The 144179-nt window shown below is 39.0% G+C and overlaps 1 protein-coding gene and 1 pseudogene across 1 annotated transcript; one reads left to right on the top strand and one right to left on the bottom strand.

Annotated features, from left to right (window-relative positions):
* Positions 1 to 101292: 101292 nt before the first annotated feature.
* Positions 101293 to 122693, bottom strand: LOC113740920 (protein RETICULATA-RELATED 3, chloroplastic-like; annotated as a pseudogene).
* A 1335-nt stretch (positions 122694 to 124028) lies between these two features.
* LOC113742618 (UDP-arabinopyranose mutase 3) lies at positions 124029 to 126788 on the top strand. The gene is made up of 4 exons (XM_027270496.2): positions 124029 to 124492; positions 125567 to 125817; positions 125908 to 126076; positions 126217 to 126788. Exons 1-4 carry the CDS (start codon positions 124175 to 124177, stop codon positions 126553 to 126555), a joined length of 1077 nt encoding a protein of 358 aa, XP_027126297.2. The 5' UTR covers positions 124029 to 124174; the 3' UTR covers positions 126556 to 126788.
* The last annotated feature ends 17391 nt before the right edge of the window (positions 126789 to 144179 follow it).

Raw genomic sequence — 144179 nt, 5'->3', positions numbered from 1 at the left:
CATCAAGGTGGGCCGGCCCATGCCTTCTACGAACAACGAATCCAACTAAATTGAAAACAATGACTAAGGCCCTACTCGGCCGCTTCGTAAGGAGGCCCACTGGGGTCTTCTTGGGCTTGGACCAAAGTGTAAGTTGCTTGATTGACCCTCTCCAAGCCTTCAATATCTCTATAGGCTCCATGTTGATCGTGGACAGCTCGAACAAGGGCTTGGAGTGATTCCTTGAAGAGCTTGGCCCGTGCACGTGTGACTGGGCCAAATGGAACTTGGACTGGGCCCTGGCCCTGGTTCTCATCAGTCCCCTCCTCTTGAGAAGGATTTGCCCTCAAATCTGGATCCTCCTCGCCAAGAAACGGGCTCAAGTCCGCGACATTGAAGGTCGCGCTAACATTGTACTCCTCAGGTAGCTCCAATTTGTATGCGTTGTCATTAACCCGTTGGAGTACACGAAAAGGTCCATCCCCTCTGGGGGATAATTTGCTTTGTCGCTGCTTGGGGAACCTCTCTTTGCGTAAGTGTAACCAAACCCAATCACCAGGCTCAAAAATCATTTTGCGGCGGTGCTTGTTAGCCTGCTGGGTGTATTGCTGAGTACGCCTTTCAATGTTTGCTCGAGCGGCTTCATGTAACCTGCGTACAAAATCGGCCTTCTTTTTCCCATCTAAGCTTGTGTGCTCAGAGGAAGGTAAGGGTACTAAATCAAGAGGGGTCAGCGGGTTAAAGCCATAAACAATCTCAAAAGGTGAGTAGTGTGTAGCACTGTGAACAACTCGATTGTAGGCGAATTCAACATGAGGCAAACACTCTTCCCAAGTCTTAAGATTCTTTTTAATCAATGCCCGAAGTAGTGTGCCGAGTGTGCGATTGACAACTTCAGTTTGTCCATCGCTTTGTGGATGACTGGTGGTGGAGAATAGTAACCGAGTGCCAAGTTTAGACCACAGAGTCTTCCAAAAGTAACTTAGGAATTTCACATCCCTATCACTAACAATGGTCCTAGGCATACCATGCAGACGGACAATTTCCTTGAAGAATAGAGTAGCAATATGAGATGCATCATCAGTTTTGTGACAGGGGATAAAATGAGCCATCTTAGAAAACCTATCAACCACCACAAATATAGAATCATTACCCCTTGGTGATCGAGGCAAACCTAGTACGAAGTCCATAGACAAGTCAACCCAGGGATGGTGAGGGATAGGTAACGGGGTATATAAGCCATGTGGGTTTGTCTTGGACTTAGCTTTGTGACAAGTAGCACACCTACCAACCATGCGTTCAACATCCCTACGCATATGGGGCCAGTAAAAGTGCTCTTGTAACATAGCCAGAGTCTTGGCAATGCCAAAGTGGCCCATGAGACCACCACTATGTGCCTCGCGAATCAAAAGATCACGAATGGAAGAGTTAGGCACACATAGTTTATCTACATGGAATAGGAATCCATCATGCAAAAAGTACTTTCCCTGTGGATTCTTAACACACACAGCATAGATAGCACCAAAGTCATGATCATTGGTGTAGAGGTCTTTCACCATTTCGAACCCAAGTAACTTGGCATCAAGACAGACAAGTAAGGAGTGTCTACGTGACAAAGCATCAGCGACCACATTCGTCTTGCCAGTCTTGTACTTAATCACATAGGAGAAGGTGTCAATGAAGCTTACCCATTTGGCATGGCGCTTGCTTAGCTTGGGTTGGCCTTTGAGGTACTTCAATGACTCGTGATCAGTGTGGATCACGAACTCCCGAGGCCGAAGGTAGTGTTGCCAGGTCTCCAAGGCCCTCACTAAGGCGTACAACTCCTTGTCGTACGTGGGGTAGTTCAGTGCAGCTCCTCCCAATTTCTCGCTAAAGAAGGCACACGGCCTCTTGTCTTGCATGAGGACTGCTCCAATACCTACACCAGAAGCATCACAGTCAATTTCAAACGTCTTATTAAAGTTTGGTAATGCTAACACAGGTGCATGTGTGAGTGTGTCCTTAAGGGCGAGAAACGCTTGTTCTTGTGATTCCCCCCAATGGAACTTGTCATCCTTCTTTGTCACGGCGGTCAATGGGGCGGCAATAGTGCTAAAGTTTTTAACAAATCGCCGATAAAAACCCGCCAGTCCAAGAAAGCTGCGCACGTCAGGAACGGATGTGGGAGTTGGCCATTGTTCGATGGCCTCAATCTTGGATTTGTCTACCTTGATGCCCTGCGAACTTACCACATAGCCTAAAAACACAAGCTCGTTAGTAAAAAAGGTGCACTTCTTGAGGTTAGCGTATAGACGCGCCTGTCGAAGTGTCTCAAGAACTAATCGTACATGCTCCAAGTGCTCATGCTCACTACGACTATAGATCAGGATGTCATCAAAGTAAACAATGACAAATTTACCAATAAAGTGTCTCAACACATGGTTCATGAGTCGCATGAAGGTGCTAGGGGCATTTGTCAAGCCAAAAGGCATGACCAACCACTCATAGAGACCATGCTTGGTTTTGAAGGCTGTCTTCCACTCATCGCCTTCCTTCATCCTAATTTGATGATAACCACTCCGCAAGTCAATTTTGGTGAAAATAATAGCTCCATCGAGCTCATCAAGCATATCATCAAGTCTGGGAATGGGATGACGATATTTGACAGTGATAGCGTTCACAGCCCGACAGTCAGTGCACATGCGCCAAGTACCGTCCTTCTTGGGAACAAGTATCACAGGTACCGCGCAAGGGCTTAGACTTTCCTTAACCCAACCCTTACCTAAGAGGCCATCAACTTGCCTTTGAAGCTCCTTGGTCTCCTCAGGGCCCATGCGGTAAGCAGGTTTGTTGGGCAATGGTGCTCCAGGGATGAGGTCGATTTGGTGTTCAATTCCCCAAATGGGTGGTAAACCGTCAGGGACCTCGTCAGGAAAAACATCTTCAAATTCCTGCAAAAGAGCAACTATGCTCGAGGGCAAAGCCTTGTCGAGCTCAGCAACATCTAAGAGCACATGCTTGCAAATCATGAGAAGTATAGGCTGATTAGAGTGCACCACTTTTCGAACATCTTTAGCCTTAATAATCATGTTGTGCGTGGGCGGAGCGGCCGGTGTTTTGTCGCGTATGCCCCTAGGTGTGCTCCCTTGACCCTTGGTTGGTGGCTCAGTCGTAGACGTGGAGCTGTCTACAGGGTCGACCGCCTTGAGTTTCCTCTTTTGACGGTCTTGTTCACACTCCCTTTGCAAAAGTAGTTGGTCCTCATAAACTTGTGCAGGTGTGAGAGGTGTAAGGACCTTACGTTTGCCATCATGCAAAAGTGTGTACTTATTTGCTCTTCCATCGAATGTGACGTGTTTGTCGAATTGCCAGGGCCTTCCCAAAATGATATGGGTAGCATGCATTGGCACCACGTCGCACACGATTTCATCAGTGTAAGTACCAATGGAAAAGGGAATGCGTGCTTGCTTGAAGACTCGTACTTCACCATCCTCACTTAGCCATTGGAGGCGGTAAGGGTGTGGATGCCGGGTAGTGGTGAGTCCTAGACTTTCAACCATGAGCAAGCTGGCCACGTTCGTGCAACTCCCACCGTCGACGATGAGACTACACACTTTGTCGCCTACCTTACAGCGGGTGTAGAATAGGTTTTCGCGTTGTAGCTGCTCGTCCTCTTTGACGCGGGCGGTTAACACTCGTCATGCTACCAAGCAACCTACTTCGCCACGTGTAGGCGAGCATGCCTCCCCAGCTGGCTCTACTTCTAGGCAGTCGTCTTCGACCAGTTCGGGCATGTCCTCACATTCGTCATCATCCGACACGATTTCGCCAGTGTGAGTGATCAGCATTACCCGTTGGTTTGGACATTGAGATTGAATATGCCCAAACCCTTGGCACTTAAAACACTTGATGTCCCTACTCCTAGCTTTAGGAGTCTCTTGCGGCGCCTTTGAGGTAGACCTGGACACATCAGAAACCTTGTTAGGTGTAGAATAGGCATTACGGGTAGAAGCATTACCTTGGAAGCGGTTAGAATAGGTTGGTGTTGTCGCATTTCCAACTTCGTGGGTCACTCTTCGTGGTTGGTTGCCTTTCCACGAGGTGGTGGTAGGAGATTGGAAAGTACGGGCTCCCCGTCTTAATTTCTTCCCCCGTTCGGCCTTAATGGCGAGTTCTAGAAGGTCGTGCATGTCCAAATAATGTTGAAGCTCCAAGGCATCCTGAAGGTCAGGATTGAGACCCCTAAGAAACCTAGCCATTGTGGCTTCGTTGTCTTCTTGAATGTTGGCCCTCATCATGGCCATCTCGATTTCCTTGTGGTAATCCTCCACACTCATGTTGCCTTGCGTGAGTGTTTGAAGCTTAGAGTGGAGATCACGATTGTAGTAGCTAGGAACAAATCGCTTGCGCATTAGTGCCTTGAGTTCTCGCCAAGTCCGGACACGTGGTTCTCCCATCCTCCTCCTCGTGGTCCTCACTTGGTCCCACCAGACTAGTGCGTAGTCGGTGAACTCGACGGTGGCAACCTTCACTTTTTGCTCCTCGCTATAGTCATAGCAGTCGAAGACCATCTCGATACGGCCTTCCCACTCCAAGTAAGCCTCAGGGTCACTTTTGCCCTTGAATGCGGGAACTTGAATTTTAAGCCCCTTGATTTCGTTTTTGGGCATGTCCCTTGTAGGCCTCTCGGGTCGTTCCTCATCCTCACTAGCGGAGTAGTCTTCGCCATTTGTTTCTTTGGTGCCATGGTTACTCCGGTTATGGGACCTAGAACGAGAGTCTCGCGTAAGGCTCCTAGACAACTCCTGAAAACGAGTGTGTAACGTCTCCATTTGTTGCTCACTGATTCGTTTGAGCTCATGCCTCATGGCGGTGAACAATAGAGAGTAGTCTTTTGATGGTGGTTGTTGATCTTGCTCCATGTCTCTTTTGTGCCCCTGCAAAGGTTAGTAACAAGCAAGAAAGTGCAAATATAATCCTCACTTCACTCCCTGAGTGTATCTCTCGCGCTCGTGTATAGTGCTCAAGTCACTCTATAAAACTTACCAAGTACCTTACCTGTTGGTTCAGGTAGTTGAGTAATGTTGCTCGAGTCCAATAATTGTCTCCAACTTTTCCCACAAGAGTAAACAAGAGTGAAGGATGCAAGTGGATGATATTTTGGTGAAGGAAAGGACGGTTTTGGAAGGCTTAAAGGTGGTGGACAGATTTGGAAATATTGCCAAGAAAGGAAACTCTAAGAATTCCTAAGATGTAGGAGTGGTTTCCTAAAAAGGATGATAAAATATAGGAGGATATCCTAAAATGGAGGAGAAAGTGTAGGAAGGTGTCCAAGTGTTATCCAAGTGTGGTACTTAGTCTCCTAAACTAAGTTAGAAAACAAGTTAGAGTTGGTAATCCCCTTGAAGTCCTTCTTTAAGCAACTTCTAATCCCCCCCCCAAACAGATTCGGTTCCCTCTCTCTCCTTTTACCGCAATTTTCCAGAAATCTTCCCTTTATTCCCTTCCCAAAGTCGGCTAAAAGAACCCTTATAACCCCCCCCTTGAGCAGCCGCACACTTTGCTCACAACACCAACCAGATTTGGAACTCTGAAATTTCCAGATTTCCTCCTCTTTGAAGGCCTTCCCAAAGTCGGTTATACTCCCTATAAGACTCCCTCTTCACAGCCGCAATTTACCCAAACAATTCGGCTCTCCCTCTACTCCAAGAACAAGAAGTTCGGCCCTCTCTCCTTCAAGGCAGATTCGGTTCTTGTGACTCCAGAAATTAACTCTTGTGATTCCAGAAATTCGGCTCTAATGGACTCCCAAGGGCATGCGAGTGATGCTACTCAAGAATCTCCCAAGAAATTCACCCCTCAACCAAGAAAGCCACGTATGGATGCAAGGGCTTACAAGAAACTCTTTGTGCGAAGGGAAGTGCAAGTGTTTAAAGTTCAAGATAATCAAGAACCTCAAACAAAGGTTGCTCAAGTGATCAAGGCTCAAGATAACCAAGAATTTCAAGAAGAGGTTGGCCAAAACTTTTGAATTCCTTTTCTTTTCTTGATGTAATTTTCTGGTTGGCCAAAAACTTTTGAATTCTTTTCTTTTCTTGATGTAATTTTCTGGTTTGAAACAAGAAATAACAAGACAGATTTGACAATAAAGAGTTACGGCTTCCTTCTTGGTTTCTTGTTGGCCGAATGTTCTTCTTGTTTCCCTCTTGCCTTTTGCGTTTCTGTTTTTTTTTTTTTTTTTTTTAACTTAACAACTGCAACTAAACCTGGACGGAAGAAAGGTTCACAAACCAGATTTCTGGGCAGCTCTACGTACTACAACTAATCAGCCAAAAACTCCAAGATTTCCCAAGAACTCCCAAGAACTTCAAGATTTAATTCCAAGAACTCAAGAAACCCTAGATGGTTGTAGTTTCCTTCAAGATTCTCAACTCCAACAAGTTTTAACCCCAAATCAGTTTAGACAAGATAAGTAAACAACTTGAATAAGCTACTAAGATTTGGACAGATTTGGCCACAAGGCAAAGCCCTAGCCGCAACTTGCTTCTTCTTTTTTTTTTTTTTTTGCAGATTCGGCAAGGCTAATTGCTGGGCAGAATGGATGTCACTAGAGTATGAAATCTGGGCAGATTGGGACTATCGACAATAACACACAACTGTCCAGAAATTGACGCGACAAACAACGAGAACTAGCGGACAGAATTTTTTTTCTCTTTGACAAGCGATGCAAACAGATTTTGTTTGTTTTGTTTTTTTTGTTTTTTTTTTTGACTAACAAAGCAGCAACGGACAGACTTGAAGACACAAACGGACGGACTCAATTAATAAAAGCAATGACCAGAATTTCTAGACATCAAACGAAAGGAAACGGCACAACAAAATACCAAAGCTAGCGAACAGAATTTTTTTTTTTTTTTTAACAAGGCAGCGGAATTAATGAAAACTAAGACACAACTACGGATATAACGGAAGATACCTCCACCAAAGCTCTGATACCAACTGATACGCTCCTCGATCCACGGTCAAGACACGTAGCACGTTTGCCCAAGGATCTAGCGGGGATGTCCTACGCTTGGTGTGCGGAACCTCTAACCAAACGGACAACACGATTTGATTTGAAGGTGGTAGACGACACTCCGATGAAGGTGAATACTCCAGGGGAATAGGTCGGATGAACAATCAAGGACAGGACGCGAGATTGCTCAATAACCCTTGCCAAGCAAGTTAAAAGGCTCGAATTCTCTTTGAAAGAAAACGAATGCACTAAGAATTTTATTCATCAAAAACTAAGTTTTAACCTTACAAGACTAGCCTATTTATAGGCTTAATGAAATAACAAAACCCTAAAGAAACCTAAAGGGGAGGTCGGCTACCTTGTCATCAAGGTGGGCCGGCCCATGCCTTCTACGAACAACGAATCCAACTAAATTGAAAACAATGACTAAGGCCCTACTCGGCCGCTTCGTAAGGAGGCCCACTGGGGTCTTCTTGGGCTTGGACCAAAGTGTAAGTTGCTTGATTGACCCTCTCCAAGCCTTCAATATCTCTATAGGCTCCATGTTGATCGTGGACAGCTCGAACAAGGGCTTGGAGTGATTCCTTGAAGAGCTTGGCCCGTGCACGTGTGACTGGGCCAAATGGAACTTGGACTGGGCCCTGGCCCTGGTTCTCATCACTATGTTCTCCAATTCGAGCTAACCGGTGTACTAGTGAGTCGAGTGGCATCCCTCCTCTTGAGGCGACGCTCCACTTTGGAAGCTTTGTCCACCATGTCCGTGATTTCCACGTAGTGATGCAACTCCACTACCTCTGCAATCTTGGGTCTCAACCCAGTTAAGAACCTAGCCATTGTCGCTTCCCGGTCCTCCACTACATCGGCACGTAGCATGGCTATTTCCATCTCCTTGAAATAGTCATCTACACTTCGAGACCCTTGACTCAAGTTTTGTAGTTTTTGATAAAGGTCTCGGTGATAGTGACTTGGAATGAACCGTTTCCTCATCAACCTGCGAAGTTCATGCCATGTGGTCACAGGTAGTTCTCCACATCTCCTTCGGCTAAGTCGCACTTGATCCGACCAAATAATGGCGTAATCCGTGAACTCGAGAGTTTACCTTTTGGTCCTCCCTATAGTCTTGACATTCGAAGATCATCTCGATGCGTTTCTCCCACTCCAAGTAGGCATCCGGATCGGATTTCCCTTGGAATGAGGGGATTTTGATTTTGATCTCTTTGAGTGCATCATCGTTCCTTCTTTGGTCTTGGTGAGCATATCTAGGCCGTCGGTCTTTCTCATCTCCGCCATGCATAGGACCGGATTCATCCCTATTGCTTCCTCCATGAACCGAGTTACTTCGTTGTTGATGGTTCTCAAGTTGGTCTATTCACTCATGTAGGGATTCAAGGGACATGTCCATCCTCCATTGGAACTCACTCATCAAGGCCTCCATGTTAAGTTTATTGTCAAAAGGGTGAGAATCCATGCTAAGGTAAACCTGTAAAAAGAGTTAGCAAAGACACAAGGGTATATTGCCTTTCACGCTCCCTTACGTGTTTACACTCAACTCTCTTGTGTCACTCAAAATTACTCACTCTAATGATCTCACAAATAACCCTTATTGGCCTTTGTTTGCCACTCTTGAAAAAATCAGAAAATTTCCTCCAAGGAGCTCCAATGTCGACGTTCAACCACGTATCAAACAATGAATGAAGCAAGGGGTCAAACTGGAACAAACTCAGGTATATGACACAATTAAGATGCTGTTTAATGACTCAAATAATGTAGGAAAGCAATCCTAAGATGATCGATACTAGACGCGACTCACAACTCAAAGCTGAAATTTGGAATCCTAGAAAGACTCCAACCCGAAAACTGGAATTTTGAGCTGCTGTTTTTCCCGAGTTCTGGTCAGTATTTTGGAGGGAAAAAGGTGCTTTTGTGGTGTTCAAATAATGCCAGAATCAGCCCTCAAATTTCAGCCAATTCGGTTTGCAACAACTAGTCCAACCAATTTAGGAAACTCAAGAATCCAAGGGTGATTTGGATAAGGTCTTTGTAGCGGTTTAGGAAACTGGTTTGGGGTGTTTTTGGGGCTATCCAGGTCATTTGAGGTTGTTGGAATTCAGTCGAGAATAGGAAGCTCAAGATATTGAAGCCAATTAAGATTTGGAAGCCAACCAAGAATTGGAAACTCAAACCAATCAAGATTTGGAAATCTGATTTCCCTTGAGCCGAATGTCTCTCGTTCCTCTTTTTTTTTGTTTCGTTTCTTTTCTTCTTTTTTTGTCTTTTGTTCAAGATTTCGGCTCTTCAAGGATCACAATTTCAGATTATACGACAAGATCAAGAAGCGGATGCAAGGTTATTCAAACTTTCAAGAAACCCTAGTTCTTGATTTTATGGTTTCAAGAACTTTCAAGTCAAGTCTTGCAGGTCCAAGAACTTCAAGAATCTTGTTCAAGAACTCAAGAACTTTCTCAAATTATATTATGGTATCCAAGGTTTACAAGAACAACAACCAAAACTCATGAAATAGGTAAAACAGAATTTCAGCAATACTCAAAACGAAATTCCAGCATCTTGACGTGAGAACAAAATAAGGTGCGTGACTTTTTTTTGTTTTTTTTTTACTCTAATGATTCAAACACAACACCAACAAACTCATGGATGAAACTTGGGCAGAAACAACACACGAAAATACTGGAATAATTCTGGAAAATTGCGGACAGCACACTAACATGAAGCGAACGATTCGGACTTCACAAGAAACCCTTCCCACGATTTGACACAAAACCCTAATGACCTAGCAACAAAATTGATGGATAAAAACTGGCTCAAAACAACAAAAACAAGGGATGTAATGTGATACCTCTAACTAGCTCTGATTACCAACTGATACGAACATCGCCAACTTGTGACGAAACCCGCAAGAGACAGGCGCACAGGATCTAGAGGGACGGAGCACGTTTGGAGTTGATGAAATCTTTACCCGTTAATCACGTGGCTAACGAACCTTGGTATAGTGTAGAAGACGCCACAATCTAGTGTGATTCTAGATTGATAAGTCACCTTGAAGATCCTAGGGAATTATTCTAAGAACTTCAGGAAAAGCTCACAAGAAGCCAATGAGAGAACTCTCAATTTTGTATTAAACCAAATCTGAAAAAAAATAATACAAGCAATAGTCCTATATATAATACTACTACTAGATGCTCGAAAATCCAAAAGGGACTTAGGGCTCCAAGGAAGGTCCGTGGCCCTTGCTAAGTTCGGCCAAAGGTAGTGGGCCTCCAAAGGGCCTCCTACTCGGTCCTATGCTCAACATGAGCTTTATTGATCTAGGCCATAACTACTAATGCAATACTTAAACTTTAAATAACTATATGATTAACCATGATACTCCAGAAAGGGCTGTGGCCTTCAAACAAGGTCCTCTTCATCGAGCAAGGCCTCTACCAAGGTGATTTGTCTTTCATTCTCACTTGCAAGGCCTTCTATGGGCCGAGGCCTCCCAACTTGGGCTTGGGCAGCTTGTACTAGAAGTTGGAGTGCTTCCTTCATTTTCTTGACGCGTGCTCGAGTGACAGGGCCGAGGGAAACCTTCACTTGTTCTACTTGTATGGTCTACTCGATGTTCTCCTTCGCATCATTCCCCTCCTCTTGAAAAGGATTTGCCCTCAAATCTGATTCATCTTCTGCGAGAAAGGGACTAAAGTCAGTGACATTAAATGTGGCACTTATAGCTCCATACTCACCTGGGAGGTCCAACTTGTAAGCATTGTTGTTCACACGCTCAAGAACTTGGAAGGAACCGTCGCCTCAGGGGAGTAGCTTGCTTTGTCGTTGAACTGGAAACCTCTCTTTGCGAAGGTGCAACCAATCAAAGATCATTTGACGCCTTCCTTTGTTTGCCTGCTTCGCATATTGACTCGTGCGTTGCTCAATGTTGAGTCACACTTTCTCATGTAGTGCCTTCACAAAATCTGCCTTTTTCTTTTCATCCAGATTGACACACTCAGACAACGGCAAATGTGACAAATCCAAAGAAGTTAACGGGTTAAAACCATATACAACTTCAAAAGGTGAGAAACGTGTAGCACTATGCACAGTTCGGTTATAGGCAAACTCAACATGAGGAAGACATTCCTCCTAAGACTTAATGTTCTTTTTAATGATGGCACGCAACAATGTAGATAAAGTGCGATTAACAACTTCTGTTTGGCTATCCGTTTGTGGGTGACTTGAAGTCGAGAATAACAGTTTAGTACCTAATTTCCCCCACAATGTCTTCCAGAAATAGCTAAGAAATTTAACATCCCTGTCAGAAACAATAGTTCTAGGCATGCCATGTAACCTAACTATCCCACGAAAGAACAAATCAGCAATGTAAGAAGCATCATCCGTTTTGTGACAAGCAATGAAATGAGCCATTTTAGGAAATCTGTCAACTACCACAAATATGCTATCATGTCCTTTCCTAGACCTAGGCAACCCAAGTACAAAATTCATAGAAATATCGATCCAAGGTGTAGTAGGCACAGGTAAAGGGGTATACAAACCGAATGGTTGAGTCTTAGACTTAGCTTTGTGGCACACAATGCATCGACCAACCACACGTTCCACATCTCTTCTCATCTTTGGCCAATAGAAGTGTTCCTGCAAAACAACCAAAGTCTTTGCAGCACCAAAGTGTCCCATTAGACTACCTGAATGTGCTTCATGGACTAACAATAGACTGAGGGATGCATAGTTTTTCAACTCGAAACAAATAACCATCATGCATAAAAAAGTGATCCAACCTAGATTGTAAGCATTGTGCATAGCATTCACTAAAATCTGGATCTTTTGCATATAACTCCTTGATGGTTTCAAAACCAAGTAGCTTAGTGTTGAGTAAGGTAAGTAAAGAGTACCTGCATGACAAGGCATCAGCTACTACATTGATTTTACCTGTCTTATACTTGATCATGTATGGGAAAGTCTCAACAAAAGCAATCCATCGGCATGCCTTTTGTTCAGCTTTTGTTGTGACTTCAAGTGTTTGAGTGACTCGTGATCAGTATGAATGACGAACTCCCTTGCTCTCAAATAACGTTGCCATGTTTCGAGAGCCCTAATGAGGGAGTATAGCTCCTTATCGTAGGTGGAGTAGTTCAAGGCTGCCCCACTCAGTTTCTCGCTAAAGTAGGCCTACCCTCTTGCATTAACACAGCTCCAATGCCAACACCTGAAGTATCACATTCGATTTCAAACATCTTGTCAAAACTAGGCAAAGAAAGTACAGGTGTGTGCGTGAGTTTGTGTCTAAGTAATTGAAATGCCTTATCTTGGTCAGCTCCCCAATGAAAGGCGACATTCTTCTTGATTACGGCAGTCAACGGAGCGGCAATGGTGCTGAAATCTCGCACAAACCTGCTGTAAAAACTAGCTAATCCATGGAAGCTCCTTACTTCGCTCACAGTCTTTGGTGTCGGCCATTCTTGGATCGCTTTCACCTTCCTTTTATCTACCTGTATTCCCTATGCACTAATAACATATCCTTGAAAGACCAACTGATTAGTGCAAAAAGAACACTTTTTCAAGTTAGCATACAAACTTGCTTGGCATAAGGCATTTAAAATAACACGTAAATGATCTATGTGTTCATCAAGATTTCGACTAGAGACTAAGATATCATCAAAATAGACTACCACAAATTTATCAAGAAAAGGGCGTAGAATATGATTCATTAACCTCATGAATGTATTAGGGGCGTTAGATAAACCAAAGGGCATGACTAGCCATTTATACAACCCATAAGTAGTCTTAAAAGCCGTTTTCCATTCGTCCCCGTCCTTCATTCGGCTTTGGTGATACCCACTTTTAAAATCAATTTTCATGAAAATTACAGCCCCATTTAGTTCATCTAGCATGTCATCTAACCTAGGTATAGGATGACGATACTTTACCGTTATCGAATTGATGGCTCTGCAATCCACACATGCGTGAGCTTCCATCCTTCTTTGGCGCCAAGATGATGAGGACGGCACAGGGACTTAGGCTTTCATGCACCCAACCTTTCTTAAGCAGTTCGTCCACTTGCCTTTGTAGTTCCTTGGTTTCCTCGGGACTCATGCGATAGGGGGCTTTATTGGGCAATGGTGAGCCCAGAATGAGGTTTATTTGGTGCTCAATGCCACGGATGGGAGGTAGTCCATCCGGGATCTCCTCAGGAAACATATCCTCAAATTCCTGCAACAATGAGATAACACGGGGTATCATGAAAATATACAGTGGTTAAATTTATATGGTAGTTATGATGGTAGTTATATGGTAGAAGCAAGCATAACTTCTTTACATACTATCATAAGCAAGTGTTGGTAAGAAAGTAAAGCTTTCTTTACATCCCTGGCTTTTGCGAGCATGCTTTGCTTCCTCTCAGTTCTCTTCTCAAGGGCCGAATCATTTAAGGCCAGTTTTCCCTCACTCTTCTCGGCTCCTTTCAATTTCCTTTGCTCCTCGTGTTCTTGTTGCAACCGGACTTGGTCCTCGTGCACTTGTTTAGGAGTGAGAGGCACAAGTGTGACTTTCCTGTTGTCGTGCATAAAGGTGTACTTATTGGTGAAACCATCGTGGCTAGTTCTTTCATCATATTGCCATGGTCTCCCCAATAGCACATGAGTAGCTTGCATTGGCACGACATCATAGAGGACTTTATCCTCGTATCGACCAATGCGGAATAGGATCTCGACTTGCTTTGTGACTCGCACATCTCCACTGTCGTTCAACTATTGGAGCCTATATGGATGTGGATGCTTGATTGTAGGAAGCGAGGCCTTCTCCACTAGTGTCATACTTGCCACGTTTGTACAACTCCTGGGATCAATTATAAGACTACACACCTTGCCTTTTATGTGACAACGTGTGTAGAAGATGTTTTCCCTTTGTTGGCCATTTTCTTCCTTTACTTGAGCAGTTAGCACCTTTTGAACCACTAAGTCGAGTTGTTCATTCATTGGTATTTCCTCACTAGAATCGGCATCCTTCTCTTCCAACGATGGTACTCCTTTATAGCTGTCTTCTTCATCCGTCACTACTTCTCCATTTTCAAGTAAGAGCATGGTTCGTCGATTTGGACACTGAGATGCGTTGTGACCAAACAAGGTCCTCTTCATCGAGCAAGGCCTCTACCAAGGTGATTTGTCTTTCATCCTCACTTGCAAGGCTTTCTATGGACTGAGGCCTCCCAACTTGGGCTTGGGCAGCTTGTACTAGAAGTTGGAGTGCTTCCTTCATTTTCTTGGCACGTGCTCGAGTGACAGGGCCAAGGGGAACCTTCACTTGTTCTACTTGTATGGTCTGCTCGATGCTCTCCTTCGCATCAAGCCAACTCCATTCAGGATGAAGGGAAAACCACTTCAAAATTGGCCAATGAACTCCCTAGAGCAAGCAGCCGAGACACCAAATATTGGAGGTGTCAAGGGCTTGGCCACATTGCTAGCCAATGCCCAAACCTAGGAATAATGATCGTGCTTCCAAGCGGGGAAGTAGTATCCGAGGATGAGGAGTACAAAGACTTGCCACCTTTGGTTGAGGAAGAGGAAACCGAAGCGGTTGTGTAGCAACCATTGGAGGAGTCAGTTGGATTAGGGCTAGTTCCAAGGTGCGCACTAGCAACTCATGTCAAAGAAGAACAGATCCAAAGGAAAAATATCTTTTACACCCGATGCCTCGTAAATGGCAGAATGTGTTGCTTGGTGATAGATCCCGGTAGCTGCACCAACGTTGCTAGTTCATTAATGATCGAAGCATTGGGATTGCCAACTCGTGAGCACCTCAAGCCATATCGTCTACAGTGGTTGAATAATTGTGGAGACATACAAGTGTCTCAACAGGTACTAGTTTCTTTTAAAATTGGTGCTTATGAGGATGAAGTACTTTGTGATGTAGTACCTATGCAGGCTAGTCATATTTTACTTGGTAGACCATGGCAATTTGATAGGAGTACTAGTCATGATAGTCATACCAACATGTACACTTTCTTTAATAAAGGAAGGAAAATTACGTTTGCACCCACTTGCACCGGTTACGCCTAAGCAAGTGTATGAGGATCAAGTGAAAATTCAGCGAGAATTTGAGAAAGTTGATGAGCAAAAAAGAATTGAGAAACATGAGAGAAAAGAGAGGAAAAGATCCGTACAAAATGAGAGGGAAAAGGTAACTAATGGGACGGATCATGAGATAAAAAAGAGGGAAAAGTGTTGTTGATTGCAAAATCCAAAGATGTGAGGAGAGGCTTCCTTGGAGGTATAAATTTACTCCTGTTTTACAGCAAAGAAGCTTCGGCTTAAGTCCCTGTGTTGTTCCAGTCATTCTTGTGCCAAAGAAGGACGGGTCTTGGAGGATATGCACTGATTGCAGAGCCATAAATACCATAATGGTAAAGTATCGCCATCCCTTTCCTTGACTTGACGACATGTTAGATGAATTACATGGGGTGGTTATATTTACAAAAATTGACCTAAAATCTAGATATCATCAAATTAGGATCAAGGAAAGGGACGAGTGGAAAACTGCGTTTAAAACTAATTACGAGTTATATGAGTGGTTAGTCATGCCTTTTGGTCTTATTAATGCATCAAGTACCTTTATGCGATTAATGAATCATGTCTTGCGTGAGTACTTAGGCAAGTTCGTAGTAGTGTACTTTGATGACATTCTCATTTATAGAAAAAATCTAGATGAACACTTGCAGTATGTTAAGCTAGTATTGGAGGTACTTCGGAAGGAACTTCTTTATGCTAACCTAAAGAAGTGTACCTTTTGCACTGACCAACTAGCATTTCTAAGCTTTGTTGTGAGTTCACAGGGTATCAAGGTGGATGAAAGTAAAATTAAAGTCATCCAAGAATGGCCAGGACCAACCACCATTGGGGAAATAAGAAACTTTCACGGCCTTGCAAGCTTCTATCGATGGTTTGTACATGATTTTAGCTCCATAGCAGCATCTTTGACATCAATCATTAAAAAGGATGTATTGTTCTAATGGGGAGAAGAACAAGAAAAATCCTTTGACTCTCTTAAACATGCACTCACACATGCACCTGTATTGTCTCTCCCTGATTTTTCTAAAACATTTGAAATTGAATGTAGTGCATCAGGAATTGGCATAGGAGCCGTGTTGATCCAAGGAGGACGACCAGTTGCTTATTTCAGTGAGAAGTTGCATGGAGCAATGTTGAATTATAGTACCTATGATAAAGAGGTGTACGCCTTGATTCGAGCACTACAAGTGTGGCAACACTACCTTCGTCTCAAGGAATTTGTCATCCACACCGATCACGAGTCACTGAAGTTTCTCAAGTCTCAAAACAAACTGAGTAAGAGGCATGTGCGGTGGATCTCGTTCATTGAGACTTTCACATATGTTATAAAGTACAAGACCAGTAAGTCCAAAATAGTCGCCGATGCACTATCACGAAGGTGCACCCTTCTTGCTACTCTAATGCTAAATTACTTGGTGATGAGAACATGAAGATCGGGCTCAAGAATCATTGAAGATCTGAACTTGTGTCATGATTATTTCTTGTTATTTATTTAATTAAGTTTTCAGCAATAATTGTTAGTTAATTAGAGTTAGTCTTGAGTTATTTTTGAGTCCTTAATAAGGGGAATAAAGGCTAAGGTCATGTTGACCACTTAGAGGGTCGAGTTCGTATCATCTGGTATCAGAGTTTCGGCTCTTGATTCAGGTTAATATCCTTTTTCTTTTATTATTTTTCTATTTGTTTTTCTACCAAAATCCTAGTCACCTTTTGATTTAAAAGAAAAAAAAAATTTCTTGTTTTCTTAATTTTATCAGTTTTGTCTAACTTACCCCTTGATTGATCGAGGTTGAAATGTTTTGGTGTGATTACGTTCTTGAAAACAGGTTTTTCATGGGTTTAACTCCCATTAAATTTCTTCCAAGTGAAGTCGTAACCTTCTGTCGAGTCGTCAAAAAAAAAGGGACCGTAGCGGTACTGTTCATCATACTGTAGCAGTACTATTCATCCAAAATTTTTTTTTTCTCCCATACCTTGTGTTTGTTTCTTGTTGCTCTTGAGTCTTGTAGTTGGCTAGGTTATTTCTTGAAATTCTTGGATTGCATATATCAAGACATTCTCCGAGTTACTCCTTTGTAAGCAATCACTCGATTTGAGGACAAATCGTCTTTCAAGAGGAGGGGAATGATGAGAACATGAAAATCGGGCTCAAGAATCATTGAAGATCTGAACTTGTGTCATGATTATTTCTTGTTATTTATTTAATTAAGTTTTCAGCAATAATTGTTAGTTAATTAGAGTTAGTCTTGAGTTATTTTTGAGTCCTTAATAAGGGGAATAAAGGCTAAGGTCATGTTGACCATAATTATGCCAATTTCAGTTAGTTAAGTTGCTATTCTAGCTGAATTAGAGTTTTAGGAAAGTAGTTAATTGCTTCCACAAAATCTTGATTGATATCTTGATTGGTTTTCAAATCTTGATTGATGTCTTGATTGATTTCCAAATCTTGGTTCCCAATTTATTTAGGAAGTTGTGTCAAGTTTAGAAGTCAAGTAAAATAGGGAAACTTGTATTGTTTCCAATTTAGATTAGGTTTCAGAGTCTTGTAAGGCTATAAATAGCCAATTTTATGTAACTATTCAGACATATGATATTGAAGATGAATTAATAAAAAGAGAGTTGTCTCCTTTTATGGAGTTCCTTGATGGAACTTGAGTTTCTTCTTGAACTGTATCAAGTATTTAGCTTGGATACTTGTGGTATTCAAGGCAAGATGATCACATCATCTTGTTCTTTCAAGCCAATAGCCAATCCACTAGGTTTCTAGAAACGGGTTCTCTTTAGGTCTAGCAAGGTAGTTATTGTTCCAATAACCAATCCACTAGGTTTCTAGAGACGGGTTCTCTTTAGGTCTAGTAAGGTAGTTATTGTTCCATAACCTGATCAAGATAGATCCTTCCGCTGCCTGATCGATTCGATTTCTTCTCGAGTGGTCCTTAGAGGGTCGAGTTCGTATCATCTGGTATCAGAGTTTCGGCTCTTGATTCAGGTTAATATCCTTTTTCTTTTATTATTTTTCTATTTGTTTTTCTACCAAAATCCTAGTCACCTTTTGATTTAAAAGAAAAAAAAAATTTCTTGTTTTCTTAATTTTATCAGTTTTGTCTAACTTACCCCTTGATTGATCGAGGTTGAAATGTTTTGGTGTGATTACGTTCTTGAAAACAGGTTTTTCATGGGTTTAACTCCCATTAAATTTCTTCCAAGTGAAGTCGTAACCTTCTGTCGAGTCGTCAAAAAAAAAGGGACCGTAGCGGTACTGTTCATCATACTGTAGCAGTACTATTCATCCAAAATTTTTTTTTTCTCCCATACCTTGTGTTTGTTTCTTGTTGCTCTTGAGTCTTGTAGTTGGCTAGGTTATTTCTTGAAATTCTTGGATTGCATATATCAAGACATTCTCCGAGTTACTCCTTTGTAAGCAATCACTCGATTTGAGGACAAATCGTCTTTCAAGAGGAGGGGAATGATGAGAACATGAAAATCGGGCTCAAGAATCATTGAAGATCTGAACTTGTGTCATGATTATTTCTTGTTATTTATTTAATTAAGTTTTCAGCAATAATTGTTAGTTAATTAGAGTTAGTCTTGAGTTATTTTTGAGTCCTTAATAAGGGGAATAAAGGCTAAGGTCATGTTGACCATAATTATGCCAATTTCAGTTAGTTAAGTTGCTATTCTAGCTGAATTAGAGTTTTAGGAAAGTAGTTAATTGCTTCCACAAAATCTTGATTGATATCTTGATTGGTTTTCAAATCTTGATTGATGTCTTGATTGATTTCCAAATCTTGGTTCCCAATTTATTTAGGAAGTTGTGTCAAGTTTAGAAGTCAAGTAAAATAGGGAAACTTGTATTGTTTCCAATTTAGATTAGGTTTCAGAGTCTTGTAAGGCTATAAATAGCCAATTTTATGTAACTATTCAGACATATGATATTGAAGATGAATTAATAAAAAGAGAGTTGTCTCCTTTTATGGAGTTCCTTGATGGAACTTGAGTTTCTTCTTGAACTGTATCAAGTATTTAGCTTGGATACTTGTGGTATTCAAGGCAAGATGATCACATCATCTTGTTCTTTCAAGCCAATAGCCAATCCACTAGGTTTCTAGAAACGGGTTCTCTTTAGGTCTAGCAAGGTAGTTATTGTTCCAATAACCAATCCACTAGGTTTCTAGAGACGGGTTCTCTTTAGGTCTAGTAAGGTAGTTATTGTTCCATAACCTGATCAAGATAGATCCTTCCGCTGCCTGATCGATTCGATTTCTTCTCGAGTGGTCCTTAGAGGGTCGAGTTCGTATCATCTGGTATCAGAGTTTCGGCTCTTGATTCAGGTTAATATCCTTTTTCTTTTATTATTTTTCTATTTGTTTTTCTACCAAAATCCTAGTCACCTTTTGATTTAAAAGAAAAAAAAAATTTCTTGTTTTCTTAATTTTATCAGTTTTGTCTAACTTACCCCTTGATTGATCGAGGTTGAAATGTTTTGGTGTGATTACGTTCTTGAAAACAGGTTTTTCATGGGTTTAACTCCCATTAAATTTCTTCCAAGTGAAGTCGTAACCTTCTGTCGAGTCGTCAAAAAAAAAGGGACCGTAGCGGTACTGTTCATCATACTGTAGCAGTACTATTCATCCAAAATTTTTTTTTTCTCCCATACCTTGTGTTTGTTTCTTGTTGCTCTTGAGTCTTGTAGTTGGCTAGGTTATTTCTTGAAATTCTTGGATTGCATATATCAAGACATTCTCCGAGTTACTCCTTTGTAAGCAATCACTCGATTTGAGGACAAATCGTCTTTCAAGAGGAGGGGAATGATGAGAACATGAAAATCGGGCTCAAGAATCATTGAAGATCTGAACTTGTGTCATGATTATTTCTTGTTATTTATTTAATTAAGTTTTCAGCAATAATTGTTAGTTAATTAGAGTTAGTCTTGAGTTATTTTTGAGTCCTTAATAAGGGGAATAAAGGCTAAGGTCATGTTGACCATAATTATGCCAATTTCAGTTAGTTAAGTTGCTATTCTAGCTGAATTAGAGTTTTAGGAAAGTAGTTAATTGCTTCCACAAAATCTTGATTGATATCTTGATTGGTTTTCAAATCTTGATTGATGTCTTGATTGATTTCCAAATCTTGGTTCCCAATTTATTTAGGAAGTTGTGTCAAGTTTAGAAGTCAAGTAAAATAGGGAAACTTGTATTGTTTCCAATTTAGATTAGGTTTCAGAGTCTTGTAAGGCTATAAATAGCCAATTTTATGTAACTATTCAGACATATGATATTGAAGATGAATTAATAAAAAGAGAGTTGTCTCCTTTTATGGAGTTCCTTGATGGAACTTGAGTTTCTTCTTGAACTGTATCAAGTATTTAGCTTGGATACTTGTGGTATTCAAGGCAAGATGATCACATCATCTTGTTCTTTCAAGCCAATAGCCAATCCACTAGGTTTCTAGAAACGGGTTCTCTTTAGGTCTAGCAAGGTAGTTATTGTTCCAATAACCAATCCACTAGGTTTCTAGAGACGGGTTCTCTTTAGGTCTAGTAAGGTAGTTATTGTTCCATAACCTGATCAAGATAGATCCTTCCGCTGCCTGATCGATTCGATTTCTTCTCGAGTGGTCCTTAGAGGGTCGAGTTCGTATCATCTGGTATCAGAGTTTCGGCTCTTGATTCAGGTTAATATCCTTTTTCTTTTATTATTTTTCTATTTGTTTTTCTACCAAAATCCTAGTCACCTTTTGATTTAAAAGAAAAAAAAAATTTCTTGTTTTCTTAATTTTATCAGTTTTGTCTAACTTACCCCTTGATTGATCGAGGTTGAAATGTTTTGGTGTGATTACGTTCTTGAAAACAGGTTTTTCATGGGTTTAACTCCCATTAAATTTCTTCCAAGTGAAGTCGTAACCTTCTGTCGAGTCGTCAAAAAAAAAGGGACCGTAGCGGTACTGTTCATCATACTGTAGCAGTACTATTCATCCAAAATTTTTTTTTTCTCCCATACCTTGTGTTTGTTTCTTGTTGCTCTTGAGTCTTGTAGTTGGCTAGGTTATTTCTTGAAATTCTTGGATTGCATATATCAAGACATTCTCCGAGTTACTCCTTTGTAAGCAATCACTCGATTTGAGGACAAATCGTCTTTCAAGAGGAGGGGAATGATGAGAACATGAAAATCGGGCTCAAGAATCATTGAAGATCTGAACTTGTGTCATGATTATTTCTTGTTATTTATTTAATTAAGTTTTCAGCAATAATTGTTAGTTAATTAGAGTTAGTCTTGAGTTATTTTTGAGTCCTTAATAAGGGGAATAAAGGCTAAGGTCATGTTGACCATAATTATGCCAATTTCAGTTAGTTAAGTTGCTATTCTAGCTGAATTAGAGTTTTAGGAAAGTAGTTAATTGCTTCCACAAAATCTTGATTGATATCTTGATTGGTTTTCAAATCTTGATTGATGTCTTGATTGATTTCCAAATCTTGGTTCCCAATTTATTTAGGAAGTTGTGTCAAGTTTAGAAGTCAAGTAAAATAGGGAAACTTGTATTGTTTCCAATTTAGATTAGGTTTCAGAGTCTTGTAAGGCTATAAATAGCCAATTTTATGTAACTATTCAGACATATGATATTGAAGATGAATTAATAAAAAGAGAGTTGTCTCCTTTTATGGAGTTCCTTGATGGAACTTGAGTTTCTTCTTGAACTGTATCAAGTATTTAGCTTGGATACTTGTGGTATTCAAGGCAAGATGATCACATCATCTTGTTCTTTCAAGCCAATAGCCAATCCACTAGGTTTCTAGAAACGGGTTCTCTTTAGGTCTAGCAAGGTAGTTATTGTTCCAATAACCAATCCACTAGGTTTCTAGAGACGGGTTCTCTTTAGGTCTAGTAAGGTAGTTATTGTTCCATAACCTGATCAAGATAGATCCTTCCGCTGCCTGATCGATTCGATTTCTTCTCGAGTGGTCCTTAGAGGGTCGAGTTCGTATCATCTGGTATCAGAGTTTCGGCTCTTGATTCAGGTTAATATCCTTTTTCTTTTATTATTTTTCTATTTGTTTTTCTACCAAAATCCTAGTCACCTTTTGATTTAAAAGAAAAAAAAAATTTCTTGTTTTCTTAATTTTATCAGTTTTGTCTAACTTACCCCTTGATTGATCGAGGTTGAAATGTTTTGGTGTGATTACGTTCTTGAAAACAGGTTTTTCATGGGTTTAACTCCCATTAAATTTCTTCCAAGTGAAGTCGTAACCTTCTGTCGAGTCGTCAAAAAAAAAGGGACCGTAGCGGTACTGTTCATCATACTGTAGCAGTACTATTCATCCAAAATTTTTTTTTTCTCCCATACCTTGTGTTTGTTTCTTGTTGCTCTTGAGTCTTGTAGTTGGCTAGGTTATTTCTTGAAATTCTTGGATTGCATATATCAAGACATTCTCCGAGTTACTCCTTTGTAAGCAATCACTCGATTTGAGGACAAATCGTCTTTCAAGAGGAGGGGAATGATGAGAACATGAAAATCGGGCTCAAGAATCATTGAAGATCTGAACTTGTGTCATGATTATTTCTTGTTATTTATTTAATTAAGTTTTCAGCAATAATTGTTAGTTAATTAGAGTTAGTCTTGAGTTATTTTTGAGTCCTTAATAAGGGGAATAAAGGCTAAGGTCATGTTGACCATAATTATGCCAATTTCAGTTAGTTAAGTTGCTATTCTAGCTGAATTAGAGTTTTAGGAAAGTAGTTAATTGCTTCCACAAAATCTTGATTGATATCTTGATTGGTTTTCAAATCTTGATTGATGTCTTGATTGATTTCCAAATCTTGGTTCCCAATTTATTTAGGAAGTTGTGTCAAGTTTAGAAGTCAAGTAAAATAGGGAAACTTGTATTGTTTCCAATTTAGATTAGGTTTCAGAGTCTTGTAAGGCTATAAATAGCCAATTTTATGTAACTATTCAGACATATGATATTGAAGATGAATTAATAAAAAGAGAGTTGTCTCCTTTTATGGAGTTCCTTGATGGAACTTGAGTTTCTTCTTGAACTGTATCAAGTATTTAGCTTGGATACTTGTGGTATTCAAGGCAAGATGATCACATCATCTTGTTCTTTCAAGCCAATAGCCAATCCACTAGGTTTCTAGAAACGGGTTCTCTTTAGGTCTAGCAAGGTAGTTATTGTTCCAATAACCAATCCACTAGGTTTCTAGAGACGGGTTCTCTTTAGGTCTAGTAAGGTAGTTATTGTTCCATAACCTGATCAAGATAGATCCTTCCGCTGCCTGATCGATTCGATTTCTTCTCGAGTGGTCCTTAGAGGGTCGAGTTCGTATCATCTGGTATCAGAGTTTCGGCTCTTGATTCAGGTTAATATCCTTTTTCTTTTATTATTTTTCTATTTGTTTTTCTACCAAAATCCTAGTCACCTTTTGATTTAAAAGAAAAAAAAAATTTCTTGTTTTCTTAATTTTATCAGTTTTGTCTAACTTACCCCTTGATTGATCGAGGTTGAAATGTTTTGGTGTGATTACGTTCTTGAAAACAGGTTTTTCATGGGTTTAACTCCCATTAAATTTCTTCCAAGTGAAGTCGTAACCTTCTGTCGAGTCGTCAAAAAAAAAGGGACCGTAGCGGTACTGTTCATCATACTGTAGCAGTACTATTCATCCAAAATTTTTTTTTTCTCCCATACCTTGTGTTTGTTTCTTGTTGCTCTTGAGTCTTGTAGTTGGCTAGGTTATTTCTTGAAATTCTTGGATTGCATATATCAAGACATTCTCCGAGTTACTCCTTTGTAAGCAATCACTCGATTTGAGGACAAATCGTCTTTCAAGAGGAGGGGAATGATGAGAACATGAAAATCGGGCTCAAGAATCATTGAAGATCTGAACTTGTGTCATGATTATTTCTTGTTATTTATTTAATTAAGTTTTCAGCAATAATTGTTAGTTAATTAGAGTTAGTCTTGAGTTATTTTTGAGTCCTTAATAAGGGGAATAAAGGCTAAGGTCATGTTGACCATAATTATGCCAATTTCAGTTAGTTAAGTTGCTATTCTAGCTGAATTAGAGTTTTAGGAAAGTAGTTAATTGCTTCCACAAAATCTTGATTGATATCTTGATTGGTTTTCAAATCTTGATTGATGTCTTGATTGATTTCCAAATCTTGGTTCCCAATTTATTTAGGAAGTTGTGTCAAGTTTAGAAGTCAAGTAAAATAGGGAAACTTGTATTGTTTCCAATTTAGATTAGGTTTCAGAGTCTTGTAAGGCTATAAATAGCCAATTTTATGTAACTATTCAGACATATGATATTGAAGATGAATTAATAAAAAGAGAGTTGTCTCCTTTTATGGAGTTCCTTGATGGAACTTGAGTTTCTTCTTGAACTGTATCAAGTATTTAGCTTGGATACTTGTGGTATTCAAGGCAAGATGATCACATCATCTTGTTCTTTCAAGCCAATAGCCAATCCACTAGGTTTCTAGAAACGGGTTCTCTTTAGGTCTAGCAAGGTAGTTATTGTTCCAATAACCAATCCACTAGGTTTCTAGAGACGGGTTCTCTTTAGGTCTAGTAAGGTAGTTATTGTTCCATAACCTGATCAAGATAGATCCTTCCGCTGCCTGATCGATTCGATTTCTTCTCGAGTGGTCCTTAGAGGGTCGAGTTCGTATCATCTGGTATCAGAGTTTCGGCTCTTGATTCAGGTTAATATCCTTTTTCTTTTATTATTTTTCTATTTGTTTTTCTACCAAAATCCTAGTCACCTTTTGATTTAAAAGAAAAAAAAAATTTCTTGTTTTCTTAATTTTATCAGTTTTGTCTAACTTACCCCTTGATTGATCGAGGTTGAAATGTTTTGGTGTGATTACGTTCTTGAAAACAGGTTTTTCATGGGTTTAACTCCCATTAAATTTCTTCCAAGTGAAGTCGTAACCTTCTGTCGAGTCGTCAAAAAAAAAGGGACCGTAGCGGTACTGTTCATCATACTGTAGCAGTACTATTCATCCAAAATTTTTTTTTTCTCCCATACCTTGTGTTTGTTTCTTGTTGCTCTTGAGTCTTGTAGTTGGCTAGGTTATTTCTTGAAATTCTTGGATTGCATATATCAAGACATTCTCCGAGTTACTCCTTTGTAAGCAATCACTCGATTTGAGGACAAATCGTCTTTCAAGAGGAGGGGAATGATGAGAACATGAAAATCGGGCTCAAGAATCATTGAAGATCTGAACTTGTGTCATGATTATTTCTTGTTATTTATTTAATTAAGTTTTCAGCAATAATTGTTAGTTAATTAGAGTTAGTCTTGAGTTATTTTTGAGTCCTTAATAAGGGGAATAAAGGCTAAGGTCATGTTGACCATAATTATGCCAATTTCAGTTAGTTAAGTTGCTATTCTAGCTGAATTAGAGTTTTAGGAAAGTAGTTAATTGCTTCCACAAAATCTTGATTGATATCTTGATTGGTTTTCAAATCTTGATTGATGTCTTGATTGATTTCCAAATCTTGGTTCCCAATTTATTTAGGAAGTTGTGTCAAGTTTAGAAGTCAAGTAAAATAGGGAAACTTGTATTGTTTCCAATTTAGATTAGGTTTCAGAGTCTTGTAAGGCTATAAATAGCCAATTTTATGTAACTATTCAGACATATGATATTGAAGATGAATTAATAAAAAGAGAGTTGTCTCCTTTTATGGAGTTCCTTGATGGAACTTGAGTTTCTTCTTGAACTGTATCAAGTATTTAGCTTGGATACTTGTGGTATTCAAGGCAAGATGATCACATCATCTTGTTCTTTCAAGCCAATAGCCAATCCACTAGGTTTCTAGAAACGGGTTCTCTTTAGGTCTAGCAAGGTAGTTATTGTTCCAATAACCAATCCACTAGGTTTCTAGAGACGGGTTCTCTTTAGGTCTAGTAAGGTAGTTATTGTTCCATAACCTGATCAAGATAGATCCTTCCGCTGCCTGATCGATTCGATTTCTTCTCGAGTGGTCCTTAGAGGGTCGAGTTCGTATCATCTGGTATCAGAGTTTCGGCTCTTGATTCAGGTTAATATCCTTTTTCTTTTATTATTTTTCTATTTGTTTTTCTACCAAAATCCTAGTCACCTTTTGATTTAAAAGAAAAAAAAAATTTCTTGTTTTCTTAATTTTATCAGTTTTGTCTAACTTACCCCTTGATTGATCGAGGTTGAAATGTTTTGGTGTGATTACGTTCTTGAAAACAGGTTTTTCATGGGTTTAACTCCCATTAAATTTCTTCCAAGTGAAGTCGTAACCTTCTGTCGAGTCGTCAAAAAAAAAGGGACCGTAGCGGTACTGTTCATCATACTGTAGCAGTACTATTCATCCAAAATTTTTTTTTTCTCCCATACCTTGTGTTTGTTTCTTGTTGCTCTTGAGTCTTGTAGTTGGCTAGGTTATTTCTTGAAATTCTTGGATTGCATATATCAAGACATTCTCCGAGTTACTCCTTTGTAAGCAATCACTCGATTTGAGGACAAATCGTCTTTCAAGAGGAGGGGAATGATGAGAACATGAAAATCGGGCTCAAGAATCATTGAAGATCTGAACTTGTGTCATGATTATTTCTTGTTATTTATTTAATTAAGTTTTCAGCAATAATTGTTAGTTAATTAGAGTTAGTCTTGAGTTATTTTTGAGTCCTTAATAAGGGGAATAAAGGCTAAGGTCATGTTGACCATAATTATGCCAATTTCAGTTAGTTAAGTTGCTATTCTAGCTGAATTAGAGTTTTAGGAAAGTAGTTAATTGCTTCCACAAAATCTTGATTGATATCTTGATTGGTTTTCAAATCTTGATTGATGTCTTGATTGATTTCCAAATCTTGGTTCCCAATTTATTTAGGAAGTTGTGTCAAGTTTAGAAGTCAAGTAAAATAGGGAAACTTGTATTGTTTCCAATTTAGATTAGGTTTCAGAGTCTTGTAAGGCTATAAATAGCCAATTTTATGTAACTATTCAGACATATGATATTGAAGATGAATTAATAAAAAGAGAGTTGTCTCCTTTTATGGAGTTCCTTGATGGAACTTGAGTTTCTTCTTGAACTGTATCAAGTATTTAGCTTGGATACTTGTGGTATTCAAGGCAAGATGATCACATCATCTTGTTCTTTCAAGCCAATAGCCAATCCACTAGGTTTCTAGAAACGGGTTCTCTTTAGGTCTAGCAAGGTAGTTATTGTTCCAATAACCAATCCACTAGGTTTCTAGAGACGGGTTCTCTTTAGGTCTAGTAAGGTAGTTATTGTTCCATAACCTGATCAAGATAGATCCTTCCGCTGCCTGATCGATTCGATTTCTTCTCGAGTGGTCCTTAGAGGGTCGAGTTCGTATCATCTGGTATCAGAGTTTCGGCTCTTGATTCAGGTTAATATCCTTTTTCTTTTATTATTTTTCTATTTGTTTTTCTACCAAAATCCTAGTCACCTTTTGATTTAAAAGAAAAAAAAAATTTCTTGTTTTCTTAATTTTATCAGTTTTGTCTAACTTACCCCTTGATTGATCGAGGTTGAAATGTTTTGGTGTGATTACGTTCTTGAAAACAGGTTTTTCATGGGTTTAACTCCCATTAAATTTCTTCCAAGTGAAGTCGTAACCTTCTGTCGAGTCGTCAAAAAAAAAGGGACCGTAGCGGTACTGTTCATCATACTGTAGCAGTACTATTCATCCAAAATTTTTTTTTTCTCCCATACCTTGTGTTTGTTTCTTGTTGCTCTTGAGTCTTGTAGTTGGCTAGGTTATTTCTTGAAATTCTTGGATTGCATATATCAAGACATTCTCCGAGTTACTCCTTTGTAAGCAATCACTCGATTTGAGGACAAATCGTCTTTCAAGAGGAGGGGAATGATGAGAACATGAAAATCGGGCTCAAGAATCATTGAAGATCTGAACTTGTGTCATGATTATTTCTTGTTATTTATTTAATTAAGTTTTCAGCAATAATTGTTAGTTAATTAGAGTTAGTCTTGAGTTATTTTTGAGTCCTTAATAAGGGGAATAAAGGCTAAGGTCATGTTGACCATAATTATGCCAATTTCAGTTAGTTAAGTTGCTATTCTAGCTGAATTAGAGTTTTAGGAAAGTAGTTAATTGCTTCCACAAAATCTTGATTGATATCTTGATTGGTTTTCAAATCTTGATTGATGTCTTGATTGATTTCCAAATCTTGGTTCCCAATTTATTTAGGAAGTTGTGTCAAGTTTAGAAGTCAAGTAAAATAGGGAAACTTGTATTGTTTCCAATTTAGATTAGGTTTCAGAGTCTTGTAAGGCTATAAATAGCCAATTTTATGTAACTATTCAGACATATGATATTGAAGATGAATTAATAAAAAGAGAGTTGTCTCCTTTTATGGAGTTCCTTGATGGAACTTGAGTTTCTTCTTGAACTGTATCAAGTATTTAGCTTGGATACTTGTGGTATTCAAGGCAAGATGATCACATCATCTTGTTCTTTCAAGCCAATAGCCAATCCACTAGGTTTCTAGAAACGGGTTCTCTTTAGGTCTAGCAAGGTAGTTATTGTTCCAATAACCAATCCACTAGGTTTCTAGAGACGGGTTCTCTTTAGGTCTAGTAAGGTAGTTATTGTTCCATAACCTGATCAAGATAGATCCTTCCGCTGCCTGATCGATTCGATTTCTTCTCGAGTGGTCCTTAGAGGGTCGAGTTCGTATCATCTGGTATCAGAGTTTCGGCTCTTGATTCAGGTTAATATCCTTTTTCTTTTATTATTTTTCTATTTGTTTTTCTACCAAAATCCTAGTCACCTTTTGATTTAAAAGAAAAAAAAAATTTCTTGTTTTCTTAATTTTATCAGTTTTGTCTAACTTACCCCTTGATTGATCGAGGTTGAAATGTTTTGGTGTGATTACGTTCTTGAAAACAGGTTTTTCATGGGTTTAACTCCCATTAAATTTCTTCCAAGTGAAGTCGTAACCTTCTGTCGAGTCGTCAAAAAAAAAGGGACCGTAGCGGTACTGTTCATCATACTGTAGCAGTACTATTCATCCAAAATTTTTTTTTTCTCCCATACCTTGTGTTTGTTTCTTGTTGCTCTTGAGTCTTGTAGTTGGCTAGGTTATTTCTTGAAATTCTTGGATTGCATATATCAAGACATTCTCCGAGTTACTCCTTTGTAAGCAATCACTCGATTTGAGGACAAATCGTCTTTCAAGAGGAGGGGAATGATGAGAACATGAAAATCGGGCTCAAGAATCATTGAAGATCTGAACTTGTGTCATGATTATTTCTTGTTATTTATTTAATTAAGTTTTCAGCAATAATTGTTAGTTAATTAGAGTTAGTCTTGAGTTATTTTTGAGTCCTTAATAAGGGGAATAAAGGCTAAGGTCATGTTGACCATAATTATGCCAATTTCAGTTAGTTAAGTTGCTATTCTAGCTGAATTAGAGTTTTAGGAAAGTAGTTAATTGCTTCCACAAAATCTTGATTGATATCTTGATTGGTTTTCAAATCTTGATTGATGTCTTGATTGATTTCCAAATCTTGGTTCCCAATTTATTTAGGAAGTTGTGTCAAGTTTAGAAGTCAAGTAAAATAGGGAAACTTGTATTGTTTCCAATTTAGATTAGGTTTCAGAGTCTTGTAAGGCTATAAATAGCCAATTTTATGTAACTATTCAGACATATGATATTGAAGATGAATTAATAAAAAGTGAGTTGTCTCCTTTTATGGAGTTCCTTGATGGAACTTGAGTTTCTTCTTGAACTGTATCAAGTATTTAGCTTGGATACTTGTGGTATTCAAGGCAAGATGATCACATCATCTTGTTCTTTCAAGCCAATAGCCAATCCACTAGGTTTCTAGAAACGGGTTCTCTTTAGGTCTAGCAAGGTAGTTATTGTTCCAATAACCAATCCACTAGGTTTCTAGAGACGGGTTCTCTTTAGGTCTAGTAAGGTAGTTATTGTTCCATAACCTGATCAAGATAGATCCTTCCGCTGCCTGATCGATTCGATTTCTTCTCGAGTGGTCCTTAGAGGGTCGAGTTCGTATCATCTGGTATCAGAGTTTCGGCTCTTGATTCAGGTTAATATCCTTTTTCTTTTATTATTTTTCTATTTGTTTTTCTACCAAAATCCTAGTCACCTTTTGATTTAAAAGAAAAAAAAAATTTCTTGTTTTCTTAATTTTATCAGTTTTGTCTAACTTACCCCTTGATTGATCGAGGTTGAAATGTTTTGGTGTGATTACGTTCTTGAAAACAGGTTTTTCATGGGTTTAACTCCCATTAAATTTCTTCCAAGTGAAGTCGTAACCTTCTGTCGAGTCGTCAAAAAAAAAGGGACCGTAGCGGTACTGTTCATCATACTGTAGCAGTACTATTCATCCAAATTTTTTTTTTCTCCCATACCTTGTGTTTGTTTCTTGTTGCTCTTGAGTCTTGTAGTTGGCTAGGTTATTTCTTGAAATTCTTGGATTGCATATATCAAGACATTCTCCGAGTTACTCCTTTGTAAGCAATCACTCGATTTGAGGACAAATCGTCTTTCAAGAGGAGGGGAATGATGAGAACATGAAAATCGGGCTCAAGAATCATTGAAGATCTGAACTTGTGTCATGATTATTTCTTGTTATTTATTTAATTAAGTTTTCAGCAATAATTGTTAGTTAATTAGAGTTAGTCTTGAGTTATTTTTGAGTCCTTAATAAGGGGAATAAAGGCTAAGGTCATGTTGACCATAATTATGCCAATTTCAGTTAGTTAAGTTGCTATTCTAGCTGAATTAGAGTTTTAGGAAAGTAGTTAATTGCTTCCACAAAATCTTGATTGATATCTTGATTGGTTTTCAAATCTTGATTGATGTCTTGATTGATTTCCAAATCTTGGTTCCCAATTTATTTAGGAAGTTGTGTCAAGTTTAGAAGTCAAGTAAAATAGGGAAACTTGTATTGTTTCCAATTTAGATTAGGTTTCAGAGTCTTGTAAGGCTATAAATAGCCAATTTTATGTAACTATTCAGACATATGATATTGAAGATGAATTAATAAAAAGTGAGTTGTCTCCTTTTATGGAGTTCCTTGATGGAACTTGAGTTTCTTCTTGAACTGTATCAAGTATTTAGCTTGGATACTTGTGGTATTCAAGGCAAGATGATCACATCATCTTGTTCTTTCAAGCCAATAGCCAATCCACTAGGTTTCTAGAAACGGGTTCTCTTTAGGTCTAGCAAGGTAGTTATTGTTCCAATAACCAATCCACTAGGTTTCTAGAGACGGGTTCTCTTTAGGTCTAGTAAGGTAGTTATTGTTCCATAACCTGATCAAGATAGATCCTTCCGCTGCCTGATCGATTCGATTTCTTCTCGAGTGGTCCTTAGAGGGTCGAGTTCGTATCATCTGGTATCAGAGTTTCGGCTCTTGATTCAGGTTAATATCCTTTTTCTTTTATTATTTTTCTATTTGTTTTTCTACCAAAATCCTAGTCACCTTTTGATTTAAAAGAAAAAAAAATTTCTTGTTTTCTTAATTTTATCAGTTTTGTCTAACTTACCCCTTGATTGATCGAGGTTGAAATGTTTTGGTGTGATTACGTTCTTGAAAACAGGTTTTTCATGGGTTTAACTCCCATTAAATTTCTTCCAAGTGAAGTCGTAACCTTCTGTCGAGTCGTCAAAAAAAAGGGACCGTAGCGGTACTGTTCATCATACTGTAGCAGTACTATTCATCCAAAATTTTTTTTTCTCCCATACCTTGTGTTTGTTTCTTGTTGCTCTTGAGTCTTGTAGTTGGCTAGGTTATTTCTTGAAATTCTTGGATTGCATATATCAAGACATTCTCCGAGTTACTCCTTTGTAAGCAATCACTCGATTTGAGGACAAATCGTCTTTCAAGAGGAGGGGAATGATGAGAACATGAAAATCGGGCTCAAGAATCATTGAAGATCTGAACTTGTGTCATGATTATTTCTTGTTATTTATTTAATTAAGTTTTCAGCAATAATTGTTAGTTAATTAGAGTTAGTCTTGAGTTATTTTTGAGTCCTTAATAAGGGGAATAAAGGCTAAGGTCATGTTGACCATAATTATGCCAATTTCAGTTAGTTAAGTTGCTATTCTAGCTGAATTAGAGTTTTAGGAAAGTAGTTAATTGCTTCCACAAAATCTTGATTGATATCTTGATTGGTTTTCAAATCTTGATTGATGTCTTGATTGATTTCCAAATCTTGATTCCAAATTTATTTAGGAAGTTGTGTCAAGTTTAGAAGTCAAGTAAAATAGGGAAACTTGTATTGTTTCCAATTTAGATTAGGTTTCAGAGTCTTGTAAGGCTATAAATAGCCAATTTTATGTAACTATTCAGACATATGATATTGAAGATGAATTAATAAAAAGAGAGTTGTCTCCTTTTATGGAGTTCCTTGATGGAACTTGAGTTTCTTCTTGAACTGTATCAAGTATTTAGCTTGGATACTTGTGGTATTCAAGGCAAGATGATCACATCATCTTGTTCTTTCAAGCCAATAGCCAATCCACTAGGTTTCTAGAAACGGGTTCTCTTTAGGTCTAGCAAGGTAGTTATTGTTCCAATAACCAATCCACTAGGTTTCTAGAGACGGGTTCTCTTTAGGTCTAGCAAGGTAGTTATTGTTCCATAACCTGATCAAGAAAGATCCTTCCGCTGCCTGATCGATTCGATTTCTTCTCGAGTGGTCCTTGGAGGGTCGAGTTCTTATCACTTGGTTTTGAGCTTATCAAGAATTTAAATGCTACTGATGATGATTTTAAGTTGGTGTTTGAAGCGTGTAAGCAACCTGGCCAAGAAAATTCTATGTAGCCGATGGGTTCCTTTACTACTTAGATCGGCTTTGCATCCCTAAATGTTCTATTCAACAATTAGTAGTTAAGGAGTCTCATAGTGGAGACCTAATGGGACACTTTGTGGTAACTAAGACTCTTTCGATCTTGCAGGAACACTTATATTGGCCGAACATGAAGAAGGATGTCGAACGAGAAGTTGCTAGGTGCATTCAATGCCATCGTGCCAAATCCAAGGTAAATCCAAATGGTCTCTATATGCCTTTACCTATACCTAGTGAGCCGTGGGTTGATATTTCTATGGATTTTATTCTTGGTTTGCCTAGAACAAAAAAAGGACACGATTCCATCTTTGTCGTGGTAGATAGATTCTCTAAAATAGCACACTTTATTGCTTGTCACAAAACTGATAATGCACCATATATTGTTGATCTATTCTTTAAAGAAGTAATACGTTTGCATGGTATTCCCCGTACTGTTGTCTCTGACCGTGATATTCAATTCTTGAGCTATTTTTAGAAAACACTTTGGTCTAAGTTAGGTACTAAGTTATTGTTTTCAACTACTAGTCACCCTCAAACCGATGGCCAAACCGAGGTGGTTAATAGGACCGTGTCTACCATGTTACGTGCTTTAATTAAACTTAATTTGAGAACTTGGGAAGAATGCTTGTCTCACATTGAATTTGCTTATAACCGTTCTACCGTTCTACCCACTCTACTACTCAATTTTCTCCTTTTGAGGTTGTTTACAGTTTCAACCTGTTAACACCCCTGGATCTTATCCCTCTACCTTTGAGTGAGCATACCAGTCTTAATGGTAAGAAAAAGGCTGAGGTTGTAAGAAATCTTCATGAGAAAGTTCGAATGAATATTGCAAAGCGTACAGAGCAATTCGCCAAGCACGCCAACAAGGGACGTAGGCAAATAACATTCGAATCCGGAGATTGGGTATGGCTGCACATGCGCAAAGAACGCTTCCCTGAGAAAAGGCGAAACAAGTTGATGCCTCGCGGAGATGGACCATTTCAAGTCCTTGCCAAAGTCAATGACAACGCATATCAACTTGATCTTCCAGGTGAGTATGGCATCAACCCTACATTTAACGTTGCTGATTTGCTACCTTTTGATGTAGGTGACGACTTGGATTTGAGGACAAATTCTTCTCACGAGGAGGAGACTGATGAGAGACCACCAAGACTTTAAGTTGCTAATTTAAATGGCTCGAGTGAAGTCTTAAATGCACCAATGATGAACCTTGGACCAATGACTCGAGCAAGGGCAAGGAAGTTACGAGAGTCGCTTCAAACGTTCCTACAAATAGTTCACTCTCACGTAGGACGTATTCAAGAAACTCATCACACGTTGGTGAATCTGATCCAAGCCAATGGGGAGACGACCACGGGTCCATAAGAGCAACTCAGATAGCTTATTGCTTTTACTTGTTTTGGAAGTTAGTTAGGTCTTTCTAAGATGAGTTAGGATTTGGATTTGTGAAGCCTATAAATAAGGCTTGGCCGATGGTCAGTACAACAAGTTCATTATTATTTTCAGCAATAAAGAGCGAGTTCTCTTAGCTTTGAATATCCTTTGAATATCTTATATTGGTTCTAAGTGTTCATCGTGGCTTATCAAGCAAGAATCACACTTGTTTGTGGCACCATTCTACCAAACACCACAGGTTCCTTTAATCACTTCTTGAGGGTTAAGAATTCACTCTTAGTTCTCATCTAAGGGGTTCTAAAGGGGTTTAGGGTTTCACACGTTCAAACCTTGGAGTTGCTTGTCTAGATCCTATTTGTTGGAATACGAGTTTGCCAATCGTAAGAAAGTGGGTCACAGTTCAACTGCCACTAATAGATCAGACGGTATAACCAGCCATGAGATTTATAAATAAAAATGGAATAAATAAAACAAGTAAATGAATATAAATATTAGGCGGCTTAGCCGACCATCCAACAAAATATTATTGAATATATAAGTTTGTAAGAAAACTTACAAAGTTTGATAAGCTTGCTTGATTCTTGATCAAAACTTGCTCCTAAACTTAAGAACCTAGACTAGTTTGTATTCTAGAGAGACGTAGGAGAGAATTCTTTAATTTAGAGAAAGAAGTTGTGTTGAAGAAATGGTGTGTGTTTTAATTGGAATTGAGGGGTATTTATAGCAATTTTTTTGAGTTGTTACAGTGTCCACTACAATAATTTTTACTGTTTGTTGCAGTGTACAGTATCGCTACAATGTGCGCTATAGTGAACAGTGCAATTTTTGCTGCCGTGTTTGCATACTAACTTGTCGAACAGCTACAGTAACTTTCAGTGCTATAGTAATTATTTTTTTGCTGATTTTTCTATTTTTGCTTGTTCCAGATTGAATGTCCTTAGAAGCATCTGTTTGTGTAATTAGCAAATAGTTGCTGATAATTCTTCTAATGCTTCTTTGATCCATTCTTTGTAATGTTGTGCGTTGACTCCTCGTTTCTCAAGTAAATACTTGTTGAGGACCATTTTTTGAATATTTCTTCTTTTCATGAAGCACTGTTCTTTCAAAGTTTTTACAAAGTAGTTTGAATCTCTTACTCCGACATGGTTGTATTGTGTATGTGGTAGATAAGGATTCTTTCACTAGTACTATCAAAGTTTCTGATTCTGGATTCTTTGTGCTAGTTTTCAAGATAGTGATATTCTATCCAGAGGCGCGAGAAGGCATCGTCTCCAAGTTTGACTTGGAAGAATTGAGTAGCAAGGTCTCCAGGAATTAAAAATGGATCTTCTTCATCTTCAGTTGTTTGAATCTAGCTTATTGTTGACTTTTCATCAATTGCTTGAAACTAGTTTGAAATTGCTTCATTAGGTACCCAGTTTGAGGTTGATTCATCAGGAACCCAATCCAATTTGATGTTTGGCCTTCATTAGTGGTTTGATTGTTGTTTATATCTCCAACAAAAGTTTGCACCCAATTAGAGTATCCGTCGAAGAAACAATTGTCTATTTGTGTTTCTGATGAACTTCCTTTTGCTACCATGTCTTTGCAAAACAGAATTAGTTAGTTTGAAAAAGAGTGTAAGAGGGAGTGTTATGCCTTTATCAGTGGTTGGATAAAGAACTAGGATATTTCTAGTAAGTATTTGTTTGAGAAGAGGTGTTCTGAATAGGCAAAAGATATAAGGATGGAATTTTGTGAAGACTAAGTGATACGAACCAAGAGACACCAGTGCGAACTATTCGAGTTCCCCTAGGACCCGTAACTCGAGCACGAGCTAACAAGATGAGGAAGGAACTCCAAGGACTTGTTCATGAGATACAAGGCCAAGAAATTGTCCCCAAGGTCATTGAGGGGCTTGAGCATGAAGGAATGAAAGTCATCCATGTAGTGCACGTCAAAGAGAACCATGTGTGACCATTCTCTAGTCACATTTGCTGTTTTAATTAAGTCATTGTAATAAGGGCTTAATGGTCCATAGTCTTGCTTTAATTACCTAAGCGATGACCTCATAAGGTTATTTACCTAAGCGATGACCTCATAAGGTTGTTTACCTAAGGGATGACCTCATAAGGTTTGGTCAAGCCCACAATTCTTAGTCTTATGGAAATAGTCAAGCCTACAATTGTTAGTCTTAGTCAAGACCACAACTCTAGACTAGTTCCACATTTAGTTGTTCATCTCTATGTAAGGCTATAAATAGCCCACACTTCCAATGGTTTTAGGCATTGAATCAATAAATCAGATTTTGAGAGTTTTCTTGGTTTCTCCAAGGCTTCTTGAATACCTTAGAATTTCTCTAGGTGTTCGTGACTTATCAATCTAGAATCGCACTAGGTTGTGGCGTCTTCTACCATTATACCAAGGTTCGTTAACCACGTGATTAACGGGTTGAGGTCATCCGCTTCAAACTTGGTGTCCTCTTGTCGATCCTGAAGCTAATTTTTTTACGGGTTTCGTCACAAGGTTGGCGACGTTCGTATCAGTTGGTAATCAGAGCTAATTAAGAGGTATCACGTTATATCCTTTTATTTATTTCCTTTTCGAGTCAAGTTGTCAAAAATTCTGTTTTCGTGTTCTAAGTTGCTATCCGCAATTTCCAGTTTTGTTATTTCGTGTTCTTGCGTTATTTTTCCAGATTTGTTACGTCATAAACTTGTGTCTAGTTGTTGTTAATTGCTGTGGTTAGTCTTGTTTGGTCCAGCCTTTTCTTTTGTGTCTTATTCTTGATTCCTTGTTTAAGTCTTGTTTCTATCCTGTTATATCCATTCAATTCCAGTCTTTTGTTCTATTTGATCATTCGAGGTTACTGTTCATCCGAAAAAAATCAGTTTGTAGCAAGGGTTTTAGAGTCCTATCTAGTTATTACCTTGTGTTCTTGTTTACATACAAAAAAAAAAATAGCTGGCTAACCTTACAAAAATTCCTGGAAATCTGTCTTGACCAAAACTTGGGTTTCTTGAAGTTCCTGATTGTTTAAAACCACAATCTTGAAGTTCTTGGAACTTTAGTTGGGATTCTTGAAGCCAACCAAAATCTGTCTTGATCAAATCGTGAAATCTTGGATTGTTTGGGGAGGAAATCATCTTCAATTTTGTGTTTCTTGAATTCTGGGAATTAACATCTTGAATTCTTGAAAGAATCTTGAAGTTTCTGGGTTTTGGGAACCAAATCTTGGTAAACAACAAGGCTGCAAATTTTCAGCTGCCAAAATCCTTGTCTTCACCACAACAATCTTCTTTCTTGACTAAGAACATTTTAGCCACGAAATTTGGCTCTTCTTGGCTGATTAGAAAACAAAAACAAAGGAAGAAGAAGAATATTCAGCCTATTCAAGTCAAATTTCCCAACCTATTCAAGTCAAATTTTCCAACCTGTTCAAGTCAAATTTTCCACCCTTGTTCCCAAAAACAACCAAATCAGTTCCAATCTTGAACTTGACCTTAGAATTTATGGGAACCAGCAAATAGGAAGACTAATCCTTGTTTCCAAAGGATTAAGGAAGAAAAGTCAGCCTTGGGTTTCCAAAACAGTCCTACCACAACACAAATTCATCTTCCATTCGGATTCCATCTTTGCAACCATTGGGGAATTTCTGTCCAATCATTAATTCTGGAAATTTTCGTGCATCATTAGGTTAGTTTTAAGTGTCATTCTGAATCCTCTAAGTGTCCATTTATCTACCAAAACACTGCCCAGAAATGCAGCAACCAGCAGCTCAAAATTCCAGTTTTGGGTAGAGTTTTTGTCTAGGATCCTTAAAATTCAACTTTGAGTCATTCATTGAGTCGTGGTCAGTCCCTTCATCTTTTGTTCTTTTTTCGTTCAAAGTGCTACAATCTTGTGACCCTGGTTGGTAAGTCGATCCACACTAGAAGGAGTTCTAACTTCTTCGAGGAGTTGACCGAGGAGCCTTGAAAATACCTTGGTGAGTTCTTAGAGTGTTCAAACACGAGAGCGAGAGTAAACACGTGAGGAAGTGTGCGAGATAAACTTTGCTTCTTTCCATTATTATTTTTTTTACCCTACCATGGCTAACGAGGGGGGAGCAAGCTCCCAAGCTTTTGATCTTAAACTTTTCACAGAAGCAATCAAAGGCGAATTGGGACGCATGATGGACCAAAAACTTGAACTGATGCACCAACGCATTGACAGCTTAGAGTTGTCTCATGGAAGCTCCAAAGGCAGCCGTGGAAAGGCTTATGCACATGAGTCTAGCGACTCTAACTCAGACAACAACTATGAGCATAAGCAAAGTAGGTCCAAGCGTGATGCTAGGCCTTCAAATGACCACATTCCGGGCATAAAGATGAAAATTCCGCCTTTCCAAGGACGATCAGACCCTGATGCCTACTTAGAGTGGGAGAAGCGGATTGAACTTGTCTTCGATTGCAATACTTACTCGGAGGAGCAAAAGGTCAAGTTGGCCGTGGTCGAATTCACCGACTACGCCGTTGTGTGGTGGGATCAACTCTCCACTAGTCGAAGGAGGAGTCGTGAACCTACCATACAAACTTGGACGGAGCTAAGACGACTAATGAGGAAGCGTTTCGTACCAAGTCACTACTACCGTGACTTGTACCAAAAGCTTCAAACCCTCAACCAAGGAGTACGAAGTGTCGAGGACTATCACAAAGAAATGGAAATACTCATGCTACGGGCAGACATCATGGAGGATCGAGAAGCAACAATGGCACGTTTCTTGAACGGACTAAGGCCCGAAATCGCTGACCAAGTAGAGTTACACCACTATGTGGAACTTGGGGATCTGGTGGAAAAGGCCATCAAGATTGAAAGGAGGATTAAGAGGAGGGGTTTGACTCGGAGTTACTCCAACTTTTCACCCTCTTATCTCCGAACTACCCCACCAAAGAAAGAGGATAAAGGGCCGAGTAATTCCATCCCTTCAAGATCGAGGCCGGATATGACTAAGTGGGAGTCTAAGACAACACCAAAGACTGCCATTGAGTCGAGCATGGGGCGAAATCGAGATACTAGATGCTTCAAATGCCAAGGCCGAGGGCATATTGCTAGCCAATGCCCGAACCAACGCACTATGATCATCTTACCCAATGGTGAGTTTTTCACCGATGATGAGGATGAGAAGGAGGAGTTGCCATCCCTTGAGGAAGAAGAGGAAGAAGAGGAAGCATTACCCGTCGATGAACGAGTTGGACTCGTTGTCAGACGAGCCTTAGCAACCCAAGTGAAAGCTGCCGACCATGCACAAAGGGAGAACATTTTCTACACCCGTTGCTATATCAAAGGCAAGGTATGTAGTTTGATCATAGATGGAGGTAGTTGTGCTAACGTCGCTAGTGCCTTGATGGTGGAGAAACTAGCACTACCCACTCTACGACATCCAACACCTTATCGTTTGCAATGGTTGAATGATAGTGGGGATGTTCGTGTGACCAAGCAAGTCCAAGTACCTTTCCGAATTGGAAAGTATGAGGACGTGGTGTTATGCGACGTGGTCCCTATGCAAGCATGTCACATACTATTGGGGAGACCATGGCAATTCGACAAGGGAGTTACATTCGATGGCATTACCAATAAATACTCCTTCAAGCAAGGCGAGAAGAGGATTGTGCTTGTGCCACTCACTCCTATCCAAGTTCGTGAAGATCAAGAAAGCCTGAACAAGGAGAGCGAGCTTGAGAATGAGAAGAAAAAAATAGAAAAAATCGAGAGCTCAACAGGAAATGATAAGGCCGAGAAAATTGAGAGGAAAAAGACATATAGTGAGCCGGCCAAAATTGAAAAGAGAGAGAAAAGGCAAAGTCTATTGATAAAAGCCAATGTAGTAAGAAAAGCTTTGAGTGTTAATACACCCATCTTTGTACTTTTGTGCAAAGAGGTGTTGGTTGTTACAAGTGATCTTACTAACACTCTACCATCTAGTATTGTCTCTCTTTTGCAGGATTATGAGGATGTCTTTCCCGATGAGATTCCAAATGGACTACCACCAATAAGGGGAATTGAGCATCAAATTGACTTGGTTCCAGGTGCCCCACTTCCTAACAGACCAGCCTACAAAATGGGTCCAGATGAGACAAAGGAGCTCCAACGCCAAATCGAAGAGCTTCTAACAAAGGGATGGGCACGAGAAAGCTTGAGCCCATGTGCGGTTCCCGTCATCTTGGTGCCTAAAAAGGATGGAAGTTGGCGAATGTGCACTGACTGTAGGGCCGTTAATGCAATAACGGTAAAATATCGTCACCCTATTCCTAGACTTGATGATATGTTAGATGAGCTATATGGTGCTGTGATTTTCACTAAAATTGATCTAAAAAGCGGTTATCATCAAATTAGGATGAAAGAGGGGGATGAATGGAAAACGGCCTTTAAAACCAAACATGGCTTGTACGAGTGGTTAGTTATGCCATTTGGACTAACTAATGCACCTAGTACGTTCATGAGGTTGATGAACCACGTACTTCGTCCATTCCTTGGAAAATTTGTAGTTGTATATTTTGACGATATCCTGATTTATAGTAGGAGCTTAGATGAGCATGTTGAACATGTGAAGCTTGTTCTTGATGTACTTCGAAGGGAAAAGCTCTATGCTAACCTTAAGAAGTGCTCCTTTTGTACTGATCAACTTGTCTTCCTAGGCTTTGTTGTGAGTAAACAGGGAATCAAAGTGGACGAGGAGAAGGTTAAAGCAATTCGAGAATGGCCTACTCCAAGCACGGTGGGTGAGGTACGTAGCTTCCATGGTCTTGCTAGTTTTTATAGACGATTTGTTAAAGATTTTAGTACCATTGCTGCACCTCTAACTGCTGTAATTAAGAAAAATGAGCCATTTGTGTGGAGAGATGCTCAAGTACGTGCTTTCCAAATGCTTAAACATCAACTCACACATGCACCACTACTTGCATTACCATGCTCTGACAAGATGTTTGAAATAGAGTGTGATGCATCTGGGGTGGGTATTGGAGCTGTCCTAATGCAAGAGGGCAAACCAATTGCATACTTTAGTGAAAAACTCAATGGGGCAGCTTTGAACTATTCCACTTATGATAAGGAGTTGTACTCCTTAATCCGTGCTTTAGAAACTTGGCAACATTACTTGAGACCAAGGGAATTTGTCATACACACTGACCATGAGTCGCTTAAGCACATTAAGTCACAACACAAGTTGAATAAGCGTCATGTTAGGTGGATTGCATTTATTGAAACCTTCCCTTATGTGATTAAGTACAAAGTGGGGAAAACTAATGTTGTTGCTGATGCATTATCACGTCGGTACTCTTTGCTCACTCAACTTGATGCAAGGTTGTTAGGATTTGAATTAGTCAAAGAGTTATACACCAATGACCCAGATTTCTCAGGTATTTATGACTCTTGTGGTTCAGCAACTCAAGGTAAATTCTACATCCTTGATGGATTTCTTTTCTACCTCAATCGACTATGTATACCTAACTGCTCTATTCGCTCTTTACTTGTTAGGGAAGCACACGGAGGTGGCTTGATGGGACACTTTGGCGTAGCTAAAACCTTAGCTATCCTTCAAGAGCACTTCCATTGGCCAAGGATGAAACGAGATGTGGAGCGAATGGTGGCTAAATGCATTACTTGCCACAAAGCTAAGTCTAAACTTCAACCCTATGGCCTTTATAGTCCTTTACCTGTACCTAAGGAACCTTGGACCGACATTTCCATGGATTTTGTTTTAGGGTTGCCTAGGTCAAAGAGGGGAAATGATAGCATCTTTGTTATTGTTGACAGATTTTCAAAAATGGCACATTTTATACCATGTCACAAAACAGATGATGCATCGCACATTGCTGATTTGTTTTTCAAAGAAATCATTAGATTGCATGGCATGCCTAGGACAATTGTCTCTGATAGGGATGTCAAATTTTTGAGTTACTTTTGGAAAACTTTGTGGGGAAAATTGGGTACCAAATTGCTATTTTCTACTACTAGTCACCCACAAACTGATGGCCAAACTGAGGTTGTCAATCGTACACTATCTACACTCTTGCGTGCCATCATTAGAAAAAACATTAGAACCTGGGAAGAGTGTTTACCCCATGTTGAGTTTGCATACAATCGCACGGTGCATAGTTCTACTCATTTTTCACCATTTGAAATAGTCTATGGTTTTAACCCTTTAACACCACTAGACTTATCACCTTTACCTTCTTCTGAGCACATTAACATGGATGGTGCTAAACGAGCAGATTTTGTCAAGAAATTACACGAGCAGGTACGCCTAAACATTGAGCGAAGGATGGACCAAGTTGCTCAACGGGTTAACAAGGGACGCCAACGCGTTGTGTTTGAACCTGGTGACTGGGTGTGGTTACATCTACGCAAGGAACGGTTCCCAGTCCAAAGGCGCAATAAATTACTTCCCCGAGGAGATGGGCCATTCCAAGTCATCAAGCGCATCAATGACAATGCTTACAAACTGGACCTACCCGGTGAGTACAATGTGAGCGCTACATTCAATGTCTCTGATCTATCTCCTTTTCTTGCAGACGATGAAGCTGATTTGAGGACAAATCCTTTTGAAGAGGAGGGGGATGATACGAACCAAGAGACACCAGTGCGAACTATTCGAGTTCCCCTAGGACCCGTAACTCGAGCACGAGCTAACAAGATGAGGAAGGAACTCCAAGGACTTGTTCATGAGATACAAGGCCAAGAAATTGTCCCCAAGGTCATTGAGGGGCTTGAGCATGAAGGAATGAAAGTCATCCATGTAGTGCACGTCAAAGAGAACCATGTGTGACCATTCTCTAGTCACATTTGCTGTTTTAATTAAGTCATTGTAATAAGGGCTTAATGGTCCATAGTCTTGCTTTAATTACCTAAGCGATGACCTCATAAGGTTATTTACCTAAGCGATGACCTCATAAGGTTGTTTACCTAAGGGATGACCTCATAAGGTTTGGTCAAGCCCACAATTCTTAGTCTTATGGAAATAGTCAAGCCTACAATTGTTAGTCTTAGTCAAGACCACAACTCTAGACTAGTTCCACATTTAGTTGTTCATCTCTATGTAAGGCTATAAATAGCCCACACTTCCAATGGTTTTAGGCATTGAATCAATAAATCAGATTTTGAGAGTTTTCTTGGTTTCTCCAAGGCTTCTTGAATACCTTAGAATTTCTCTAGGTGTTCGTGACTTATCAATCTAGAATCGCACTAGGTTGTGGCGTCTTCTACCATTATACCAAGGTTCGTTAACCACGTGATTAACGGGTTGAGGTCATCCGCTTCAAACTTGGTGTCCTCTTGTCGATCCTGAAGCTAATTTTTTTACGGGTTTCGTCACAAGGTTGGCGACGTTCGTATCACTAAGACTGTTAAATTTTTGTTTGGCTCTGATTGTTCTAATATCCTTTTTGAGGAGAGCAATTCGATTTTGTAGGGTCATTGGTTTGGTAGGAAATTTTTCAAGTATTTTTAAGAGATCATAGGTTTTTGAGAATTCTGGGGTTTTGGATTAAAACTTGGCTTAGGAATTTTGAAGTTGTCGTTTGGAATATTTTCAATAATATTGAAGGGGAGTTTTGATTCTTGACCCTTCTTTTTCATCAACGACGATGATGAGATATTCTCATCTTTTGGTTGTCTGATATAATCTTCTTTTTGTCCAAAACTATTAGTATCTAGCCTAATTAGAAGATTTGATATTTGTGCCTTGGTCTGATCTTGTGACGACCCCACTTTCCCCTAAGGCGAACCAAAGGGTTTAGCGGACCGTCTGCCCAACTCTCGCCAGGACTCGATCGCTCTCATCAAGTGAAATAAGATATAACCTCGAGATTAAGTGACGTGTGCACGGATCTCAGCCCACGCAATGACCCAGTCCGAGTTCCATTGGGCCCAGTCACACGTGCACGGGCCAAGCTTTTCAAAGAATCCCTCCAAACCCTTGTTCGAATTGTCCAAGACCAACATGGAGTCCATAGAGATATTGGAGGCTTGGAAGGAGACAATCAAGTTATCTACACCATGATCCAAGCCCATGAACAGTCAAGTGGGCCTCTAAGCGAGTTGGCCGAATAGGGCCTTAGGCCTTAGTGTTTAATTGAGAGTTAGATTAGTTGTTCTAGTAAGAGCATGGGCCGGCCCATCTTGATCCTAAGATGGCCTAATTTCCCTTCCCTGTTTCCCTTAGGTTTTAGTAGCCAATAGCCTATAAAAAGGCTTGCTTTGCAAGGTTTTGAGATAGACGTTTTATGAATAAAATTTGCTTAGATTTTTTACTTTCTTCCTTGTGAGAATTTCGAGCCTTTACTTGCTCTTGGCAAGGGTGTTGAACAATCTTGCGTCTTGTCCTTGATTGTTCTATCGACCTATCCACTGGAGTATTCACCTTCCATTGGAGTCGTCGTTCTACCGCCTTCTACCAATTCGTGTCGTCCGTGTTGGTTTTAGGACCTGCAATCCAAGCGTTGGACTACCTCGCTAGATCCTTGGGCAAACGTGCTATGTGTCTCGAAACGTGTTGATCGAGGACCGTATCAGTTGGCTTCGGAGCTTTGGTGGAGGTATCTTCCGTTATATCTGTAGTTTTTGTCTTTGCTTTCCTTGTTCCGCTGCCTTGCTTTAAAAAAAATAATAATAACCTGTCTGCCATTTTGTGTTTCGTGTTGCGTCAAAATTCTGGCCATAGATTGTCACCAATCTGCCCGGAACTTGCCTGTGTTGTTGAGTCATTAATTGGTTCCAATCCTGTCCGTGTTTCATCGTTTCTTGAGTCACAATTCTGTCCGTGTTTCATCGTTTGTTGAGTCACGATTCTGTCCGTGTTTTTGGTCGTTTGTTGAGTCGCTAGTTGTTTGCAATCTGCCCGAAATTTCATTGATAATTGTTGTCCGGGGTTGGTCTCCTTGGCGTTAGAAGTCTGGCCGTGCATGTGTTCTTGTCGCATCTTGCGTTGGTAGTAAACTGCCTAGATTTTTCCGTGGCTATTTGCTTTAGTTTTGTCTCATTTGTGGTATGGATTCTGGTTGTGTCTTGGTGTCTTGTGACCGTAGTTTGAGTCCTTTGTTGCCCCAAGTTCTGTCCAAATCGTGTGTCGTTCTAGTGGTGGCGGCTAGGGTTTGAGTCTTGCGCTAGGGTTCTTGTTTCCAATTCTGTCCAAGTTTATTTCGGTTATCCAAGTTGTTTTATTTAATCTTCTTAATCTGGTTTTTGGTAAAAACTTGTTGGGGTTGTGAATCTTGAAGAGAATCTACAAGATTTTAAGGTTCTTGAAGTTCTTGGTTACTACCTTGAAGTTCTTGAAACCTTGAAACGTATCTTGATAGTTCTTGGAGGATTGAAAGAGTGCATTGGGGAGCCGACCAGATTTCTGGAATCTTACTTATTCGGCCAAGCATTTGAGTTGTTCTTTAAGTCAAAAAAAAAGAAAACAGAAACGAAAAGAAAAGAAAGAAGGCCATTCGGGGAGGACAAGAGGCCGAACAAGAAAGAGGAAGAACTCGGTTCTTTTATTGCCAAGACAACCACCATTACATCTTGTTTCTAAATCAAAACAGAAAATTTGAATAAAAAGGAAAGAAACTCAAAAGTTTTGGCCTACCTCTTCTTGCAATTCTTGATCACCTTGTGCCTGATAACTTGAACCACCCTTTGAGGTTCTTGAATTTCTTGACCATCTTGTTTCTTGAAAACTTGAACCCCCCTTCGAATAAACAACTTTCCATACTCTCTTGCAGTAGTGAAGGGCATCCTTGGCCTAGGAGTAAAATTCTTGGGAGAGTCTTGAGCAGCCCGTTTGGGGGAGGCTTGAGTGACATTGCTCACATCCTCTTGAGACGCCATTGTCTTGAACCAAAGGCCGAAACTGATTGTGTGTTGTGCAAGGGAGGAAGAACAGAATTGCTTGCTTCTTGAGAGTAAAAAAAGGGCTGAATTGATTGTGAGGGGGAGTGCGGCTGTGAGAGGGGTTTTTATGAGGGAGTAACCGACCTTGGTAAGGGGATCTTGGAAGGAGAAAAAATCTGAAATTTTTCTGTTGGAAGAGGAAGAAACCAAATCTGATTTAGAGGTCTTCTTGGAGAGGGATTCGGAAGTTTCTAAAGGTTGTGCAAGAAAGGTCTTCTCAAGAGTTTCCAAAACCAACTTGTTTTCCAAATCAATTTAGGAAACTAAGTAAAACACTTGGATAACTCCTTTGTTTCCCACTTGGCTATCCTCCTATATTCTTTCCTACGTTTTAGGAATTCACTCCTGCATTTTAGGAAGCTAGGGTTTGTGAGGACTTGCAAATTCCTTACATATTTCTTGAAAATTTCATTTTATTTCAAAATTACTTGGAAATTATTAAATTATACTATCTTCTACTCAATCACCCTAGAAAAAGTGCCAATGATCATAGGAAATTAGGGTTTTCCGTTCCGATTTCAATTCGAAGTGTAATAGGGTTTTTCGTGTATCCGTAGTGTAATTATCCGGTATGGAGTAAGGATCAAATTTGTTGCTTAAGAGTGACTTTTAGGTGAGAAATAATATGTGATTAGAAGCAATGATAAAAAGGTAGTGAATAGGAAGTAAAAACCCTGGTCAAATTCCCAATTTGGGAATTTGACCAGGTTACACTGGAAATTTGACCAAGTGATCTTCATTAAAGTTGTAGGATTTCGTCTTAGCTTCGAAATGGTATAAGTTTCACACCAATCTGATAAGCGTAGCCTCAGATGTGTTCTTTCCGCAAAAACCCGTCAAATCTGTCTTTTGTAAACTTCATTTCCGCATTTGTTATTAGTTGATTTATGTCCTTGTATTGTCTTGAGCCTATGGAACGGCTATTGAAATGCATTTGTGTTGTGTATAAACTTGGGCTTGAATGAGAAAAATAATGAAGCCATAAATGGCTGGAAAAATAGGTAAATACAAAGGGCGTGCTGCCCAAATTTTCGCTCGAGGGCTAAGTTTCTATTTGAATTTGTATATTTTCGTTTGGCAAATACTATGACCGTTTTACCATTCCGTTTTACCATTCCAAAACATGATACCTCTTCGATTTGAAATGCCAGATGTTTACTTACTCCGTACCCAAAATATAGAGGTATGATTTAGGGTTTTCTCGGCCACAAGTGAACCACGTTTAAGTGAGGTTTTAAGTGTGAACTTAACCTCCTTTTCACATGATTTTATCATGACGTGTAGTCTATACTAGCTGCTTGGGTATGAGGTGATTTTGAACTATCTAAACGATTTCGAAAATAATATTTTTAGCCTATCTCGTTGGAGTCCGAGTTGTCTTTGGTCCAAGTGTTTTCCGCCGGACATTTTATAACCCGCTTGAGTTAGTTTTGTGTTTGGTTTATGAAATCCTAGTTATTTTCGTCCTCCGATCCAAATATCCCCTTTTCACTATAAAGGCGTCTTTATACGTTTTACTTATCAATTGCCAGTTTTTCTTTGATTTCACTTACTTGTTTGTGCTAGATAGACTGTAATATTCTTTCTCATTTACTCTTAGGTTTTCTCGGTGAGTGAGGTAATATCCGGAAGGATATTTGCACGTTGTTTTACGTAAATAGGTGAGTGTTCCTTGTTTGTTATGTTTCTTGATTATATGGCTTGTATATATGACTGATAACATGTTAAACACTTTCAATGATTAGCCAAAACGAGTTTTCTAGGCGAGTGTGTACTTTATCGCACTCAGCCTAAATGATTGTGAAATTTTCAATGATTGAACGATTGAAATGTTACTTGTGCATGAATGTAAGCCTTTTGGCTGAACTGGCCACTGCCCCTTGTTACCGATCGACTCGAGCCAGAAGCGGACTCGGTCGGGCGATATGGTGACCTGGGTGAACGTTTGGTATACTCGAGTATTACCTTGAAGTCTGGTGGAGCCCAGCCAATGTCTGTGAAGGGGGTGAATGAAATGAACGAACGAACGAGGGTTTTACTTACAAAATGTATTTTCAAGTGAATGAATGGAGGAATAAGGGAAATGTCAGGAGAACGAATGAACGAACGAATGAACAAATGGCTCCTTGTGAGCCTGTATCCTTTTAATGTATGTGTTATTATCGCTTTCCATTGTAAATGTTACTTGTGAAATTCTATATTTAATGTTTTGGATGGATTGCTGCTTACGTGTTCGGAATCTCACTGAGCTTTTAGCTCATCCCTTTAGTTTTGTTTTCCTTAACAGGGGAAGGCGAGCAAGGACGAGAGCTCTATATAGACTAGCTTGGTCTAGTTCTTTGGTTTTGCAATGGTTCTCGCCCTAGTGCTTGGCACGGGCTGGTTGTATGGTGAATTGAAAACCTTTGTATATTCGACGGTTGTACTTCCTTCTGAGATAACAATGTATATAATTTTGCTTTAAGTTTTGGATCCTTGTTTTGCTCTTTCTTGTGGATTTATTTTTTATTTGCTTGAGTGAACGACTGAGTCCCGGCGAGAGCTGGGCAGGCGGTCCGCCGAACCCTTTGGTTCGCCTTAGGGGGAGGTGGGGCTGTCACAGGGTTTCTTACTTTTGAGCTCCTATTGGCCCATTCCCATTTAATTACTAATTCTAACCATTGCATATTAGCATAATATTCACTCACAATATTCATACAAGGAAAGAGCTTAAACAGAGAAATTGACAAGAAATGTTACTGTTCCTCCCAAAGGTATGGCTCTGATACCACATACCAGAGTGCCTGCTTAGAAACCATATCAGAGAAATAATTTGCTCTTTGAAGGTATTCCCGAACACAACAGCCTCTCTCCTTCTGGGCTTTCAAAAGTTCAAGGGACTTTTATCACAAGAGCTGATTATAACAAGGCTATGATTATCTAAGCAACACGCAGCTATGAGGATCTCTTGGCCTTCCCTTGGGAGAAAACTAAAGGTTTTAGCCTGTCATATGGATAAGAACACTCTGAATTTTAATTGATAGATTGCACAATACAAATCTCGATGATCCTTTCAACTGATAAGGCTCATCTATTTATAGACTACAATGTGGCTCTTGAAATGTCCGAAGGGACAAATAGCCTTTCTAAACATCAAAGGACATCTTGACTCTTCAAAATTTAAAAAGACAACTCTTTACAAACTTCAAAGGGTAAATAACCCTTGATTATTTGAACAGCTAATTGACTTTTGTAATAGTAACTTGGCCTTTAATAAAGGATAAGAACCATGTCTGGGAAGTGGCAAACACATGGGACCTTGTGGGTCCTTGTGTCTTCAAATTGTCCAGTCTTCATCAGGGGTATCAGAAGGAGTAGAATCTGGATCAGTGATATTCATTTGTTCAATCCAATCTTCATGGCTCCTTTTATTTTTCTTTTTGTTCTCAATGCTTTTCCATTCTGGACGGTATTTGTGGAATGATCTTTGTGTACTGGAAGATCCTAGGTCCTGAGTGAAATTGTCAGGCATCTGGGAATCCTGAAATTTGGATGAATTCATTTTATCAGTCCACTGTCTTTTAGCCTTGCGAATCTGGGTCCAATAAGGATGAGAATTTTGGTAATTCCATGATCCATAAGATCCTGGCCAGATTTCAGGAGGAATGCATCTGTTTTCCTGGAATATATATCTCTGAGCTTCTCCATACTCAACTTCTTGGTCTAAAATAGTATGAAACAATTCCCTATATATAACTGCATTGGATAAGGCTTGGACCTGGTTATTTATGAGATGACAAGGGCGATGAAAATGGAAGAGTAGATGATTTGGATTTGTGGCAAACAGATCTTTCCAATAAGATAAAGGCTTAAACCATTGAAGAAATTGTTTAAGATTTTGAACTAATGGTCTATTGAAAAATGGACTCTGAAATTCCATTAAAATATGATATTGGTGACACAAGCACCAAAAGTACCATAATAATTCTTTTGGAAATTCAGTGGGACTGGTAATAAAGATCTGACAAAAAGGATATTCAAGATTAGTACCAAAGGGACTGAGTATTGATCCACCATATGAACGGAAAAGTTCAAGTTCATAGTGGTTTCTAATTCTTTCAATATTTTTTTTTTCCCATGGGTACGGTATTTCAAAGATGTCTGGTGGATGGTCTTGGACAGGGGTAAACATGATACGTTCCTCGATCAACACGTTTCGAGACACGTAGCACGTTTGCCCAAGGATCTAGCGAGGACGTCCAACGCTTGGAATTGCGGGATCTAGAACCAAACGGACGACACGATTTGATTCAAAACGGTAGACGACACTCCGATGAAGGTGAATACTCCAGGGGAATAGGTCGGTAGAACAATCTAGGACAGGACGCAAGACTGCTCAAAACCCTTGCCAAAGCAAGTAAAGGGGTCGAATCTCTCTCTCAAGAAGAATCGAAAATATGCAAAACTTTATTGATAAAACGTCACCCTAAAACCTTATAAAGCAAGCCTATTTATAGGCTAAAGTGATTGAAACCCTAAAGGGACTAGGAAAGAGAAAAGTCGGCCCATGGTCTTGGGACAAGATGGGCCGGCCCATGCTCTTACTTAAACACTAATCAATTGCTAAATAACTACTAAGGCCTAAGGCCCTATTCGGCCAACTCATTTGGAGGCCCACTTGACTCTTCATGGGCTTGGGTCATGGTGTAGATAACTCGATTAAAATCCTTCAAGCCTTCAATATCTCTATGGACTCCATGTTGGTTTTGGACAATTCGAACAAGGGTTTGGAGGGATTCTTTGAAGAGCTTGGCTCGTGCACGTGTGACTGGGCCCAATGGAACTCGGACTGGGTTATTACTTGGGCTAAGGTCCGTGCACACATCAGTCCCCTCCACTTGAGCAGGATTTGTCCTCAAATCTGGATGGAAATGAATGACACGAACAAGGGTTGGTATCATGGCTCCAGTGGCTCCTCTTGTTCGTATCATTGATTCAAAACGGTAGACGACACTCCGATGAAGGTGAATACTCCAGGGGAATAGGTCGGTAGAACAATCTAGGACAGGACGCAAGACTGCTCAAAACCCTTGCCAAAGCAAGTAAAGGGGTCGAATCTCTCTCTCAAGAAGAATCGAAAATATGCAAAACTTTATTGATAAAACGTCACCCTAAAACCTTATAAAGCAAGCCTATTTATAGGCTAAAGTGATTGAAACCCTAAAGGGACTAGGAAAGAGAAAAGTCGGCCCATGGTCTTGGGACAAGATGGGCCGGCCCATGGTCTTGGGACAAGATGGGCCGGCCCATGCTCTTACTTAAACACTAATCAATTGCTAAATAACTACTAAGGCCTAAGGCCCTATTCGGCCAACTCATTTGGAGGCCCACTTGACTCTTCATGGGCTTGGGTCATGGTGTAGATAACTCGATTAAAATCCTTCAAGCCTTCAATATCTCTATGGACTCCATGTTGGTTTTGGACAATTCGAACAAGGGCTTGGAGGGATTCTTTGAAGAGTTTGGCTCGTGCACGTGTGACTGGGCCCAATGGAACTCGGACTGGGTTATTACTTGGGCTAAGGTCCGTGCACACATCAGTCCCCTCCACTTGAGCAGGATTTGTCCTCAAATCTGGATGGAAATGAATGACACGAACAAGGGTTGGTATCATGGCTCCAGTGGCTCCTCTTGTTCGTATCATTCCCCCCCTCTTGAAAGCAATTTGCCCACAAATTGAAGCACGAATGGTGACAAGACGAGTTACATGCCTTCGACTCAATCTTGTTATGATGGCTACAGATGGCATCCAATGCAAAGCCCATGGGCTAAGTTGGAACATAACCCTTGTCGAACCTTGAATCTCACAAACCATCTTCAATGTATGCTCAACTTGATCGTTTGTGGTCATGAGGTAAGGGTCCTCAAAGTGGTATGAAGTGTATCCCATGAAATCGAACTCCGGCTCGAACACACTTGCAAGGCACCAAGGCGGATTTGGTGATGTTGGAGCTTCATGTGGACTAAGAGCAAGACGAAAATCATAATGGTCATTGAGGTACTTGTTCTTTAAACGAACCCTTGGTACACAACGATCCCCAAAATGTGGAGTGTTCCCTTCAAGACGAGCTCGAATCAACTCCCCTTTGGTGTGGACTGATTTGAGTTGACATTGTTCCATGAATGGATACCAACGGGGTTTAACTCTTGGAGTACCAACTCCATGGAGGCTTGCAACGTCTACAATTGATTTTGGAATGGAACACACCAAGATCAGCTCAACTTGCCTTTGCTTGATCTGTATAAAAGAAGAAACACTAAACAAAGCAAAGGTAAGTTCGTTAAGAAAATAATAGGCCTTCACCGGGTTGCTCAAGATCAGCCCACTTTCTCTCTTTTCTTCCTTTTTACCACCCATCTCATTAGATTTTTTCATTTCTTTTTCTAGTTCAACAGCTGACCCTTTCATCTCATTACTTTCAACTCCCTCGGGTTTTACCTCTACAGGCACAATTCCCTCATCTAGCTTTTTCTCCATTCTATGATACTCAAGCTCACTTTTCATGCATGCTAGATCAATACAAAGCTGGTCATAAGTAAGTGATACAAGTGCCAAACGACGACTATTAAATAAGAAGGAATACTTATTAGTATGTCCGTCATATCTAACTCCTCGCCTAGACATCCATGCTTTGCCCAACAACACATGTGTCACTTGAATTGGGACTACATCACACAACACCTCATCCACATATTTGCCGATTTGAATAGGTACAAGTGTGTACTTAGTAACCCAAACATTACCATGAGTGCTCGTCAACTTGTATGGTTGAAGATGATCAATGGTTGGAAGATTTAATTTCTCAACCATGATAGCACTTGCAAGGTTGACTTCACAACTCCCATCAATGGCCAAGCTACAGATTTTATCTTTGACACCACAACGAGTATAAAACCAACCAAGCAACTGAGATTTGACGATGTCCAATTGCTCATCTACACCACGTAATGCACTTCTTTGACTCCCTTAGGATCAGGAAGCCAATGTGGTGAGCTAACTTTTATGCGTCTTGTACTCGCCATGAATGTATGAGGGAACCTGTAAAAGTTAGTAACAAAACCGAAGATATTGTTTTTCACGCTCCCTTACGTGTTTTCTCTCGACACTCGTGTATCACTCACAATTACTCACTCTAATGGACTTACCAAATACCTTTACCTGTTGGGTTAGGTAGTTGAGAAAGGCCGCTCAAGTCCAATAAATGTCACCAACTTCTTCCTCAAGAGTAATCACGGAGATGTAGGAGAAAGTGTAGGGAAGTGTTCCTAAAAACTAGGAGAAAATATAGGAGAAAATATAGGAGAAAGTGTAGGAGAGTATTCCTAAAATCTAGGAAGAGAATATAGGAGAGTTTCCTAAAGTGGATGAGAGAATATAGGAAAGGTCCTAAAAATGGATGAGAGAATTTTAGGTGAGTTTCCTAAAAATGGATGAGAGAATTTAGGAAAGTTTCCAAAAAATGGATGAGAGAATTTAGGAAAGTTTCATAAAAATAGATGAGAGACTTTAAGAAAGTTTCCAAAAAAAATGGATGAGAGAGTTTAGGAAAGTTTCCTAAAAAATGGATGAGAGGATTTAGGAAAGTTTCCCAAAAAAATGGATGAGAGAGTTTGGGAAAGTTTCCTAAAAAGGTAGGAGAGAGAGTGTCTAAGTGAGTACAAAGAAACCCTAGCCGCAAGTAGAAAACCCTAGCCGCAAGGATAACCCTAGCAAGATAAGGAAACCCTAGCAGCCGTCACGTTATTGTTCTTGCTGCCCAAGCGACAACCAACTAACGAGACAGATTTGGGAGCAACGTTGAAACACCAGCAACCAGAATTTTTGATGCAACAAACGACTCAAACGCAAGAAACAAGTTGTGGACAGAAATTATCAACAAACTAGACACAACACAAAGGAGATAACACACCAACAGATTTTGTGTTCGGATGAACAGTAACGTGAACAGTGACGTTTTTTTTTTTTTTTTTTTTTTGAAACAAGGCAGCGGAAATAAAGAACTCTAAGACAAAACTACGGATATAACGGAAGATACCTCTACCAAAGCTCTGAAGCCAACTGATACGTTCCTCGATCAACACATTTCGAGACACGTAGCACGTTTGCCCAAGGATCTAGCGAGGACGTCCAACGCTTGGAATTGCGGGATCTAGAACCAAACGGACGACACGATTTGATTCAAAACGGTAGACGACACTCCGATGAAGGTGAATACTCCAGGGGAATAGGTCGGTAGAACAATCTAGGACAGGACGCAAGACTGCTCAAAACCCTTGCCAAAGCAAGTAAAGGGGTCGAATCTCTCTCTCAAGAAGAATCGAAAATATGCAAAACTTTATTGATAAAACGTCACCCTAAAACCTTATAAAGCAAGCCTATTTATAGGCTAAAGTGATTGAAACCCTAAAGGGACTAGGAAAGAGAAAAGTCGGCCCATGGTCTTGGGACAAGATGGGCCGGCCCATGCTCTTACTTAAACACTAATCAATTGCTAAATAACTACTAAGGCCTAAGGCCCTATTCGGCCAACTCATTTGGAGGCCCACTTGACTCTTCATGGGCTTGGGTCATGGTGTAGATAACTCGATTAAAATCCTTCAAGCCTTCAATATCTCTATGGACTCCATGTTGGTTTTGGACAATTCGAACAAGGGCTTGGAGGGATTCTTTGAAGAGCTTGGCTCGTGCACGTGTGACTGGGCCCAATGGAACTCGGACTGGGTTATTACTTGGGCTAAGGTCCGTGCACACATCAGTCCCCTCCACTTGAGCAGGATTTGTCCTCAAATCTGGATGGAAATGAATGACACGAACAAGGGTTGGTATCATGGCTCCAGTGGCTCCTCTTGTTCGTATCAAAACATGAAACAAGGTAAGGCCTCTGGGGGTAAGACTTGTTGAGGCAAAGGTTCTTTTCTTGAAAAGAAATCAGCAACAATATTAGTTTTCCCTTTAATGTGCTTAACATCAAAGGAATATTGGGAAAACCATGCTGCCCAACGGAGGAGTTGTGGATGTGGTATGGTCTTTTGTTTGAAATGCAGCATTTTAGGAAATGATCCCATATCCATTTCAACCAAAAATTGTTGAGAAATGAGGAAGAAAGAGAATTTCTTTATTCCATTTCTTACCGCAAGTATTTCTTTGAAAGTGGAATGATAATATTGTTCAGAAGCCTTGAATTTTCCACTAGCAAAACCACAACAATGCCTTTTCCCATTGAGATCTTCTCCAAGTAAAATAGCTCCCTAGTACTTGTCACTGGCAACTGTCTGTAAAATCTTATTTCCTGTGGAGGGATTGAATAGAGTAGGAAGACCCAAGAGGGTTTCCTTCAACATCTGATGTGTGCACGGACCTTAGCCCAAGTAATGACCCAGTCCGAGTTCCATTGGGCCCAGTCACACGTGCACGAGCCAAGCTCTTCAAAGAATCCCTCCAAGCCCTTGTTCGAATTGTCCAAAACCAACATGGAGTCCATAGAGATATTGAAGGCTTGAAGGATTTTAATCGAGTTATCTACACCATGACCCAAGCCCATGAAGAGTCAAGTGGGCCTCCAAATGAGTTGGCCGAAAGGGCCTTAGGCCTTAGTAGTTATTTAGCAATTGATTAGTGTTTAAGTAAGAGCATGGGCCGGCCCATCTTGTCCCAAGACCATGGGCCGACTTTTCCCTTTCCTAGTCCCTTTAGGGTTTCAGTCACTTTAGCCTATAAATAGGCTTGCTTTGTAAGGTTTTAGGGTAGACGTTTTATCAATAAAGTTTTGCATATTTTCGATTCTTCTTGAGAGAGAGATTCGACCCCTTTACTTGCTTTGGCAAGGGTTTTGAGTAGTCTTGCGTCCTGTCCTAGATTGTTCTACCGACCTATTCCCCTGGAGTATTCACCTTCATTGGAGTGTCGTCTACCGTCTTGAATCAAATCGTGTCGTCCGTTTGGTTCTAGATCCCGCAATTCCAAGCGTTGGACATCCTCGCTAGATCCTTGGGCAAACGTGCTACGTGTCTCGAAACGTGTTGATCGAGGAACGTATCAGTTGGTATCAGAGCTTTGTTAGAGGTATCTTTCATTATATCCATATTTTTCGTAGTTGTGTCGTAGAATTATTAGTACTTTCCACTGCCTTGTTCAAAAAAAAAATAAAAAAATCACTGTTCACCGACTGTTCATCGTTACTGTTCACCCGACACTGTTCATCCGAATACAAATCTGTCCAGCCTTGTTGTTTGTGTTATCCAACTTGTTTACTTGGTTTTCAAATCTGGATTTTGGCAAAACTTGTTGGAATTTTGTGAATCTTGAAGAGAACTTACAATAATCTTGAGCTTCTTGAATTCTTGACCACAATCTTGAAATTTCTGAAGTTCCTGACAACTTCCTTGAAAGTTCTTGAAAGATCTTGGAGTTTTTGGTAGTTATTATTTGTGGACTTCCTTGTTTTGTGTCGTGGTTGATAGTTGTAGTCAAGAAAAAAAAAACAGAAAACAAAAACGAAAAGAAAAAGAAAGAAAAGAGGAATCGGTTGGCAAGAAAAAAAAAAGGAAAGGAAAGAAAGTGGCAATCGAATTGTTTTGAATAGGGAACCAAATCTGATTTGTGTAATCTTTCTTGGAGTAGAATTTGGAAGTTACCAAAAGTTGTTTCAAGAAGATTACCAAAGGTTGTTTCAAGAAGGTTACCAAAAGTTGTTTCAAGAAGATTACCAAAAGTTGTTTCAAGAAGGTTACCAAAAGTTGTTCAAGAGGAAAAGGATTTTCAAAGGGTTTCCAAAAACTAACTTGTTTCCAAAATCAATTAGGAAACTAAGTAAAGCACTTGGATAACTCTTTGTACTCACTTGGACACTCTCTCTCCTACCTTTTTAGGAAACTTTCCCAAACTCTCTCATCTATTTTTTTTGGAAACTTTCCTAAGGTCTCTCATCCATTTTTAGGAAACTTTCCTAAATTCTCTCATCCATTTTTTGGAAACTTTCCTAAATTCTCTCATCCATTTTTAGGAAATTTTCCTAAAACTCTCTCATCTATTTTTTGGAAACTTTCCTAAATTCTCTCATCCATTTTTTAGGAAACTCTCCTCAAATTCTCTCATCTATTTTTAGGACCTTTCCTATATTCTCTCATCCACTTTAGGAAACTCTCCTATATTCTCTCATCCACTTTAGGAAAATCTCCTATATTCTCTTCCTAGATTTTAGGAAACTTTCCTACATTTTCTCCTACATTTGCTCCTATATTTTCTCCTAGATTTTAGGAACACTTTCCTACATTTTCTCCTACATTCTTGTGGATACACTTGTGGAAAGGTTGGTTACGGTTGTTGGACTTGAGCAGCATTTCTCAACTACCTAATCCAACAGGTAAAGGTATTTGGTAAGTCCATTAGAATGCTTCGAGAGATACACGAGGGATGAGCACATACACGTGAGCTTGTGTGACGTGAGGAATCTCCTTTTCTTTGCTTACCATTTTGGCAGGTCACGCACTCATGCCTAGAGAAGTTGCGTCTTACCGATACAACCAAGAATTCTTGGAGAATGAGCCTCTCAAGAGGAGGGGTCTCAAGATGCCTACTCACAAGTACTCTAGTTCCATGCAATCCAGTTCACAACATGGGTATCATTCACTCCGGGAGGAGTTGCAACGCCACCGTGCTTTGTGTGTATATGAAAGGTATAAACAAGATTGTGATGAGTATGAGAAGGAGCAAAGAAGTCTGCATAGAGCATCTAAATCGAGGTCAACTTCAAGCAAACGAGGTGCATCTAAGAAGCGTCTTGACAATCAGGACGAGGAGTTTGAGAATTCTCGAATTGAGTCAACGCTTCGTGAATCAAAGGAAAAATTCCGAAGTCGGACTAAAGCATTGATTGATGACATGATGGAAAGACTTAGCCAAGTGCTGGATTCACACTTGGAGCAACTTAACCATGTGCCAACCGGTGGTAATAAAGGAAAAATTCAGTCTAGTCCATCGTTGATTGAAGAGCCACGTACGAATGAGTTGCTGCCGAGCCGTGAACAAGAGCTCCCCAATGAAAAACAAAACTCAAGTGCAATGAAGGATCAATGGTCCGAGAAGAAGGGAGTGGGGATAAGCAAGAACAATTTGGCCTTAGTGAAGAGTCAAGAAAAAGAGTTGACCATGTCTGCAAACATTGAACGTGTGAACACTTTGTTTGCTAACCAGATAACATGTGTTTTGTTTAGTATATCCTCGTTTGTGCAGGTTAAACAAAGTCAAGTAGAGTTGGTCATGGCATGTTCCATCCCGAAGTCACTTGGACACTTTGTGAGTTTCCATGGAGTTTATCTTTTAGGAACTAAATCTCTTTGGTATCAATTCATGGAACAATGTCCAATCAAATCTGTCCGCGCCATTGGAGGATTCATTCGAGCTCATCTCAAAAGGGAAATTCCAGATTCTACTTCTTATTCTTTACCTATGGTTCATTCATCACCTTTGCCTTATTTTGAGCATGTTACTAGCACTAACTCTTGTTGCTCTTACTAGCACTGGACTCTCAAGTTGAATCAATTGGTGGAAGAAATATTGAAGTGTCAAAGGGAGTTCTCACATTTAAATCTTGCTCTAAACCTTCTTACTATTTAGTTAATAATGTTCCCTTATTTCTTTATCCAATTTCTGAATTGTTTCAAGTTGAAGGTTATTTTGTGTTTGTAGGTTGTAAAGCTGGCCAAAATTTCCCAACTATGACTAAAGAGTTGCAACCTGATTTCGTACTTGTTCCAGATGCATATGGCGCGAACGCATGTGATTCGTATGGAGTGCGTCTCACTTCATTACTACCGCTTATGTTGGGTGATGCACACAAGTGTGTCAATCACAATCCGAATGCTACCCCTACCTCCCTGGGTCATATTTATATGGGTGTACAACACGGGTGGTTCAGTGTCCTACCTCCAGCTTGGAAAGTTGAGTTGATTCAGCAATGCCTAGGGTCGAACTGTACCATCTTGCACAACCAGATTCGGGGCTTTTTTAGTCCCAACGAACATCGTTATCAAGTGCACGTGAATGCCCATACTCGAAGACAAATTGGAGAGCTTTGTGTTGCAACCTGGAACGTTCACAAGCCTTACACACGTTCCTTCTTACCTTGGCAAATGTCCTTGTTCGAGAGGCCCTTGAAGCTGACTAAGAGACATGTGCACCGAATTATTTTAATCATAACATATGCAAGTGTTATTCAATCTAAGAGGGCCAATATGTGGAGATTTGAGGTGTCATACTGGCAACTCTTGTTAGTGTCATTCATTTCCATCCAGATTTGAGGACAAATCCTGCTCAAGTGGAGGGGACTGATGTGTGCACGGACCTTAGCCCAAGTAATGACCCAGTCCGAGTTCCATTGGGCCCAGTCACACGTGCACGAGCCAAGCTCTTCAAAGAATCCCTCCAAGCCCTTGTTCGAATTGTCCAAAACCAACATGGAGTCCATAGAGATATTGAAGGCTTGAAGGATTTTAATCGAGTTATCTACACCATGACCCAAGCCCATGAAGAGTCAAGTGGGCCTCCAAATGAGTTGGCCGAAAGGGCCTTAGGCCTTAGTAGTTATTTAGCAATTGATTAGTGTTTAAGTAAGAGCATGGGCCGGCCCATCTTGTCCCAAGACCATGGGCCGACTTTTCCTTTTCCTAGTCCCTTTAGGGTTTCAGTCACTTTAGCCTATAAATAGGCTTGCTTTGTAAGGTTTTAGGGTAGACGTTTTATCAATAAAGTTTTGCATATTTTCGATTCTTCTTGAGAGAGAGATTCGACCCCTTTACTTGCTTTGGCAAGGGTTTTGAGCAGTCTTGCGTCCTGTCCTAGATTGTTCTACCGACCTATTCCCCTGGAGTATTCACCTTCATCGGAGTGTCGTCTACCGTCTTGAATCAAATCGTGTCGTCCGTTTGGTTCTAGATCCCGCAATTCCAAGCGTTGGACATCCTCGCTAGATCCTTGGGCAAACGTGCTACGTGTCTCGAAACGTGTTGATCGAGGAACGTATCAACATCTGGACTGCTTTTGTCTGAGACAATCCCCAAGGAGGAGGATCTTTCTTGAGCATTTTAGTCAGGGGACTAATATGCTATGAAGCTTTGGGAATAAATTCCCTCACATAGTTGACAACACCAAGGAATTGTTGTACCTGTTGTTTTGACAAATTTTCTTTTGGAAAATCTTTAACCGATTGTCCAACATGTTGTTCAGGTGTACAAGTTCCATTTGAAATTTTCATTCCTAAAAATGAAATTTCTTTTGTTGCCAAAATCATTTTCTTTTCAGAAATCATTATACCATATTGCTTCACCAAATCATGAAACTGATTAAGCAATCTGATATGTTCATCCAAAGAATGGCTGAAAAGAAGAATGTCATCTTTGTAGATGAGTGTTGTATGCAAGATAGGCTGGAAAATCTTTATCATGGCCTTTTGAAAAAGTGATGGCGCTGTTTTGAGACCAAAAGGCATCACCTTCCATTGATAATGATGATTTGGAATGCAAAATCCAGTTTTATGCCTATCTTCAGGATAAATTCCCAATTGCCAAAATCCAGATTTCAAACCAAATTTTGAAAACCATTTTGCTTACGCAATCTGAGAGAAAAGTGTAAATCTGTTTGGAATAGGAAATTTATCATCAAGTAGGAAAATGTTAAGGGGTTGATAATTGATTACCAACCTCATTTTTCCACTTACCTGTTCTGATCTCTTATTAACATAAAAAGCTTGACATGCCCACTGAGAATCAGAGACTTCAATCAAACCATATTAAAAGATCTTTTCCAGAATCAAGATTAGCTCCTAAGAATTGAGTAGTGACAACACAATCTGGAAGGATTTTAAGAGTAATGGGATATTTTGTAATGAAATTTGTATAAAAAGATTTCCCATCTGCTCCAGTAAATTCCTTTTCATAGGAGGTCCAAAAATAATCTGGTAAAACATCTTTTTTCATGATAGATAGAGAAGCACCAGTATCGAAGAAAGCAATTAATGGAATAGGCGTACAATAGTGGTTCATAAGAAGATGAACAAGTGCTTGAGGATATATGGGCCTCTTTCCATGTTCCTTCGATTTTGCCATAAGAATTTCTGGCACCTGTAAAGCCAAAAGAGTAGAATCAGTTTGCTCTTCTTGTTCAGAAAATTCAGATTCTAAATCAGAAAATTGTAAATTAAACTCATTCTGAATTTCTGAAATAAGATGTACTCCCTTTTGGTTTTGAGGACAATTTTTTGCAAAATGTCCAGGCTTTCCACAAACAAAACATTTGGTTCCTTTCTTTCCTCTGAACTGTTTAGTTCTTCTCTTAAAAAATCTCCATCTTTTCCTGAAAGGTCTTTTTGAAAATTGTTTGTAGCTTTTGCTGAATGTCTTGAATCTTTTAAACTTTTTTCTTCGCTTAAAAGGTCCACAAGCTTTGCACTTTCCTTTGATAATAAGCTCGGGCTTCTTGCAAGCTTGATCAAGACAAACATCTCCTTCGAGATATTCTCGGATAACCTTTCTGTTGTGACATAAATCATCAAGAGCTAATAAGACTGCCTGTCTCATTTGTCCTGTTGTGAGATTAAGGATAGATCCATATTTATTCTGGATGTATATTCCAGCTTCTTCAGCAAGTGACTTTGGCAGAGAGCTAATAAATGCCTGTTTGAGATTGATATCTGCACCAAGAGTATAAAAAAGTTTAGTCATTCTTTTGAAATGCTTATTTATGTCTTTTCGATCATAAGATAAACACTTCATTTGAAAAAACTCAAATGAGAATGATCAAAAGAGATAGAAGTTCTCCCTTCAATTGTCTTTGCAATCTTTGAGTTTGGATGACTCAAGAGGTTCATTTGTCTGGGTGTGTAGACTTTCATAATCAGTAATCCAACTATTGGGTAATAATTGGACTAGATCTGACTTAGAAATCTGTCTTGGAACATGCGTGCAGGATGTTGAATTCTTCTCATCAACTTGGATAAGAAGAGCATCTTTACTTCCAAGAACTTTAAGATCAAGAGCATGGTTCTGGACTCTATATACCATCTGTAATGGAGAGTTGCTGCAATTGCATCTTGAACTTGGTCTACACCAATAATTTGAACCTGTACTTTGAGAGCATCAAGAAAATGGGGCTCTGCTAAAGACATATTAAAATTAGGGAAAAGGGTGACAAACACAGTTCCAGCATTTAATGTTGTTTCCACAGTTGCAATACAAGCATGCTGATATTGTATAAATCTGGTGTCCAGTAGTGGTACTCGAGCAACTACAGGGAGTCCTTTTCTTCCATGAAATGATAAGGAAAGCCTTATGGCTCCAAAATGTATGTGGGTGTATCCCTGTTGTCTCCACTGCAAAGGGAAATCATCTGGAATGTGTAATGTTATGAATTGTTCCTTTTTTGTAGCAGGGATGGGGTGTTGATCAATCTTGGAGGCCTGAATATATTCCTTCACTCCTTTTGGATGATATTGGATTAAAGATTTTATTACTCGAGAAGGAGAAAAAGATTTCTTGGTAAAGACAGTATAAGGATTAATAAGAGGTAACGAGGTAGGATTAACCACCTCTGGTTCAATAGACACTTCATAGAGATAATCTAATTTACTACTATTAATTTTACTTAATGAAAGTCCACTAGACATAGTTACAGCAGATGAACTGGATGAAGCCATTGATATAATAAGAAATTTGTAAAGCCTTGGTGATGCTGACAAAATGACTTTCTTGACCCGATAAGATTTTGCTGAAAATATAAACATCCTTCATCTGATGTTTATTGGAGATGTCAAAGAAAGCCGAGAAACTAAGAGAAAAGAGTTTTTTTCAAATGAAGTGTTTATCTTATGATCGAAAAGACATAAATAAGCATTTCAAAAGAATGACTAAACTTTTTTATACTCTTGGTGCAGATATCAATCTCAAACAGGCATTTATTAGCTCTCTGCCAAAGTCACTTGCTGAAGGAGCTGGAATATACATCCATAATAAATATGGATCTATTCTTAATCTCACAACAGGACAAATGAGACAGGCAGTCTTATTAGCTCTTGATGATCTATGTCACAACAGAAAGGTTATCCGAGAATATCTCAAAGGAGATGTTTGTCTTGATCAAGCTTGCAAGAAGCCCGAGCTTATTATCAAAGGAAAGTGCAAAGCTTGTGGACCTTTTAAGCGAAGGAAAAAGTTTAAAAGATTCAAGACATTCAGCAAAAGCTACAAACAATTTTCAAAAAGACCTTTCAGGAAAAGATGGAGATTTTTTAAGAGAAGAACTAAACAATTCAGAGGAAAGAAAGGAACCAAATGTTTTGTTTGTGGAAAGCCTGGACATTTTGCAAAAAATTGTCCTCAAAACCAAAAGGAAGTACATCTTATTTCAGAAATTCAGAATGAGTTTAATTTACAATTTTCTGATTTAGAATCTGAATTTTCTGAACAAGAAGAACAAACTGATTCTACTTTTTTGGCTTTACAGGTGCCAGAAATTCTTATGGCAAAATCGAAGGAACATGGAAAGAGGCCCATATATCCTCAAGCACTTGTTCATCTTCTTATGAACCAGTATTGTACGCCTATTCCATTAATTGCTTTCTTCGATACTGGTGCTTCTCTATCTATCATGAAAAAAGATGTTTTACCAGATTACTTTTGGACCTCCTATGAAAAGGAATTTACTGGAGCAGATGGGAAATCTTTTTATACAAATTTCATTACAAAATATCCCATTACTCTTAAAATCCTTCTAGATTGTGTTGTCACTACTCAATTCTTAGGAGCTAATCTTGATTCTGGAAAAGATCTTTTACTTGGCTTTGATGTTTACAGAGAAGACAAATTTTTTATTACAGCCAGAGGGATCAGATCAAAAAAGTTTTTCAAATCTTTCATAGAAATCCCTAATCTTTATTTAATAGAGGATGAAACCTCTACTTCCTTAGAAGAAAGACTCAAGAAATTTCAACAGAAATTTATCAAGGAGTCTTGTGCTTCTAACCATCAGGAGTTTCTACAAAAATGTGATCATCCATTGTGGGAAAATTCTGATTTTTATAGCCATCTTCCCTTCAAAAAGAATGAGGATATAAATCCCACAAAAGCAAGTCATTCTGGAATGAATCCTGAGGATACTAAACTTGCTGACCAGGAATGCCAAGAACTCTTGAGATATGGTTTTATTGAAGTCTCTGATTCTCAGTGGGCATGTCAAGCTTTTTATGTTAATAAGAGATCAGAACAGGTAAGAGGAAAAATGAGGTTGGTAATCAATTATCAACCCCCTTCACATTTTCCTACTTGATGATAAATTTCCTATTCCAAACAGATTTACACTTTTCTCTCAGATTGCGAAAGCAAAATGGTTTTCAAAATTTGATTTGAAATCTGGATTTTGGCAATTGGGAATTTATCCTGAAGATAGGCATAAAACTGGATTTTGCATTCCAAATCATCATTATCAATGGAAGGTGATGCCTTTTGGTCTCAAAACAGCGCCATCACTTTTTCAAAAGGCCATGATAAAGATTTTCCAGCCTATCTTGCATACAGCACTCATCTACATTGATGACATTCTTCTTTTCAGCCATTCTTTGGATGAACATATCAGATTGCTTAATCAGTTTCATGATTTGGTGAAGCAATATGGTATAATGATTTCTGAAAAGAAAATGATTTTGGCAACAAAAGAAATTTCATTTTTAGGAATGAAAATTTCAAATGGAACTTGTACACCTGAACAACATGTTGGACAATCGGTTAAAGATTTTCCAGAAGAAAATTTGTCAAAACAACAGGTACAACAATTCCTTGGTGTTGTCAACTATGTGAGGGAATTTATTCCCAAAGCTTCAAAGCATATTAGTCCCCTGACTAAAATGCTCAAGAAAGATCCTCGTCCTTGGGGATTGTCTCAGACAAAAGCAGTCCAGATGTTGAAGGAAACCCTCTTGGGTCTTCCTACTCTATTCATTCCCTCCACAGGAAAAAAGATTTTACAGACAGATGCCAGTGACAAGTACTGGGGAGCTATTTTACTTGAAGAAGATCTCAATGGGAAAAGGCATTGTTGTGGTTTTGCTAGTGGAAAATTCAAGGCTTCTGAACAACATTATCATTCCACTTTCAAAGAAATACTTGCGGTAAGAAATGGAATAAAGAAATTCTCTTTCTTCCTCATTTCTCAACAATTTTTGGTTGAAATGGATATGGGATCATTTCCTAAAATGCTGCATTTCAAACAAAAGACCATACCACATCCACAACTCCTCCGTTGGGCAGCATGGTTTTCCCAATATTCCTTTGATGTTAAGCACATTAAAGGGAAAACTAATATTGTTGTTGATTTCTTTTCAAGGAAAGAACCTTTGCCTCAATAAGTCTTACCCCCAGAGGCCTTACCTTGTTTCATGTTTACCCTTGTCCAAGACCATCCACCAGACATCTATGAAATACCATACCCATGGGAAAAAGAAAATATTGAAAGAATTAGAAACCACTATGAACTTGAACTTTTCCGTTCATATGGTGGATCAATACTCAGTCTCTTTGGTACTAATCCTAAATATCCTTTTTGTCAGATCTTTATTGCCAGTCCCACTGAATTTCCAAAAGAATTATTATGGTACTTTTGGTGCTTGTGTCACCAATATCATATTTTAATGGAATTTCAGAGTCCATTTTTCAATAGACCATTAGTTCAAAATCTTAAACAATTTCTTCAATGGTTTAAGCCTTTATCTTATTGGAAAGATCTGTTTGCCATAAATCCAAATCATCTACTCTTCCATTTTCATCGCCCTTGTCATCTCATAAATAACCAGGTCCAAACCTTATCCAATGCAGTTATTTATAGGGAATTGTTTCATACTATTTTAGACCAAGAAGTTGAGTATGGAGAAGCTCAGAGATATATATTCCAGGAAAACAGATGCATTCTTCCTGAAATCTGGCCAGGATCTTATGGATCATGGAATTACCAAAATTCTCATCCTTATTGGACCCAGGTTCGCAAGGCTAAAAGACAGTGGACTGATAAAATGAATTCATCCGAATTTCAAGATTCCCAGATGCCTGACAATTTCACTCAGGACCCTGGATCTTCCAGTACATAAAGATCATTCCACAAATACCGTCTAGAATGGAAAAGCATTGAGAACAAAAAGAAAAATAAAAGGAGCCATGAAGATTGGATTGAACAAATGAATATCATTGATCCAGATTCTACTCCTTCTGATACCCCTGATGAAGACTGGACAATTTGAAGACACAAGGACCCACAAGGTCCCATGTGTTTGCCACTTCCCAGACATGGTTCTTATCCTTTATGAAAGGCCAAGTTACTATTACAAAAGTCAATGATCTGTTCAAATAATCAAGGGTTATTTACCTTTTGAAGTTTGTAAAGAGTTGTCTTTTTAAATTTTGAAGAGTCAAGATGTCCTTTGATGTTTAGAAAGGCTATTTGTCCCTTCAGACATTTCAAGAGCCACATTGTAGTCTATAAATAGATGAGCCTTATCAGTTGAAAGGATTATCGAGGTTTGTATTGTGCAATCTATCAATTAAAATTCAGAGTGTTCTTATCCATATGACAGGCTAAAACCTTTAGTTTTCTCCCAAGGGAAGGCCAAGAGATCCTCAGAGCTGCGTGTTGCTTAGATAATCATAGCCTTGTTATAATCAGCTCTTGTGATAAAAGTCCCTTGAACTTTTGAAAGCCCAGAAGGAGAGAGGCTGTTGTGTTCGAGAATACCTTCAAAGAGCAAATTATTTCTCTGATATGGTTTCTAAGCAGGCACTCTGGTAGGAAGAAACATCAACCAACAAGCCTCCTCCAAGACAAGATTTTCCCAAAGCAAAGGGAGTACAATTATTTTCAATTGATGATATTCCTGCGGGAAAATGGGAAGCAAAATTCCAAGAATTTCATGCTTGGATGACTGCTCAAAATCTTCATGAAGAATCTCATTTTGAAATTCTCTCAACCTTTACTGCTCATTTTTCAGGAATTCTCAAAGATTGGTGGACACCCATCCCATTTCGTGTCTTGCTTCTTGATTACTCTTGTGGAAAAAGTTGGTGACAATTACTGGACTTGAGCGGCATTCCTCAACTACCTAAACCAACAGGTAAAGGTATTTGGTAAGTCCATTAAAGTGTTTTATTTGAGTGATACACACGAGAGTGAGTGATACACTAAGGGAGTGAAGTGAGGTTATACTTGCATTGTTTTTGTTACTAACCATTCTGCAGGCATGGAGAAAGAGCAACCACCCACTAACTACTCATTAATGTTCACCGCCATGAAGAACGAGCTCAGGCGAGTTAGCGAACAACAAATGGAAGAATTGCACAATCGTTTTGACGAGCTCTCTAAGAGTCTCACGAGGGGCTCTCGATCCAGGTCTCACAACCGAAGTAACCGTGGACCCAGAGGAGCCAATAGTGAGGATTACTCGGCAAGTGAAGATGACGAAAGAGCCGAAGGGCCCAAAAGGGACACATCTAAGAACGAACCCAAGGGACTTAAAATTCAAGTCCCCGCGTTCAAAGGCAAGAGTGACCCTGAGGCTTACTTGGAATGGGAAGGCTGTATCGAGATGGTCTTCGACTGTTATGACTATAGTGAGGAACAAAAGGTTAAAGTTGCCACCGTTGACTTCACCGACTACGCCCTAGTTTAGTGGGACCAAGTGAGGACCCATAGAAGGAGAATGGGAGAACCACAAGTCCAAACTTGGCGAGAACTCAAGGCATTGATGCGCAAGAGATTTGTTCCAAGCTACTATAACCGCGATCTCCACTCTAAACTTCAGACCCTCACTCAAGGTAACATGAGTGTGGAGAATTACTACAAGGAGATCGAGATGGCCATGATGAGGGCGAACCTTCAAGAAGATAGTGAAGCAACCATGGCTAAATTTCTTAGAGGTCTCAACCCTAACCTTCAAGAAGCCTTGGAACTCTAACACTATTTGGACATGCATGACCTTCTTGAACTCGCTATCAAGGCCGAGAGGGGAAAGAAATTGAGGCGAGGAGCCCGTCCCTTCCAATCTTCCAACTCGACTTCATGGAGGGCCAACCAACCACGGAGGGCGACCCACGAAGCTGGAAATTCGGCCACACCTACTTCTTCCAGCCGAATTCAAGGTAATGTTCCTAACCGAAATTCCTATTCCACCCCTAACAAAGTTGCCGATGCATCCAGGTCCACCTCGAAGGCACCACATGAGATTCCTAAAACTAGGAGTAGGGATATCAAGTGCTTCAAGTGCCAAGGGTTTGGACATATTCAATCCCAATATCCAAACCAACGAGTCATGTTAATCACTCACAACGGTGAAATCGTGTCCGATGACGACGATTGTGAGGAGGTGCCTGAGTTACACATGAATGATTGCCTGGGGGATGACTCGGCTGAGGAAGATTGCTCTCCTACACAAGGCGATGTATGTTGTTTGGTGGCCCGACGAGTGCTAACCGCCCGAGTCAAGGAAGATGAGCAGTTGCAATGAGAGAACTTATTTTACACCCGCTGTAAAATAGGTGAGAAAATGTGTAGTCTCATCATTGATGGGGGAAGCTGCACCAATGTGGCGAGTTTGCTAATGGTTGAGAACTTGGGTCTCCCAACTACTAGACATCCACACCCCTACCGCCTCCAATGGCTAAGTGAGGATGGCGAGGTATGTGTCTTCAAACAGGTACGCGTTCCTTTTTCAATCGGTACTTACATTGATGAAGTAATGTGTGATGTAGTGCCTATGCATGCTACACATGTCATCTTGAGGAGGCCTTGGCAATTCGACAAACACGTCACATTCGATGGAAGGGCAAATAAGTACACACTTTTGCACGATGGCAAACGGAAGGTCCTCACACCACTCACACCTGCACAAGTTTATGAGGACCAATTAAAATTGCAAAGGGAGTGTGACTTAGACAGTCAAAAGCGAAAGCAAAAGACGGCCGACCCTAGCAAAAGCTCCGCTTCTACAAGCGAGCAAATGACCAAGGGTCAAGTGAGCACACCTAGTGTTACGCATGACCATTCACCCATTACACCACCCACTAGGAAGCAAAACATGATCATTAAGGCTAAGGATGTTAGGAAAGTTGTGAATTCTGATCAGCCTGTACTCCTCATGATTTGCAAACATGTGCTTTTTAGATGTTGCTGATCTCGATAAGGCATTGCCTTCGAGTACTAAATCCTTATGCTGTGCCGGTGATACTTGCCCCCAAAAAGGATGTTACTTGGCGCATGTACACTGACTGTAGGGCCGTTAACGCTATTACCGTAAATATCGTCACCCCATTCCTAGATTAGATGATATGCTTGATGAACTCGATGGTGCTATTATATTCACTAAAATTGACCTCAGGAGTGGCTATCATCAAATTAGGATGAAAGAAGGCGATGAATGGAAAACGGCTTTCAAAACCAAACATGGTCTCTATGAATGGCTAGTCATGCCTTTTGGGTTGACTAACGCCCCTAGTATATTCATGCGGTTAATGAACCATGTTTTGAGGCATTTCATTGGAAAATTTGTCATTGTTTACTTTGACGATATTCTAATATATAGTCGCAGTGAACAAGAGCACATGGAGCATGTGAGATTAGTTCTTGAGACACTTCGACAGGCACGTTTATACACTAACCTTAAGAAGTGTACCTTTTGTACTAACGAGCTTGTGTTCTTAGGATATGTAGTGAGCTTACAGGGAATCAAAGTGGACGAGTCCAAGATTGAGGCCATCAAGCAATAGCCAACTCCAACATCCGTCCATGAGGTGCGTAGCTTCCATGGATTGGCAGGCTTCTACCGACGATTTGTCAAAGACTTCATCACCATTGCTGCCCCATTGACTGCCGTGACCAAGAAGAATGACAAATTCTATTAGGGAGAAGCCCAAGATCAAGCATTCCTCACCCTCAAAGACAAACTTACACATGCACCTATTTTGGCATTACCAAATTTTCACAAGACCTTTGAAATTGAATGTGATGCCTCTGGTGTAGGTATTGGCGCTGTTCTCATGCAAGACAAGAGGCCAACCCAAGTTGAGCAAGCGCCATGCCAAATGGGTAAGTTTCATTGACACATTCTCTTATGTCATTAAGTACAAAACTGGCAAAACTAATGTGGTAGCTGATGCTTTGTCACGAAGACATTCCTTGCTTGTTGTGCTTGATGCTAAGTTTTTAGGATTTGAAATGTTTAAGGACCTATATGCACATGACACTGACTTCAGTGATATCTATGCATCTTGTATGAAGAGTCCACATGGCAAGTATTTTTTGCACAATGGGTTTTTGTTTTATGTGGATAAATTGTGTGTCCCTAACTCTTCCATTCGTGATCTTTTGATTAGAGAGGCACACAGTGGTGGTCTCATGGGATACTTTGGCATTGTTAAGACTCTAGCCATGTTACAAGAGCACTTTTACTGGCCGCACATGCGTAGAGATGTTGAACACATGGTTGGTAGATGTGTCACTTGTCATAAGGCAAAGTCTAAAACTAATCCATACGGCCTGTATACCCCATTGCCTACTCCTCACTATCCTTGGGTAGACTTGTCTATGGACTTTGTCTTAGAACTACCTAGGTCACCAAGGGGTAATGATTCCATCTTTGTCGTGGTTGATAGATTCTCTAAGATGGCACATTTTATCCCCTGTCACAAAACTGACGATGCATCTCATATTGCTAATTTGTTCTTCAAAGAAATTGTCCGTCTGCATGGCATGCCTAAGACCATTGTTAGTGATAGAGATGTAAAGTTCTTGAGTTATTTTTGGAAGACTTTGTGGTCTAAACTTGGCACTAGATTGTTATTCTCCACCACCAGTCATCCACAAAGTGATGGACAAACTGAAGTTGTCAATCGCACACTTGGTACTCTACTTCGGGCTTTGATTAAAAAGAATCTTAAATCATGGGAGGAGTGTTTGCCTCATGTTGAATTTGCTTACAATCGAACTGTTCATAGTGCAACACACTACTCACTTTTTGAGATCGTTTATGGTTTTAGCCCCCTGACCCCCTTGGATTTGGTACCCTTACCTTCCTCTGAGCACACAAGCTTAGATGGGAAAAAGAAAGCCAATTTTGTGAGCAGGTTACACGAAGCCGTTAAGGCAAACATTGAGAGGCGTACTCAGCAATACATCCAGCAAGCCAACAAGCACCGTTGTAAGATGATTTTTGAGACTGGAGATTGGGTTTGGCTACACCTAAGGAAAGAGAGATTTCCCAAGCAGTGACAAAACAAGTTATCCCCAAGAGGAGATGGACCCTTTTGAGTACTCCAACGAGTCAATGACAATGCATACGAATTGGAGCTACCTAGGGAATACACTGTTAGCGCGACCTTCAATGTCACAGATTTGAGCCCATTTCTTGACGAGGAGGATCCAGATTTGAGGGAAAATCCTTCTCAAGAGGAGGGGACTGACGTGTGCACGGATCTTAGCCCATGCAATGACCCAGTCACACGTGCACGGGCCAAGCTTTTCAAAGAATCCCTCCAAACCCTTGTTCGAATTGTCCAAGACCAACATGGAGTCCATAGAGATATTGAAGGCTTGGAAGGAGACAATCAAGTTATCTACACCATGATCCAAGCCCATGAAGAGTCAAGTGGGCCTCCAAGCAAGTTGGCTGAATAGGGCCTTAGGCCTTAGTGTTTAATTGAGAGTTAGATTAGTTGTACTAGTAAGAGCATGGGCCGGGCCCATCTTGATCCCAAGATGGCCGAATTCCCCTTCCCTGTTTCCCTTAGGTTTTAGAAGCCAATAGCCTACAAAAAGGCTTGCTTTGTAAGGTTTTGAGATAGACGTTTTATGAATAAAATTTGCTTAGATTTTCGACTTTCTTCCTTGTGAGAATTTCGAGCCTTTACTTGCTCTTGGCAAGGGTGTTGAGCAATCTTGCGTCTTGTCCTTGATTGTTCTACCGACCTATCCACTGGAGTATTCACCTTCCATTGGAGTCGTCGTTCTACTGCCTTCTACCAATTCGTGTCGTCCGTGTTGGTTTTAGGACCTGCAATCCAAGCGTTGGACAATCTCGCTAGATCCTTGGGCAAACGTGTTACGTGTCTCGAAACATGTTGATCGAGGACCATATCATTAAGCGAAAAACAATTCCCAAACTTGAAACATATACTTACATTCATATCCATCTCAAACAGAAATACAATCCCAATTAGAACAAAAGCTTTAAGTTCTTACTACATCCAACCTTATCCAAGCACTAGCGCGAGAACAATAAAAAAAAATAAAATTTCAAAAACTAGACCAAGCTAGTCTGCACAGGACTCACGCCCTCGCTCGCATCCCCTGTAAGGAAAACAATTCTAACGGAATGAGCTAAAAACCCAATGAGGTTCCATACACATAGCCAAATAATTAAACTGTGAGGACTCATATTTTAATTATTGCAAAATATTCTTAAATTGATCAATTAAAAGTATTTTTACATGTGAGTTACTCAAGTTTTCCCAAATTGCATGAATTTCTGGAAAATGAGTCTATACAATTGGTTCTTTAAACAATCATTATTTTAATGACCAAATTTATTCGAGTTGAATTATTTATGGTGATTTTGATTGTTATATAAACTTGAATTATCATATTTTAAAGTTTTAGAGTCGAATAAGTTGAAGTTTCAAAGTTCGAGCGAGAATTCCTTAAGTTCGACCCTTGTGCGCCCGCGTGCCGAAATGGCCCCGACAGGCGCATTAATCTGCTTAATTGGAGATTTAAGAATTTGATATTATACTACTAAGAATGTACTATTAATGCACTAGAGGAATTACCTCGGAGGTCTAGTACACAAAAGTAGCAAACGAGCGCGAAAAGTGGTCGCGCGAAACCCTATTCGGACCTAGCGAGGTTTGACCTTGAAAACTTAGCCTTTAAGCTTCCATTTCTCCCCAAAAACACACTTAAAAAATTCTGAAACAATCTCTCTCATCTTTCTCTCTCTAAATCCGGCCCTCACAAGAAAAAAAATAAAGGAAGAAGAGCTCTCCAATTTTTCTGCTCAAACCTTGCACCTAATCCATCAAAGTTCCTCATCAACTTGTGGGTTTTCATCCTAGCTAAGTGGAGGAGCTGATTTTGTGGCTTTGAGGATGGATTGGGTGGTTGATGGTGGTGAAATTTAGGAAGGAAAATTCTGATTTTGCTAGGTTTCATAGCTCCAAGAGGTAACACACAAAATCCTTGCTTTCTTGGTTCATTTCTAGCTCTGAAGCTTGTAGCTTCCTTATTGTTGTTATTAGTTGAATTTGGTTGGTTGATGTGGGCTTTATGAACTTCCACCATCGTTGTTTGAGGGCTGTTAAGATGTTAATGTGTGTGTGAGTGTGATTTTGATGAGTTATAATGGTAGAAACTAGAAGAGGAAGAGAAAAGAGGGAAACCGAGAGAAAGGAGGACTGCTGACCGAAATTCTTGACCTTGTTACTCTGTTTTTCTGCCCATATTTTTGTGCCTTTTTTTTAGTCCATTTGAGTGCTGATATGTTGAGCTTTAAGCGTACTAAATTTCAGCCAAAAACCCTTTGATTTGGTATACCAAAAATGCACGCAAAGTTTGGTCACAACCCTGGAAAATTTCTGACTTGCTGCCTGACTTCTTGTTTGCTGCTGCCCCATAATTTCGAAAATTTTCTGGTGCTAATTGAGCTTCCAAATTAATGTAGATATGTTTTTCTGTGTGTATTGTGGGTGTCTACTAAAAATCAACCCAAATGGTTGGTTAAATTTTGAGTTACAAGTAAAGAAGCAAACTGGAACAAGCTCCAGAATTTTCTGACCAGCAACATTTGTGTAGCTATAACGTTTTGGTCGTTGATAAAAATCGAGTGCTGCTTGTGGAATTTGAAAGTAGACTCTTATAGCTTTAAAATGGTACCAAGCTCATTTTCTAGTTCATCCCGAGTGATCCGTGGTAAGTCTTGAAAGTTTGCTGATTGACAGCCACTGTTCACCCGAGGACAGTCCAGAAATTGCAACTTGTTGCTGATTTTTGAACCACTTGGGTTTGGATATTGAAAATGATTTCTTCTGTATAAATGTAGCCTTGTCAATCTAGTTTTGAATGCCACCAACCATTCCTGATTTGAGAAAATATAGAGCCAGATATGGCCTTTTTACTGAAGTGTGTCAGAATTGAAATTCTGGAAAACAAAGCTTATCAGTCCTTAAGCTTGTGCGAACTTCAAACTTTTATTTCTTGAGCTAGGAACGTCGGAATTGAGTTCCATTCTTTTTTTTTTTGAAAACTGGAATGGAACGCATATCAAATTTCAAAGGATGGTTTTGATTCTATGATTTTTGACAAAAATCCAAGGTTATTGGAAAAGTGGGGACTGTTTTGCCCTATCTTCTATGAACAGAAATTTCACTTGAAAAATTGACTTGCTTCTGATTGGATAACGGTCTTCTACAAAGTTGTTATGCTTCGCATGAAGTTTCTGACGGTGTAAAATTTTTCATTTTTGGACTTTCTGAACTTCCAGACCGATTTTTCAAAGTTTCACGCGTAAAAGTGAAAATTTCCAATTTGAACCTGCTTGCTCTTTTGAGACTCTTGGGATATTCCAAACTTATTTTTATGGTGAAAACGTGCTCACTTATAATTTGAAACTTTATTTTGAATGTCGGTTTCGATAAACCGAAACACTTGAAAATTTGGCCTTGAACATTTTAACTAGAGAAATCCTTGAGGAATTTCACTAAATTTCCTATTTGAAAGTTAGAACTTTAACTTCCATATTTATTATGGAAAAAGTGATTGTTAGGAAACTTTGACTTCGTAAGTTTAGAAAACATGAATTTTCACTTATATTCTAGCACTTGGGCTTTTATTGAAAATTTTCTAGTACGAACACATTTTTCTCCTTTCTCGATTTCCGTGCCAAATTAAGCATTTTACTCTTCTTTTGAAATTGATAGTCCTTGCCACGATTTAACTCAGAAATGGGACTTTTAAATTCCTTTTGGTTATTATTCCAATGATTAAGTGAAAACTTCCTATTTCGATTTGTTTGAGCTTGAGGCTCTTGAGTGTGTGTATCTAAGAGGTTTTCTTTTATTCGCCTTGATTGAGCATCTAGGTAATTCGTGATTGTGATTAATCTCAGGTGATCCAGAGGATACCAAGAAGCTCTTTTAATTTCCTGCTTTTGCTCTTGCTTTGCTCCGGATTACGGTGAGGGATTCCGACCTGTTTTGCACAAAAAAATTGCTTCTCAAACTTTTATAACCACTGTTTGTATAATTGCATATATATATACGTGATGTGACTTGATAAGTGCTTCTTACATGCCTAAGTGGTCAAACACTTGATGAATCTTGTTCACTTGAATGATAAATACTTATTACTAGGTAAGTGTGTACTTTATCGCACTCGACCTAACTGTTGTTGTATCACTTAACTGTTTGATATTTCATTGTTTATATGTTATTTGCATATGCTGTAGGCCATGTGTACTTTATCACATCGGCTGAACAAGGCCTTTCCCCCCTTCGTTATCACCTATTCGAACCAGAAGCAGACTCGGTCGGATAGGTTGATAACCCTGGGCACTGTATTTTGGTTTACTCGAGTATTACTGCTGGAGGGATAAGGTGATCGCCAGTCAACCGAAGGAGTTACCGATGGGAGTTATAAGGAAGGGAAGTGGACCGAGTACTGTATCCTTTTGTGTTTGCTTTACTATTAATACTGTTATTGCTCTCCTAGTTGACATTTCTCGGGTAAGACTCCTCATGAGCATTAATCTCTGAGACGAAGCAATCCTTGTAATGTTCTTCTAGTTGGACGAGCCACTATTTGTTTGACTAAAATTCATGAAAATATATTTATATGGTCATTCATTCCAAATGAACGTTAGTGATTTTAAATGATTTATGAGTTGTACTCACAGTAAAGTTACCAGCAAAAGTACTACTTCTACATGTGTTTTCAAAGTAGCACTTACGCACTGATTTATAAATACTTGATTTTCCCTTTTGAAACCTCATTGAGCTTTAGCTCACCCCCAAAAACATTTTAGTTCTATGTGTGACAGCCCCACCTCCTCCTAAGGCGAACCAGAGGGTTCGGCGGGCCGCCTGCCCAGCTCTCGCCGGGACTCAGTCGTTCACTACATTCCTCAAACAGATTACAAGATAAAACTCAAATATTACATCAAATTCTCCAATAATTACATGTCAAAAGCAAAGCGGAAACATCATAAATTAGGCTATCCCAGTCCAAATCCAGAAATTCCAAAACCAGATGAAAGATAAGAAACATGGCTAAATTTCATCAGAAGGCCTCAACAGCCAATTCGGAAGCAATTCCAGCCAAAACAACCAATTACAGGCGCAATTCTTACATTCGGGTAAAACCAGAACAGCAATAGTAATTTCGACTTTTCTCACTCTACGCTACTCCGATTGACCTGAAATTTTGTAGTCACCTCTAAAATGTCATTCCCTACAACTTTTGTGTTTTAAGCCAAGGCCAATTCGGCCTCTAACTAGGAGCTAAAAATTCGGGCAGAATGTTCCTTCACAAAACCTAATTTTCTGAAATTTCTTCCAAAACAGAAATTGATTGCAATTGTCCACTTTTTCCACCTTCTAGAATCATTATATACCATTTCCAATCATCATAGATAGCCACACAACCATGTTCATATTAAAACAGAAAAATCCCCAAAAATAATAAAACTTCATCAAGTCAACCACAACTCAAGATATAATCCATCAAACCATCTCTTTGGCCATCACAAGTCACTAATTTAGCATAATCAAGAACAAAGAAAGGATTGCTAGACATGAACCTTGAAATATCAAGAAAGTTGATGGCTTAGTTCTTTGCCTTCTCTAATCACTCCACCACTACCTTCAATCTTCCTAAACAAGTGACTTTTGTGGAGAAATTTGAAAGTTTAACGGTTGATTCACAAGATTAAGCAAGAAATGGAGTTGGAGTTGAAGGCTTTCTTCTTGTATTTTTGCTCCAAGAGGTTCGGCCAAGACAAGCTTAAAATGGAGAGAAATTGGTCAATTTTTGAGGTTTAGTAAAGGTGATGCAAATTAGTCAAAGTCCAACTTTGAATAAGAAGGTGACACATGTCACCTTTTGGTTTAAAACTTATCTTTTTGTCTCTCCAATACAAATATCTTAACACTTTGTAAAATAATATCACTTAATACAAAATTCCAACAAGTTGTCAAAAATATAATGCATTTACCGCACTTGCGGGTCCCACGTTCAAAATACGCTTTTAATTTCTCAAAAACTAACTGATACTAGAAAAATCATCCAAAAACTATATTTACTCATAAAAATTATTTTCCCAATTTCTCACATCAATAAAATATGGAAAAACGTGCAATTAAAAAAAATAAAATCGATTACTTTAAAACAAAATTACAGGCTCTCACACTTATACCTTTCGGGGCGTCACAATCTCCCCTCCTTAAAAGAATGTCGTCCTCGACATTCCCTCTTGTACCAATCAAGTCAAGACATCCCGAAAAAATCACTTAAGCATTCCAAGTAAACACTAAGAGTCAAATCAAACCCACAGCCCGGCATCCTAAACTTCAAGCCTAGGATACACTACAGAGATCTGAAGCCTAAGCTCTGATACCAACTGTGACAGCCCCATCTCCCCCTGAGGCGAACCAGAGGGTTCGGCGGGCCGCCTGCCCAACTCTCGCCGGGACTCAGTCATTCACTACATTCCTCAAACAGATTACAAGTTAAAACTCAAATATTACATCAAATTCTCCAATAATTACATGTCAAAAGCAAAGCGGAAACATCATAAATTAGGCTATCCCAGTCCAAATCCAGAAATTCCAAAACCAGATGAAAGATAAGAAACATGGCTAAATTTCATCAGAAGGCCTCAACAGCCAATTCGGAAGCAATTCCAGCCAAAACAACCAATTACAGGCGCAATTCTTACATTCGGGTAAAACCAGAACAGCAATAGTAATTTCGACTTTTCTCACTCTACGCTACTCCGATTGACCTGAAATTTTGTAGGCACCTCTAAAATGTCATTCCCTACAACTTTCATGTTTTAAGTCAAGGCCAATTCGGCCTATAACTAGGAGCTAAAAATTCGGGCAGAATGTTCCTTCTCAAAACCTAATTTTCTGAAATTACTTCCAAAACAGAAATTGATTGCAATTGTCCACTTTTTCCACCTTCTAAAATCATTATATACCATTTCCAATCATCATAGATAGCCACACAACCATGTTCATATTAAAACAGAAAAATCTCCAAAAATAATAAAACTTCATCAAGTCAACCACAACTCAAGATATAATTCATCAAACCATCTCTTTAGCCATCACAAGTCACTAATTTAGCATAATCAAGAACAAAGAAAGGATTGCTAGACATGAACCTTGAAATATCAAGAAAGTTGATGGCTTAGTTCTTTGCCTTCTCTAATCACTCCACCACTACCTTCAATCTTCCTAAACAAGTGACTTTTGTGGAGAAATTTGAAAGTTTAACGGTTGATTCACAAGATTGAGCAAGAAATGGAGTTGGAGTTGAAGGCTTTCTTCTTGTATTTTTGCTCCAAGAGGTTCGGCCAAGACAAGCTTAAAATGGAGAGAAATTGGTCAATTTTTGAGGTTTAGTAAAGGTGATGCAAATTAGTCAAAGTCCAACTTTGAATAAGAAGGTGACACATGTCACCTTTTGGTTTAAAACTTATCTTTTTGTCTCTCCAATACAAATATCTTAACACTTTGTAAAATAATATCACTTAATACAAAATTCCAACAAGTTGTCAAAAATATAATGCATTTACCGCACTTGCGGGTCCCACGTTCAAAATACGCTTTTAATTTCTCAAAAACTAACCGATACTAGAAAAATCATCCAAAAACTATATTTACTCATAAAAATTATTTTCCCAATTTCTCACATCAATAAAATATGGAAAAACGTGCAATTAAAAAAAATAAAATCGATTACTTTAAAACAAAATTACAGGCTCTCACACTTATACCTTTCGGGGCGTCACAATCTCCCCTCCTTAAAAGAATGTCGTCCTCGACATTCCCTCTTGTACCAATCAAGTCAAGACATCCCGAAAAAATCACTTAAGCATTCCAAGTAAACACTAAGAGTCAAATCAAACCCACAGCCCGGCATCCTAAACTTCAAGCCTAGGATACACTACAGAGATCTGAAGCCTAAGCTCTGATACCAACTGTGACAGCCCCATCTCCCCCTGAGGCGAACCAGAGGGTTCGGCGGGCCGCCTGCCCAACTCTCGCCGGGACTCAGTCATTCACTACATTCCTCAAACAGATTACAAGTTAAAACTCAAATATTACATCAAATTCTCCAATAATTACATGTCAAAAGCAAAGCGGAAACATCATAAATTAGGCTATCCCAGTCCAAATCCAGAAATTCCAAAACCAGATGAAAGATAAGAAACATGGCTAAATTTCATCAGAAGGCCTCAACAGCCAATTCGGAAGCAATTCCAGCCAAAACAACCAATTACAGGCGCAATTCTTACATTCGGGTAAAACCAGAACAGCAATAGTAATTTCGACTTTTCTCACTCTACGCTACTCCGATTGACCTGAAATTTTGTAGGCACCTCTAAAATGTCATTCCCTACAACTTTCATGTTTTAAGTCAAGGCCAATTCGGCCTATAACTAGGAGCTAAAAATTCGGGCAGAATGTTCCTTCTCAAAACCTAATTTTCTGAAATTACTTCCAAAACAGAAATTGATTGCAATTGTCCACTTTTTCCACCTTCTAGAATCATTATATACCATTTCCAATCATCATAGATAGCCACACAACCATGTTCATATTAAAACAGAAAAATCTCCAAAAATAATAAAACTTCATCAAGTCAACCACAACTCAAGATATAATTCATCAAACCATCTCTTTAGCCATCACAAGTCACTAATTTAGCATAATCAAGAACAAAGAAAGGATTGCTAGACATGAACCTTGAAATATCAAGAAAGTTGATGGCTTAGTTCTTTGCCTTCTCTAATCACTCCACCACTACCTTCAATCTTCCTAAACAAGTGACTTTTGTGGAGAAATTTGAAAGTTTAACGGTTGATTCACAAGATTAAGCAAGAAATGGAGTTGGAGTTGAAGGCTTTCTTCTTGTATTTTTGCTCCAAGAGGTTCGGCCAAGACAAGCTTAAAATGGAGAGAAATTGGTCAATTTTTGAGGTTTAGTAAAGGTGATGCAAATTAGTCAAAGTCCAACTTTGAATAAGAAGGTGACACATGTCACCTTTTGGTTTAAAACTTATCTTTTTGTCTCTCCAATACAAATATCTTAACACTTTGTAAAATAATATCACTTAATACAAAATTTCAACAAGTTGTCAAAAATATAATGCATTTACCGCACTTGCGGGTCCCACGTTCAAAATACGCTTTTAATTTCTCAAAAACTAACCGATACTAGAAAAATCATCCAAAAACTATATTTACTCATAAAAATTATTTTCCCAATTTCTCACATCAATAAAATATGGAAAAACGTGCAATTAAAAAAAATAAAATCGAGTACTTTAAAACAAAATTACAGGCTCTCACACTTATACCTTTCGGGGCGTCACAATCTCCCCTCCTTAAAAGAATGTCGTCCTCGACATTCTCTCTTGTACCAATCAAGTCAAGACATCCCGAAAAAATCACTTAAGCATTCCAAGTAAACACTAAGAGTCAAATCAAACCCACAGCCCGGCATCCTAAACTTCAAGCCTAGGATACACTACAGAGATCTGAAGCCTAAGCTCTGATACCAACTGTGACAGCCCCATCTCCCCCTGAGGCGAACCAGAGGGTTCGGCGGGCCGCCTGCCCAACTCTCGCCGGGACTCAGTCGTTCACTACATTCCTCAAACAGATTACAAGATAAAACTCAAATATTACATCAAATTCTCCAATAATTACATGTCAAAAGCAAAGCGGAAACATCATAAATTAGGCTATCCCAGTCCAAATCCAGAAATTCCAAAACCAGATGAAAGATAAGAAACATGGCTAAATTTCATCAGAAGGCCTCAACAGCCAATTCGGAAGCAATTCCAGCCAAAACAACGAATTACAGGCGCAATTCTTACATTCGGGTAAAACCAGAACAGCAATAGTAATTTCGACTTTTCTCACTCTACGCTACTCCGATTGACCTGAAATTTTGTAGGCACCTCTAAAATATCATTCCCTACAACTTTCGTGTTTTAAGCCAAGGCCAATTCGGCCTCTAACTAGGAGCTAAAAATTCGGGCAGAATGTTCCTTCACAAAACCTAATTTTCTGAAATTTCTTCCAAAACAGAAATTGATTGCAATTGTCCACTTTTTCCACCTTCTAGAATCATTATATACCATTTCCAATCATCATAGATAGCCACACAACCATGTTCATATTAAAACAGAAAAATCCCCAAAAATAATAAAACTTCATCAAGTCAACCACAACTCAAGATATAATCCATCAAACCATCTCTTTAGTCATCACAAGTCACTAATTTAGCATAATCAAGAACAAAGAAAGGATTGCTAGACATGAACCTTGAAATATCAAGAAAGTTGATGGCTTAGTTCTTTGCCTTCTCTAATCACTCCACCACTACCTTCAATCTTCCTAAACAAGTGACTTTTGTGGAGGAATTTGAAAGTTTAACGGTTGATTCACAAGATTGAGCAAGAAATGGAGTTGGAGTTGAAGGCTTTCTTCTTGTATTTTTGCTCCAAGAGGTTCGGCCAAGACAAGCTTAAAATGGAGAGAAATTGGTCAATTTTTGAGGTTTAGTAAAGGTGATGCAAATTAGTCAAAGTCCAACTTTGAATAAGAAGGTGACACATGTCACCTTTTGGTTTAAAACTTATCTTTTTGTCTCTCCAATACAAATATCTTAACACTTTGTAAAATAATATCACTTAATACAAAATTCCAACAAGTTGTCAAAAATATAATGCATTTACCGCACTTGCGGGTCCCACGTTCAAAATACGCTTTTAATTTCTCAAAAACTAACCGATACTAGAAAAATCATCCAAAAACTATATTTACTCATAAAAATTATTTTCCCAATTTCTCACATCAATAAAATATGGAAAAACGTGCAATAAAAAAAATAAAATCGAGTACTTTAAAACAAAATTACAGGCTCTCACACTTATACCTTTCGGGGCGTCACACTATGCAGGGCTCGAGAAGGATAGTTACTCAAGCACAAGGATTTGGAGTACCGTGGATTATCCTTTATTTGGGTTGTGATAGATTTTCTTTGTGGAATGTAATGGTTATTTTGAAAGATTTATGAACTTTATGGTATTTTGAAAGATTTGTGAATGTAAATCTCATGATATCTTGGGGATTATACTTTTGTAAGAATGATTTGAATTGCAAACATAAGGATTGTACTTAAGTTATTATTATGAAAATTTAGATGAAGTATTGGACTTGTACTTTGGTATGTTGGACTAGTGGATATAACATACTCCGTTTGAGCTTTTAAGAACCATCGATTATATTCATGCTTGAGTTTTGTAGTGAGTCCCGGCGAGAGCTGGACAGGCGGCCCGCCGAACCCTTTGGTTCGCCTTACGGGGAGGTGAGGCTGTCACAGGTGGTATCAGAGCTTAGGCTCTACATTTTTGTAGTGTATCCTAGGCTTTAAGTATAGGATGCCAGACTGTGGAGTTTGATTGTCTAGTAAGTGGAATGTGATCTTAGTACTTGATGATTGATTGAGTAATATTGAAGTGCTTGTTTTTAAGTGGGTTTGCACACTAGGGTTTCTTATATTATAGGAAACTGAAGAGAATTGTGTGAGATTGATTTGAAAAGTGATAGTTGAGTTTCTTGAACATTGGTACTAGCTGATATTTATATGATCAAATTTGACTGGGTAAATCGTAAGGTTCAAGGTATCCTCTAAGCTTGTAATCTTCGTAAGTATATGTATAAAACTGAATGTGAATCTTGGATCGATTGCTTGAGTGAGACCTCTTGTGAAATTTTCTTTGAGGAATAGTGGGGATTGAGTTGATTTGCATCTGGAGATGGCCAGTCCTAGTACGAATTGACTTGGTTTCCACTTGATGCTTAAGTGAGCTAGTTGTACATATTCTCTGAGTTTGAACATGGGACTTGAGGCTTTAACTAGAAATCTCAAGGTTGGTTATTCTTGGAGATGAATGTACTTTAGTTATTGGCTGGCTTGCTAAAGATTTGTAAACTTTGGATGAATGACCTTTGATTTCAACTTTTATTATGACTTGATTAGCTCTAATTTTGTAATGGCATGCAACTTAATTGAGACTAGTTTAAATTCTATGTTAACTGTGAATGTGTCTGTCAATTGTGAAAATGTTATCTGTGGATATAGTTTTATTGCTCATTTTGAAAATTGTTAAATACACGTGTGCATAGATAATTTTTGGTTTAGTGAGCCATTTACACATACATGTATAGATTAGTTGTGAGAATAGAAGCTAGGAGACGACGACGTGGGCGTCAACCCAGATGACCTCAAAATCAAGGAGGAGATAGAGAATCTACCGCCGACCGAAACGTTGAACCTAGGGTTGGGGTAGAAAACCAAATTGGGTTAGTTTTGACTCGCATGACAGACATACTAGAGCGATTGGTACCCCAACAAGGCCAGGGAATTGGACAACTGAACCAACTTGGAAACCAAGAAATAGGGGAGGATAGGGCTTTAGAGGGATTTCAAAAGTTTTGCCCTCCTAAATTTTCTGGGGGTCCTGACCCCGATATAGTTGAGAATTGGTTGGAGAATATAAGGAATATATTTGATGCACTAGATTATTCCGAGGAGAGAGAAGTAAACTTTGCTGTGTTCCAACTTGAAGGACCGGCTCGAGCATGGTGGAATGTTATAAGAAATAAGTGGGAAAGGGAACAAACTCCGAGAATTTGGATGAATTTTGTCCTAGAATTTAATGAAAAATTCCTTCCACCACTAGTCCAAGAAAAGAGAGAGGATGATTTTATAAAGCTTCGCCAAGGAACTTCAAGTGTGGCGGAATATGAAACTGAGTTTACGAAGTTGTCTAGGTTTGCCCCAGGATTGGTAATTACAGAGCGAAAGAGAATAAGGCGGTTTATTCAGGGACTCAATATAGAAATTCAAGATGGTCTCGCAGCGGCCCAAATCGAAACGTTTAGTGATGTCCTTGAGAAAGCCCAAAGGGTTGAGATTTCAAAAGCCAAATTAAGAGTTTTTCAAGTACGGAAAAGAGATGCACCTAGTAGTAGTCACCCTGAGGCATCTAGAAACACTGTACCACCACCTAAAGTTGGAAAAGGAGCTGGTGGGGTGAGACTACCACTTCCATCTTCTTCTCAGATGCAGCAACTAAAAGGAACTCCGTCACAAGGAACTCAAATAAAAAGGGGTCAATCAAGGGTGACGCCACAGGGAAGTCAAGCCATGAGTTTTCAACCAATCTGTGGATACTGTGGAAAAGGAAACCACACCGAAAATAACTGCTGGGTGAAGGAGCGAAAGTGTTTGCGTTGTGGGAGTGCAGACCATCAGGTTAGCAACTGCCCAAGAAAACAACCACGAGAGAGTAATAATCGACAAGGATATGGAACTACTTCTGAACGAACTACTGAAGGAGGGAACCGACCACAAGTGCCAACTAGAACATATGCCTCTATTGGTCGACAGACTCTGGGGTCGACCGAGGTAGTTTAAGGTATGAATTTCAAGGACGAAATTCTCTTAAGGGGGAGAGGATGTGAGGACTCATATTTTAATTATTGCAAAATATTCTTAAATTGGTCATTTAAAAGTATTTTTGCATGTGAGTTACTCAAGTTTTCCCAAATTGCATGAATTTCTGGAAAATGAGTCTAAACAATTGGTTCTTTAAATAATTATTATTTTAATGACCAAATTTATTCGAGTTGAATTATTTATGGTGATTTTGATTGTTATATATACTTGAATTATCATATTTTAAAGTTTTAGAGTCGAATAAGTTGAAGTTTCAAAGTTCGAGCGAGAATTCCTTAAGTTCGACCCTTGTGCGCCCGCGTGCCGAAATGGCCCCGACAGGCGCATTAATCTGCTTAATTGGAGATTTAAGAATTTGATATTAGACTACTAAGAATGTGAGGACTCGTAAAATTCTTATTTTAAAAAAAACCTATTTTTGGCTCATTTAATTATTTATTTGGATAGTTGCCCCAAATATTATTTTCTATCCTCATTAGATCTAAATACATGGAATTATAGCTTCATTATATTTTTAAAGTGACTTGTTTCAAAAATTAATTTTTGGAAGCTCGTTTAATGAAAATAGTGAAAACGTGTTTGGAAATTTTACCCGATTGAGGGTATTATAAGTTTGGAAAATTGGAGACTTGTATAATGGTCCTAAAATAGGTAATTTTATGTTTAAGTACTCAAGTGATAGTTATTAGTACTATCGTTATAAGAAATTCTTGGAGGTTTCGCTTTATCGCGCTTAATTTGGAGATACATATTTTTACACGTGCGATTTAATTGAGGGACTTTAGACCCTTATTTTGGGATAATTAAGAGTGAATAATATTAATATGAATACAAGTGCATGAGAGGTTTAGTGCACTAGTGAAACAAATGCAAGAGGAATTGAGCACGAAACGCGCGCGTGCGCGCGCGAGAGAGAATTGACTTTTGCACCAATTCTAGCCACACAAATGAAGCTTCCTTAGGAAGCCAAATTTAGACCAAAACACTCTCTCTCCTCCTCACAAAGCAGCCGGCCATCCTTGTACAAAAACAACTCAAGTTCTTCAAAATTTTCCTTCACAAAATCTTCATCCAATTCCTTCCAAATTTCACACACACTTAGCTTAATACTTGGAGATCACATTAAGCTACAAAGAAGAGCTGCAATCCACTGTTTTCTTGGACAAGGAGGGAGCCGAAATTCTGCCTTTGTTCATCACACAAGTAGGTGATGATCCAACCTTCAAATCTTGGTTTATGGAAGTAGAATTTCACGTATAAACTCTTGTATGCATGTGGGTAATCTTGTTTATGGTGGATTTTTGTTGTGTGGGCTCTATGAACTCCCACTTTTGATGGAAGGACTGATTTGATGATTGATGATGAAATTAATGGTGGTTTAGTGCTTAAATTAGTGGATTAATGTTGTATTGTTGGTAGAGAATCAAAAGAGATGCTTGGAGCAAAAGTGACCGTTTTACCCCTGCCTTGTCCGACCACTTTTGTGCAAAATTTTGAGGTTATAATGGCTTTTTTATGTTGCTTATATGTTATATTGGTTGTGTAAAAAGTTTCATTGAAAAATAACTTGATTTGGTCACTCAAATGTTGAAATTTCGAAAGGTTAGAAAACTGGAATTTTGTCCCCGGATTGCGTAGGCAGTCTTCTTGTTTTGGCCATAACTTGTTGCTCCGATGTTGAAATCGAGTGCTGTTTGCAGAATTGGAAACTAGACATTCCCAGCTTTCCGTTGGTATAAAATGCATGTCCTGGTTCCACTTAAGTAAGCCAAACCATTCGTTTGAAATCCACTGTCCTGTTTCGTTGCTTCCTGGAAGGCAGCACGTGAGCTGCAACTTGATGCTCACGAATGAGCTGGTTATGGACAGATTTTGAAAATGGTTTCTTCTGAGAAAGTATAGCATTTTGAGTCTATTTTCTAACACCACCAATCACTCTCAATTCTGAGTTGAATTGAGTGATTTATGATCGAAATTCAAAACTGACATTGTGAACGAAAACAGTGTTTTGGACAGATTTGAAACTAACAATGACTTGGGACTTGTTATCCAAAATTTTGGTGATTAATCACCTAAAAAATGTGTATTGGATACCTCTTAGACATTTTCTATGCACATGGACCGTGCTTGAGGTACTTTGTTGGCCAAACGTTTTGAAAACGGAAAACGGAACATACAAGGCAGATTTGCCTTGAAGTTCTTGGAGTTTTCGTGATTTCGTTAACCAACTTCCCGAATGAATTTTCCTGTGAAATTTGGTAGAAGAATAGCCCTTATATGGTACGATAAACCTACCAAATTTGGTGCCATTTCAAGTTCTTTTTGATGTTCATCCGATGTCCCAAAAACAGTGATTTAAATCTGGAAAATGGTAAACAGGTTCCAAATTTCAGCAACTTTGAGCTACCGTATCTCGGTGCTCAAAACTCCAATTCTTGTTCCGATTGTTTTGTTTTAAACCTTGTTTGTAACTCTAATTGAGTTCCAAATTTCAAAGGCTGGTTCGCAATGGGTGAATTTTGCCGAATTTCCAAAGTTAGCCAAAAACCAACCCCGAAAGCTGTCTTCATGTTCAAAACAGCAACTTTGAGCCAATTTTTGAATACTTTCCGTCTGGAATCATGAAAAACTGTATTCTATGAACTTTTAGTACTTTGGAAGAGGTTTCCAACGGTACTAAGTTTTCCAATTTTCGTCTTGTAAAGCGTGAGATACGATTTTTCTAATGTATCGTATCAAAACTGAAATTTTCCGAATTCCAAGGAAATGGAGTTTTTCAAGTACTCCTTATTCCTGCGATATTACTTGAACGTTTTATACTTGATTTCCAAGATGAAAACTCAATTTCTCTTGTACTTTGAAACCCCACTTGAGAGCCTCCATTTAGGATAATTAAGGCTCGTTTCACGAGACTTTCTAAGATTGTACTATGGTACGATCTTCTTTAATAGTAGGGGTTTGTGAATGATAGTCTATTATTATTTGCTCAGGCGCATACGAGGACCTTCAAGAGGATCCAACAGTGGACGCTTGAACTTCAATTGAATCTACTTGCTCTTGTTACTTGGTGAGTGTCAAGTGTATGGCTACTTGAACTCTATGGCCTTGATTCATGCTTGACTTACCTGATTACATGCTTGGCTTACCTGATTACATGCTTAGCCTACTTGGTTTTGAAAAATGGAGCCAAGTGTGTACTTTATCGCACTCGTTCTCATTTGAAACAAATGACTCATGCTTAACATGGTTTGCCTGGTTTACATGGCCTGAAATACATACTTAAACCTGTCAAATGCTTGAATACATGACATGGTATGCTATGGCTGCATACGTCGTTGGAGTGAATCTCCTCGACACTTACATGATACATGGGGGACGCCCAAACTCATAGGCCGACCTTGGGACTCGAGCCGACATGGGCTTGGTCGGGAACCTTGGTGAGCCATGAGAATTACATGATAAGCTTGATCTATTTGAGAGATCTTGCTTGGCATACTCGTGGAGTATAGCCTTCTAAATGTCGAGCGGGCCCGGAGCGGTATATGGTGGACGGATGAGAAGTAAGTGGTGATCTACGGATTGGAAATATCAATCCGGTTGACGGAGAGTCATCGCGGGGAGATATACGAATGACATCGACAAAACAAGTGGAACTTAACTCCTGAGAGCTACCATATCCTTGAATTGTTTCTGTTTACATTTTGTTGGCATTGTTAATTACTTGCAAGTTATCACTTGAACTATATTACTTGGGCTTGTTACCTGAACTATGTGCCTGCATGTGTGTTCTTGGCCTCACGAGCGTTTTGCTCACCCTGTAGATTTGTTTTCCTTAATAGGACTGGACCGGGAATGAACTTGGAGAAACCCCCCTTTTATATTTTGGCTTAGGGTTTCTAATGTATATTGACTAGACATTTTGGGCTGTTATAGGTATATTTGGAGTATTAATGTAACTTTTGGAAATCCAATGTAAGGATTGGATGGTTATTGTATATTGTTAAGTTTGGAAGCTTTCCGTACTTCCCTACTTTATCTCGTGTTGTTGTATAATTTTGTGTTAAGCTGGAATGAGATCGCTTGAGTCCTGGCGAGAGTTGGGCAGGCGTCCCGCGGATACCCTTTGGTTCACCTTAGGGAGAAGTGGGGGCGTCACAAAGAATGTACTATTAATGCACTAGAGGAATTACCTCGGAGGTCTAGTGCACAAAAGTAGCAAACGAGTGCGAAAAGTGGCCGCGCGAAACCCTATTCGGACCTAGCGAGGTTTGACCTTGAAAACTTAGCCTTTAAGCTTCCTTTTCTCCCCAAAAACACACTTAAAAAATTCTGAAACAATCTCTCTCATCTTTCTCTCTCTAAATTCGGCCCTCACAAGAAAAAAAATAAAGGAAGAGCTCTCCAATTTTTCTGCTCAAACCTTGCACCTAATCCATCAAAGTTCCTCATCAACTTGTGGGTTTTCATCCTGGCTAAGTGGAGGAGCTGATTTTGTGGCTTTGAGGGTGGATTGGGTGGTTGATGGTGGTGAAATTTGGGAAGGAAAATTCTGATTTTGCTAGGTTTCATAGCTTCAAGAGGTAACACACAAAATCCTTGCTTTCTTGGTTCATTTCTAGCTCTGAAGCTTGTAGCTTCCTTATTGTTGTTATTAGTTGAATTTGGTTGGTTGATGTGGGCTTTATGAACTCCCACCATTGTTGTTTGAGGGCTGTTAAGATGTTAATGTGTGTGTGAGTGTGATTTTGATGAGTTATAATGGTAGAAACTAGAAGAGGAAGAGAAAAGAGGGAAACCGAGAGAAGGGAGGACTGTTGACCGAAATTCTTGACCTTGTTACACTTTTTTTCTGTCCATATTTTCGTGCCTTTTTTTTAGTCCATTTGAGTGCTGATATGTTGAGCTTTAAGCGTACAAAATTTCAGCGAAAAACCTTTTGATTTGGTACACCAAAATTGCACGCAAAGTTTGGTCACAACCCTGGAAAATTTCTGACTTGCTGCCCGACTTCTTGTTTGCTGCTGCCCTGTAATTTCAAAAATTTTCTGGTGCTAATTGAGCTTCCAAATTGATGTAGATATGTTGTGCTGTGTGTATTGTGGTTGTCTACCAAAAATCAACCCAAATGGTTGGTTAAATTTTGAGTTACAAGTAAAGAAGCAAACTAGAACAAGCTCCAGAATTTTCTGACCAGCAACATTTGTGTAGCTATAACGTTTTGCTCGTTCATCAAAATCGAGTGCTGCTTGTGGAATTTGAAACTAGACTCTTATAGCTTTAAAATGGTACCAAGCTCATTTTCTAGTTCATCCCGAGTGATCCGTGGTGAGTCTTGAAAGTTTGCTGATTGACAGCCACTGTTCACCCGAGGACAGTCCAGAAATTGCAAATTGTTGCTGATTTTTGAACCACTTGGGTTTGGATATTGAAAACTATTTCTTCTGTATAAATGTAGCCTTGTGAATCTAGTTTTCAATGTCACCAACCATTCCTGATCTGAGTAAATATAGAGCCAGATATGGCCTTTTTACTGAAGTGTGTCAGAATTGAAATTCTGGAAAACAAAGCTCATCAGTCCTTAAGCTTGTGCGAACTTCAAACTTTTATTTCTTGAGTTAGGAACGTCGGAATTGAGTTCCGTTCATTTTTTTTTTTTGAAAACTGGAATGGAATGCATATCAAATTTCAAAGGCTGGTTTTGATTCTATGATTTTTGACAAAAATCCAAGGTTATTGGAAAAGTGGGGACTGTTTTGCCCCATCTTCTATGAACAGAAATTTCACTTGAAAATTTGACTTGCTTCTGATTGGATAACAGTCTTCTACAAAGTTGTTATGCTTCGCATGAAGTTTCCGACGGTGTAAAATTTTCCATTTTTGGACTTTCTGAATTTCCGGACCGATTTTTCAAAGTTTCACGCGTAAAAGTGAAATTTTTCGATTTGAACCTGCTTGCTCTTTTAAGAGCTTAGGTCACTCTTTTGATACTCTTGGGATATTCCAAACTTATTTTTATGGTGAAAATGTGCTCACTTATAATTTGGAACTTTATTTTGAATGTCGGTTTCGATAAACCGAAACACTTGAAAATTTGGCCTTGAGCATTTTAACTAGAGAAATCCTTGAGGAATTTCACTAAATTTCCTATTTGAAAGTTAAAACTTTAACTTCCATATTTATTATGGAAAAAGTGATTGTTAGGAAACTTTGACTTCGTAAGTTTAGAAAACATGATTTTTCACTTATATTCTAGCACTTGGGCTTTTATTGAAAATTTTCTAGTACGAACACATTTTTCTCCTTTCTCGATTTCCGTGCCAAATTAAGCATTTTACTCTTCTTTTGAAATTGATAGTCCTTGCCACGATTTAACTCAGAAATGGGACTTTTAAATTCCTTTTGGTTATTATTCCAATGATTAAGTGAAAACTTCCTATTTCGATTTGTTTGAGCTTGAGGCTCTTGAGTGTGTGTATCTAAGAGGTTTTCTTTTATTCGCCTTGATCGAGCATCTAGGTAATTCGTGATTGTGATTAATCTCAGGTGATCCAGAGGACACCAAGAAGCTCTTTTAATTTCCTACTTTTGCTCTTGCTTTGCTCCGGATTACGGTGAGGGATTCCGAACTGTTTTGCACAAAAAAATTGCTTCTCGAACTTTTATAACCACTGTTTGTATAATTGCATATATATATATATACGTGATGTGACTTGATAAGTGCTTCTTACATGCCTAAGTGGTCAAATACTTGATGAATCTTGTTCACTTGAATGATAAATATTTATTCCTAGGTAAGTGTGTACTTTATCGCACTCGACCTAACTGTTGCTGTATCGGTTAACTGTTCGATATTTCATTGTTTATATGTTATTTGTGTATGCTGTAGGCGATGTGTACTTTATCACATCGGCTGAACAAGGCCTTTCCCCCCTTCGTTATCACCTATTCGAGCCAGAAGTGGACTGTTATTCTTGATTTTGATGATCACAAAAGCACTTTGAAATGTTTATCTAATTCTCTTCAAATATAAGTATTTTGCTTTTTAGAGAATCAGGTACAGAGGTGTCAAGGAAAGAAAATCAACCAAAGGAAGAAGCAAAAACAGGGCACTCATGTCGGACGTCCGAAAGGAAACTGTCGGACGTCCGAAAGGATGAAGAACATCAAGAAAGAAACTCCTTCGGACGCTCGTGAGGAAGCATCGGACGTCCGGGAGGATCGGACGCACTCTTCGGACGCATATCGATCGTGTTGGACGTCCGAAAAATTTCGCAAAGTTTTGATGACTCTCTGGATGACATTCGGACGCAGATGCTTTCGGACGATAAAATCCCATCGGACGTCCGAACGATAACTTGGTGAGTTTCGGACAATGGGATCGGACGATGATTAATCTGTCGGACGTCCGACAGCCCCAACGGCTAGCTGACTCTTCATCTGCCTTCTATCCGTTGGAAGCATTAATGAAGCCCATTTTTGGTCCCCTTCAAATACAAACGATTCTGAACGAGAAAGTAACTTTTGCACACTTTGACTACAAGATCTAAAGAGATATTTTAGCTAGAAAATAGTCTCCCAAGCAAGATTTGTTCTCCTAGTTGTGTGAAGTTCTTGTAAGCTCTTCTCTTGTGTTTGAAATTTTCAATAGTGTAGCTTTGTTGAGGATTATCTGAGTGATAGTAAAACTTCCTAGTTTGACTAAGTGAGGCTTGGGGCAAGGAGGAAGTGATCCCTCCATTGTACATTGAGTTGATTATTGTTCATCAAAGAGAAGGTGCTCATCTTTGTGATTGGTCTTCAAGTTTGAGAAAAGCTTGGTAGACAATCGGTTTGATACTCTATCTTATTCTTTTTTGTTTAATAAAATTCTCATTGCTTATATATATTCTTATTTCTGATCAACATTGTTCTCTTCTTTAAATTTACTTGATTGATCTCTACTAGAAAAGAAGGTAAATTTTTTATTAAGTAAAAAGTGCCTAAACTCAATTAAGTTTTAATCAACCTAATTCACCCCCCTCTTAGGTTGTCTTTGGGCCTTACAATTGGTATCAGAGCTTGGTCTCCTAGAGATTAAGCTCAAGCGGCTTGAAGTAAAGATGACAACTAATCATGCCATGTTTGTTGAGGGGCAATCTGTCACTAGGCTTCCCATGTTTAATGGTTCTAATTATGTTAGTTGGAAAGAAAGAATGATTATCTTTTTGCAATCCATTGATATTGAGTTATGGTTTATTGTGAATGAAGGACCGCATGATGCTAACATTCTTGATGCAGATACAGGTTTGTTTCGGCCTAAAACAAGAGCTGAGTTGAATGCTCAAGATAGAACCAATCTCACTTTGAATGTCAAAACCATGAATGTTCTTTATAGTGCCTTAGACTCAAATGAATCGATTAGAGTAAAAGGATGTAAATCTGCTAAAGAAATGTGGGATAAGCTAAGAGAAATTCATGAGGGTAGTGACAACGTGAGAGAACAGAAAAAGTCTATTTGGTCACAAAGTATGAATCATTTAAAATGGAACCCCTTGAGGATATTGACAAAATGTATTGCAGGTTCAATGACTTGATCAAAGATCTCGAGGTGTTAGGCAAAGAGTACACCTTGGGAGAGAAAAACAAGAAAATTCTCAATGCTTTGAGCAAAGAATGGGAAAGTAAAGTGACTGCAATAGAAGAGGCTAAGGATTTGAATTCTGTGCCTATTGAATCTCTCATTAACTCACTAACCTCCTATGAGTTGAAGTTGAAAACTAAAGTGCAGGAGGAAGAGGACGTGAGAGCAAAGAGAAACATAGCTCTAAAAGCAGCTCAAGGTGAAGATGATCCAACTCGGTTGGATGATGAAGACTCGGATGGTGATGACAACGATCTTGCTCTCATCACAAAAAGCTTCAAGAGAATCTTGAATAAAAGGAAGTTTAGAAGGGGGAGGACCTAGCAATCAATTCCAGAATCAGTCTTCAAACGCAAGGAACAAAGGAAGACAAGAATTCAACAAGAAACAATTGGACAAATGCTACGAATGTGGACAGCCTGGACACTATGCAAACGAATGCTCCCTGAAGAAAAAGAAAGATGGAAAAGCTGATTGAAAGCCAAGGTTCAACAACTTCCAGATTACATGGAATGAATGTAACTCCGAAGGCGAAGTTGAAGAAGAAGAAGAATCAGCTCAAATGGCCTTCATGGCTATTGGAGATAATGAGGTAACTTCCATACACTCTCAATCTGATAGTGATGATGAAAATGATGATGATCTTGAATCCTTTGTTGAAAAATTACATAATGCCTTGAAGGAATCTTGTGATAAAAATAAGCAGCTAAAACAGAAAATTGTCTTTCTCATTCAAAATAATACAAGTCTTTTTCAACAAAATAAACAACTAAAGGCTGACAATGAGTGCCTTGTAAGAGCCAGATTTGATGTTCAAAATGAACTTGATAGAAAGACAAGTGTTTGTGAAATGCTAAAGGAAAGACATGCTGATTTGAATAAAAGGATGAACAATTTGGATGAGACTTTAAAAGCTAGAAAACAAGATTATCTCAAAAAGAACATGTCAACCACCTTTCTGAAGACTCTTCCATTATGTGCAGTTTTTGTTGTCAAAGAGGGCATTTGAAAGGAGATTGTTATGTGAAAAGAAATATGAACAGAGGAATGAGATGCATGTGGTTAGTTAGACACAATTCTAACTATTGTGGACACCACACTTTTTACTAAGCAAGTGTTAAATTATCTTCTTATTGTGCAAATATATGTAGATGATATTATTTTTGGCGCTACTAATGAATATCTATGCAAGGATTTTTCCACTATTATGCAAAGTGAATTTGAAATGAGTATGATGGGGAATTAAATTTCTTCCTTGGACTTCAAATACATCAAGTACTAGAGGAAATTTTTATAAATCAAGCAAAATACACCAAGGAATTGCTGAAAAATTTGGCATGGAGGACTCAAAGCAAGTTGGAACTCCAATGTGCACTTCTACAAAAATTGACAAAGATGAAGAAGGTAAACATGTGGATGAAAAGCACTATAGAGGTATGATTGGAAGCCTACTCTATTTAACCGCAAGTAAACCCGATATTATGTTTGTTGTTTGCTTGTGTGTTAGATTTCAATCTTGTCCAAAAGAATCACATTTGAATACTGTTAAAAGGATTTTAGGTATTTGAAATGTACATTAGACTATGGTCTTTGGTATGCTAGATCTTGTGAATTTGCTCTATATGGATATTCGGATGCTAATTTTGGTGGTTGTCGTGTGGACAGAAAAAGTACTAGTGGAACTTGTCACTTTCTTGGTAATTGCTTAGTTTCTTGGTTTAGCAAAAAATAAAATGCAATTTCTTTGTCCACAACCGAAGCGGAATATATTGCCGCTAGTGCATGTTGTGCTCAACTTTTATGGATGAAGCATACCTTGAATGATTTTGGATTGTTATATGACTGCATGCCTATATTCTGTGATAATACTAGTGCTATCAATTTGACCAAAAATCCAATTCAGCATTCTAGGACAAAACATATAGATATAAAGCACCACTTTATTCGCGATCTTGTTCAAAAAGGTGAAGTTTGTGTGAATTATGTTTGTTCTAAAGATCAAATTGCTGATATTTTTACAAAAGCTTTGCCATTGGATCAATTCATTCATCTAAGATCAAAACTAGGGATAATCGAAAAATCATCTTAAAAATTTTTTTTTGTTCAAAGCTTTCGGACGTCCGAAAGCAGATGAACGGACGTCCGATAATGTTCTTCAGCTATTTTCTCAGAAAGCACCTGTTCGGACGAAACTGTCGGACGCACGACTTCGTTCGGCCGTCCGACAGTGCAACGGTACACTTTTTAAAGTAACTTCCCTCCTTATTTGCTTCAAACCCTTCTTCTTTTCTTCTCTCTTGGACGAAAAACTGTCTCTCTTTTCACTTTCAATTCATGCTATTTTGAAGCACTCATTCCAAAATTGATTCAACCAAAAACTTCTCCTGATCATTGCGAGTTCATTTTCCTTATCTTCTCACCAAATTTTATCACATTTCGACAGTTCCCAAATTTCTCTCAAAACCCTATTTTCTCCTAGCCATTCTGTTCAATCATTTTCAAGGCTCGTTTATCCCAAAATTCTTGTGTGATTCACTCCCATACTACTGTGTGCATCATTAGCATCATACATCTCACGCATTTCACACAATGGTGAAACCAAGAGGAGGAAAGGTGACTACCGGACGCAAACACACACTCAGGGATGAAGATGCTGATTCTCCTAGGGCCAAAAGATCATCCAAACGTGTCAAAAAGGGGGCAGTAAAGGCTCAAATTTCCCAGCCTTCCGCTCAGCCAGAATCCGGACAAGGAACTTCTTCTCAACCGACCTCCAAATCAACCACTGTCTCCCCATTCTTTGCTGACGCTGCCAAAGAAAAACACTCCTGGATATCCCAAAAAGGTTTCATTCCTCACGTACCGTAAATCCCTCTGAGTTTCGCAAAATAGGTTTAGAGTCCATTCTGCGTCTCTTTGAATTTCAGAAATGGTCACATATCATTTCCATGCCTAACGTTTATTACCCTGAAATACTATATCAATTCTTTGCCAATCTTAGGATAGGCACTGATCACACTGAAATTATGTCCAGAGTAAATGGGGTAGATTTAGTGTTTGATCCTGAGATTGTGAATGTTGTTTTAAATACTGTTATTGAACCAGGATGCAAAAGTAAAATTGCCAATTTCTTTTCTTATGAAGAGTATCCCACTGTTGATAATCACTTTGATAGTGCTAAGATGATGTCTTATTTTCAAAAGAAGTTTTCTGCCCCTGCTGATGCAAAACTGAATGACCTTGCTCCTGTGAATCTAATTGCTTTCTCAATCATTTCAAATTTGCTTGTACCTACTGATGGTCATAGGACAGATGCCAATAAAATAGAGCTGTATCTTTTTTATTGTTTTCGAGAAAAAATTCGCATTGACTTTGGCTTTGTCATGTGCAAGTTTTTACTTCGTTTCACCACTGATTCTCGTAGAAAACTGTCTTATGGAAAATTTCTTCAGAAGATTTTTGAGTTTTACAAAGTACCCATCCTTGGTGTTTGTCCCAAAGAAACGTTTTCTTCTGCCTTTACTAAGACTTATTTTGAGCGCAAGAATCTTGTCTTTAGAGATAATTTGTGGGCTTATAAGGGGGCTATGTCTAATGAACCTAGATCTAAGGCTGCACATGATCCCCTTCACACTCTATCCTCTGTTGCACTGACTTCTATTCATCCTAGGAAGACTGCTACTAAGGCATCTTCTTCTTCAAATTCTGAAGTGGTTGAGCTCCTTCGTGATCTTAAACAACATGTTCTACTTCTTGAAAATGGTCTCATGCTCACCATGTCATCTGAGCAACAAGCAGACTTTCTGGATAAAAAGAGTCTTCTCTTTCCCCCACCTGTGGTTGAGAAAGTTCCTCATGGCAAAGAGCCACGCTCTAATTATCCAAGTTCATCAGCTCCTATTCGCTCCATGAGTCCTGCTCCCATTGATCTCACCTCTACTCCGGTGGCACCTCATGATCCTTCCACATCTGACAAAGGCAAGAAACCAGTTGGTGAACATGCTGAAGATGATGAAGACACTGAGGAGGAGGATCTCTCTCAGTATCTGCTTACTCGAAGGACGCCTGGGTCCACTTAATTTACCATTTAGGATCTCTAGCCATATTAGGATCATTTGCATTCTGTTTGACTGTTTTCTATTTGCTAGGTGTTAGATGGTTGTCTTGATTTTTTTTTGTTGTTTTCTTTGATTCTGGTGCTTGTAATGTTCAAAACTGGATATGTGGATGTAATGGTGCTTGTAATGTTTTGTGATGCTCGTAAGTTATTTTGTTAAGAATGTTTAGTCCTTTTTTTTTATGTTACTGATTCTTGACATGTCTTTTTACTTTTGTGATTCTTGACATGTCTCTTTACTTTTGACTTTTGTGATGACAAAAAGGGGGAGAAAAGATATGAATTGACTGGATATGTGGATAAATCTGTGAAGTAGCCAAGTGAGGGGGAGTTTCTCAATTGCTTAACTGTTTTTGGATAAATCAGTGAATAAATTGCTTAACTAAGTGAGGGGGAGTTTTTTAATTGCTTAACTATTTTTGGATGATTGAATAAATCTGTGAAGTAGCCAAGTGAGGGAGAGTTTTTCAATTTTTGTTCTTCGATTGACTGAGAAAGGGGGAGCCTATTTGTAATCATCAAATTTCATTGCAAATCATTGTTTTGTCATCATCAAAAAGGGGGAGAATGTTATTATTGATTTTGATGATCACAAAAGCACTTTGAAATGTTTATCTAATTCTCTTCAAATATAAGTGTTTTGCTTTTTAGAGAATCACGTACAAAGGTGTCAAGGAAAGAAAATCAACCAAAAGAAGAAGCAAAAACAGGGCACTCATGTCGGACGTCAGAAAGGAAACTGTCGGACGTCCGAAAGGATGAAGAACATCAAGAAAGAAACTCCTTCGGACGCTCGTGAGGAAGCATCGGTCGTCCGGGAGGATCGGACGCACTCTTCGGACGCATATCGATCGTGTTGGACGTCCGAAAAATTTCGCAAAGTTTTGATGACTCTCTGGACGACATTCGGACGCAGATGCTTTCGGACGATAAAATCCCATCGGACGTCCGAACGACAACTTGGTGAGTTTCGGATGATGGGATCGGACGATGATTAATCTGTCGGACGTCCGACAGCCCCAACGGCTAGCTGACTCTTCATCTGCCTTCTATCCGTTTGAAGCATTAATGAAGCCCATTTTTGGTCCCCTTCAAATACAAACGATTCTGAACGAGAAAGTAACTTTTGCACACTTTGACTACAAGATCTAAAGAGATATTTTAGCTAGAAAATAGTCTCCCAAGCAAGATTTGTTCTCCTAGTTGTGTGAAGTTCTTGTAAGCTCTTTTCTTGTGTTTGAAATTTTCAATAGTGTAGCTTTGTTGAGGGTTATCTGAGTGATAGTAAAACTTCCTAGCTTGACTAAGTGAGGCTTGGGGTAAGGAGGAAGTGATCCCTCCATTGTACATTGAGTTGATTATTGTTCATCAAAGAGAAGGTGCTCATCTTTGTGATTGGTCTTCAAGTTTGAGGAAAGTTTGGTAGACAATCGGTTTGATACTCTATCTTATTCTTTTTTGTTTAATAAAATTCTCATTGCTTATATATATTCTTATTTCTGATCAACATTGTTCTCTTCTTTAAATTTACTTGATTGGTCTCTACTAGAAAAGAAGGTAAATTTTTTATTAAGTAAATAGTGTCTAAACTCAATTAAGTTTTAATCAACCTAATTCACCCCCTCTCTTAGGTTGTCTTTGGGCCTTACATGGACTCCGTCGGATAGGTTGATAACCCTGGGCACTGTATTTTGGTATACTCGAGTATTACCGCTGGAGGGATAAGGTGATGGCCAGTCAACCGAAGGAGTTACCGATGGGAGTTATAAGGACGGGAAGTGGACCGAGTACTGTATTCTTTTGTGTTTGCTTTACTATTAATACTGTTATTACTCTCCTAGTTGACATTTCTCGGGTAAGACTCCTCATGAGCATTAATCTCTGAGACGAAGCAATCTTTGTAATGTCCTTCTAGTCAGACGAGCCACTATTTGTTTGACTAAAATTCATGAAAATATATTTATATGGTCATTCATTCCAAATGTACGTTAGTGATTTTAAATGATTTATGAGTTGTACTCATAGTAAAGTTACCAGCAAAAGTACTATTTCTACATGTTTTTCAAAGTAGCACTTGCGTACTGGTTTATAAATACTTGATTTTCCCTTTTGAAACCTCATTGAGTTTTAGCTCACCCCCAAAAACATTTTAGTTCTATGCAGGGTTCGAGAAGGATAGTTACTCAAGCACAAGGATTTGGAGTACCGTGGATTATCCTTTATCTGGGTTGTGATTGATTTTCTTTGTGGAATGTAATGGTTATTTTGAAAGACTTGTGAACTTTATGGTATGATGTACTTGTGGTTGAAGTGAATGTAAATCTCATGATATCTTGGGGATTATACTTTTGTAAGAATGATTTGAATTGCAAACATAACGATTGTACTTAAGTTATTATTATGAAAATTTAGATGAAGTATTGGACTTGTACTTGTGACGCCCCCACTTCTCCCAAGGGCGTACCCAAGGGTATCGGCGGGGCGCTTGCCTAACTCTCGCCAGGACTCAGGTCCCTTCATACCTAAACTAACGAGCAATTAATGGCTAAATGAGGCAAATTAAATAAAATTCGTTTCCTTCAATATATTCAACTTACAACACAAGAATCCGACATATACATTCAGATTTCCAAAATACAAGTCCATAACCAGCACTTAAATTTCATTTCCAAAGTTCTAAAATATCAAAAACAAGCCGATCTATTCAAAACATCTCCGATCCAGATTCCTGTTAAGGAAAACAACTAATGGGGTGAGCAATCGCTCAGTGAGGCCAGGAAAAAAAATACATATATATAACATGCGCACGTAGTTCAAGTAACATGATCAAGTGATCAAAAGTAATTGTCATGTAGTTTTCAAGTATCGGCAAGTACTCATAAACACAAACAATTCAAGGATACTGGAGCCCTCCGGAGCTCATTTCCAGATTATTTGCCATAGTCCCGATCTCACGAACCAGGGGTTGACACTCCGTCAACCGAATAAATATCCAATCTATAGATCTCCACTTACTTCTCTCCATCCATCATTTCACCCTCTCGGATCCATAACCAACAGGCATGTAAAGGCGATACTATACAAGTATGCCAAGCAAGATCTCAAAAGATCAAGTTTCAGGTCCCAAGGTTTACCAAGTTTTCCCGACCAAGACCTCACGATTGGCTGCGAGATTACGAGGTTTAACCATTGGGTTTGGGCGTCCCCACAGGTCAGGTTTTCAAAAACAAATCAAGTTTTAGTCGATGAGATTTTCTCTGCATTCGACTTCGGGTCATGTACATGTAAAATCTAGTAATTTCATGTAATTCATGTCGCAAGTCATGTATTGATCCAAGTAAAGGAGATGAAGTGCGGTAAAGTACACACTTCCCTCAACAAGTATAGTTCATGTAACAACAAGTTCAAGTAGAGTTCATGTAGGCAACAAATCTCAAGTGAAGTGCAAGTAAACATGCACTTGACACTCACCAAGTATCAAAAGTCAAAGATTGAGAAATTAGCTCTAAGACGCTTCGTCGGGAGTTCCCTCGAAGTCCTCTTGAGATCCTGAAAGTATGCAATAATGCATTGTATCTCAAATTCCAGGCCATACAGTATTCGTGTAAAGAAAAGAAACAGTCAATTTTGACTCCAAAATTCCAGTTTCCAAAATATTTCAGTTCATAAGGAATCGACTTTCAAATGAGGTCTCAAGTGATAGTTGAACTCAAGTTCACCATGAAAATAGGTTTGAAATGCTCTAAGAGTTGTAAAAATGTAACCTAGGCCCTTAAAAGAACATTTAGGTCCAAATTGGAAATTTTCACTTTTCGAGTCATTCTTGAAAAAATCAGTCCGAAAGTTCGGAAAGTCTAAAAATGGAAAAATTTACACCGTCAGAAACTTCATTCGAAGCATAACAACTTTGTAGAAGGTCACTTTCCAAGAATCAAATCAGAAACAAGTCAATTTCTCCAAGAAAGTTTACTATTCATTGAAGATAGGTCAAAACAGTCCAAATTTTTCCAATATCTTTGGAATTTTTGCCAAAATCATAGAATCAAAACCTGTCTTTGAAATTTGATATGCAGGTAAAGCTCCAATCCAGGTTTCAAATAAAAAAAGCGGAACTTGATTCCGATGTTCCTAGCTCAAGAAATAAAAAGTTGAAGTTCACTAAAATTCCTGGACTGTTGGCCTTTCCAGAAATTTTCCAGATTTAATGCACTTCGCTAATTTGGCCGTATCTCACTCGATTCTCAGTGAAATTGAAAATGGTTGGTGGTGTTAGAAACTAGGTTCACAAGGATATATTTATGTAGAACAAATGATTTCCAAAATCCAGACATAAGCGGTTCAAAATCAAGCAACAAAATGGATTTTCTAAACAGTCTCGGATGAACAGTAATAAACAGGCAGCCAACTTTCAAAACTCGCCACGAATCGCTCGGGACGAACTAGAAAATGAGCTTGGTACCATTTTAAAGCTCTAAGAGTCTAATTTCAAATGCCACAAACGGCACTCAATTTTGATCATCGAGAAAAATGTTATGATCTCCACAAAATCACTGGTCAGAAAATTTCTAGACCTAGTCCAGTTTTGCCTCTTTGCTCATAACTCAAAATTTATCCAACCAAATTGGCTAATTTTAATTTTTTTTTAGACAACCACCACACACATAACACAACATATATCACTCACATTTGTAGCCAAATTATGCACAAAAATATCAAAGCAAAACAGGGCAGCAAGTCCTTGAAATTTCGGACAGCACCTTCTCCAAATTTCTAACTTTCTTCCAACTTCATTCCATCAATCATTCTATATACATGTAACATAGCACAATATCAGCAACCACAACATGTTAATTCATCAAATTAGCCACCACTAAGCATCCTCAAGCCGTCCAGCATGTCATGAAATTGCAATAAAATAATTACTCAACCAATCAACCAAACTTCTGCCATAGGTTGCAAACCCATGCTACCTTTGCTCCATTTGAGCTATAATTTTGCAAGATTGAAGTGTGGGTGAGTGAGTTACCTCAAGAACTTAGTGGGACAGCTTTAGGGCAGAAATTTTGACCGAAATTCCTCCAAAAAAATCGATGAACAGCCCCCTCTTCCAAGCTAGGATCAAAGCCCTCTAATGGATGATGAAATTTGGAAGTGGATTGAAGTAATTTTGTAAGGATTTTGGCTAGATTTTTCTTCCCTTTTTTCTTCCTATTTTCGGCCAAACAGAGATTACGAAGAGAGGAGAGAGAGTACAATCAGATTTTGTAATGAAAGTGGAGAGAATTGGTGACTTAATAGTTAAGCCTAAGTGTCAACTCATGCTAGGTCCATTTAGGGTCTTCGCGTGTCCAATTTTAGCGCTTGTTTGCAACTTTTGTGCACTAAACCTTTGAGGTAATTTCCCTAGTACATCAATAGTACATTACTAGTAGTCTAAAATTTGGGCATTAAAATAATATGCACTTAAAGAACCAATCGGTAAAATTTATTTTCGAAAAATTCATGTACTTTAGTAATTTTTTGGGTAACTCGAGTACGAAATATTTTTAAAATGACCAATTTAATAATATTTTGAAATAATAAAATTATGGGTCCTCACAGTACTTTGGTATGTTGGACTGGTGGATATAACATACTCCGTTTGAGCTTTTAAGAACCATCGATTATATTCATGCTTGAGTTTTGTAGTGAGTCCCGGCGAGAGTTGGGCAGGCGGCTTGCCGAACCCTTTGGTTCGCCTTAGGGGGAGGTGAGGCTGTCACATAAACAAGGACATTAATCATGTAATAACAAGTAATCCAGAAAATATTTACAATATAAAGTAATGATAATACATTCATTAAAAGGATACATGCTCACATGGAGCCCTGCGTTCATTCATTCCACCAACCATTTCCTAATTCCTCCAGCATTAAAAATAATTTCATTTGTAAGTGAAAACCCCTCAATTGTTCTTGCCATTCATTCATTCATTTAATTTTCCCCCTACTGGACACTGGCCAGTCTCCACCAGACTTCGTGGTCATACTCGAGTATACCAAACATTAATCTAGGGTCACCAATCACCCGACCGAGTCCGCTTCTGACTCAAGTTGACCGGCAACGAAGGGCAAGGGGCCAGTTCAGCCAAAAGGCTTACATTCATGTACAAGTAGTATGTAAACATTTAATCATTTAATCATTGAAAATTTCACATTCATTTAGGTCGAGTGCGATAAAGTACACACTCGCCTAACAAAATTCATTTTTAGAAATCATTGAAAACATTTAACATTTAATCGAACATTCACAAATAGTCACATAGTCACAACAATCCACATAGTCATTGGAAACATAACGTACAAAGAACACTCACCTATTTAAGCAAAATAACGTCCAAAGTTTCCTTCCGGATAATACCCTCAATCATCAAGGAACCCTTACTCAAGTCGCGAATACATCTACCTAGCCCTCGAGTGCAAATTTGGGCAGCATGCCCTTTGTATTTACCTATTTTCCAGCCATTTGTGGCTTCATTATTTTCCTCAATCAGCCCCCAAAATCACACACAAATAATCTCGTTACAATAGCCGTTCAATAGGCTAAAAGTCATTCCATTACAAAACCAAGCTAGAAAAGTGACAGGAAATAAGGTTTAAGGTAAAGAACAAAATGACAGGTTTGACGTCTCTTAGCGTATCGGTCACAACCGAAGCTACGATTATAGGATTGGGGTACAATTTATACCGTTTCAAAGCTAAGACAAAGGGCTACAACTTTCATGAAGACAACTCAGCCCGATTCTGTGAGACCCCAAAATTTTACTTTTCTTTATAACCCTTATGTGAACTCACTTACCTTTGATTCTTGGTTGCTCTAATGGTTGAATTTGAGCCAAGAGAGTGAATTTTGTTAAGAAAAGTTTCATATTCTCGAATTGTTAGAAAATCTAAAAGTTTTCGCAGGAGGCTCTGCGCAGCTTTGGGAAATTGGCTATAACTTCGTATGGGAAGGTCGGAATTGAGTTCCGTTTGTTGCGTTTGAAACTAGACTCATAGGGGCTTCTTACGGTGGAAAATTCAGAGTTTAATTCAATCTCTGTAAATTCCAGAAAATTGGCAAATTTGACTAAAAATTGTGCCCTGCACAAGTAAACATAGGAATGTTGTAGTAGCTTATGGCTCAATTTAGACCAACTTATGAACTAAATCTCTTTGAGGTGTCTTCTAAAGATTCTTAGTATTTGAAGTCTAGTTTTTAACAAACCAAGTTATATAAAATTTTGATATTAACTCAAGTTATGATTTTTCTAAAGGAAGGGCATAAGTTAGGGTTTTTGTGCATACTAAGGTTTTGGTGTATGTTTTTGTGTGCATTTTGGTAGTGTGATTGTAAGGACTTGTAAATTCCCTCATATTTTCTTAAAAATTTGCTTTTATTTGGAATCTATTATTTTAAAATAGCTTTACTACTCATTCACTTCCTCAATAGTTACAATTAATCATAGAACCAAGGGTTTTCCCTTTACTTTCATCGTTAAGGTAAACCAGGATTTTTACGTCTTTTGATAGTGTGATTAATTGGTGAGGTATGTGTACTAAATTTGGTAGATAAGAAGAAGTATTAAGTAAGAGAAAGTGTGTGATTAGAAGTGCTACTAATAAGTTAGTGAATCATAAGTTAAAACACAAGTACAAGAGAGTTAAGGAAAATAGACTTGAACCGACGTGCGCCGTTTATTACCGGTGGAGTACCGCACTTGACCAATACTTTCTTACCATAATCTCCTTGTTTTATTTTATTTTTCCTTTCCCTAATTTTATCTTAAGATGGCCGAAATTTTTGACCAAAAATAAGAGGAAAAACAAAATATCCAAGGCCTTGACTAAGACCTTTGACCAAAGACCATTCTAGTCTTTTGTAAACTCTCCTTAAGGGCTATTCATTTTCTTCCTCCCTTGGCCGAACTAGAGAGAGAGCAAAGAGAGGAGAAACTTCACATTTCATCTTGGGTTTTGATTGATTTGGAGAGAAATCAACAAGAACCATAAATCTAAACCAATTAAACTTGCAACAAGGTGACAAGGAAGCTTTGGGTGGAGTAATTTTGCTTGGGCAGCCTTGATGTTGTGTATTTCCTTGAGGCTTGAAGGTATTAAGCTAAGAAACTCTTCTTCTCTCTCTTATCTTGCATTTTATTGGATAGATGACTTGAATCTTAGAAGTTTTATGGATGATAACCTAGATTGGTGAAGATTGATGGAATTTCAGCCTAGGGTTTCATTTTCCTGCTTTAATGTTTAAATTCCAGCCTTGATATGCATTTTCCAGCCATGAGATGAACTTGATAGTTTTGATATGAAATGGTTTAACTTTGATGTGACCTTTTAAACTTTGGTATATGGTTTTCCAGCTTTGGTTGAATTTCCAGCTTTAGTTATAAAATTCCAGCTTTAGTAGTGAAATTTCCAGCTTTGATGATGAACTGCCCTGCTTCTGACCAGCTTCATTCGTCCATGTTAGAAGCCGAATTAGGCTTAGGTCAAAACATGAAAGTTGTAAGAAATGGTGTTATATAGGTGTCTGTAAAATTTCAACTCAATCGGAGTACTGTAACATGTGAAATAACTGGAATACCCCTGACTGTCAAAAGTCTCATTTCATGGACAGTTTTGAAATTTCACAACTTTGGCCTCATTTTTCACCTTGATCCGTATCAAATCAGCCTTTGGCCAAAACACAAAACTTTTAACCCTATGTTTCCGTTTTCCAATACATCTGAAATCGCCTCAATCGGAATTGTGTAGCCTGAGTTATTGCCATTTGAATTCAGTGCTGACAACCAGACTGACAATGAACTTCTGGTTCAGTAATCTCCAAATTCCATATAGATCAACTATTAACTGGGTTGAGTTGTCTTCATGAAGTTGTAACGCTTTGTCTTAGCTTTCAAATGGTATAAATTGTGCCTCAATTCGATAAACGTAGTTCCATTTGTGACCAAAATACTATAAGATGTCAAAACTGCTGGTTAACCTTTTGTCTTCAAAACTGATTTCTGGTTGTATTATTAGACTTGTGATGTAATTGGATGATTTTGGAGCCTAATTGAAGGGCTAGGGTGGTGCCATTTCTTGTGTGTGATTTTGGGGCTGACTTGAGAAAAATAATGAAACCATAAATGGCTAGAAATAGGTAAACACAACGGGCGTGCCGCCCAAATTCTCACTCGAGGGTTAGACGTATGTATTCGCAACTTGAGCAGAAATTTGAGAACGAATTGAATTCGCTTTGTCTAGGGTATCCAAGCCTTCGTTCATAGAGGTATATAAGTTAGCGATGTCGGCCAAAACTTGTACCCTTGGAAAATGAAAGTAACAACTAATAGAAATACATTTTCTCGTTATTTCGACTCAAACGGAGATTTCAAAGGTTAATCACTTTAAAGTTTCACTGTTTTAAGAACGAGCATGATTTTTTCAAAAATTGATAAGTATCTTGAATACTACTTAAACGAGTTGCATTTACTTGATTTTCTTGAAGCGAAACTCCTATGTTTCGAACTCTATAGAGTTTTACATTCGTAAATGATATTTTATCGCAGATTTGGACTCCAACCAAGGAGTTGGACCTGAACGTGACTTTTGAGAGGCACTAGACCTTCGGTGAGTGCTTCCAAATACCTGATTGAACTAGACACTTATTTTCAATACTTGACCAATGTGATTTAATGATATATAATTTGTTTGATCGGGCAAGAGTGTACTTTATCGCACTTGCCCTAATATGATATATACTTGTTTATTGTTGCAATTGACTTGATATACTTGTACTTGACTTGTAAGTGCTGAGCGGCAGCATGTACCACACTCAATGTGAGTGGGAGATGCCTCTCATTCCCGTCTCCGTACTTTTATCTTGATTCAGTCGATTGGAGATGTTATCTCATCGAATTCTTGGGGATCCAAATCCCACTGGCTAGTTAATCGAGTCGAGCCAGCAAGGGCTTGGTCGATTAGATAACGAACCATGGGTATCTAGTATTGTCGAGTAGAGTGTTATCTCCTCGACTAATCGGTATACTCGAGTATTACCACCAGTGTTGATTGAGGATTTTGGGCCCAGTAGGGGGTTTGGATAGTGGACGGAGAGTAGTTTAAGTGGTGCTCTACTGGATTGGTTACTTACTTGAAAGTTGAGGGAGTGTCAACTAATACTTGATCAAGCTCTGGTGATGCAATGGGAATTTGGCTCCTAAGAACCAGCCGTATCCTTATACTTTGGAATGATTAGTACTTATCGTGTTATTGTTTCGTTTTAAAAGAAAAACTTTAAACTCGCTCACTTTGAGATTTGCTACTTGAAGTGTTATTGCTCATTTTTATGAACTTTTCATGCTCATTACTTTGCTACGTGATACTTGCACTTTTAAATAATGGTCAACTTGCTATTTGGAACCTTATTGGGCTTTTAGGTCATTCCACGCCATTTGTTTCCCTTACAGGGGGTACGAGCGAGGCGTGAGACTGGGGTACAGAGTAGTCTAGTTTTGAAGTTTTGAAATGGTACTCACGCTAGCACTCGACTAGGGTTGATTGTACTCGAATTGTAAACACTTTGAAGTATTTTGGTGTGTGGAAGCTTTGTATATGGATTTGAGCATCTATGTATATATTAAGTTGAAGTGGATGTATTATTTATTTTCTATGGATGTACGTTATTTTTCTTGAGTTATGAGTGAGTGAGTCCTAGCGAGAGTTGGGCAGGCGACCCGCCGAACCCTGGGGTACGCCCTTGGGGGAGGTGGGGCCGTCACAGGTTCACAGTTTATCCAGGTGGAATTTACAGATTACAGAACCAGAATTTCACTATCAGGCTGGATAATAGCATTGGGTTCAAATGACAATAACTCAGGCTACACAAGTCCGATTGAGTCGTTTTAAGATGCGTTGAAAAGCTAAAACATAAGAATACAACTTTTGTGTTTTGGCCAACTACTGATTTAATACGGATCAAGGTGAAAAACGAAGGCAGAATGATAAAATGTCAAAACTATCCACAGAACTCTACCTATGGCAGTCAAGGGTATTTTCATCATTTCACATGATACAGTGCTCCGATTGAGTTGATATTTTACATCCAACTATAAAACATCATTGCCTACAACTTTCATGTTTTAAGCTAAGCCCAATTCGGCCTCCATCATGGCTGAATGGAACTAGTCAGAACAGGGCAGTGTAAGAACTCAAATCTGGAATTTAATGAATTTAAGGTGCAAACTTCACATTTCTAGCTTGAACCACTACTTCAACCTCCTATACAAGATTATAGACACCATATGTCATCTAAACAACAAGATATATAATTGAGTAATTCAAAACCCTAACTCACAAATCCACCCCCACAATTATCAAAACTATTAGAATAGCTATCATTAATCAAGATTCTAAGTTGCTACACAACTTAAGCAAGATTAAGGGAAAGAAATAGGATGAGCAGCCATACTACCTCACTAAGATGCTTGCAAGAGATATCCTTCACCTTTCCTTCCCAAACTTTAGCACCCCAAGCTTCCTAAGCTCCCAATTTAGAAGTTAGTCGGTTTAGATTTCTTGATTCTTCACTCAAATGAGCTAAACTCAAGATGAAAATGGAATTTTCTTCCTCTTGTTTTCTCCCTCAATGTCACGGCTGGAATGGCAGAAATAAGGAGCAATTGAAGTGATTTTTGGTGATAAATATGAAAGAAATTGGTTGGTCAACAACCTTGGGATGGCCGCCACTTGTCACCATGAGATTAACTTTCAAAATTTTTTCTTTTCCTTGGTTTTTCTAGTCAATATTTTCGGCCAACAAGAGCTGATTAAGGGGCTGATATTTTGCACTAATATCAATGATATTTTATGATAAGAAAGTGGTGGTCAAGTGGTGTGTTCAATCGGTAGCGAACGATACCCGTCGGTTCAAGCCGATTTTCCTTAAATCACATATACTAGGGTTTTAATTTATAATTCACTAACTTATTATTATCACTTCTAATCACACACTTAACATCATCTAAAACTCACTTTTAATCATTAAATTTGATACACACTCCGTACCGAATAATCACACTACGAAAAGGCGTAAAAATCTTAGTTTACCCTAACGATGAATGAAAAGGGAAAACTCTTAATTCTATTCTTTATTCCAACCCTTGGGGATGTAAATGAGTAGTATAGCTATTATAAGATAATGGATTTCAAATAAAAGGGAATTTTAAGAAAAATATGATGGATTTTACAATTCCATAGATTAAAATTAGGGTTTCGACTAAAATATGAGAGATTTAAGAAAACCTGTTAGTCACAAGTAAAACTAGGGTTTTGAGTGCAAGTAGGGTTTCTAATATTTAAAACAAAATAATGTCTTAAAACAAAAAATAAAATATAGAAACCGTAATATCCTAAAAGTTGGGGTATCACAGATCTTCTAGACCCAGGGTATTGGGTGTTTGGTTGGATTTGTAATACTAAGATATTTGTCTAGGTTTGTGGTTTTCATGGAAGACTTCTTGTATGTTTTTTCGGGTTTCTCCCTGATATTTGTCAAAAAATTATTTTAAATTGGTTGTGATTTGCAACCAGATATAAGTTTTTAATTGTCGATCTCGAATTCAGGAGGTTTGTTTTCTAGTTTCTTTTGAATGAGGGTTGATTGCTCGATCCAAGCAATTCTAGTTTGAAGGTCATCTACTTGTTTGAAGGATTTGAGAAGGCTAGAATTTGTTATGTAAAAAGAAAGTCATAAAGAATTAATACTTTATGGGACATTTCCTTTTTTAAAAAATTTAATTTATATTAAATATATAACCTACCGGTTTCTTTTTTGTAAGAATATTACTGTAACACTTTTTGAATTTTACTTACAAACATTGATGTATTGATCATAAATTAAATGTTTGACAGTAAAATACCCATAAAGAACTGGTGTTTTGAATAGATAATTTCTATTTCCTCATAAACTACACTCATTAAAGTTTATTAATTGTTAATTGATTTGTAGTACTTTGTTATTCCTTTACTAATACTACTTAGCAGTAGCACAAGGGGCAAATCTAGCACAAATTTCTCTTTTCACTTCCTAAAAGAATATTTTAATCGCCTGGACTGGATATACAAAGAATCAGTAAGTTCAAGGGAGGTCAGTGCTATTTCTCAAACTACAGGGGAGGTGAGTGCAAGTGGGAAGGTTTCTGTAATTTTCCCAAGAAACAAAGAAATCTATTGTGAGTACTTTCTTTAGATTACGTACTTATGCTTGCAATTCCTTTTCCTGTTGGTATTACCAGCTCATTTTTTATTTTTGTTTTATAGTCAAACTACCACTATCTCTCCGTGATCCAATTACTAGCTCATTGTGAGTGACTTCAAAGATTTGTTGAAACATGAAAATTTACACTTACATTTAGTTTCCTCTCTATATTTAAATACTTTTACAAATTAGTTTTACTCTTATAAAAAAAATAATACTTGAAACTATCTTAACAAGTGCCAAACACCAAAACATATATGTACTATTTCAAAAGTAAGTTTTTTATGCACTGTTAGTGTACAATTTTTTTACACTAATTGATTTAAATCATGCCACATAATATGAATTCAAATTTAAAATTCAAATCATGCACATATAACATATATCCATAACTGCTAGTGTAAAAAAAAAAAATCACTACACTTTTAGTGTATACAAAATTAATCCTCACTTTAATTGGTCGATTTCCTTTTCTTGGCCCTTCTTTTTTTTTGTCCTTTTTGTTTTTTATCAAACTCGTTCATCTCAGTCAATTAATGTTAGGTGTTTAAACTCGATTCTATTTTATTGTATTTTCACCTCTAATATATTTGCATTTTTTTATTGATACGGTCTTCGATCAACACGTTTCGAGACATGTAGCACGTTTGCCAAGGATCTAGCGAGGTTGTCCAACGCTTGGATTGCAAAACCTATAATCAACACGGACGACACGAATTCGTAAAAGGCGGTAGAACGACGACTCCAATGGAAGGTGAATACTCCAGTGGATATGTCGGTAGATCAATCAAGGACAAGACACGAGATTGCTCAACACCCTTGCCAAGAGCAAGTAAAGGCTCGAAATTCTCACAAGGAAGAAAGTCAAAAATCTAAGCAAATTTTATTCATAAAACGTCTACCTGAAAACCTTACAAAGCAAGCCTTTTATAGGCTAAGGGTTGCTAAAAACCTAAGGGAAACAGGAAAGGGAAATTCGGCCATCTTGGGGTCAAGATGGGCCGGTCCATGCTTTACTAAGACAAACTAATCCAACTCTAATAAACACTAAGGCTTACGGCCCTATTCGTCCAACTCACTTGGAGGTCCACTTGTCTCTTCATGGGCTTGGATCAAGGTGTAGATAATTTGATTGTCTCCTTCTAAGCCTTCAATATCTCTATGGACTCCATGTTGGTTTTGGACAATTCGCACAAGGCCTTGGAGGGATTCTTTGAAGAGCTTGGCTCGTGCACGTGTGACTGGGCCCAATAGAACTCGGAGTTGGTCATTGCGTGGGCTGAGATCCGTGCACACATCAGTCCCCTCCTCTTGAGAAGAATTTGCCCTCAAATCTGGATCCTCCTCGTCAAGAAATGGGCTCAAATCTGCGACATTGAAGGTCGCGCTAACAGTGTACTCCCCAGGTAGCTCCAGTTTGTATGCATTGTCATTGACTCGTTGGAGCACTCGAAAGGGTCCATCTCCTCTTGGGAATAACTTATTTTGACGCTGCTTGGGGAATCTCTTTTTCTTCAAGTGTAGCCAAACCCAATCTCCAGGCTCAAAAATCATCTTACGACGGTGCTTGTTGGCTTGCTGGATGTATTGCTGAGTACGCCTCTCAATGTTTGCCCTAACGACTTCATGTAACCTGCGCACAAAATCATCTTTCTTTTTTCCATCTAATCTTGTGTGCTCAGAGGAAGGTAAGGGTACCAAATCCAGGGGGGTCAGGGGGTTAAAGCCATAAACAACCTCAAAAGGTGAGTAGTGTGTTGCACTATGAGCAGTTCGAATGTAGGCAAATTCAACATGAGGCAAACACTCTTCCCAAGATTTAAGATTCTTTTTAATTAAAGCCCGAAGTAGAGTACCAAGTGTGCGATTGACAACTTCCATTTGTCCATCGCTTTGTGGATGACTGGTGGTGGAGAATAATAATCTAGTGCCAAGTTTCGACCACAAAGTCTTCCAAAAGTAACTCATAAACTTTACATCTCTATCACTAACAATGGTCTTAGGCATACCATGCAGACGGACAATTTCTTTGAAGAACAAATTAGCAATATGAGATGCATCATCAGTTTTGTGACAGGGGATAAAATGAGCCATCTTAGAGAATCTATCAACCACTACAAAGATGGAGTCATTACCCCTTGGTGACCTAGGTAGTCTCAAGACAAAGTCCATAGACAAGTCTACCTAAGGATAGTGAGGGATAGGCAATGGGATATACAAGCCGTATGGATTTGTTTTAGATTTCGCCTTATGACACATGACACATCTATCAACCATGCGTTCAACATCTCGATGCATATGAGGCCAGTAAAAATGCTCTTGTAATATGGCTAGAGTCAATCCCAAAATGTCCCATGAGACCACCACTATGTGCCTCTCGAATCAAAAGATCACGAATGGAAGAGTTAGGGACACACAACTTATCCACATAAAACAAAAATCTATTGTGCAAGAAATACTTTCCATGTGGATTCTTTATACAAGATGCATAGACTTCCCCAAAGTCATGGTCATGGGTGTACAGTTCCTTAAGCATTTCGAACCCTAGCAACTTACCATCAAGAACAGCAAGCAAAGAATGTCTACGAGATAAAGCATCAGCTACCACATTCGTTTTGCCAGTTTTGTACCTAATGACATACGAGAAGGTATCGATGAAACTTACCCATTTGGCATGTCTCTTACTCAACTTTGGTTGCCCCTTGAGAAACTTCAATGACTCGTGATCAGTGTGTATCACGAACTCCCTAGGGCGGAGGTAGTGTTGCCAGGTCTCCAAGTCCCTCACCAGTGCGTATAATTCCTTGTCATATGTAAGGTAGTTTAAGGCAGCTCCTCCCAGTTTCTCGCTAAAGAAGGCACAAGGCCTTTTGTCTTGCACGAGGACAGCGCCAATACCTACACCAGAAGCATCACATTCGATTTCAAAAGTCTTGTTAAAGTTTGGTAATGTTAAAACAGGTGCATGTGGGAGTTTGTCTTTGAGGGTAAGAAATGCTTGTTCTTGGGCTTCTCCCCAATGAAATTTGTCATTCTTCTTGGTCACGGCGATCAAAGGGGCGGCAATGGTGCTGAAGTCTTTGACAAATCGCCGGTAGAAGCCTGCCAATCCATGGAAGCTGCACACCTCATGGACGGATATTGGAGTTGGCCATTGCTTGATGGCCTCAATCTTGGACTCGTTTACTTTGATGCCCTGTGAACTCGCAACATAGCCTAAAAACACAAGCTCATTAGTGCAAAAGGTGCACTTCTTAAGATTGGCGTATAGACGCCCCTCTCGAAGTGCATTAAGAACTAATCTCAAATGCTCCATGTGCTCATGTTCACTGTGACTATATATTAGAATATCATCAAAGTAAACAATGACAAATTTCCCAATGAAATGCCTCAAAACATGGTTCATCAATCGCATGAATGTACTCGGGGCGTTAGTCAACCCAAAAGGCATGACTAGCCACTCATAGAGACCATGTTTGGTTTTGAAAGCCGTTTTCCATTCATCACCTTCTTTCATCCTAATTTGATGATAGCCACTCCTTAAATCAATCTTAGTGAATATAATAGCACCATCGAGTTCATCAAGCATATCATCTAGTCTAGAAATGGGATGATGATATTTTACAGTAATAGCATTAACGGCCCTACAGTCAGTGCACATGCGCCAAGTACCATCATTTTTTGGGGACAAGTACCATAGGCACAGCACAAGGATTTAGACTCTCTTTTACCCAACCCTTACCTAATAGGCCATCAACTTGCCGTTGAAGCTCGTTTGTCTCCTCAGGACCCATGCGGTAAGCCGATTTGTTGGGTAGTGGTGCTCCAGGAATCAGGTCTATTTGGTGCTCAATCCCTCGAATGGGTGGTAAACCATCTGGGATCTCATCAGGGAACACATCATCGAATTCCTGCAAAAGAGCAACTATACTCGAAGGCAATGCCTTATCGAGCTCAGCAACATCTAAAAGCACATGTTTGCAAATCATGAGGAGTACAGGCTGATCAGAATTCACAACTTTCCTAACATCCTTAGCCTTAATGATCATGTTTTGCTTCCTAGTGGGTGGTTTAATGGGTGAATGGTCATGCGTAACACTAGGTGTGCTCACTTGACCCTTGGTCGTTTGCGCACTTGTAGAAGTGGAGCTTTTGCCAGGGTCGACCATCTTTTGCTTTCGCTTTTGACGGTCTAAGTCACACTCCCTTTGCAATTTTAATTGGTTCTCATAAACTTGTGCAGGTGTGAGTGGTGTGAGGACCTTACGTTTGCCATCGTGCAAAAGTGTGTACTTATTTGCCCTTCCATCGAATGTGACGTGTTTGTCAAATTGCCAAGGTCTCCCCAAGATGACATGTGCAGCATGCATAGGCATTACATCGCACACAACTTCATCCATGTAAGTACCAATTGAAAAAGGGACGCGTACCTGTTTGAAGACACGTACCTCTCCATCCTCACTTAGCCATTAGAAGCAGTAGGGATGTGGATGTCTAGTAGTTGGGAGACCCAAGTTCTCAACCATTAGCAAACTTGCCATATTGGTGCAACTTCCCCCATCAATGATGAGACTACACACCTTATCACCTATTTTACAGCGAGTGTAAAATAAGTTCTCTCGTTGCAACTGTTCATCCTCCTTGACTTGGGCGGTTAGCACTCGTCATGCCACCAAGCAACCTACTTCGCCTTGTGTAGGAGAGCAATCTTCCTCAGCCGAGTCATCCTCCAGGCAGTCACCTTTGATCAATCCAGGCACCTCCTCACAATCGTCATCATCGGATACTATCTCGCCCATTGTGAGTAATTAGCATGACCCGTTGGTTTGGACATTGAGATTGGATATGTCCAAACCCTTGGCACTTGAAGTACTTAATGTCCCTACTCCTAGTCTTAGGAGTCTCAAGTGGTGCCTTAGAAGCAGACCTAGATACATCAACAGCTTTGTTAGGGGTAAAATTGGTATTGCGGCCAGAGGCATTACCTTGAATTCGGCTAGAAGGAGCTGGTGTAGCCGAATTTCCAGCTTCGTGGGTTGCTCGCCGTGGTAGGTTTCCCTTCCAGGAAGGCGAGTTGGAAGTTTGGAAGGTACGGGTCCCACGCCTCAATTTCTTTCCCCTCTCGGCCTTGATGGCAAGTTTAAGGTCTTGTATGTCCAAATAATGTTGGAGCTCCAAGGCTTCTTGAAGGTCAGGATTGAGACCTCTAAGAAACCTGGCCATGTCGCTTCACTGTCTTCTTGAATGTTCGCCCTCATCATGGCCATCTCGATCTCTTTGTAGAGTCCTCCACACTCATGTTGCCTTGAGTGAGGGTTTGAAGTTTAGAGTGGAGATTGCGATTGTAGTAGCTTGGAACAAATCTCTTGCACATCAATGCCTTGAGTTTTTGCCAAGTTCGGACTCGTGGTTCTCCCATTCTCCTTCTATGGGTCCTCACTTGGTCATACCAAACTAGGGCGTAGTCGGTGAACTCAACGATGACAACTTTAACCTTTTGTTCCTCACTATAGTCATAACAGTCGAAGACCATCTCGATACGGCCTTCCCATTCCAAGTAAGCTTCAGGGTCGCTTTTGCCTTTGAACGCGGGAACTTGAATTTTAAGTCCCTTGAGTTCGTTCTTAGACGTGTCCCTTCTTGGCTTCTAGGGTCGTTCCTCATCCTCACTAGCAGAGAAGTCCTCGCTATTTGCCTCTTTGGTGCCATGGTTACTTCGGTTGTGAGACCTTGAACGAGAGCCTCGTGTGAGACTCTTGGATAGCTCATCAAACCGAGTATGCAACTCCTCCATTTGTTGCTCACTAACTCACCTGAGCTTGTTCTTCATGGTGGTGAACATCAAGGAATAGTCTGTGGTTGGTTGTTGTGGCTCCATGTCCCTCTTTATGCCCTGCAAAAGGTTAGTAACAAGAAAAATAATGCAAGTATATCCTCACTTCACTCCCTTAGTGTATCACTCTCTCTCGTGTTTTATCACTCAAAACACTCTTTAAAGATCTTACCCAATACCTTTACCTGTTGGTTTAGGTAGGTGAGAAATGCCGCTCAAGTCCAATAATCGTCACCAACCGTTTTCACTAGAGTAATCAAGTAGGCAAGACACAAATGGTAGCAGGGAATGAAGTAGAAAGGGCAAATTTGTAAAAGATAGGGTGGCGGACAGCAAGGGAAAAAGCGCCAATGTGAACACAAAGAGAAAGAAACCCTAACTTCCTAAAAGGTAGGAGTAGGTTCCCTAAATGTAAGAGAGAAAGTAGGGGAGTGTTTCTAAAATAAAGGGGTTAATATAGGAAAGTGTCCAAGTGAAAACAAAGAGTTATCCAAGTGTTGTACTTAGTTTCCTAAAACGATTTGGAAACAAGTTAGTGTTGGAACTTCTTTAGAAAACCTTTCTTGTACAACTCTTTAGAAACTTCCAAATTCCTCTCCTAGTAGACTTGCAAATCAGATTCGGTCTCCACCTCTTCCAACTGAAAATTTCCAAGTTTTCTCCTTCCAAAACACTTCACCAATGTCGGTTAGGATTCTACAAAGTCCCCCAAGGCAGCCGACACCCTCTCACACCAACACAATTCAGATTCGACTCCCTCCTCCCTTGCGCAACACACAACAGCTTCGGCCTTTGGTTTGAGTCAATGGCGTCTCAAGGAGACGTGAGCAACCTCACTAAAGCTTCCTCCCAACGGGCTGCTCAAGAATCGCCCAAGAAATTTACTCCCACACCACGGAAGCCCTTCACCACCGCAAGAGAGTATAGGAAGTTGTTTATTCGAAGGGAGATTCAAGTCTTCAAGAAACAAGGTGGTCAAGAACTTCAAGAACCTCGAAGGGTGGTACAAGTGATCAAGGCTCAAAGTGATCAAGAATTGCAAGAAGAGGTAGGCCAAAACTTTTGAGTTTCTTTCCTTTTTGTTTGAATTTTTTGTTTGGGGTACAAGCACGATGTAAGAGACTGATTTGGCAATAAATTTCAACTCCCTCGCTTGGTTTTGTTTATTTCTTTTTTTTTCCCTCTTGTCACCCGATGGCTTTCTTTCTTTTCTTTTCGTTTCTGTTTTTTTTTTTACTTAAAGAACAACACAAATACTCGGCTGAAGTAGTAAAATTCCAGAAATAAGGTCAGCCCCTCAACTCGCAATAACGCACAACCCAAATCCCTCGAGAACTAGCAAGATACTTTCAAGAATTTCAAGAACTTCTAGGTAGTAACCAAGACTTCAAGAAACCCTAAAATCTTGTAGGTTCTCTTCAAGATTTCACAACACCAACAAGTTTTAACCCAAAAATCAGATTAGAAAATTAAGAAAACAACTTGGATGACTGATGAATCGATTTGGATAGATTTGGAAAACAAAACCCTTGCCGTCAAAGCAAAACCCAAGCCGCCAAGGAAAACCTAGCCGTCGCCTACTTGCTTTCTTGTTGCTTCGGCTTGGACTATCGACTTGGACAGATTTTGGACAAGGTACTGAGTAATTACTACGGACAGATTTGATGACAACAGACGACACAACACCAACGACACTTGCGGACAGATTTTGGGCAAACAAAGGCGCAACAATATCCGCGGCTGATTTGCCTCTTTTTTTTTGATGAATGCAGACACAAACGGACAGATTGGTCACGACTCACAACCAGAACAAACGATACAAAGGGCGGACAGATTTGAGCCAACGACGCACACAACAAGGAATAATAAGTGCGGACAGATTTCAACGATTAAAGCAAACGATAACAACTTACGGTCAGAATTTTTTTTATGAACAACGGAGAGACTCTAACCGAACAGAAATTTAACGACACAAGAGCAAAAGTGCAGACAGAAATTCTCTTTTTTTTTTTTTAAAACACAACAGCGGAAACAAGGAATTCTAGATGACAAATAACGACAAAAATAACGGATATAACGGAAGATACCTTCACCTAAGCTCCGAAGCCAACTGATACGGTCCTCGATCAACACGTTTCGAGACACGTAGCACGTTTGCCAAGGATCTAGCGAGGTTGTCCAACGCTTGGATTGCGGAAGCTAGAACCAACACGGACGACACGAATTGGTAAAAGGCGGTAGAACGACGACTCCAATGGAAGGTGAATACTCTAGTGGATAGGTCGGTAGAACAATCAAGGACAAGACACGAGATTGCTCAACACCCTTGCCAAGAGCAAGTAAAGGCTCGAAATTCTCACAAGGAAGAAAGTCGAAAATCTAAGCAAATTTTATTCATAAAACGTCTACCTGAAAACCTTACAAAGCAAGCCTTTTTATAGGCTAAGGGTTGCTAAAAACCTAAGGGAAACAGGAAAGGGAAATTCGGCCATCTTGGGGTCAAGATGGGCCGGTCCATGCTTTACTAAGACAAACTAATCCAACTCTAATAAACACTAAGGCTTACGGCCCTATTCGTCCAACTCACTTGGAGGTCCACTTGTCTCTTCATGGGCTTGGATCAAGGTGTAGATAACTTGATTGTCTCCTTCTAAGCCTTCAATATCTCTATGGACTCCATGTTGGTCTTGGACAATTCGCACAAGGCCTTGGAGGGATTCTTTGAAGAGCTTGGCTCGTGCACGTGTGACTGGGCCCAATGGAACTCGGACTGGGTCATTGCGTGGCCTGAGATCTGTGCACACATCATTTATCACTCTTGTTGTATAAACAAATTGCTTTTAATAATTCTTCTTACTTGAGGTTTTATGCGGAAGTAAGATTATTATTAGATTTATGGCGGATGAAAGAATGCAAAAAGGCTAACATTTGAGTCTTCTTAATTTTAGATTTTTGCCTTTTTTGTGCGGAAGAAGTTGGAAAGGAAAATGAAGTATGGACAGTTTGGGGGGTCATTTGATTATCTTAGAGCGTGATAGAAAGAGAGGGGGTGTGGATAGGAAGGAAGGGAAGGGGAGGGAACGGAAGGGAATAGGAGGAAAAGTAGCAATAAACAGAGAGAATAAGATAGAAGAAAAAGAAAAAAGGGAAATAACTTAGAAAAATTAACAATAAAGTTTTATGTCTCCAAGAAATCCTAGTTAAGGAATACATTAAACCGGAAGTAAAGTGGGAGGTAAAGTACAAGCCTCCAAAAAGTTCAAAGTGATGTAGGCCCTATTTAATAATTCAATACAGCACTTAAATTTAATGGATTTAGAGTTTAACATATTCAATTGCGTTTGATAATAATAATAAAAAAAAGAACATCTGAATTAATTAAGTGATACTAAATTTTCCCAACAAAACTTGGTCTGAAAAATTAGTGACAAACTATTCATTTATCACTTAATACGATATACACTCAAATGTATCAAATGTAGTACTTAACAATTCAATAACTTAATGGATTCAAATTTAAGATTTTAGATTTCAAATTTTAGTTTTCAAACTCTAGTTTTATTAAACAAACATTTAGTGCAGCTTATACGTAGAGGTGAAAATATAAGGGAAATTTGTCAAATTGGTCCCTAACATTTATCAAAAACACTTTTTCAGTCTCTAACATATAAAATCAGCCAAAATTATCCCTCACACTTAAATTGTGATCCAATTTAGTCCTAATGCTCGTTTTTGCTCATTTCTCCGACTAAAAATAGCACGCATCTCTTACGTGATTATATTTTTAGGGGTAAAACCGGAAAACACATTTCATTACCGGTTGAAAGTAAAAGGATAGGGGACCACTTGACTTTGTCAGTAGGCAAAGCATCTCCAGCTGCAACACCACCTTCCCGGACACCCACCACCTCCTCCTCCTCCTCCTCCTTGACTAATTGTTGTTGTTGTTGTTGTTCCAGTTCAGCAGCAGCGGAAAACGGAGAAGGAAGAGGAGGAGCAGCAACAGCAACAGCCTGTGATTCTGTTAACCTGGCTAGTACGACAAAAGACATCCCTCCAAGGACATTGTTTAAGCACCTCAAAACGACAACGAAGCTTTTGAAGAGAAAAGAGGGAAGGCCCTTGGCAAGCAGAAACTCGATGCCGTTGAGGACTTGGTATCTGAAGTTGCTGCTGACACCCATGTGGACGGCCCAGGTGAAAGCGTTCAAAGGCGTCGGAGGAGGCTTGTTGGGGGTCTGGAAATTGGGATCCATCTTCTTCCTCATCTTGATCAGGGCATTGGAGATGGCAGTTCCCACGAGTTCGGCAGCGAAGCCCGTAGCTGCAAAGAGGGTACCTTTGTACACAAAAGTCCCCATCCAACTGAAATACGCCGTAAGCCCCCGGCTTGAACATGTGGCTGGGAAGACAGGCGGCGAAGATGGAGGGGAGGCGGCCAGAAGAAGAAGCGTCCCCAGCCCCCGCGGTGCGTGCCAGGAGATACATAAGCAGGAAATTGAGAATGGAGCCGACGACGAGGGTGGAGAAAACGAAATCCAGTTCATTAAGGCCGAAATTAGGATGAGATGCCATGTCCCCAAGCACGCAGGCCGTCACACTCTACAGCTTTGTCTTCGTCATCATCATCACTAACATTTCCAAGTTATGATTGTTAATTAAGGGATGCAATTTAGGGTTTCTTGAAACTGTAATTTGAGGGGGAAAGGTGAAAAGGGAGTGGTGGTCCCCTATCCTTTTACTTTCAATTTTGAAAATGTGTTTTCAAGTTTTGCCCTAAAAATATGATCACATGGGAGAGGCGTGCTATTTTTAGTCGGAGAAATTAGCAAAAACGAGCATTAGGACCAAATTGGATCACAATTTAAATGTGAGGGATAATTTTGGCTGATTTTATATGTTAGGGACTAAAAAAGTGTTTTTGATAAATATTAGGGACCAATTTGGCAAATTTCCCAAAATATAATACATAGGGATCTAAAAATCCAAATTTATTAGATGAATGTGAATGATAAGAATCGGGGAGAGTTACAAGTTTTAACAAATTTTTCTAATGCAATAATGTTGGAAGTAGTTCTAAGTACAAATTTTTAAAAAATTAAATTAAATTGAGAAAAAAATCTAAATATCAATTTAATATATTGACTTTGTTATTGTAAATAGTGTTTGATAAATCATCGCAATTGATAGCCGGTTCACATCCATTACTTTTGAGATCCAAAATGCTTTCATCTTGATATGATGTACCTTGCGGTTCTTTGTGTAATTGCACACCTTTTACCTCGTTCAGTTTTTGTTTTGTCTTGTTTTCGGTTTTCTTGATTGATGATGTCAAAGTTGCATGTTAGCAAGGAAAAGAGTTGAATTGGATGCTACGAGGAGAAAAAGGGTAAGTCAAAATTTCGAATATGAAACCATCCATTAATACTAAAAAAAAGTTGTATGTTAGTAATTTTAAGAGTAAATCCTATACACATGGACAATATATACAATACCACTATTGAATGTATGACAAATATATAACACTTGAATTTCAAATTCAAATTTTACATAGTTGTTATTCATTTAAATCTAGTAGTATATACCATCAGTGTACAGAAGATTGATTCGAATTTTAATCTACTTTCCTTACAATTAATCTTTCATTTTAATCTACTTCACTTACGACTAAAATTAGAATTAATCTTATATACACCGATGGTGTGTGTGGATGTACACACACATATCAAATACAACATATCAACTAGTCCTTCTTTCATTGTTACCACATACTTCCTCAATATTTCTAGTCCCTCTTTCATTGTTACCAAAATAATTTGCACAGAACACCATATGGTTTCTGTTATTCTCCCCCTACTTTTGTTAATCATTTTGCTAATAGACGATTTCCAAGAAATTTAGTAGTGAAAGTTTATTTTTATTTAAAAAAACTTGCACAAAATACATGTATTGTAGTTTACAATTTTCTAATTTGTTAAATCTTGTACTATACTTTAGTGATTTGCTCATAGTAAAAACCATATATTACATGAATAAGTGATCGATTACAAAATATTGCCATTTGTATAAATCAATTACCTAGTATAGTCAATATGGCTCATCAACATGCAGAAACTAGAGCCGAACCTAGAATTAATCCCTAAATTCTTGCCTAACTTGTATGCACTATTAATTGCGTTGTTTAATGAACTTCAATTTAAATGGATGTTAGTTTCATTTTTCTCCAAGGATTCCTTTATCTAACTAAATTAATGAGCTTTTTCAAGTATTTCAAACCATAAAACTAATTCAATTGATTCAAAAAATTACTCGAAACTGTCACGCACCTTTCTTATGCAGTGAATTTCTCATATAAATCTGTGTACGGTACACTATACATATATATATATATTCATGTCACATTATTCAAATATATCAACTCAGAATAGCATAACATTTCTACACAATCTCTTTTTTTTTTTTTGTAATCTACATCTTTCAATTAAAAATGATTTCTTTCATTTTTCATGTTGACAAGCACCCATTTTTTTGAAATATGTTGATGGGCACTTTTCTGTACATTTGATTTATATATCTAACTTATCATTTAAATAGATATACTCACAGTAATTGCGTCTTTATATTTATACATTTTTTAATTTAATTTTTCTCTACCAAATCTCTTTTGTAATCTACATATTTCAATTAAAGAAAGATTTCTTTAATTTTTATGTTGACGAGCACCTTTCATTTTTGAAACATGTTGACGGGCACTTATCTATACATTTGATTTATATTTAACTCACCATTTAAATAGTTATACTCACAATCATTGCCTCTTTAGATTTATACATTTTTCAATTTCATTCATTAAAAAAAAACTAAAATATGAAACTCCTTTTAGCTTGATGAGTTGCACCAAAACTCTCTAATTCTTTTTTTTTTTTTGGGTTAATTCTGCGCTTTATTTGAACATTGTTTTATATTTGCCCTTTAGTTTGAATTTTAATTCCTATATGCTTTATTGGCATTATTCACCTTTGAAGAGTAACGCCTCTATTTTGAATGTATTTCCAAACGCATTATTCACCCTTGTCCACTCACGTGCGACCGCCCCGTTTGCTCAAGAGTTTCATGTATAAAACACCACAACCTCTTCAGTCTTCACACAACTGCACGGTCCATTTCTTCGACTCTTAAACTCCTTAAACTCCAGACTCCATTGAATTTCCCAGATCCCAATCTCCTCTCCCTCAATCTCCTCTTCCCAAGTAGTGAAGGAGGAAGAGGAAATCAACAAAAGATGGCATCTGTATCTCCAACCCCAGTTTTGAAAGATGAGTTAGATATAGTGATACCCACCATCAGAAACCTTGATTTCTTGGAGATGTGGAGGCCATTTTTCCAGCCATACCATCTCATCATTGTCCAAGATGGTGATCCTTCGAAGACCATCAAAGTCCCTGATGGCTTTGACTACGAATTGTACAATCGCAATGATATCAACCGCATTCTGGGCCCCAAAGCATCTTGCATTTCTTTCAAGGACTCTGCTTGCCGTTGCTTTGGCTACATGGTGTCCAAGAAGAAGTACATCTTCACCATTGATGATGATTGCTTTGTAAGTGGGATTTATCGTTGCAACCCTATATTTTCTGTGTCTTCTCTTGTGGTTTTGATGGAAAGATTGGATTTTTATTTGTATTTTGTGTCAGTTTTATGGGATATAGATCAAGTACTTGTGTCCTGTTCTTGATCTAATAATTTTCGGTTGGAAAGTTGAGTTTTTGGGTTGTGAATTTGTTGTTAATTAGTCTGTTGGTTTCTTCTAATTTTGTTCCAATTGCCTTTAAGTGTGAAAATTTTGCCCCCCTTTTAACTTAATTGTTTCTTCTTTCCTCGTTGGTTTAAAATTTAGATGTGGGAAAATTGAGTTTCAGTTTTTGAAAATTTAATTTCAAACTGATGATGGCTTTTAAATTAGTGTTCAATTATATACAGGTCCACAGATCTTCAACTTATTTTGGCTCTTTGTTGATTGATGTGTGTGGTAAATTTGGATATCATATGGTGTTTAGGTTGTCGATTAATTTGGTTCTGTTTCCGCTAGGTTTGTTAAAATGTAGTTTAAATTGCTGGCTTTTTTTGTGTAAAATTTTGCTCGATTCAGTTTCGTGAACCTTTTATTTTCTGGAGATTAATAACAACTCTTTAGTTTTCTCTCTCGCTTTATTGGTTTTGGTTTTCTTTTGGCATTTGTTGAGAAGTGATATTAATTGGTTTAGTTCAGATTGTCTATGTGCTGATCTAATGGCTTGAGGTTTGCTTCTTACCATGGTCAATTGAAAGGAGTTGGCTCTTTTAAGGACTTTTTCATGTCAGCTGACCAGTGAATTTTTTCCATTTTTTGTGCTTTATATGACCTCTAGGATAATTTGTTTTGTTAGCAAAAGCTTCACCAAGATAAGGACTCTGATTGTCATGTATACATGATTTGTTTGTTTAAGATGCACTCTTTCAAGAGTCCTTTAATTTTCTTTATAGCATTTTGTGTCTTTAGATCCACTGTTTCTCCCCTATCATTGATGAAATGGATTTTACATTTAAAGTCTAACTGCTTTTGCTTTCTTAATTGGTTGGGACCACTTTGTTGGGTTGTGATATTGAAAGCTTGATATTCCTTATGAATGCTCAGGTTGCCAAAGACCCATCTGGTAAAGAAATAAATGCGCTTGAGCAGCACATTAAGAATCTTTTGTCCCCATCAACGCCATTTTTTTTCAATACCCTCTATGATCCCTACCAGGAGGGGGCAGACTTTGTGCGCGGGTATCCTTTCAGTCTTCGTGAAGGTGTACCAACTGCAGTGTCACATGGCCTTTGGCTTAACATACCTGATTATGATGCTCCAACACAGCTTGTCAAGCCTCTTGAGAGGAACACCAGGTACAACTGCTTTTCTTCAAACATGTCCTGTTTAATTCCCCTTTCATTTTGACTGTTGTAATTCGCTCTCTCCTTCATACTTGTATTCAGGTATGTAGACGCAATTATGACTGTGCCAAAGGGTACTCTCTTCCCCATGTGCGGCATGAACCTTGCTTTCAACCGTGAATTAATTGGACCTGCAATGTACTTTGGCCTCATGGGTGATGGCCAGCCTATTGGACGTTATGATGATATGTGGGCTGGTTGGTGCACCAAGGTAATCTAATTCTTATGAAGTCTTTTTATCTTGTATAGTAGTTTGTTTCTGTTCCTATGGCTTTAAGATGCTCTTGAATCTGCCATAGAGCTGACCTCTCTGTTATTCTGCTTAATTATTTTGCTCAATTTACTATGTAGGTTATATGCGACCACCTCGGGTTGGGAGTCAAGACAGGGCTGCCTTACATCTGGCACAGCAAAGCAAGTAACCCATTTGTGAACCTTAAGAAAGAATACAAAGGTATCTACTGGCAGGAAGAGCTCATCCCATTTTTCCAATCTGTTGCCCTTCCAAAGGACTGCGCAACTGTTCAGAAATGCTACCTTGAGCTGTCCAAGCAAGTCAAGGCAAAGCTTGGCAAGGTGGATGATTACTTTAATAAGCTGGCCGATGCCATGGTCACCTGGATTGAAGCTTGGGATGAGCTTAATCCATCCAGCGCTTCAGCTGAAGTCGCTAATGGCCCCAAAAAGTAGACAATTGAAATTTCGGGTTTACAATTCTCTTCTGATAGGGTATAGGAATTGTATGGTGAAGGTCTTTTTGTCCATGCTCTTAGCTGAGCTTGGATTGGAATCTACCATGTTATAGAGTTGAGGTTGTTAGTGTTTTATTTTCTTTCGACTTTGGAACAAATAAGAAGGTTACGCATTTTGTATTAGTACTAATTATTATTTATAAATTGTTCGCCGGTATCTCTATTTGGTAATAGGTTCTTAATGCTCATTGGCAGTTGATCCTGTCAGCGAGTTATCTACTATTTTTTTTGCGTTTGTGTTTGCTTGGCTTTATGGTGAGATGCAAGAGCCAGTCTGGAACTCAACTTCAGACAGTCTGACCCAAGAAAAGTTTTAAATGGAGAATTCGGCCTGGCATTTAAAAATGTCATTCCGAACCAAATGTTTGTCCTGGGGTTTTCATTAGAAATTTTATGGCTAAAGTTTACGGAACCGTTGTTGTCGAAAGTATCACATAACCTCCTTATAATTTTAACAAATTTCCTATTTGGCAAAGGAAGAAGAGGAGGAGGATATAATTTTAACTAATTTCCTATTTGGCAAAGGAAGAAGAGGAGGAGGATGGTGATTTTTCTTGTCTGGATTTTTGGTTTGAAATTGTAGTTTGACCCCACTTTGTTTTTTCCTTTTAAGTGACATTAAATCCCAACTATTTTGACTCCGCTATTTTTTTTTTTATCTTGTAAAGTCTTACACCACTTACATTGTAAAACTAGTTAAAGTCTTAAAAATCAAATTTCACTTTAGTTAGAAGCATAAGGAGGTTATGTGGAGCTTTATAAACAATAGGGGGTGATGTGTTTTTTTGCAATACCACAAGAGAGTCTCATGTGTTTTATCCGAACTTTATTTGTTCGGGAGAATATGAATAAATGGAAATAAGGAGTTCGAAAATCATAAGAAAGTAAAATTTTGGGTACTGTAAATGAATTAAATAGCTAATAAATATATGGCTTAATCACAAATTGCCCCTTGTAATGTTAGTTGAGTAGCAAATTGTCTCCTATAATCAGAACACATACAATTGTCCCCAACACATAAATGGCTAAATATGTGGGTTAGATTTTCTAGGTATGAGAGGTACGGAAAGACAGTTATGCCATATGTACATAATGCTTTGATAGTTTTATTTTTAAAATATGATTTTTTTTTAAAATTAAAGAAGATTGTATTGTCCAGCAAATGGTGATCCAATTGAATATGTAAACAATATTACATAAGTTATTTTTACTAAATACAATTTTTAGTTACATATGATATCTGACATTTAATATTTTGATGTGAACCCATGAAGCTATGACTAGACATACGAATCAAGTTGGACAGATTTGTGAAACCCTTGACCTTTTTAGAAGTTATGAACTTATTGATATAAGTTCAACCCGCAATTCAATGACCAAAAGTGTTAGATAGAAGACGTCACAATCAAATGCAATTCTTGGTTAATAATTCAGTTCGAATACTCTCAAGATAAACTCTCAAGTGTTCAACAAAGGCTCACATTTGCCAAGAGAAAAATAAGCTCACGATTATTGCTAGAATAATTTTGTGTCTTGCAAAAATATAGCCCCTATAGCGTGTCAACTACAAATCCAATTGGTGCTAGGATTAAAGTCACTTATCCTATCCATTGGACTTAAACTAAACTAACGACCCATAAATACACTTTGCTGGCTATATTTATTCTCAAAATAACAACAAAAATGACTAAGACAATGCTAAAATAAATGACACAAAGCCAAACTAGAATTAGGGTTAAATCTGCCAAGTTGCTCCATGGATCCAATTGGCATGTTGTAGCTAATTTTCGCCTTCAAGAACTTGAACTAAGGTTGTGATGGAACTAGTTGGACTCTTGATCCCTTCAATGCTCCTATGGACTCCAACTTGGTCTTGTATAGCTTGTACTAAAGCCCCAACACAAGAATGATAGATCACAATACAAACAATGCAAATTATGTGTCAATTGCAAAGTTTACACTCCACACACAAGAGTTGAGGTGAATGGCGATCAATGTAGCTCATGAACTCCTGATGTACATGCTGCCGACACATTCTTGGCAGCAAACAAAAGTGATACGGGCTTGGAATTACAAGAGCTAAAAGACCCCGTGAAGGTTCCTCAAGATCTAGTAACACGTGCAAGAGTTAAAAGATTCAAGGAGTCACTTTTGACTCTAGTACATGTCGTACGAGCACAAGAAGGATCTTTTACCAGCATTGAAGGTATCGACTTGGAAAACACTAGCATACCGACCAAGATATTGTTATCCATTGAAGGCGACAATGGTGAAGCGTCAAGCGAGTATTAGTAGTAGTTATTCAAGATTTTAGAGTCCAATAATCAGCTCATGTTGAGCTCGAGCTTGAAGGAGTGGGGTATAGGCCTTGGCCGAACCCTAGTTAATTAATTTATTAGTTATTCGTTGTTAAACCTTTACAATTCGGCCCAAATGCAACAAACCTTAAAGGGGCTGAGTTCCTTTATGTTTCCAAGTAGTAGTAGGTTTTATGTAAGGCTATAAATAGCCCTAGGTATGCTTTGTCATTACGTTTTGCGAGTTTAATAAAAATTTCCAGAAATTTGTCTTCTTGAGGAGCGAATTCTATAGCTTGTGATAGCTAGTTTGACCATCTTAGCGTAGATCCTTTGATGTTCCTTGACTTATCAATCAAGCAACACACTTGATTGTGGCGTCTATTACCTTCGTTTTCACTCTTGAACGGCCCAAGCTTGAATTCATCCCAAACCAAATGTCCCTCTTACAAAGATCTAGGCTTCCGCGCGTCATTAGTAATTAGAGCTAGTTAAGAGGCATCACATTATATTTCTTTTCTTATTTTTGAGTCAAGTTTTGTCTTCCAAATCTATGTTTAGTTCGCTAGGGTTTATCGTTAGTTAGGGTTTATTCTAGCAAGTTCGAAATTCTAGTTTTGTGTTTTATAGTTGCTGTTAGAATTTTCCAGATTTTGTTTCATTGTGATTTGTGTCTAGTTTTTCTGTCAATTGGTGTTAATTGTTCGTGTGTTTGTCTAGAAAAAAAAAATTACAGCCGCTAGGGCTTCTTTTTCTTACTGTCTCTTGTTGTTGCAATCTGTCCAAATTTCAGTCGCTAATCTCTACTGATTTTTGTCCAGATTGTAGCATAATTTTGTTGTTAATTGTGTTGTTTTGGTTGTGAAATAGCCCAGCAAAAGTCAAAAAAAAAGAGGGGAGAGGGGTTACATACCTAATTGTTTCTTGAGTCGATTGCTGGAAAAATTTTCTTGGAGCTGTTTGCCATTGATTCTTTAATTTTTGTGTTGTTTCTTGCAAAACTTGTACCGAAACATATTTTGAGAAGTTCTTGAGCTTCTTGAACAAAATTCTTGAAGTTCTTGGATCATCAAAACTGATTTGGAAGTTCTTGAAACTTTTGTTCCAAACTCTAGGGTTTCTTGAAACTTCAAGGAAACTTCATTCTTTCTTGACAAATTTTGAACGTGATCTTGCATTCAAGAGTAATTGGGACTGAATTTGTGTTTCTTGACAAGACCAACTTGAACAACAAAGAAAGAAGCAGAAAAAAAGGCAAAAAAAAAGGAAAGAAAGGAAAAGGATGTTGGCTCAAGTTTCCTAATTGTGAACAAGTCCCAACCTTGACATACGTCTAATCCTAGACCTTTTTGGATTAGAGTCAGCCAAGAAAACCCATTAAACCAAATCCAGATCACCCTCAAACATCCTAAACTTTCTTCATCCGACCTAAACAACCTTCCAAAACTCAATTCCGTTTCCTAAAAACCAGCCACCGCCTTAACCCTTGTTTCCTAAATTGGTTGAATGACAATTTGTGAACCGAATTAGATGATTTCCAAGGGCTGAACTACACATCATTTGAATACCCCAAAAGCACCAAATATCCTACAAGATACTGCCCAAAACACCAAAGAATAGCAGCTCAAAATTTCCAGCAAAGGAGTCGGACCTTGATAGAGTTATCTTCTAGGTTTCTTGAAATTTCAGCTTTTGAGTCATTAGTCACACCTTGTGCCAAATTTATTAGTTTCTTTTCTCCTATAATTTGAGTCATACACAGCACCCCCTCGTCCCATGTTTTGTCTCGTTCCTTGCAGCAATGGTGATTCCTAAGTTGCTCAATCCAAGCACATAACAAGCATACGAATTTGCTTTGGTGAGCTCATTTGAGGGTTTTTATATCTTGAGTGATACACGAGCATGAGTGAAACACGTAAGGGAGTGTGTGAGGAAATTTTGTCACACTAACTCTTTTTGCAGGTTTCTTTTAAAAATGTCAGTCACATAGTGAGGAGATGAATACCCCAACTCTTGACATTAAGCTCTTGACCGAAGCATTGGATAAATTAATGGACCAAAAGTTGGACCAAAGATTTGAAATTTTGCATGAGCGGATTTATCAATTGGAGAACTCTAGGCATCAATCTAACTCAAGCAAAGGAAGGGCTACAAAGGATGAATTTGCTTCCTCTAATGATGAGGAGAAGCAATTTGAAAGGAGATACAAAGCTGACCGGCATTTCCACAAGCAAGGAGATGATGCAATTAAAGGCATAAAACTCAAAATTCCTTCCTGCCAAGGCAAGTCGGACCCCAAAGCTTATTTGGAGTGGGAGAGGAAGATCGAGATGGTCTTTGAATGCAACACATATACGGACGAACAAAAGGTGAAATTGGCAACCGTGCAATTTACCGACTATGCTTCCATTTGGTGGGATCAATTATGCCTTAGCCGGAGGAGAAATCGAGAAAGAGCCGTGGAGACTTGGGACGAAATGAGGAGCTTGATGAGAAAGAGATTTGTGCCTAATTACTATAGCAGGGATTTCCATCATAGGCGACAAGCTCTTACTCAAGGAAATATGTCAGTTGAGAATTATTATAAGCAGATGGAGATGGACATCATGAAGGCCGACATATAAGAAGACCAGATTTTTGCATGGTTTGAGACCCGAAATCGCTGAGGTGGTTGAGCTACAACACTACCTTGATCTACATGCGATGCTAGATAAAGCTATCACGGTAGAAAGGTGTCTCAAGAGGAGGGGTAGTACGCGTCCAGGCACTACTTATCATGCCGAGAATTGGAGAAATTCTCAACCTAAAGGGAGGAGAAGGCCACGGGTTCCTCATTCCAATCAGCGTTGAAAACCACATCCACAAAACCGATTGCTAAGGGTCAGAACAAAGCTGCTTTTGAAGCTTCTCAGCCACGCAACTGAGACACTAAGTGTTATAAGTGTCAAGGATTTGGCCACATAACTTTTCAATGCCCCAATCAACATACCATGCTTATAATGCCAAATGGGGAAGTTCTCGCGGATGAGGAGGATAATTTTGAAGGGATGCCATCTCTTGTGAAAACTCATGTTTTTATTCCTAAAATAATTATTTTTATAATTATTTACCCTAGCATTGGTTAATTATATTATCGTTACATGAATCGTTTTTAAGTTTCACCTTATCGCGCGCGAATCGGAAATTCACGTATTTCGCATGGAATCGACTAAGTGGAGATTTAAGAAATTAATACTAGACTACTAAGAGTGAATACTTATAGTAATAAAGGAATTTCATTTGAGGATTAGTGCACAAGTGAAACAAACAAGAGAGAAAAATGGTAGTTCGGGACACTATACGCGCACTATTCCTAGTTGACTTTTGTACAACTTTTGGCCACAAATTCAACAAGCTTCGAAGAGAAGCTTCACAACACAAAACACTCTCTCTCCTCACTCCACAGTCTCGGCCGAACCAGTAAAAAGGAAAGGAGGAAGAAAGCTTCTTCATCTTGTTCAATTCTTGCTTCCATTTCACCTCCAAAATTGCAACCAATTTCAAAACTATTTGGAGATTAACTTTAGCTTGGAGGAGGACATCATCTAGTGGAAATTTTGTGACGCCCCCACTTCTCCCAAGGGCGAACCCAAGAATATCCGCGGGATGCCTGCCCAACTCTCGCCAGGACTCAAGGCAATTCAATTCAAACTTAACGGTACATACCAAATAATACAAGTCTAAAATGAAGAAAAGTCACTTCTTTAACTGAATATCCAAATCTTATACGTTCTCAAAAGATACATCAAGTCCTAAAATACAACCATTAAAAGTCGACTAAACATTTACAACCAAGATTCCAATCAAAAGGATAACCTAGTCGGTTTTTCCAAAATCTTCCAATCCACCTGTTAAGGAAAACAAATCTACGGGGTGAGTGATTGCTCGTGAGGCCAAGAAACACATATGCAGGCACATAGTTCAAGTAGCAATCACCATTTAGCAAGTAAGACAATAATATTCAAGTAATTAACAATTCGAGTGAGAAAAGTAAACAGAAACTGATGTGTGCACGGACCTTGGCCCACGCAATGACCCAGTTCGAGTACCATTGGGCCCAGTCACATGTGCACGGGCTAAGCAATTCAAGGAGTCACTCCAAGCCCTTGTGCGGAATGTTCAAGACCAACAAGGAGTTCATCGAGACATTGAAGGCTTGGAAGGTGATAACCCAGTTGTCTACACGATGATCCAAGCCCGTGAAGAGCAAGTGGGCCATGACCGATTAGGCCTTAGTGTTAGGAGTCTTAAGTTTAGATTAGTCCTTTTGTTAGCCATGGATTCGGTCCACCTTTTGTCTAAGGATGGCCGAACCACTAGGCCCTTTTTTTATTGAGTCCATGGATCGGCCAACCTTGTCCAAGGAGTGGCCGACCATCTAGCTTCCCAATATTAGGGTTTCAGATATTAGGGTTTCTTTAGTCTTGCCTATATAAAGGCTTGCTTTGTAAGCATTAAGGGTAGACTCGATTGATTAATAAAATTGTCTTCTTTCGATTTTCTTCTTGTGAGAATTTCGTTCCTTTACTTGCTTTTAGCAAGGGTTCTTGAGCAATCTCGTATTGTCCTTGATTGTTCGTCCGACCTACCAACTTGGGTATTCACCTCGATTGGAGTCGTCGTTCTACCACTTTAAACCAACTCGTATCGTCCGTATTGATTTTAGGTCCCGCAATCCAAGCGTTGGACAACCTCACTAGATCCTTGGGCAAACGTGCTACGTGTCTCGAAACGTGTTGATCGAGGACCGTATCAGTTGGCTTCAGAGCTTTGGTAGAGGTATCTTTCGTTATATCCTTGTTTTCGTAGTTGTGTCGTAGGATTTTGTGTTATTTTCCACTGCACTGTTTAAAAAAAAAAAAAACAAGTCTATCCGCACTTGTTCTTAACCAAATTGCTGTCCGTAGTTGTGTCAAATCTAGCCAACGTTGTCTCCATGTTGTTTTGCAAAGTCACTCGCTAAAATTCTGGCCGAATTTGCCTGTGTTGTTGAGGCATCATGGTAAAATCAAATCTGTCCATGCATGCGTCGTTTGTTGCCTTGACAATCTGACCATATCTTGTGTCCAACTTCTGTTCAAAGTCGTGTGTTGTGGTTGTTAGTGCCAACCTGTCCGTGTTCAACAAGGGAACAACGAAACTTATAGTAGTGGTGGCTAGGGTTTTCACTTACGCTAGAGTTTCTTGTTTCCAAATCTATCCAAGTTGATTCTTGAGTCATCCAAGTTGTTTTCTTAGTTTCAAATCTGATTTGTGGTTAAGTTTGTTGGTACTTGTGAATCTTGAAGGAAACCTACAAGAATCTAGGGTTTCTTGAGTTTCTTGAAATCAAAACTGGAAATTCTTGAAGTCTTGAAACTTGCGTGGGAATTCTTGAGGGATTGTTGATCGTTACTTGTGCCTTGTGGACCGAACCAGATCTGGAATTTTCATTCCAGATCGGTCAGGTTGTTGGTGTTATTCGTTTGTTAAGTTAAAAAAAAAAAGGAACGAAAAAGAAAAGAAAGAGAAAGCACGCGATTGGCAAGAGGCAAAGAAGACAAGCAAGTGAGTAAATTTGTATCGCCAAACCAGTTTGCTTACACATCGTGCCAAACCAAAACAAAAAATTACATCCAAGAAAAGCATTCAAAAGTTCTGACCTACCTCTTCTTGAGGTTCTTGATCACCTTGTGCCTTGATAACTTGAACCACCTTTCGAGGTTCTTGAATTTCTTGACCACCTTGTTTCTTGAAAACTTGAACCTCCCTTCGAATAAACAACTTCCTATATTCTCTTGCGGTGGTGAAGGGCTTCCGTGGTGTGGGAGTAAATTTCTTGGGAGGGTCTTGAGCAACCCGTGGGGAAGAAAGTTGTGTGAGGTTGCTTACCTCTTCTTGTTGGGACCCCATAGCCGAAACTGTTTGGGTTGCGCAAGGGAGGAGGAAGCCGAAGCCGAATTGTGTTGTGTGTGAGAGGGTGTCGGGTTTCCTTGAAGGATTTATAGAAATCCAACCGACCTTGGTGACTTGTTTTGGAAGGAGAAAATCTGGAAAATTTCGGTTGAAGAGGTAGATACCAAATCTGATTTGCAAGTCTACTTGGAGAAGAATTTGGAAGTTTCTAAAAGTTGTTCAAGAAAGGTTTTCTAAAGATTTTCCAAAACTAACTTGTTTTCCAAATCACTTTAGGAAACTAAGCAAAACACTTGGATACCCTTTTTGTTTTCACTTGGACACTCTCCTATATTCTCTCCTATATTTTAGAACACTCTCCTACATTCTCTACTAAATTTCCGAAACTCACTCCTACATTATAGGAAGCTAGGATTTTCTTTCTTTTTGTTCACATTAGCGTTTTTCCCATTGCTGTCCGCCACTAGAGTCCTCCCAAAATAGCCTATTTCCATCTTAATTTGCATTCCATTTCGTGTCTTGCTTCTTGATTACTCTTGTGGAAAAAGTTGGTGGCAATTATTGGGCTTGAGCGGCATTTCTCAACTACCTAACCCAACAGGTAAAGGCATTTGGTAAGGCCATTAGAGTGCTTTTGAGTGATACACACGAGAGTGAGTGATACACTAAGGGAGTGAAGTGAGGTTATACTTGCATTGTTTTCTCTTGTTACTAACCATTTTGCAGGCATTGAGCAAGAGCAACCACCCACTGACTACTCATTAATGTTCACCGCCATGAAGAATGAGCTCAGGCGAGTTAGTGAACAATAAATGGAGGAATTTACACTCGCTTTGATGAACTCTCCAAGAGTCTCACACGAGGCTCTCGTTCTAGGTCTCACAACCGGAGTACCCATGGCACCAGGGGAGCAAATAGTGAAGACTACTCGGGTAGTGAGGATGATGAACGTGCCGAGATGTGACGCCCCACATCTCCCTAAGGCGGACCAAAGGGTATCCGCGGACGCCTGCCCAGCTCTCGCCAGGACTCAAGCAAATCCATTCACTTTAGAACCGAACTAAACACTTCAAAGAGAGTAACATGAATACAATAATGCGGAAGCGTTCAAGCTTAACAAGTCACATAACAAGTAACCATTACATCAGTAATCGTAATACGACTTAAATTCAAAATACACGTCAGGGCCCAAACTATTCAAATCTACAATTTCCAAAAGTATAACCCAAACCAGGGCCTAGTCAAAATATATAGCAGGAGTCTTAACAAGAGTACAACGGATGGTTTCTCCATACTTTTCCAAGGTTCGGTCCTGTTAAGGAAAACAAAACTATAGGGTGAGCTAAACGCTCGTGAGGCCAAGAACACACATGCAAGCACTTTGTTCAAATAGCAATCCCAAATCTAATAAATAAACCATGTCCCTTCAATAAACAATCATTCAAACAGGAAAAGAAATCAGAAACAATTCAAGGATACAATAGCTCTCAAGAGCTAAGTTCCACTTGCTCTGCCGAAGTCATTCGTATACCTTCCCGCATTGACCCTCCTGTCAACCGGGTCGGTATTTCTATTTCCGTAGATCACCACTTACTTCCCTCCGTCCACCGTACACCCCAAGGGCCCACAATGTCCATTATTGGGCGATACTCAACGAGTATGCCAAGCAAGACCTCTTATTAGGTCGAGCTTATATGTATCTCATGGCTCGCCCAAATCCCCGACCAAGCCCATTGCTGGCTCAAGTCTAAGGACGGCCTATGAGTTTGGGCGTCCCCCATTCATTTGAAAGTCGAGGAGGTTCACTCCAGCGACACAAGCATTCATAACATAACATTGCATTTCATTCATTCATTCGAAATTAGAACGAGTACGATAAAGTACGCACCCGCCCTTATTTTTAAAACTTTCAACAAATACCACAATAAGCAAGTATCAAATTTCACACACTTGACACTCACCGAGCAATTCAATAAGAATTATTTTCTGGGAGTTCAAGTGTCCACGGTGAGATCCTCTTGAAGGTCTCCTTGTGCGCCTGGCAATTAATAGGGGGTAATCACACAATTAACCCACTTATCAAGAAAGATTGTACACTAGTACAATCTAGGGATTATTTCGCAAAAAGGAACCTCAATTACACGTAAATCGAGGTTCAACTTGCCTTTTATTATGTACAACATTATTTGAGTTTTTATCATGAAAATCGGGAACAAAACGTTTAAGAAAATTAAAAGAATAAAGAGTTCTTGAAAAACTCTATTTCTTTGAAATTGGAAAATTTTCAGTTTTATCATGAACCTTTGAAAAATCGGAACTCGCTCAGTACAAGTCGAGAATTGGAAAACTTTATACCGTTGGAAACCTCTTAGAAACTACCATAAGTTCCTAGAAGACACTTTTCCATGAATCGAAGTGAAAAGTGGTCAAAAATGAGCTTGAAGACGCAGGGTTGGTTTTCATGGCAGAATTAAGTTGGATCTCGGCCAACTTTGGAAATTCGGCACGATTCACACGTTGCAAACCGGCCTCTGAAATTTGCAGCTCAATTAGTGTTACAAGTGAGGTGTATAACAAAACAAGCGGATCAAGAATCGGAGTTTCGAGTACCGAGATACGGTAGCCCGAAGTTGGGGAAATTCAAGACTGGAGAAGAATTTCCAGATTTGAACCTCCAACTCTAGCAATTTAATTGGGTATCGAAACGAACTTGGATTGGTACCAAAATTGGCAGTATTTTACTCCCATATGAGAGGTACCGTTCTATCAAATTTCAGGGAAAAATACTCTCGGAAAGATAGCTAATTAGTCAACCAAAGTTCAGGAAAAATTATAAGGCAATCTGCCTTTAGACATTCATTACCCATTTCAAAACGTTTAATCAAGCAAACTATCCAATCATGTTTCATTTGTGAAATAAAGGCCTAAGAAACATCCATAATGCCTTTGGTAAATGTTTAGTATCAAGAACATCAATTAACAAGTTCACTCCAAGATCTTGTTCCAAACCAGTCCAACATTAGGGTTTTTCCAAAACAGAGCAGTCCACTTGTTTCAGTCACAACTCAGTCAATTTAACTCAAAATCGAGCATGGCTTACGCCGTTGGAAAATACATTCATAGAGCTAAAATATCACAGAAGAAATCGTTCCCAAATTCGGCACCCATCTGGTTCAAATTCGGGCATCAAGTTGCTGCCTGAACACTTCATTCCAGATGAACAGAGCAACAGGACAGCGAACTTAAAACATTTGGTTCGGCTTGCTCACAAAGAATCAGAACGTAAATTATATACCAAATTAAATCCAGGAATGTCTAGTTTCCAACGCCACCAACGGCACATGATTCCGACATCCGAGGACAGAGTTATAGCCAAAATACTATCACTGGTCAGAATCATACGCGAACAGTTTTCCAGATTTGCTAGTTTCTCAAGAAAATTCATTTGATCAATCAAACCTCAATATTTTCCAATGAAATTTTTCACACATCTAATACATCCTATAAACATCCAATTCAAGCCGTTAGACCATTAAAAATTGGCCTGGAAATGGCCGAACATGGCAGGGGCAGAATCGGAAATTTTAGCTTCTTACACCCAATGAAGTTTCTACTAATTACCCACCACTAATGCATCATTTTAACCACTAAACCAACAATATAATCACCATCAATCATCAAATCAGCAACAACAACCCAAGTGTGGGAATTCAAAGAGCCCACAATCACATTTTTACACCATACACAAGCTAACCAAATGCATGCATGAACTTAACAAGGTAAGATAGCTTCCAAACTTCAAGTTTTCAAGAGGGGATCATCACTTACTTTGGGTTGATGTTCAGCAGAATTTTCGGCCCTCTATTACCCCAGAAAAACCGTGATTTCCAGCTCAAAATGATCCTCAAGTGTCAAGCTAGGTGTGGTGCACGTTTGGTTAAATTTGGAGATGATTTGGAGTGGTTTTGAGTGAGATTAGTGAGCAGAAATTTTGTTGCAAATGAGTTAGAGAGAGGAGGGAGCTGGTCGGCAATGAGGAGAGAGAAGGTGGAGGGAAATCTGATTTCCTTTAGCTTCCAAGAGAAGGTGAAATAAGTGGTGGTAATTTACCCAAAAGTCAACTCTCATTAGGGGCCGTTTGGTGCGATTACGGCTCGATTTTCTCGCGCGTTTGGTTCACTAGTGCACTAAACCTCCAAGGCATATATATTCATGTAAATATTACCCACTCTTAATTGTCCCGAAATAAGGGTCTAAAGTCCCTCAATTGAAGTCGCGCGTGTGAAAACGCGTACCGTCAAATTTAACGCTATAACGCGAAACTTCCGAGAAATTCTTATAACGATAGCACTATTAACTATCACTTGAGTTTTTATTCATAAGATTACCTATTTTAGGACCATAGTACAAGTCTCCAATATTCCAAGCTTATCGTGCTACTACGCGGATAAAATCTCCAAGTACTATTCACTATTTTTTACTAAACGCGCCCTAGGAAATTATTTTTTTGAACGAGTCACTTTAAAAATATAACGAAATTATATTACCATGTATTTAGGTCTAATATGACTAGAAAATATTCCTTGGGATAAAAATCCAATTAAATAATTTATTAAGCCAAAAATTAGGCATAAAATAATAGTTTTTACGAGTCCTCACATCCTCTCCTCCTTAAGAAAATTTCGTCCTCGAAATTTACCTTGGTTGTAGTTTCTTCCCTTTTCCGGACATCAAACTTGCTTTTAAAGGCGTAATCTTGAGAATTACCACATCTCCAACAGTGAACTCCAAATCCTTTCTCCAATTGTCGGCATAACTTTTTTTGTCTACTCTGAGCGGTTTGAATCCTTTGCCGTACCAATTTTACCTTTTCATTAGCCTCCTCAATCCAAGATACAGTAGTCGGGTCTAAAATTTTTCGTTCACCTACTTCATCCCAACAAATTGGGGATCTACACTTCCGACCATAAAGTGCTTCGTATGGAGCCATTTGAATAGAAGAGTGAAAACTATTATTGTAGGCAAATTCCACTAAAGTCAAAAACTTACTCCAATTCTCTCCAAAATCCAGTACACAAGTCCTCAACATGTCCTCAAGAGTTTGAATTGTTCTTTCAGATTGTCCATCAGTCTGGGGATGATAGGTGGTACTAAAGTTTAACTTAGTCCCCAACACTTCTTGCATCTTTTGCCAAAACCTCGAAACAAATCTTGGATCCCTATCCGACACAATACTCACAGGTATACCATGTAGTCTAATGATCTCATCCAAGTACAATCTGGCCAACTTCTCCAATGGATATTTCATATTAATCGGCAGAAAATGAGCCGATTTAGTCAATCTATCTACTATCACCCAAATGGCATCATGGCCTCTCTGTGTCCTTGGTAAGCCTGATACAAAATCCATGGTAATATTTTCCCATTTCCACTCAGGTATTTCTAGAGGTTGCAAAAGTCCTGAGGGTTTTTGATGCTTGGCTTTAACCTGTTGACAAACCAAGCATGTCTGAACAAATTGGGCAATTTCTTTCTTCATATTTTCCCACCAATATAGACTTTTCAAGTCTTGGTACATTTTATTTCCTCCAGGGTGTACTGTAAACTTCGATCGGTGTGCCTCTTCCAAAATTTCTTTTCTAAGCTCTTCATCCTTTGGCATAACCACCCGATTTCGAAATCTCAATATTCCATCTGATCCCAAAGTGTAATCGGTCTGGTCTCCCATCTTGACTTTCTCCACCAATTTCTGCATTTCAGGGTCCTTTTCCTGAGATTCCTTAATACGTTCCAATAGAGTGGAGGTTATCACAATATTCCCCAAAATTACTTTCCTTGGTTCTAATCGAGGATTCCAATAGCTAACTTCCTCCAACAACTGAAATTCCTTAACCATCAATCCAACCATTTGTACCTGACGGCTCAAAGCATCGGCCACTACATTGGCCTTTCCAGGATGGTACTTAATCGTACAATCATAATCTTCCAGAAATTTCATCCATCTACGTTGCCTCAAGTTCAGCTCCTTTTGAGAAAATAAATACTTAAGGCTTTTGTGATCTGTAAAAACCTCAAATGTTACTCCGTACAAATAGTGTCTCCATTTCTTCAAAGCAAAGACCACAACCGCTAACTCCAAATCATGGGTCGGATAATTTCCTTCATGCGGTTTCAATTTCCTAGATGCATAAGCTATCACTTTATCATTTTGCATCAAAACACATCCCAAACCTTCCTTAGAAGCATCTGTGTAAACCACAAAACTATCCTTTCCATTTGGTAGAGCTAGAACAGGCGCTCTAGTCAACCGTCTTTTCAACTCCTGAAAACTTCCTTCACACTTAGGACTCCAAATAAATTTTCCATTTTTCTTGGTCAACTCAGTCATAGGTCCAGCAATTTTAGAAAAATCTTGGATGAATCTCCGGTAATACCCTGCCAATCCTATAAAACTCCGAACTTCCGTTGGGTTTTCCGGTCGTTTCCATTTCGAAACAGCTTCCACTTTAGCTGGATCCACTTTAATCCCATCCTTAGAAATTATATGCCCTAGGAAAGTCACTTCTTTTAGCCAGAATTCACACTTGCTAAACTTAGCATATAACTGATGTTCCCTCAATATTTGTAAAATAATTCTCAAATGTTTCTCATGATCCTTCGCATTCTTAGAATACACCAAAATATCATCAATGAAGATCACCACAAATTGATCCAAGTAAGGCTTAAAAACCCTATGCATTAAATCCATGAAAGCGGCAGGTGCATTAGTCAACCCAAAAGGCATTACTGCAAACTCGAAGTGCCCATACCTCGAGTTAAAAGCAGTCTTAGGTATGTCCTTCTCTAAAATCCTCAATTGATAGTAACCTTGCCTTAGATCCAACTTTGAAAACACTACTGCCCCTTGCAGTTGGTCAAACAGTTCATCAATGTGGGGTAGTGGGTATTTATTCTTAATCGTAACATCATTTAAGCCTCGATAATCTATACATAACCTCAAACTCCCATCTTTCTTCTTTACAAACAAAACTGGGGCTCCCCACGGGGAATCACTCTCTCGAATAAAACCCCGTTCCAACAAATCCTGTAATTGTAACTTCAACTCTTTCAACTCAGCTGGGGCCATCCTATATGGTGTCCTTGAGATAGGTGCTGATCCCGGAGTTACATCAATTTTAAAAGCTATTTCCCGTTCCAGGGGTAAAGACTCCAGTTCTTCAGGAAAAACATCGGAAAATTCTTTCACTACCGGTGTGTCCTCCAGATTCACCTTATCGCTAAGGGTATTAATAAGAAAAGCCAAATATCCTTGAGCTCCCTTATTCAACAATTTTCTAGCCCGAATTCCCGAAATAAGTGCAGATGAGGCTAACTTACCCCTCACATCCAATTTCAGGGTTGCCTCCCCTGGAATACACAATTCTACAATTTTCGTCCTACAATTCAGTTGGGCATTATAACGGGCTAACCAATCCATTCCTAGGATCACATCATATCCTTTAATCGCTAGGCCTATCAAATCGGCCAGCAATTTTCTTTCGTTCACGCAGATTTCACTATTCTTATACACCAGATTAGCAATTAGACTTTTGTCCCCAGTGGGTGTTTTAACCTCCAAGTCATATGGTAACTTAATTGGTTTCAAGTCTATACCACTCCTTAATTCTTCCATTAGTCTAAATGTGCCTAGTGCAAGAAATAGATTAATTTAAGCAAGAACGAAGAATTATACCAAAATTAGAACCAACCAAGAAAGCATTGAAATTAACAATAATTTACATTCATAAGCACGTCAAGTTCGTACAATTAGCAAGTTAGGGACAATTCACAAAAATATAGCACACAGGTGCTCAAAAGTATACTTTTAGTCACAGAAGACTAAAGTAAGAGCAAGTGCCTAAGAGTAGGCCACACAAGCATGCAAAATACCATGGCCTCGGCACTCGCGTCACCCTAACTAGTCCTAACTGTACTGGTCAAAAGTCAAAAGGGGTCAACGACTAAGATCCTAGTCCTCAGCGGGGCTATCAGGAGGAACCTCCTCCTCGGGATCCTCCTCCTCCTCATCAGGAATCACCTCAGTAGCGTCCTCAACCAACCTAGTAGCATCAGCCAGGATCTCGAAAGCCCGGTTACGGACATCCCGTCCTAGCCTAGTAAGTCGAGCCCTAGTATCCTGAAGCTCCTCATTAACCACTGCAGATGTGGCTACCTCACCCTCCAGCACCTCCTCGAGCTCGGCAATCCGCTCACCCTGAGCGCCGACCATCTGCCTAAGCTCGTCTACCTCAGCCTGTAAAGTGCGGTTGGTATCCACCAACTGACGACGCTCGTCGTCCATAGCATGCACTACATGGCTCGGGTAGGCGTAAGTCAACCTACACGGACATCAAGGGTATCTATCATACGGTGAGTAGCGTACTCGAGCTCCTCCCACTCGAGCTCGGTAGAAGATAGTCCTAAGAGGCTCATAATGACCATTCGCATGGCCATTCCCGTTAGCTGCCGGGGCTCCATTTCCGCCATCCATCCCTGCAAAATAATAATACTTTTCAGGTTAGAAACTTAGATCACTACTCAGTTCCATTATCCTGAAATGCATGCCTAACTTAATCGTTGGTTCATCCCAGTCGTCACTTGGGGTAGGACTAACTTAGTTGCTAGCTCGCCTCAAGTATCACTTAGGGTAGGATTAAGTCATCCCGTATCGAGTCTTAAAGGTAGAGTATCTAATATGTCTCCCATATAGACCTCTAACCTAGCGCTCTGATACCAACTGTGACGCCCCACATCTCCCTAAGGCGGACCAAAGGGTATCCGCGGACGCCTGCCCAGCTCTCGCCAGGACTCAAGCAAATCCATTCACTTTAGAACCGAACTAAACACTTCAAAGAGAGTAACATGAATACAATAATGCGGAAGCGTTCAAGCTTAACAAGTCACATAACAAGTAACCATTACATCAGTAATCGTAATACGACTTAAATTCAAAATACACGTCAGGGCCCAAACTATTCAAATCTACAATTTCCAAAAGTATAACCCAAACCAGGGCCTAGTCAAAATATATAGCAGGAGTCTTAACAAGAGTACAACGGATGGTTTCTCCATACTTTTCCAAGGTTCGGTCCTGTTAAGGAAAACAAAACTATAGGGTGAGCTAAACGCTCGTGAGGCCAAGAACACACATGCAAGCACTTTGTTCAAATAGCAATCCCAAATCTAATAAATAAACCATGTCCCTTCAATAAACAATCATTCAAACAGGAAAAGAAATCAGAAACAATTCAAGGATACAATAGCTCTCAAGAGCTAAGTTCCACTTGCTCTG

The sequence above is a fragment of the Coffea arabica genome, chromosome 4e, assembly GCF_036785885.1.
Source record: "Coffea arabica cultivar ET-39 chromosome 4e, Coffea Arabica ET-39 HiFi, whole genome shotgun sequence".
In the NCBI taxonomy this organism is placed as follows: domain Eukaryota; kingdom Viridiplantae; phylum Streptophyta; class Magnoliopsida; order Gentianales; family Rubiaceae; genus Coffea; species Coffea arabica.
The sequence above is the reverse complement of the archived record's forward strand: the minus strand, read 5'-3'. Positions and strand labels throughout refer to the sequence as shown.

Bases quoted from the DNA above. Each gene is read 5' to 3' on its own strand.
- LOC113742618 (XM_027270496.2), top strand. From the start codon at position 124,175: ATGGCATCTGTATCTCCAACCCCAGTTTTGAAAGATGAGTTAGATATA. The intron at 125,818-125,907 runs GTACAACTGCTT...ACTTGTATTCAG, and splicing joins CCTCTTGAGAGGAACACCAG to GTATGTAGACGCAATTATGA. The intron at 126,077-126,216 runs GTAATCTAATTC...TTTACTATGTAG, and splicing joins GGGCTGGTTGGTGCACCAAG to GTTATATGCGACCACCTCGG.